This window comes from Chenopodium album, chromosome 27, assembly GCF_948465745.1.
Source record: "Chenopodium album chromosome 27, dcCheAlbu1.1, whole genome shotgun sequence".
NCBI lineage: Eukaryota > Viridiplantae > Streptophyta > Magnoliopsida > Caryophyllales > Amaranthaceae > Chenopodium > Chenopodium album.
Genome location: NC_137860.1, coordinates 31,955,142 through 32,096,798, shown reverse-complemented (window position 1 = coordinate 32,096,798; position 141,657 = coordinate 31,955,142). Strand labels below are relative to the sequence as shown.

The 141,657-nt window shown below is 34.6% G+C and overlaps 15 protein-coding genes, 2 long non-coding RNA genes and 2 pseudogenes across 21 annotated transcripts; 10 read left to right on the top strand and 9 right to left on the bottom strand.

The window, feature by feature from the left end:
* Positions 1-2,155: 2,155 nt before the first annotated feature.
* LOC145619337 (uncharacterized) lies at positions 2,156-6,975 on the top strand. 2 transcript variants are annotated; one of them, XM_081674014.1, is made up of 4 exons: positions 2,156-2,494; positions 4,315-4,406; positions 6,196-6,361; positions 6,458-6,975. In XM_081674014.1, the coding sequence occupies exons 1-4, from the start codon at positions 2,429-2,431 to the stop codon at positions 6,776-6,778; spliced, it is 645 nt and encodes a 214-aa protein (XP_081530140.1). In that variant the 5' UTR covers positions 2,156-2,428; the 3' UTR covers positions 6,779-6,975. The 2 variants fall into 2 exon arrangements, with proteins under 2 accessions (XP_081530140.1, XP_081530139.1); XM_081674013.1 differs by having other exon boundaries at positions 6,178-6,361.
* Positions 6,976-10,651: 3,676 nt separating this feature from the next.
* On the top strand, positions 10,652-15,212 carry LOC145619326 (alpha-L-fucosidase 2-like). The gene is made up of 3 exons (XM_081674000.1): positions 10,652-10,972; positions 12,303-12,451; positions 12,892-15,212. The coding sequence occupies exons 1-3, from the start codon at positions 10,693-10,695 to the stop codon at positions 14,983-14,985; spliced, it is 2,523 nt and encodes an 840-aa protein (XP_081530126.1). The 5' UTR covers positions 10,652-10,692; the 3' UTR covers positions 14,986-15,212.
* Positions 15,213-17,229: 2,017 nt separating this feature from the next.
* LOC145619327 (alpha-L-fucosidase 2-like) lies at positions 17,230-20,363 on the top strand. Its single transcript, XM_081674001.1, has 3 exons — positions 17,230-17,582; positions 17,869-18,017; positions 18,154-20,363. The coding sequence occupies exons 1-3, from the start codon at positions 17,279-17,281 to the stop codon at positions 20,206-20,208; spliced, it is 2,508 nt and encodes an 835-aa protein (XP_081530127.1). The 5' UTR covers positions 17,230-17,278; the 3' UTR covers positions 20,209-20,363.
* On the bottom strand, positions 17,726-18,704 carry LOC145619343 (uncharacterized). Its single transcript, XR_014108119.1, has 3 exons — positions 18,578-18,704; positions 18,160-18,486; positions 17,726-18,036 (listed from the first exon to the last, which is right to left on the bottom strand). It is a non-coding gene; the product is annotated as an uncharacterized LOC145619343 (long non-coding RNA).
* Positions 20,364-20,614: 251 nt separating the features above from the next.
* On the bottom strand, positions 20,615-25,597 carry LOC145619328 (uncharacterized). Its single transcript, XM_081674002.1, has 6 exons — positions 25,447-25,597; positions 25,257-25,318; positions 23,940-24,127; positions 23,156-23,688; positions 21,516-22,427; positions 20,615-21,068 (listed from the first exon to the last, which is right to left on the bottom strand). The coding sequence occupies exons 3-6, from the start codon at positions 24,120-24,122 to the stop codon at positions 20,807-20,809; spliced, it is 1,890 nt and encodes a 629-aa protein (XP_081530128.1). The 5' UTR covers positions 24,123-24,127; positions 25,257-25,318; positions 25,447-25,597; the 3' UTR covers positions 20,615-20,806.
* Positions 25,598-26,772: 1,175 nt separating this feature from the next.
* LOC145619341 (uncharacterized) lies at positions 26,773-28,416 on the top strand. 2 transcript variants are annotated; one of them, XR_014108118.1, is made up of 3 exons: positions 26,773-27,140; positions 27,666-27,814; positions 28,040-28,416. It is a non-coding gene; the product is annotated as an uncharacterized LOC145619341 (long non-coding RNA). The 2 variants fall into 2 exon arrangements; XR_014108117.1 differs by having other exon boundaries at positions 26,776-27,140; positions 27,666-27,772.
* Positions 28,417-31,338: 2,922 nt separating this feature from the next.
* Positions 31,339-33,998, bottom strand: LOC145620068 (F-box/kelch-repeat protein At3g23880-like). The gene is made up of 2 exons (XM_081674718.1): positions 32,706-33,998; positions 31,339-31,428 (listed from the first exon to the last, which is right to left on the bottom strand). The coding sequence occupies exons 1-2, from the start codon at positions 33,996-33,998 to the stop codon at positions 31,339-31,341; spliced, it is 1,383 nt and encodes a 460-aa protein (XP_081530844.1).
* A 3,977-nt stretch (positions 33,999-37,975) lies between these two features.
* Positions 37,976-38,950, top strand: LOC145619340 (zinc finger protein 7-like). Its single transcript, XM_081674016.1, has one exon. The coding sequence runs from the start codon at positions 38,114-38,116 to the stop codon at positions 38,651-38,653; it is 540 nt and encodes a 179-aa protein (XP_081530142.1). The 5' UTR covers positions 37,976-38,113; the 3' UTR covers positions 38,654-38,950.
* A 2,386-nt stretch (positions 38,951-41,336) lies between these two features.
* On the bottom strand, positions 41,337-47,072 carry LOC145619336 (TIP41-like protein). Its single transcript, XM_081674012.1, has 8 exons — positions 46,870-47,072; positions 45,094-45,279; positions 43,497-43,587; positions 43,183-43,293; positions 42,434-42,493; positions 42,302-42,343; positions 41,770-41,898; positions 41,337-41,663 (listed from the first exon to the last, which is right to left on the bottom strand). Exons 1-8 carry the CDS (start codon positions 47,016-47,018, stop codon positions 41,544-41,546), a joined length of 888 nt encoding a protein of 295 aa, XP_081530138.1. The 5' UTR covers positions 47,019-47,072; the 3' UTR covers positions 41,337-41,543.
* Positions 47,073-63,513: 16,441 nt separating this feature from the next.
* LOC145619329 (putative indole-3-acetic acid-amido synthetase GH3.1) lies at positions 63,514-66,329 on the top strand. The gene is made up of 3 exons (XM_081674003.1): positions 63,514-63,979; positions 64,296-64,397; positions 64,562-66,329. The coding sequence occupies exons 1-3, from the start codon at positions 63,552-63,554 to the stop codon at positions 65,919-65,921; spliced, it is 1,890 nt and encodes a 629-aa protein (XP_081530129.1). The 5' UTR covers positions 63,514-63,551; the 3' UTR covers positions 65,922-66,329.
* A 5,349-nt stretch (positions 66,330-71,678) lies between these two features.
* Positions 71,679-76,729, top strand: LOC145619335 (uncharacterized). Its single transcript, XM_081674011.1, has 6 exons — positions 71,679-72,016; positions 73,304-73,509; positions 74,656-74,947; positions 75,236-75,343; positions 75,940-76,184; positions 76,422-76,729. The coding sequence occupies exons 1-6, from the start codon at positions 71,780-71,782 to the stop codon at positions 76,522-76,524; spliced, it is 1,191 nt and encodes a 396-aa protein (XP_081530137.1). The 5' UTR covers positions 71,679-71,779; the 3' UTR covers positions 76,525-76,729.
* An 8,591-nt stretch (positions 76,730-85,320) lies between these two features.
* On the top strand, positions 85,321-88,799 carry LOC145619339 (thioredoxin domain-containing protein 9 homolog). Its single transcript, XM_081674015.1, has 4 exons — positions 85,321-85,501; positions 85,585-85,860; positions 88,015-88,173; positions 88,246-88,799. Exons 1-4 carry the CDS (start codon positions 85,478-85,480, stop codon positions 88,423-88,425), a joined length of 639 nt encoding a protein of 212 aa, XP_081530141.1. The 5' UTR covers positions 85,321-85,477; the 3' UTR covers positions 88,426-88,799.
* A 1,404-nt stretch (positions 88,800-90,203) lies between these two features.
* Positions 90,204-95,624, top strand: LOC145619325 (putative disease resistance protein At1g50180). The gene is made up of 4 exons (XM_081673999.1): positions 90,204-90,328; positions 91,512-92,536; positions 93,300-95,132; positions 95,254-95,624. Exons 2-4 carry the CDS (start codon positions 91,513-91,515, stop codon positions 95,307-95,309), a joined length of 2,913 nt encoding a protein of 970 aa, XP_081530125.1. The 5' UTR covers positions 90,204-90,328; position 91,512; the 3' UTR covers positions 95,310-95,624.
* Positions 95,625-96,301: 677 nt separating this feature from the next.
* LOC145619324 (pentatricopeptide repeat-containing protein MRL1, chloroplastic-like) lies at positions 96,302-110,135 on the top strand. Of its 3 annotated transcripts, none has more exons than XM_081673996.1 (20): positions 96,302-96,732; positions 98,122-98,764; positions 98,873-99,343; positions 99,474-99,702; positions 99,953-100,016; positions 100,127-100,271; positions 100,366-100,481; positions 100,749-100,877; positions 100,988-101,161; positions 101,277-101,441; positions 102,234-102,374; positions 103,229-103,328; positions 104,046-104,154; positions 104,358-104,449; positions 105,250-105,340; positions 106,478-106,709; positions 107,234-107,326; positions 108,112-108,160; positions 109,181-109,274; positions 109,726-110,135. In XM_081673996.1, the coding sequence occupies exons 1-20, from the start codon at positions 96,409-96,411 to the stop codon at positions 109,979-109,981; spliced, it is 3,717 nt and encodes a 1,238-aa protein (XP_081530122.1). In that variant the 5' UTR covers positions 96,302-96,408; the 3' UTR covers positions 109,982-110,135. The 3 variants fall into 3 exon arrangements, with proteins under 3 accessions (XP_081530122.1, XP_081530121.1, XP_081530120.1); XM_081673995.1 differs by having other exon boundaries at positions 98,864-99,343; XM_081673994.1 differs by having other exon boundaries at positions 98,122-99,343.
* A 23-nt stretch (positions 110,136-110,158) lies between these two features.
* On the bottom strand, positions 110,159-111,334 carry LOC145620067 (putative glucan endo-1,3-beta-glucosidase BG4). Its single transcript, XM_081674717.1, has 2 exons — positions 110,890-111,334; positions 110,159-110,733 (listed from the first exon to the last, which is right to left on the bottom strand). Exons 1-2 carry the CDS (start codon positions 111,332-111,334, stop codon positions 110,159-110,161), a joined length of 1,020 nt encoding a protein of 339 aa, XP_081530843.1.
* Positions 111,335-114,322: 2,988 nt separating this feature from the next.
* On the bottom strand, positions 114,323-114,598 carry LOC145620066 (auxin-responsive protein SAUR21-like). Its single transcript, XM_081674716.1, has one exon. The coding sequence runs from the start codon at positions 114,596-114,598 to the stop codon at positions 114,323-114,325; it is 276 nt and encodes a 91-aa protein (XP_081530842.1).
* A 1,619-nt stretch (positions 114,599-116,217) lies between these two features.
* LOC145620064 (auxin-induced protein 15A-like) lies at positions 116,218-116,487 on the bottom strand. The gene has a single exon (XM_081674715.1). The coding sequence runs from the start codon at positions 116,485-116,487 to the stop codon at positions 116,218-116,220; it is 270 nt and encodes an 89-aa protein (XP_081530841.1).
* Positions 116,488-124,385: 7,898 nt separating this feature from the next.
* On the bottom strand, positions 124,386-124,661 carry LOC145620063 (auxin-responsive protein SAUR21 pseudogene; annotated as a pseudogene).
* Positions 124,662-125,756: 1,095 nt separating this feature from the next.
* On the bottom strand, positions 125,757-126,738 carry LOC145620062 (auxin-responsive protein SAUR21 pseudogene; annotated as a pseudogene).
* Positions 126,739-141,657: the final 14,919 nt, after the last annotated feature.

The window sequence follows — 141,657 nt, the reverse complement described above, 5'->3', positions numbered from 1 at the left end:
TGAGGAAGTTTCAGACCTTCCAACACCTATATTTTGATGTCAAAAAATAATACACGTTAATTATGGAAGGATAACAAAATACAGTACTGTAGCTTTTTTCTAAGATATCCTTAAAAACAAGATTATTACCTTGGTGGAAAAGCCAAAATCAGTACTGACGTGTTTTCACCAATTAGCTATTGTTCCAATTGAGACATTTGGGATAGTTTCATAAGTTTTAATTCACTTATGATTCATAATTAATTCTTTAATCCTCTCAAATCATATGACTAATACAAGCCATACCACAAATGGTGTTCATATCACAATTATTCGTGAAGATGATACAACAGAACAACATTGATACTCCTAAAATGTCTCAATATACTTGATAATTTACTTCTAGTCTCCAAATTTCAGTTGTTCATTGAATCGTTTTAGGTTATTTCGTTTTATCCAAATTTTATGTCATCAATGTCATTTTACAAAACCAATACAACACAATTCATTTTAAAATTCCTCTAAAATTACAATCAAAAACATTATAGTAACAATTACACTAATGCAGAGTAATTAATTGAATTTCAAACGCATTGTTACCTCCTTGTCGCGGAGAATTGCGAGTAAGTCCACCCGCTCCTCGAGAGTGTGACGATTCCAGCACACAATGTGCGGATCCTCATCACAGAACAGGTCGACGGAAGTAGCAGATGGAGGCGAGTTCGACGATTCGGCAGAACTAGGTGGAGCCATGTTAGAGCAGAGAGATTGAAGAGAATGAGGAGAGAGATTGAAGAACAAGCAAGCAGAGCAAAAAAAAAAAATGAGGAGAGAATAAGCGGGAATATCACATATGCTGTATATATATTGCTCGGTTGCTCCGTGTGTATATAATCTAGCAATACCTTTAGTTATGGTTATCCCATTGTAAGTTTTTTTAATCATCTATAAAGCGTTAAAACTTATTTTACAATCCCTCATTATTAGTACGGAGTATTAGTATTAGTATTATCGAAAATTTGTCAAGTACGGAGTAATACTTTTATATGAACCATTTTTTATATTACTAGTTGTGGCGTGATCGGGCGCACGGTTCCCAAGTTACTCATTAGCTAATTGTTTTGGTATCGGTAATAGTTACATAGTTTTGATATGTTGTGGTTTTATAGAATGTAATCAATTTTTATTATTTATGAATACAATATATCAAGTACACTCTTATGGCCTGTTCACTTCAGCTTAATTTCAATTCAGTTCAGCTTTAATATGTTCTGTTCAGCTCTTAGGGTCTGTTCACATTTACTTAATTTCAGTTCAGTTCAGCTCTTAATTTCCCTCTATCATAAAATATTTATTTCAGCTCAATTCAGTTCAGTTCAGTTCATCTCTAATCAGTTCAGTTCAGCTCCAATCAGTTCAGTTCAGTTCAGTAAATGTGAACATGCCCTTAATTTCCTTCTTTCATAAAATATTCATTTCAGTTCAGTTCAGCTCCAATCAGTTAAGTTTCGTTTAGTTTAGTTCAGCTCAATTCATTAAATATGAACAGGCTCTTATATTAATATTGTACTTCTGACCAAAATTCATAAACTTTGCCTATCAAATTTAATTTTATAGAAGCTAACCCACGCCTTTCGGATTATTAAAATCGAATCTAAACCGAATTTGAATTCAATTTAATCCAATTCAATCTAAACTGAAATAATTCGATTACGGAAATTGTATAGTATAACTCCTATAACTTATTTCACTTACTTAAGAAAATTTAATTTTATAGAAGCTAACCCACGCCTTTCGGATTATTAAAATATTCATTTCAATTTTGGGTTCGGTCTAGGTGGTGGTGGATGGTTTCAGTGATGTTGGGTGGTGGTGGTGGGTGGTTTGGGTGATACTTGGTGGTGTCAGTAGTGGTGGTGGGTTAATGTTTTAATTTAATTAAGATTGAATTTTTTTTTAGTTGGATTAATAGTTAAGCATATACCCTTATTTTTCCATAATAAAGCTTTCAATCTTTTGCCTTGGTTTGCGTAAAGTTGTCCTTTGTTGTGACTAAAATGAACCGGAGGTAGTACTTGATTTCATGTGTTTGGTTTCATCTAGAATGATAGTTTTCCTTTTAATTTTAAACCTAAAGATATGAGTATGAGCCATACCCACCTCCCTCTCGGGTTTTAAAAACCCTTACCTTGAGGGTTTGAGGTATGGGTTTGAAAAATAAAATTTCAAGAAACAAACACGGGTTTTGGTCATTCCAAATCCATACCTTATACCTAATATGTTGAACCAAACACCCCTTTAATCAAATTCAAACTTTTTTTTTTTCAGACATGAATCAAATTCAACCTAATATGCACTATTTCCCCCAATTTGGGCCTGAAATTTATCAAATTCAAGCGACATTGTTGTAATATCAATTTTCAATGCTTTCTGGGAATGCTCAACTTCGATGTTGCTCTTCATTTCCGCTTTTCGGACCAAAATTTCGTCTTCTCTCGCCGTTTTTAACGCCCAGGTAGTCGATACAGAGAATTTTCTCTCTCCAAATTCCTCTTTTCCCCTTAATTTGTTTAGCAAAATTACAAAAAATGTATTTTAATCGATAAAAGATCTTGTTTATATTTGATTATTTGTTTGCAAGCTTGGATTAATTTAATATGGCATTAAAAAAATTGAAGTTTTTCATGTACATATAACCAATTCAATTATTAAATTTGCCATTTTTTTTTTGTTTTTATTCAATTGCACTGTAACGAAGAACCATAATGCAGCATTTGGGAATTGTTTGTGAAATTTGTTGCTAAATTTCTCCACATTGTCGTTAATTTGTGAAAGACCCTTGATGTACGTGAATTGTTTGCTGCATTGCTCTAGTCGTGAGCTTAATTAATGTGTGTTTGAATTGAGCTAGTTTTTGTGTAAATTTGTAATTGTGAATTGTAAATAGTAGCGGTCAAATCTACCCTAATTCACATGATTAATCTTATCGTACATTGTTGCTTGCTATGATTGTGTTTGTGTGGTATTGATTGGAATGTCGCAATGCGATATACCTTGACTTAAGTGAGGATGTTTTCGTGATGATAATCCAGTGAGTATACTTTTTAATTCGATGTTATGAATTGTGAAGGGGGCATAGGATAGAGTTATGATTGTTGAAAGATAGTTCATTGGTTTATAATATAAATCAATAGTTTCAAATCTCTTCCTTTATAGGGTGTTTTAGAAATTCAACATTTCTGGTGCCCTCTCACTGCACAAGAAACACACTTGTTTGGCTTTCTATTCCGACAATATGCCTTCTATAGAGTTCCTTGTGGAAAGTAGAAACAACTGAAAGGAAAGGCGAAGATAGCTGATTTCCTGACGCATATGTTTTTGGTTATTTAAGCTGATATAGAATTGCTGGATTTCATTACTTTGCAATTGTTTGCTTGGTGGAAGTAAAGAGGTGCAAAAGGAACCGAGTACAAGAATAGCAACTGATTGTAGTAAGCTTAGCTGACAATTTCTTCAGATGGTATATTTTTGGTTGTAGAGACTAGAGACAGTGGGCAATGTCTTAAGTCTAGTATGCTAGGTTACGTTGATGCAGATCTGGCTCTTGAGTCATAGTGATTATTCAGAGACATGAAAGCTGGTATTGATACTGTGGTGACGAGTTGAATTAGGGGTGAAGAAATGGCATGGTGCTTCTCCCAAAGGTAATCCGAGACAACTTATGACACCAAATATGAAGATGGTGAGGGACAATTTCTGCCATTGACGTGGTGAGTTGAGTCATTAGGCTGGGTCTTGCACTCTATCCATGTAATGTCATGGCGATTTGTGGTTTGATGGTTGTTCAAGCAGTCGTAACATTCTGAATAATAATCGCTGCTGTTACGCAAGGATAAATTTCATAGTGCTCAAAATTGCTGTCTATAGTATATTTAAGATAAATGAACCTGCAACTATTAGTCTATAACCCATTCTATGCAACCTCTCCTCGCTCCCTAAACTCTCCTATATTGGAAGGAAAGATCAAGTTTACTGTATATTATGTTTCCTGACATTCCTCACAATTTTGGCATCTGACTCCCATATTAGGCCGAGGTATCATACTGTTCTTATCTATTATAAAGAATAAGATTCAAGAATTTAATGCAACTATCCTTCCCATGTATTATCGAATTGTGAAATCTCGGATATCCAAAGGATTGACCATTTTAGCATTCATATGAATTTTATTCGTCATATTTTCTCTTTCTGTTTTCTTAATTTTCCATTTTGTAGATTTTATTGTCATCTCTAGTTTTTGTTGTAAGCTGAATTTTCTGATTGACACTGGTACAGGATCATCAAGGAGGTTGGCTTTCCAAGTACTCTGCCACTGCAGTGGTCGGAATTGCAGTTGCAACTTTTCTTTGGAGGCATGCCTGGATAAGGTACAAGGTTTTCATCACAGCCCTAATTTTGTTGCTTTGACAATAATTATCACTGATACATGTTTGGATCTTAAGACTTTGAAGATAAATATTAAATACCCTCAGTATAAATTACTTTGATAATTATTTGACTTTTTTGCTTCATTTACCAAACCTTTAAATTCAGAGGAGCTCTAATTTCATTTGTAAGCTTCACTCACATAATTTTTTTTTTTTTTTTTTGAGGAACATGTATGTGGTTTGATTTGAGATGCCTCTATCTCCTGTAAATAAAGAAGAAAAAATTTTCAAGCTAAAAATTCCAAATGCGTGCAGCACCTAAGTTGAACATGTGAAGCACCTAAGTTAAACAGTTGAATTGGCATGAATGATTATGCTGCCTTATGCTCGCATTGGAGTGTTTTTTTTTTTTTGATGTAGATGACTATATATAATTATATTTCAACTTATTAATATTATAGTTAATGAAATAATAGTATTAGACTATTAGATCACCTAATCTTTGGCAAGCCAAGATTTCCTTCAAACCCCATTTACAAGCGCCAACTTCAAATTCCCCTAAGCATCGTATTGTATGTAGACAAGATTGAATACATTAGAATCCATAAAAACCCATCTTGTCTGCAACATATTAGGATGGACTTTAATGATTGAATATTCGTAATAAAAGCATATAGACCAGCACTATGCAATTAACACACAATTAACAGTAAAAAACACAATTGAAGTAGTATCTCCATTTTATTGATCACAACAGCACCACAGCAGAAATTTACCCCTTCAAACTCTTACCACAATTCTTAAATCACATGCCTGATGGAAATATCTCAAAGATTGGCATTGCCAAATCTTAGGTGATTACTGTAATTATATTACCTATAATATCAATTAGTTGAAATTTAATTGTATAAGGTCACTTGCATTTAAAAATATAGTCATTTGCATAAAAGAAAAAGATAAATTAATAAAATTAATTAGGTGTTTATATATTTGATTTCATATTTATAATATTAATAGTATATGTAACCTGTGCAATGCACCTAAATTAGAGGGTCCGTATGTACCTGTTCAGAAAAAATTAAATAAACATGAAGCCGCCTGTTGGAGTTTTGCTGCCTACATTTTATTGCCACGTAAAACATCATGTGTCTAGCAGTCATAAAGAAATTAAACTGTCTGTTTTGTCTTGCTCATTTTTCCAAGTGTAAAACCAGATGAGATCAACCAGCTGCTATACTTATCTAAGAAGCTACACTTCTCACTAATCAACTCCAACCTCAGAAGCAATCCAAAATCTTGCAAAGAAGACCCATTAAGCACTTAGTAGAGCTGTTCCCAATAATCTTGCTATGAAGCTTTGTAAAGTTGACATCATTTACTGACAATCAAATTATTTAACGATAGAAAATGCTTCTCCTTGTGCTATTCACATTGAAACTAATTTTGACCATCTTCACAACACCACGTGTCTGCTAAATCACATATGAGTAAGCTTTGGCATGTTGTCATTTGAAAGGTTGAAGCTATCCTTGCATTTGTGCCTTGGTAAATTATAGTAGGCTACTTGAAGGTGGATTTGATGGGGGGTTCCTGAGACAAATTCTCCAGAACAGGGGAATACGACTTAATCATAAAAACATATTTTTTTTCAAAACAAAAAGTGGACGTTATCTTATTTTTCGGGATCATTTGGATGTAATATTAGTTGACTTTGTTAGCACTTCATTTTTTTTTGATTCTGGTTTCCAAATGTTGTTTCATGATCTCACAGATGGACAAAACATCGCAGGATCCAAGATTTGCATGAGATCAGTACCTCTGAGGGTGCAAGGCCGACTAGTGAAAATTCCGAGCTGCACTGTTGCTGTGGGCTTCCAGCCAAATTGAGGATGTCAAAAACTTTGAGAAATCCCTATAGATTATTCTATAACTGCCCCAAGAATGTGTTTCATCATGTATGTGCTCTATATCTCAACCCTAAGTGTTCAATTCTTTTGAAGAAATTTATTTATCAATTCATAATTGTAGCTTTCTTTTTGACTTTATTGCAGCAATGTGAATATTTTCATTGGTCTGATGAGTTATCAGCTAGTGTAGAAAGAAGTAGAACAGAACTTAGTTTTCTTCGGAATGAGTGTATTCGGCTGCATAAGAGAATAGCATATGTTCAGTCTCGGCGAGAAAATGAAAGAGCTTTGTGGGAGGTAGAAAGGTCAGAGCTAAGATCAGAGGTAGCTTCAGTTCAAGCAGAGCTAGATGATATAAATAGTAGAGTTCAACCCTTGTATGAGTTAGATAATATGCCTCCTGTAGATGAATCATATGCCATAAAGGCGGAGAATGATGGAGCAATAGATATAGAAATTATATAGGAAATGAGGAGAGCTCAACATACTTGCTCATCTTAGTGTTCTGCTTTGATCTTTCATGTACCCGAAACTGCTTCTGCCATTGACCCTCTGATTTTTGCAGAAAAATGTATTTGTAGTCTGAGTCTTTTAGCAGAGGGAAGCGTTTTAGGGTTTATGCAGTTTCATGTAGATAGCGCTAATTTGGTTTGCTTGTAAAAAATTTTCACAATACATATTACATAGAATGATAGTAATTTAATCTACCAATCTACATGGGCTGTCAATCTGCCATGTTTGTGTATTGCTTTATCACGTACAACTTAATTTAATCAGATGTTCGTTACTTGATGTTAAATATGTGTGTTAGAGTTACTCACCTAGTCACCTTGCACGACTTTATAAAATTTGTTATTGCCTTTTAGCTCTGGTAAGAAAATCTAGCAATATGTTTAAGAATTGTATAACCTTCCTACAAAAAACTTATATCAAGACTCATCACTGTTATATATATAGGGTGTTATATATATAGGGTTCCTTAGTCAGTGTTATAGGGCCATAGGGGTTACACGTCAGGGGTTACTTAGTTAGTATTATAGGGGTTTGTTCTTTTATAAGTGGCCACATGGTGTGGTCAACCACACACGAGACGGATTGCTTTGTACACAAACTTTCATATATGGGTGGCCTACTTGCCACATTTTTTTTTGAAAGAATAGTCAGGGTTACTTGGTCTGAGGTTACTTAGTTAGTTAGGGGTTACTCACTCGATCAAAGGTTACTTGATCAGTTAAGGATTACTTGGTTAGGGGTTACTCGGTTGGTCAAGGGTTAGTGGTCGTTCATAGGTTACTTAGTTAAGGGTTAAGTGATTAGGGGTTACTCGATCAGTTAGAGGTTACCTGGTCAAGGATTACTCGTGTGTTAGCTGGCCACACGGTGTGACCAGCCACATACAAAAGTTATACTTCGTAACACTTATTTTTTCAATTTTTATATGAACTTATCTTTATAACCTGATTTGAAATAAGTAACTGATCTGAAATAAGTAAAAATAAGGTGAAACTGGTGAACAAAATAATACCTTAGTATATGACTATAGATCTTGAATGAATTGAGTGTATTTAATATTGCACTTCTAGAATTAAGCAATGACAAAAGAGTGAGGAGAATTGTTGTCCACATGCTACAAAATCAAACAATTGAAGAAGCTCACATGCGTGAGATCTGCTTGTAAAGATACGTCAAAGTTCGTTTTGGCCAAGTTATAATAGAGAATTCTTTGTAGGGCAGTGAATGTTAAGTAGTTAGTGGTTATGTAGTTGAAGAAAACAGCTCATTTTAGTAATATTAATCAACCGTACGTGTTTGATATAATATCAAATCTCACTCGTATTCATACAGCTTGCTCAAGCAATATATATGATCTAATCAATTTCAGTAATTTCAGGGATATTTCCACTAATACTATACTCCTACGGACTAGCAACTATTAGTACGTATCCATGTAAGGTTATGTGATGCATACGTGACATATATGTTTGATACGGGTATGTATAACATGCACAAATTAAACGCGTAATGGTAGCTTTAGTGTTTTAGTTTCGCAGAAATTACTCGAACTGTTAGACAATTAAACATGGTTGACATAAGAACATAGCGTCAGTTTCTAACATAGTAATATCGATCAATTGCAGGTCCAGCTAATACATTGTTGTGCCGGTGGTCAGCTTCATTCTTTAATTTCATAGTACGTACTTGTAACTTCATTCTAACTTTCTAAGTTCTAATAATTTTTATAGGCCCTACTTATTTTTTATTGAATGAAGGAGCCCTATTAGATAAGGAACACAATATTACAACGTAAATAATAGTCAGATAAGGAACATAGTATAACAATCAATTAAAGAAAGTAGGGCATATAAATAATTTTGATGCTTCGTAACAAGTACAGTTGATCTACAACTATTAGCTTAGCATCATAAATTCATAATCTAATCATATCCGGTATAAATGGAAATTGCATAGTCCTTATATCAAGAGTAAATGATATAGACGAGATTCAATCTAGGTTTAGTTTAGGTACCACTACCAAAAACATAACCACACCAAACTAGTTGTTGTCCATTTTATTGAAACTTATCAAGAAACCTAAACAACATATGTTAATATCTGTATATCAAACACTCATACTTGGAAGGTTTTGAATTTGTAACTTCAAAAATACTAAATGAAAACCCAATTAATTACACCAGTGACTACTATTTTGTATTTGCTTTGCTATATTAGTTGCTTATAATCGAATTCTAATTTCTAAGTTCTGTTTTACGTTTTTTTTTTTTTTCAAAATTATAATTCGTATCAACTTCATGGAAAAAAAAATTATAATTCTATTTAAATTGATACCCTTTTCATTTCTCAAAACAAACACTAATTTGACTTTGACGTTTGTTATTTATTTTTATACTTCAACGATTAATTAACAACTTATACATGTACTCCTACTTCATATTGTGATTAATCTAATGGCAATTATTATGCATGTTTGATTTCTTGTTGATGGAATAACTTTAAATAGTTAGATACTCCCTAAGTAAAAGATCTCGTAAGTCTTAAGTACGAGAAAGAGTTAAATTTAAATTAGAAAGGCATTGCTTTTGCCGAAAACTCGAAAAGTGAGGGGGAAAATCAGACATAAAGCAAAAACACTTTGCCTCTTCCTTTGTGCCACGTTTCTCTGACCATTATCTATTATTCGTACGAGTACTAATTAGAAACAATAGAACTAAATTAGACCCAAAATATGTTAAATAATACGGAGTAATAAAAATTGGAATACTCTAACTTAATTAAATTTCGATAAATATTATTTGACTCTTGGTTTTTACTCCGTATTACAAATAAATTTAATTGACTTAAACATGAAGTACATATATATAATGATTTATATAACACATTATTATGATTTTGAAATCGACACACATTTTAATAAAGGTAATTATGTTAAAATTAGGGGTAATACCTTCAACATAATGTCAGTTGGTGCGTGGATCTACACAAGTTTTACAAACTAATTGATGATATTAAATAAAAAAAAGTGTTTTATCTCGTCTTTTTTTTAATGTGATATAATCGATTTGCATGTGGATGTGGGTCTAATTAATTAGCCAAATTTTCCAAAATTCTATCCAAGAAATTAAGGATAAAGATTTGTTGTATCAATTAAGGGGATAAAAAGAGAGAACTTTGCTTTTGTACACTCCATATGACCATATGTGATAATGATAATGCATGTTTGGAACCTTAAAAAAAACATTGTTCACAAAGGAACTTTAAATGGTGAAAGGAAGATACATTACAAAGTGTCCTAAATTCCTAATCCTATGCAAGTTGAAAGATAATCATTTGCTTAAAAAGGATCAATTTTTTAGGGAAAGAATCAAAATTTGTGGAAAATAATCAAACTATATGCAACAATTTACAACTAAGGAAGATATGATACAAAGATAAGATATGACACTTAGCCAAATTACAACTAAGCAAACATTATCTTACTGTCCTTAATCAAAGAAATCTCTATCCTTAACTGTAGATAATATATTATCTCCTTCAACCAGATGCATTTTCCTTATTTCGCTTAATTAAGAATTGTATTAAATGTGTAGATAAAAATAAAACGAGACAAATCTCTTATGATAAATCAAAGAGTAAAAATGAGACAATCGTTAAGAGACGGGATAGAGTAAAATCAGCTAACCCAATCTCTCATCACAAGCACCAACCAATACAGCAATAGGCAACAGCCAGAGGGCCATAGTCCCATGCACTGTCGGTTTCTGAACAATAATAAATACCCCTCATTTTTCCCAAAACCCAATTAAATTACGCCAAAAATGCCATAAAATCAACAAGACCCACCCACTTTTTCTTACCTACACATGGACCCTTTTCATTTTCACTCCTTTCTTCTTCTTTTTCTTTGTTTTTCTCTTCTTTTTTTAGCTTCTTTTGCTACATTTCTTGAACATGAAAAGCCTAAAGATATTAAATTTTGGAAACCAACTAGAAGATTATTGTTGGAAAATGAAGAAATTAGGCCTCTTAAGATTATGTTTAAAGATGGTGCTAGGAATTGGACTGATGCTCTTCCTATTGGTAATGGTCGTCTTGGTGCTATGATTCATGGTGGGATTATTTCTGAGGTCATTAATCTCAATGGTATGTTATGTTTTACATTTTGTACTTGCATTTCTCTTCTTTAAAGTTGTACTATTTCCGTCTCTAAATAATACGCCACATTTGATTTGAAGTCGGGTTGGTTTAACTGAGTGTATGTAACATATACTTTTAGATTCTTAACTAGTTTGACTTAATGGGTAAATTAGAAAGTGACTTATAATTAGGTACGAATATAAATAGAAATGTGGTATATGAAGTATTAATTTGTGCAATTGGGGTTTAATTAGTGTGTTTAAGTGGTAAGATCTAACATTGTGATTTAAAAAAATGTGTGTATTTTTCTTTACAAGATTGGAGTTTCATCTTCTTCATTTTGGAACTACTATCAATCAGGTGATCTATGTTGAAGGAATATGTGTTATTCTGTAATAAAATTAAATAAAAATTAGTTACATTATTAAAATCCATTAGTGGGTGGTGTCATAGATACGGCATACATATGATTAATTATTGTACTAGTAGATACTTTATGTCACAAAACAAGTCAAAAAATAATTGCAAATATCTCTAAATGTAGCTGCATTTTGTCTCTGAATATGTACCTGACCAAGATTTATCAATCCAATGGCCCAATTCCTTGATTTGCTCAAAGGATGAATAATTGAATTGGTTGTTTATGTGTATTATATGTTTGATATTTCTATCTCCGTTTCTTAATGTTCGTCCCACCTTTTTTTAAGAGTTGTATTGAGTTGGGAGGTAGTTTTATGCTTTTGCATTGGGGTAGAAGTTAAAGTACACGGGATCATGTTAACTAAAAAAAAGGGGGACAAACTTTAAGAAGTAAATCAAAAAGGAAATCGAGGCAATCTTTAAGAGACGAAGAAAGTACTCGTATTAGGTAAATGATTTCAAGATAAAGTTGCTCCCCAAGGGAAAAACTAGAATCATTTACTCGTCTCCAAGTTTGATTTTTTGTCTATGTTATGCATCCCAAGTGTTTAACTAACACTGCTATGCTGGATTTGAGTACGAATAATGGGTACACATAACAATTCCTTTGTCATTTGTGGTGTATATAGGATTATAGGCCCTCCAGATCTTATGTTTAAGACTTAAGACATTAGTATGAAATAGGCAGGGTAACAAATGACTTTAAATAGGCTCCCGCCTTAGTCGGGTAAGTTGGGGTCGAATAACATATCGGCTTAATTTGAATTGTACAAATTTGATGCCATATCTGGGGTTGGGATTAAAGGATTTGAGTAAGAATGAAGAGTCTTAGTAACAACATTAATTTGATTATGATGTTGAATACGAAACTGAATCAAATAACTGCTCAACTAAGACTCTTGTTTATGATCTGTAGAGGACACACTTTGGACTGGCGTTCCCAAAGACTATACAAATTCAAGTGCTCCAGAGGCACTGGCAACTGTGAGAAAGCTCGTCGATAAAGGAAACTATTCTGAAGCTACTGCTGTGGCTGACAAGGAGCTTTCCGGAGAACCATCTGATGTATGTTCCTCCATTTCTTTCTTTTGCTATTTCTTGTAAATAATGTAACTTAAGCTTGTTAACATCAATTTAGTGTATACATAAGGCTATACTCATCTTATGTACTAGTATATATGTTCAATATTTGGCTAATGCTCATCTTAGAAGAATGATTAAGAGTTATTCTAAGGAATACCCTCCTTTAGAGCTGTTACTCTTGGACAGCCTTATTTTTTTCTTTGGTTGCTTAGAAACAGCTCTTATTACGCAGGATTAATTCTAAAACTAATAATGTTAATCATCCTTCATCCCCTAGATTTGGCTAGTATTTGAACATATACTATATATCAAACTTTAATTCATGCATGTTTGCTTAAGATACATCTTATTAACATGAAATGATTGTTGCAATATCATATTACAAAGATTCTAATTGTACAATATGCTTATTATATATGCAGGTTTACCAACTTTTGGGTGATCTCAAACTGGACTTCCATGAACACAATTCTACTCATAATTATCAAAGAGAGCTAGATCTGAATACTGCAACTGTTACTGTGAATTACTCACTTGGTGATGTGAAGTTCACGAGGGAACACTTTGCATCAAATCCCGATCAAGTAATTGTGACCAAGATCTCATCCAGTAAAAAGGGCTCCCTCTCCTTTACAGTGTCTTTGGATAGCAAACAGCATCATCATTCCTACACTGATGACAAAAACCAGATTATCATGGAAGGAAGTTGCCGTGGTAAAAGGATACCCCCAAAAATATATGAAGTTGACGACTCTCCAAAGGGAATCCAGTTCTGCATGGTTCTCAATCTACAAATTGGTGGTGATAGTGGGGTTATACGCAATATAGAGGATCAGAAATTCAGAGTTGAAAATGCAGATTTTGCAATAGTTCGTCTGGTGGCATCATCTTCATTTGATGGTCCATTGACTAAGCCTTCAGATTCCCTGAAAAATCCAACTTCAGAAGCTCTAAAAAGGATGAACTCAATAAGCAATCTCTCATACTCTGCTCTCTATACCCGTCATTTAGATGACTATCAGAAACTCTTTCATCGTGTCTCACTTCAGCTGTCAAAAAGCAACAAGACTGCTAGTAATGAAAATGAAGCGGTTCCTACTGCAGAGAGGATAAGATCATTTAAGACTGATGAAGATCCATCTTTAGTTGAGCTATTGTTTCAGTATGGTCGATACTTGTTGATTTCTAGCTCTCGGCCAGGAACTCAGCCTGCAAATCTGCAAGGAATATGGAATAAGGATATTGAGCCACCATGGGATGGTGCTCCTCATACGAATATTAATCTTCAGATGAACTACTGGCCTTCTCTTCCTTGCAACCTTCATGAGTTGCAGGAGCCATTGATTGATTTTATGTCTTTCCTTGCAGCCAATGGAAAAAAAACAGCCAGCATAAACTACGAAGCTAGTGGGTGGGTTTTGCATCAAGTGACTGATATTTGGGCAAAGACATCACCTGATAGAGGGCAAGCAGTTTGGGCATTGTGGCCAATGGGTGGGGCTTGGCTTTCGACTCACTTGTGGGAACAATATACTTATACCATGGACAAAAACTTCCTAAAAACCAAAGCTTACCCTTTAATTGAAGGAGCTGCATCTTTTTTGTTAGACTGGTGGATTGAAGGAAAAGATGGGTATCTACAAAGTAACCCTTCAACATCTCCCGAGCATATGTTTACTGCTCCGAATGGTAAGCAAGCAAGTGTGAGCTATTCATCAACCATGGATGTTGCAATAACAAAAGAAGTTTTTGCTATTATTGTTTCTGCTGCTGAGGAATTGGGGAGATCTGGAGATGACCTTATCAAGAAAGTTCTTAAGGCTCAGGCAAGACTGCCACCTTACAGAATTGCTCGAGATGGTACACTTATGGAATGGGCACAAGATTTTGTGGACCCTGACCCGCATCATAGACATGTATCACACTTATTTGGTATATACCCAGGTCATACAATAACTCCTGAGGAGAATCCAGATCTTTGTAAAGCTGCAAATTATAGTCTTTACAAACGAACAGAAGATGGCCCTGGGTGGTCTACTGTGTGGAAAGCTACACTCTGGGCAAATCTGCGTAACAGTGAGCATGCATATCGGATGGTCAAGCATTTGTTCAACTTGGTAGACCCTGATAGAGAAGCAGACTTTGAGGGAGGGCTTTACAGCAACTTATTTTCAGCACACCCTCCGTTTCAGATAGATGCAAATTTTGGTTTTTCTGCTGCTGTATCTGAAATGCTAGTTCAGAGCACTCTGAAAGATCTCTACTTGTTGCCTGCTCTTCCAAGGGATAAATGGCCAACTGGTTGTGTCAAAGGTCTGAAGGCTCGAGGTGGTTTGACAATCAATATCTGTTGGAACGAAGGAGAGTTATATGAACTCGGGCTTTGGTCAGATGACACCACTTCTGTCAAGAGATTGCACTATAGAGGTACTACTGTTACAACACAGATTTCTTCCGGTAAAGTCTACAGTTTTGACAGGCGATTAAAGTGCCTAAGCATACTTTCTCGAAAGTAGTAAGTAGATTTCTTCCATCGTAATCAACACATATAGATGCAGGGAAGAAGCTCTAGCATTAAGACTAAGGGAATTATTCATTTTGCTACTATTCTTGTTAATTCTTTCAAGGAACATAGTTCCTCATTACTGATGCTTATGTTGATGTAGAAATTTTGTATCATCAACTTATATCGTGAAACTTTGAAAGCAATGATAAATTATTGATGAGATGCATTAACAACAAATCGTAATTAATTCATGTTTACAAACAATATAAACTTGGATGGACTGAAGCAGAATTCCACATCCAATGTAATGTTTGTCATTCGTCTGCGTTTACATTAGCAGTTCTTCAGATAATTATAGGTCCTCTGTTTACAAATTGTGTTAGCTAAGGTCAGCTTTTACTTGAAGCAGTTGAAGGAGCAAGGGTGAGTTGTTTTTCCTAATAGAGGTTACAGGTGAGTGAAGAAAATTAGTGGTATAATTAATATTGGATGGATCCTTTGATCACATATACAATCAATTATTGAACAATTTTCATAAATACAAAGTTTATTTTGAAGATAATTAAAAATTGATGGAAATGTCTTAAATAATAATTAAGCCAAATGACGTGTAATTATAAGGACTGTAGACCCATAATGTTAGTTGAACAACTAAAAACAATTACTCTCAGTTTATGAAGCAAATTAATACATTGATTATGACCACCTTTGACATTATTACATGACAATGATCATTTTACATTCTGCAAGGATACTTAGACGTAAGACCAGAAATCTCACAAAAGGAATTGACAAATTAGTACGACAACATAACCGTTTAAGAGGACAACTCACAAAATCTATTACTACTTCCGGTCCAATTTACTCGCAACAAAGGGATATTATTTGTGAGACATAAAATATTCCTTTGTTGTGAGTAAATTGGACCGGAGGTATTATTAAGAGGATGACAAGTGAGGCAGGTTAGATATTATCCAAAATCTATCTAGTTTATTAACACGAGACAACTATGAAAGTATTTTTAGCAAATGTACGTAACATTTCCAGTACAGAACAATTATGACATCCAAAATAACATTCTTGCCTTCGCTCTTTCTTTACATGTTACACCTGGGTCAAGTGGTTCATCCCTCCTACGACTACTAGTATCTTTCACCTTTTCCAGTATGACCAATCCGTATGGTGCATTCTCAAAACACAAATCTAAGACCATTGGTTAAAATCAAAATAACTTTCTTACAAGCTGATCCAAACACTTGTTATTGTTGTTGATACTTACACGTAAGTAGCAAAGCATAATCTATGCTTATTATATTTTTCAAAGTATAATAAACAAAATGGTTTGAATGTATTCATTTTTATAGTTATTACACCTAATAACAAAGATATATATTATGGGACCATTAGGAAGAAGGAAATGCAAGTTGCATTGCAATCAAACTAAACCAAGAATCCTCTCAAGTTCATTTTCCAAAACGTGGAAGAAAATCTATCCAGCTAGATGCGTCCCTTTCACGAAAGATATTATCATAACCACTTCCTTGAGGCATCATCACTAGCTACTATATCACACACTTAATATGGCCCATGCAGATTGGTGAAATATGCATAGCTTATTTTCAAAAACTTAACGTGTGGTGAAATTTAACACGTAATCCTTATACATACAAAGTGTAAAGTTAATAAGTAGTGTAGAGTAAGTAGGGGTTAAAAAGGTAAACAGAATACGAATAAATTTAAGTTTCCGCATACATTTTATAAATATGATTCTCATCCTACCATCCAAACATTGGTTTTCTTACGCTGCAAGAGGGTAACTACGCAACTAACATGAGTTGTGCCCTTTTCTTAGCTCAAGGAATAAAATTTGTCATATAACACTCAGATTTTGGGAACAAGAAGAGATAGGTTTTACATAAAGCCGCAAATAGCTTAGATTCACATAATAACCCATGTAACATACTGTAACATCAGCAAACTACTGCACAGATTATGCATTATTTACATCAAAGTTATCTCCTAACAATTCAAAATCATAACTAACCGAAAAACAGTTAAAAATTTGTAGTAAAAAGTTCTTTATATATTCTGGTGTACAAATTATGTCATTCACAAGCTCCAAAAACTAAACATTATTCATGAAGCAAAGGACCACATCACTAGATTATGAACTTCATATTAAAAGATATAACCATACAAAAAAACAAACCCAATTATGTAATGCCAAAGGGGCTATATTTTTATATATTATATTAGACCCACCTTAGAATATTTTACATAATTGGTTATTATAGCATATTAGCATGGAACCTCTCCAGCTATCTCTTCTTCTTCCTCTATGTCTTTTCTTCTCTTTTTCTCTTTTGATTTTGGGTCGTTTTGGGGCGATGGAGGAACACGGTGATTGGGGAGTGGCGAGGAAGCCATGGGAGAAAGAATTATGGAAACCTTCAACTAGTTTGGTAAGGGGAGATGAAGGAAGTAGGCCTCTTAAAATAATCTTCAAAAGGCCAGCTAGAAATTGGACTGATGCTCTTCCTATTGGTAATGGACGTTTTGGTGCTATGGTACATGGTGGTGTTTCATCTGAGATTATTAATTTAAATGGTATGTCATTATTTGCTCTTAATAGCATTTTCATTCTTTAAGAATTAGTAGTAAAACAATAGCATATTCACAACTTTTACATTTATATATATACTTATCATATTTTATGTCATTAGTAGTGTAAATGTTGGCCTTGTAAGATGTTTGAAACATGCATACATCAACAAACAGTAGTTTTTTTTAAAAATAAAGTGTCAAAGTATTATAGCAAAGATTTGTTCTGTTACTCTGTTATAGTGTGATGTAAGGTTGAACTTGACTAAACAAACCTTGATACATTGCACAGATGACACACTTTGGACCGGCATCCCAGGAAACTACACAGATCCAAATGCTCCAAAGGCGTTAGCAAATGTAAGAAAGCTCGTCGATGCAGGAAAATATTCTGAAGCTACTGCTATTGCAGACAAGGAGCTCTCAGGAGATTCATCTAATGTAAGTTCCTCTTCCAGAGCTATTGCTGTTAAATGTAAAGAAAAAACATGTTAACTCGCTTTGAGAATGAAGGATTATAACATGTAAATTGTAATGCTGAAATTATTGTCTTATGTAATTTTTGTTACATGTGAAGGCTTACCAGCTTTTAGGTGATCTCATACTGGACTTTGAAGACCACAATTCTACACAAATTGAACACATGTACCATAGGGAGCTAAACCTGGATACTGCAACTGTTACAGTGAGATACTCTGTTGGCGATGTAGAGTTCAAGAGGGAACACTTCGCTTCAAATCCTGATCAGGTGATTGTGACTAAGATCTCGTCGAGTAAACAAGGTGCTCTCTCCTTCATAGCATCTTTGGATAGCAAACTGGATCATCATTCTTACACTAATGACAAAAACCAGATTATTATGGAAGGAAGTTGCTCCGGCTATCCAAAGGGAATCCAGTTTTCTTTGGTTCTAAATTTGCAAATAAGTGGTGTAAGTGGTGTGATACATAATCTAGAAGGCCAGAAAATAAGAGTAGAAAAAGCAGATTCTGCTGTCATACTTTTGGTGGCATCATCTTCTTTTGTTGGGCCATTCATTAAACCTTCAGATTCAAAGAAAAACCCGACTGCAGAAGCTCTCAGTAGAATGAAGTCAGTATATAACATCCCATACTCCACTCTTTATGCCCGTCATCTGGATGACTATCAGAAACTGTTTCACCGTGTTTCACTTCAGCTGTCAAAAAGCAGCAAGGCTGATGAAAAAATTTCTACAGCAGAGAGAGTGCAATCTTTTCAGACTGATGAAGATCCTTCTTTGGTGGAACTGTTATTTCAGTATGGTCGATATTTGTTAATTTCTAGTTCGAGACCAGGAACTCAGCCCGCAAATCTGCAAGGGATATGGAGTAAGGATGTCTATCCACCTTGGAGCGGTGCTCCTCATCTGAATATCAATCTACAGATGAACTACTGGCTTTCACTTTCTTGCAATCTTCAGGAGTTACAAGAACCAGTGTTTGATTACTTGTCTGCCCTTGCAATTAATGGGAAAAAAACTGCAAGTGTAAACTACAAAGCTAGTGGTTGGGTTGCACACCAAGTGTCTGATATATGGGCAAAAACATCACCTGATAGCGGGGAAGCAGTCTGGGCCTTGTGGCCGATGGGTGGGGCTTGGCTTTCGACCCACTTATGGGAACATTATACCTATACGATGGATAAGAACTTTCTAGAAAAGAGGGCATACCCATTACTAGAAGGTGTAGCTTCATTTTTGTTGGATTGGTGGATAGAAGGAAAAGATGGGTACTTAGAAACTAATCCTTCAACTTCCCCTGAACATACATTTACAGCATCAGATGGTAAGACAGCAAGTGTGAGCTATTCGTCAACCATGGATGTGGCTATAACTAAAGAAGTCTTTTCCATAATTGTTTCTGCTGCTGAAGCATTGGGAAGAACTGGAGATAATCTTGTCAGAAATGTTTTAAAGGCTCAGGCAAAACTACCACCTTATAGAATTGCTAAGGATGGCTCTCTAATGGAATGGGCTCAAGATTTCGAGGACCCTGATCCACATCATAGACATGTATCACACTTGTTTGGTATATTTCCGGGGCATTCGATTACTCCAGAGAAAAATCCTGATCTTTGCAAAGCTGCAAATTACAGTCTTTATAAACGAGGAGAAGAGGGTCCTGGGTGGTCTACGGTGTGGAAAGCTGCACTGTGGGCACATCTGCGTAGCAGTGAGCATGCTTACCGGATGATCAAGCATTTGTTTGACTTGGTGGATCCTGACCGTGAGGGCAGCTACGAAGGAGGGCTTTATAGTAATTTGTTCGGGGCACACCCGCCTTTTCAAATTGATGCAAATTTCGGATTTTCTGCAGCTATAGCAGAAATGCTTGTTCAGAGCACTGTAAAAGATCTTTACTTGTTGCCCACACTTCCAAGAGACAAATGGACTAACGGTTGTGTCAAAGGATTGCGGGCTCGGGGCGGCGTGACAGTTAATGTATGCTGGACTGATGGAGATCTGCATGAAGTTGGTCTTTGGTCAAATGGGTCTAATTCTGTGAAGAGACTAAATTATAGAGGTACTACAGTCATGGCAAACATCTTACCTGGTATAGTATACACATTTGATAGGAAATTGAGATGTGTGAACACACAATCTCTCCTATAAATTCTTTCTTTTATACATACAGATAGGAATTAACCCTGATCAGGGTCTTCATTTTTCTATTGCTTGCTGAAAGCTGATTCTTCAGAGTGCCACTTCTCATTTCTGATGTTCATGAGATATACATATAATAAGCATATGATTTTTTTTTACCTCTATCCTCAAAGAACTATTGATTCCGAATTACTAAAAGCAATAAGCACAAAATTATTTTCCTCTTTTATTCTCTCCAAATTGAAGTATGAAACTATGGAACATCAGAAAAGGAAGATTGATACAGCAATTGATAAGAATATCTATGAATTATCAGGAAAGAGATTATTATCTCCTATACTGGAGTTCAAATCTCCAAATATACTTAAAGGAGTCAAGATAATGTCCATAAAGATTACTTCCCGATCAGAAGAAATAAGACAATTCAATCCAAGATACCCAAAAAACGATTTCCTTGTATTTGTTCAGACAGAAGAGAATCTCTTTCCGTCACACTACATAGCATTGCAGACAAATCATTTAAATTCTCTGATGTATACAAGTATAATGGAAAATTTTTCAATCTCAAAATCACCTGAAAACTAGAGGACTCTGAAAATCAAAGATGTTAGTTATCTTGATGGTGGGGTTGGTCATTATCAGCTTCATCAGCTCCATAATCTACCCATGGAAGCAATGATTCAAATAACACAACCAACGGACTGCGATCAGCCAACTCGCGTGGGGCACGAACCTGCACATTGGCACCCTGGTCTTGATTTTCTACCATCTCTCTCATCCTTGGGTCTAGCACCATGAAATTTTGCAGGTTTTCAGGTGGCATGGTGGCTACAGTATCAGAGAATTCTGAAACCATCAAATGTCCATACCTGAAAAGTGAAAAGTAAGGAGAGAATATAAGGGAAAATCATTGCAAGAAAAAAAATAAAATTTGTATCTAACCACAAAGATAGTTCAAAAATGGTAGTGCTATGATTAATCAATTACATTTGACTCAGAAATCAAATTTCGCATAATATTTCAGCATAAGATGTAATTTCTTTGTTTATTTTCTAACTCCCTATTTATGCCACCAGCATGGGACTATATGCTCCAAATTCAGATAAATATGGCCAGAAACCTCAACGTCTCATTTGCACAATTTATATCATGATCAAAATAGATACCATTGACTTGTTGAAAATCACTTTTAAAAATAACCAGAAACAAAACTCATGAGAGAGAGATTATTATATTTAGGGGGAGGGGGAGGTGAACCAGGTGGTCATTAAGTCACGGGCTCACAAACCAATTTCTTTCATTATTATAAAACTTACTCATTCTTGTCTGAGGGAAACGCTTCTTTTCTAACACAAGCCCATGTATTGGCTTCACTTGAATCATGCTTCAGAGATTCAATCACACCTAGAGCAGCATCCTTCAACAACTTCTGCACGTCAGGCAGCCTCCAAATGATGTAACTTCTCTCAATATATATCCTGATTAGGTGATCCAAAGATGGAATTCCTGTATCTTCAGATTTGAAGAAAGGATTTTTCGTTATGGTTGTCCATGCCTTGTCTTTTAAGGGAACCTTGTCCACTAGCCTCCTAAGAACTGGAGGATGAAGCATCAAAGCCTGCTTCATCAGACCAGATGAACTCTCCATATCTTGCAAATTCTTACCATCCTTGGTAGTCGAGTCACGTTCAAGAAACAACCGACAAATGGCAAGAGAATAAGCAAAGTTTGGAAAGTTCCATAAAGAGTTGTCACTTTGATACTCATCAGAAAATTGTTCTAACCATGCATATTCTTCTGCCCTCAGGGAGAAATAATCAATACAGAACATTGCACCCATGGGATCTGCAGGATCAAGTGAAAGTAGTAATTTGCAGACTTCTAAAGCAGATCGATGACAACCACGCCTGTCTAAGTTCTTCATGTGACCAAAAAGTGTAGAAAACAACGGCTTGTTTGTTTCATGGGTATATTCCAGTCGGCAATCTCCCTGCAAGGGACTGAACATAGGATGCCATGCACACTCCAAAGCATACAAACATTTAGCAATAGCATCTGCTGCCATTTGATGTTCACCTGTAAATCTAAAGTAATCTGCCAATGTCATAAGTGACTCCACATGGTAAGGATGGTGCATCAAAATGCTTGCCACACCATTCAGATCATGAGTTGCCTTGGCAGCTTCAAAAGCCTTTTGAATGTGGCTGTACGAAGCTGAGTGCACATATCTACATCATACAAGGAAATAAGAGTAAAGAACTACAAAATCATAGCAACATATTACTCTTTTCTGCTACTTATTCTGAAGCATAAAGCCATAAACATTAAAACGTCAAAGCAGAACACCTCATAAATTGTTCAAATTTTAAAAAAATTCCTGGAACCTGGCTCATAAGTTTTAGCTGAATCTGTGATAAAAACGCCAAATCATAATATTTTGCAGTATAACTTGGAAGTTGCAGCTGAACCACTGGTAAAAGGGTTTAGTATTAAAATTGTCAAGGCAATATACGGAAATGAGTTGTTTTTCAGAGTAGGAGATGTTTTTCTCCTCATGAGAGAGGACATAGGTATTAAATTCCAACTAATAATAGGTGAAACAAGTTTGCCATCAAAATTGATCTACAAATTTATTTCTGATAAAAAAAGGTTTTACAGACCCTAAGTGCATTGAGCATCCATCTTCCCTGTACAGAGAAAAGATACACCCTCCCCATGCCCACCTTTATCAACAATCTATCACCCAAAGGCAGCAAGCTGCAGCACAGAAACCAACACAATATGTTCAAATTCTTCAATGGCAAATTGACTAAATTCACATTACTTGGTTAAAGATATTGTGTAGCTATTAATTATGGAGAAGGAAACGGAGATTATGGAGACTCAGCAAGCAACTTAATTGTAACATAATGTAGTAAAGCACTTTATGAATATGAACAATAAAAAAGATATTTACCTAAAGTAGTTGTTCCCATCTTTAGTCTCTAAAAGCTCCATTGAAAGAGACCCATCCCATCGCGGCCAGTGATCATTTGGGGAGACAAGAATACACTTTTTGTGGCTGTACAATCCACGTCTTCCACCACGCACTTGCCTAGAAGTGCTGCCTTGATTAGCGTTCTCAAACGAGCTCACTACCTTTGAACCAAATATTCTTCGTAGCTCATATTCAGCATTCAAGAACTTAGGGTCCACCTTCAGAATGGAGGATTTGCACTGTTTAATAACAGTATCACGAGCTCTGAAATTCTTACTGGAACTAGCTTCAGGAGCAGAATCAATATCAAGAGATAAGGCTTCTATATCAACCTCCACAGACTTTTTAGATCGATCAGCATTTGAGAGTGAAACCTCTTTGTTTTTCTTCTTTTTCTTTTTCTTAGATTTTTTATTAGATGCGGGAACAGTAGGGGCATAGCTTCTCACAACAGATCCCGAAACATTGATCTTATCATCCAAGGCATCATCTATGGCACTGGATTCATCTTCCTGCAGCGGTAATAGAGAAAAAAGTCAAATAACTGTAATTCATAAATTCATGCTACCAACTGCTGAGGAGACAAAAAGTGCTTCTTATATGCAGTTGGTAAAAAGTCCAAGCACAGAGACTCAGGAAGTAATTCTCCTTTTTCCAGTAGTGATCTTATTCTTCTACATGAGATAGACAGATGGATCTTTCATCTCATGAAAAGAACTTTGTTATCTAAATGTTTATTCAACGTGCAGCAAAGAAACAGAACCTGGTCATTTTCATGGTCATCACCATCATCATTGAGGAGATCAAATGGATTTTTAGGTTGAGCATCAGAGTCAGACTCATCATCATCAAGTTCCTCCTGCAGCTCTTCTGCAATAACATCACCCTCTTGTTTCTGACTTTGCTCTTGTTCTTTCAAAACTTTTCTTAATAGCCGACCAGACATATTCCCTGGATAATATAGAATCATAGAATAGGTCAATGCTATCAAGAAAGTAAAAAAGAAAGGGTGAAATGAATTGGCAAAGATATATAGCATCTTGCAAAAAGAGTAAGCAACACAATGATCTTTTTAGATGCCAGTAATTAGTGCCTCAAAATCACTATGGTTTACAGAGAGAGTAAGGCTGCGGGAAAAATGAAGGACTTAACAGTCAAGACTCAACTTCATTTTCCATCTTTCAGACACCTAAACATTCAATTTTAAGTGGCTGATGAAAGATATTTCGATATACATAAGCAATATACCAATATTCAACCTTCAGAAAGGAGAAAAACTTTACAAAAACCAACCACTAAACACAGGAAAAGATTTTATCCTCAAAGGAAGCAGCAAAGGCTTCTCCATATTTCATTGACATGCTATACAAACTCAACAAGACATGTTTACCATCCTTGTTCATTACAAGGAAGCAAATAGGGAATGCCAGATTCTAATTCATCCAGACTCTGGTATCACTACTACCACAGACAAGTACAACCTCATTTATCACATGGGACGCGATGTAAGACCATGTTAGATACCTAAGTGTGTTATACTTCAAAAAGGTGATGAAACTAAAATGTAATTCGTATTATACTTCGGTACTTCCCCTCCAGACTCCAGTTACCTTAGTCACTGCATAGCTTGAATTAAACCTTCCAAAACATCTAGTTCCAAAGTCGAGCAATGTTAAACCTCCATTTATCCCCAATGTTACTCAAAAGACCAAACTACAACGCTTAAATACCAACACATCAATTTTACAGCATTCAAAAATCACCTTGTCAGATCAATTTCCATGTTCGATTCAAACCCGAGTGACATGGCTGGAATTTAGCTTTGTTTTAAAAACTTTTGATGGGTTTTTAAGAATTCAATCGTATTTTGGACCACAGCTCGCCACAAAACAGAAATAATACAATGTAAAGTTCAATGCAGGAATTCTCTTCCAAAATCATCAAAATACTATTGCTCAATTGGGTACATCAGATTTGAAAAAACCCACAAAAATCACACTCATATATTGCAAAAACACTTCAAAATTATTCGAAAAACCTTAAAATTAAGTAATTAACTGAAATCAAACGAAATTAATACCTTTACTTGGAGATTAAGATTATCCCACCTTGGAAATAATGTGGGGAAAAAGCAATTTCAACCGCGGAACAAGAAAAAGAGCATAATACAATTAATATTTCAATAAATTCGTTAAATTTGGGGTTTAATGCCAATAAAATTTATAGCAGAAGATATGACAAGAATTAGAGAGGAGTAGGATTGACTTGCCTGAACCCAGAAAATGGATAAACAAGAAGAAATGATCAAGAATCTCAAGATTTTAGATGATGGGTAAGTAATTTGAAGATTATGGATGAAAGAAAATATTAAAATTGAAAACGGAGGTGTTTTCAGCTGTATTGAGTCGGCGACGCCGAGGCCTGGAGACAAATGCTGCGGAAAAAAAAAAAAAAAAAAAAAAAAAAAAAACAAGAAAAATATGATTACCACGGAAATGAGGGATAGCTGAAGTGGTTAGAGCCAGAAGAGACTTTTCCGACCTTGCCAATATAACTCTTTAAACACCAAAAAGAATATGATTACCACAACTTCTTTTTTAGACATCAAAATGACCCATAAATTTTAAGAGCATTTTTTGTGACTTGGAAAATGAAGCACGCAAGTCGAAGCGTTTATGATCTTTAAATGTCAATGTCAATCTCAACTTAAGCTTTTAATTACCAAAAAATGATCTCTTAAACTATAATAGAGCAATAATCGCATCTCGAAAATCAAAGCAATTCTTTGTATGGAAATTGAGGCAATTCCTTGCACACAAATCGAGATGTTTATGGTTTATTTTGTTAATAAGGGTAAAATGGGAAAATTCATGCTACTCTCACGAGTTTAATGCTGGAAAAATTGAGTCAACGACCAAAATCCGACAAGTGGTACCTTCTCACAAAAATAAGCCTTAATAGGTAAGCTTTAGCAATTTTTTAAAAGCAGTTTATCGTAGAAAACAAATTTATAAGGTAGTTTTCAACAAAATTTTTTTTTTTTTTTTTTAAGATCTATAATCAAGTCGAGTCATTATTAGATATGATGACAAATTTTCATTATGCCCTTATGCTCCTTAATGGTAACAAATTGGCAATTGTTTATTTAATGTAACGTGTTACGTGTGGTAGTGTTATGGATGAGCAAGCCAAGAGAGAAATTACAAAATTTTTCAATCGGTCAAATTAGTAAGCAACTTGTCATTTGATACAGTCTCCCCGATACCTTGACACGATAAGTCTCAGTGTCTCATATGCGGCAACTTCCTTATGTTTTTTTTGGTGGTCCACCCACTTCACCCTTTGGGCTAATCCGGATTCAGGATCAATTTTGGGTGGTTAAGTTTCAGTTCCCTCCCAATTGTTCTTGTGGGAGATCGAAAACAAGTTCCCTACCAAGTGTAGTCACAATCACCGCTCCACCAACAACCAATTGGTAGGCAATCTCCATATGTTGGTGTGCCTTATTGATACATGTGTTTGTAATGCAAGTTAGTGCCATCATTACGTATTGTTTCCTCTAGTTATTACGAAATACTTTATTAGCTTATTGCGTATGTGAGAATTACCGACGTAGATCGAGCCTCGAGGATTAACCACATAGGATCTACCATATCGTCTACCAATCCTACAACCGTGAGATAAACCACATCTCTACTTGGTGCTCCTTGTAAACCCAATTTCTCCGTTCTCTCTCAAATAAACATCTTTCTCCACCAAAACCCTTGCAAAACCCTTTTGCTTGTCAATACTCAACATACACACAAACACCAACAAAAATGGCTGCAAGATTTGGTTCATTGTCAAGGTCTTTCATGTCTTCTGCTCGAACTTCCACTCTCCGTTCACCACCATCTCTCCTCCGTCCTCCTCCTATCTCCTCCCCTCGCCTCCGCCCTCGCCGCCCCTCCTTCGCTCCTTCCAGGTCTCCCTCAACTCCCTTTTCTATCTCTTCCTTTTCACCACTATTTTCATCCACATTTTACTTTATGTTGCTCTATTTTGGTTCAATTTATTTAATTTGCTGAAATGACTTGTGGGTATTTTTTGAAATTGAATTTTGATTTAATCCCTGAAATGTAGATCTTTGAAAAAGGATTGTATTAGTTGGGTTAATATAATGTTAGTTAGTTGACTATGTAGCAGATAGTTGAAGGGTGAACATAAATTATTGTTTTGGTTGTTATTTATTGTATCTTAGAATCAATGTAGGTTCAATTTTGAGTGTGTGATTCATGTGTAAATGTGTATGATTCCTGGGAACTTTGTTGCAATTAATTTGGATTTCTAAAAATGTGATCTTTGAATAAGGATGTCGTTTTATTAATGCATCTGATATTCAGAGGCTAAATGCAACATCTTTGATTTGCTGGTGGAATTATTATATGTAATGATCAATGTTGTTTAATTTTGTGTTTCTAAATTGAATTGTAACTTTATTTGTTTGTAGAAACTTTGGAGAATTAGGATGCACGCAGTCATTGCTTCCTTTCAGCTGTGCTGCAACTTTGCCTGGACGCCTATCTACTGAATTGCGAGTATCCGAACTCTTCCATGGTACCTTTTGCCGTTCTTGTCAGGATCGCTAGTAGTTAATTTGTGAGTCCATTTCTAGGACATTTTTATGTGATAAGTGCCATGCTATCAAATTGACATCCAATTTATATGTATTTTGTTTGTTAATTGAAACAACATTAATATTACACTATGTTATTTAGACCAGTAAAGAATTCAGAGAATAAGATAACTTAGTTATCATTGCTTATCTACTTTCGTTTTTATGCTGGATTTGGTTGTTGAGAATTGTTGTGATTGGAATTATAGGGAATAATGGAGAGGATGGGTGATGTTGCTTGGAAGTATCGATCATCGAAAGGACAGAGGTGCTGCGTCTTTAGGTTATTATCTTCTTTTGATTTTGCTCCCCAGCATTTAATGTGTTTAAATTACTATTTATTTTTTCCTGGATTACTCTTGGCTATTATTAATTGTATCAAATTTGAAATCATTACAGAATATAATTTGTTAAAGGAAAAACAATTATAGCTGATTACTTGAGATTGATGATTTCCTGCCAGAAAACAGGAAAGAAGGCTATATATTATGGACATTCTCACTGTTGTTAAAGAAATTATGCCTTTGTTTCTTGTTTGTTTGCTTCAAGCATATCTTAGCTATCTGTCTCACAGTTTAATGCAAGACCGCAGACTTCTACACATTACTTTTCCTTAATCCTGTAAATAGTTACCTATTGTATGCTTTGAACTTGTCATTGATCGTATTGATACTGTTTTTTCCATTTTCACAGTTTTATGCTTAATCGTGTTTTACTTCTCAATGTATACTTCACCTTGGATGTGGAATATTTTTATATATGATTCTTGATTCATCCTTAAATTTATAACCCTATTATATGGACATTTAGTCATTTATATGATATATATTTTGTTGGAGTTTCTTGTTGAAACCTATAATGCCCGTAATTCTTCTCTCTTTCAACAGTTCAATTCAGATCCCATGGTGATGTCAATATTTATTGTCTTATTTCTTTGCAAATTAGTGGTCTGGTATTGTGTTGGACGAATAACCAAATTGCAACTGGAGTATGAAAAGTAGGTGTGTTGAGGATTTTATGAGTTATAGCAAGTCAATACACTAGTTTTATTGGATTTGGTGTGCCATGCAATATTGGTACTTCTATCTTCTGAAGAGGACATGTTTACTCAAACCTAGCTACAAGTTAGTTAATTTAGAGTCTTGAATTTGGGTTTGATTGAAAAGCCACAAGCATGTTTCTTGAAAGTATAGTGACTTAGCTATATCCTGTTTTCTACAAGATGAAGATCTTTTGCATCATATCAAACTACTAGAAATTTCTCCCTCCAATCATCATGGAAATTTTCATAGGTGTCTTAAAGGATTAAGCTAATTCAAGCTTGGGGTTGAGCAGGCATACCCTACTTAAACTAGATCCATTACATAATCTTTTTTTCGGAGGTTAGCCGGGTTGCCTTGCCAGGTAAATATACTATTTATGTCGAAATGTCGAGTAATAATAAGGAAGTGTTTCAATGTAATGATTATAGTTGGTTGGAGAGAGTTATAACAGTGAGGCAATTATCTTTTAATAATCATGCTGGACGATATACCCTTAAAAACTAACAATACCTTTTCCTAGCATATTTGAATACTTCTTCTGTTCTTCATCACTTAATTCTTTTCACACTTTCATTCCCCAAAATGCCTTATGGGGCACAAGCCCCAATGATGCCTTCTCTCTCTCCTAGAGCTGCATTTAATATTTGTCCCCAATCCAACTGAGATACTCATTTAAAAATAGAGGAGTTTGTAAAAGAGTTACATCCTCTTCCACAATTCCACATAGAACCTATTTCTCACACCTTAACCAATGCCCCCTTCCCACCCCATCCTTTGGCATCATACACTACTCTCTATGGATTGTTTTCCTTATGTCTTTCCCTTCTCTGTTCGCTTCATGACTCATATTTGTCTCTTTAATATGTTTTCCTCCCTTTTTACCCCATTTGTCACCAATCTCAGCACCACAATAATTTCATGTTGATTACCATATCTCACTTCTCACATAATACCTGTGAGTCTGTGACTCTACACGCGAGTCCACACTTGAAGAACATTATGGTAAAAAGATTTATTTTCAACTTTCTGGAGGCAATAATCTTCCACCATCACAACAGCTTTTCCACCACAGGTGGTAGTTGGGGTGGTAGTTGGGACCTCTGTGGGTGAAGGGTTATTGGGAGAAAGGTACAATAATTCAGTGTTGAAACATCTTGTCTTTTATTTGTGTAAAGATGGAGTAAGAATGACGGAAAGTTAAATATGAGGATATCTAGAGGTGTTCAAATTAGCCAATCGGAAAGGATAAAGCTATAAAAGATGGGAGGGAGGGCGGGGGGGGGGGGGGGGGGGGGGGTGGGGGACAACATTGATAAGCTATTAAAACAACTCTGCAAGGAATCAGACCTGGCCTAGTATCTGCTTCACTTATGCAAGGAGGCCCAACAATGTTAGCAATGGTCGAGAAGGAAATTTGTTAGAAAAATCAGTTTTGGATGGGAGAGGGTAAAAGAGTAATCCATAAATAAATTAGTTATGGAGTTTGTTATTTAATTCCTTTTGCTAGCAGCTTCTAGAGTCTGTTGCTTTGCTTCAGTTTTGGGTATTGATAGGGGATTGGGGTCAAGGGAAATGCATGCAAAAATTTGTTAAGAAGTTTGTTGTGGAGAGAACCTTCCTCTCGAAAGAAGGCTTGTATTGTAAGTTACTCTGATTTGCAATACAACTGTCCCTTGCTGCCATTGTTACTCTGTTTTTCATAGCTTTGATTACTTTGTTCTGTGCTAGATCCTAGCAAACTCTTGTACCCGAAAGCACACATGTACATGCGGAGACTTGTCATGTATTTAATCTTGTGAGATGGTTGAGAACTTTATAGGTTTTGTTAGACTCTTGGTTTTGTAATTTTATTCATCGTCCGTTTTGGGTGGCAATTCAGGTCAATGGACCAGGCTTAAGTTTAGTTTCAGGTTGTGTCCCTAAAATAAAAAGGTTAAATGTGGTTGAGGTTTCTCTCAGTAACTCTAGTTCGGGTCAGGGCAAGCCAATTATGTTGCTTTTGTTGCCAACACCTAGAGTCTTTCCCGGATCACAAGAGTCCTCCCTCCTCCCCATATTTTTTAAGTTATACATTGTAAATTTACAAATACCACTTGATTGTTTTTAACTTTTAATTACTCTAATTTTTCAAAAAAACTTTTTCCTCAAGTTCTTGGCAAATTGAACAATGATTTGGAAATGGTAGGGGACCATTTACATGCACTTGTCTTGTATCTTGTGGCATTCTATCCTTTGCAGAATAGATTTAAAGGAGTGTCTGAAAATAAAGGGATGTGTAAAATGCCTTCAAGGGTATTTGTATTCTTCTTACTATAATCAGAAATCCGATTTGATTCGTATACTCTGATTTGAATCTCTTTTCAGGTAAGCTTGTTGTCCGTAATATTTATCCCATGCTACATGGCACAAAGTAGTGCTTGTTGATTTTCAATAGATAGCGCCCACTTTCTAACTATTTGCCTTGATCACCAGCCTATGGTCCTAAGCTCCATCTCTGGAATGAGACCACAGCTGTTGTCAGTTTGTTTGGCATCGTCTTCTTTGTCTAGCAAATCCTGTCACCAGAATCAGATTTTCAATTATGACAGATCAAACATTTTGGATGCAACAGAGCCACTCTAAAATGAAGAGAACTTTGTTTTCGTTCCACCTCACCCCATTTTTCCTCTACACCCCCTCCCCCCTGGCACTTGGCTACAATCCACTAATCATGCTAGCTAGTAGTATATGTTGGAGTAGATTTAGCCATTTTCCAACTCTTGGACCAGTAATAGGGCCTAATCACTAGTGTCAAAACACAGAGCCTTATGCAAAAGCATCCTAACAATGTTATCCTCGGCACGTACTATTGTGGATGGGCTGGTTAAGGTCCAGTGATCTTTGTCTGTTTGAGCACTCATGTTACATCCTTTCTTACTCTCTGCTGTGAAAGTGTGAAGCCTTTCATAAAGAGGGGCACTTTGACTTGTATTGATGCTTGCGAGTAGTTGCGACTGTTTCTTTCTGTACATAAATACATAAAACCATCAAGGGCTAAATAGTAGTGCAATAATTTAAAAATAGATCTAAATAGTAGGGCTAAATGGTATTGACAATTGTAAGATATTTTTGGATTTATATAAAAATGCTTTTACGGAGTAGTATTTTACGTAATCATATTTGTGTACTAGGTTTATTAAAAAAAAAAAAATTAAAAAAAAAGGTGTGACAGATATTTTTTGTAATCGTATCTCTTCTAAATTGAATGTCCCAGCTGCTTAAAAAGAAACTTCCTAATTAACTACTCCGTATGTAATTATGGTCTCTTGTGACAAGGGGTCTCTTTTTCTAAGAGATCGCTGACCTAGAGACCGCCTCTGAGGTGGTTTATAAGGGCTACTTGGACCGGTCTCTTTCACTATTTTTGTAGTTAAAAAAGGGGACCCTAGTTGTAGAAAAGCGGGTAATGTCACTTGACTATGAGTCTATGATAAGTACCTAAGGCCACTATATCAGGTACTCCATGGAAAATTGGCAATCCATAGTGACTAATATTTAATTTGCATGCAGTAGATCGTGGTAAGCAAATTTGCTATGGAATGAAGTATTAAGGCGAACTCCTCAATGACATAAATTAACTAGAGATATAACATTGAATTTATAATGGAATACATAAAAGTTTAATTCCTATAGCTAAAATTGAAGCAATTGGAAATTGGAATTAAGAATTTATTTGTCAAATTCCTATAACTAAAATTGAACCAATTGTAATTGGGTTGGGCACCTAATGCCCTGCCCCGGGGACGGCCCTGAGTGACTAGATAGTTGAAAGACTTTCTACATAATTGAACACCCCCAGAGAGCCATTATAAGAGCTAAGAGGTTTAAATTGGACACCATCATGGTCTTCAACTTGATCATCGTCGAGCCCATACGAGACCAATTGGACACCATCATGGTCTTCAACTTGATCATCGTCGAGCCCATACGAGACCAATCGTCCCTTGTCATCGCCTAAGAAAACCCGATCATCATTTGAAATTCCAAGCACATCAAACTCAGGATCGAGAGTTTGCGTTGCAATTGATACAAGCAAGTTCCAAGAATCTTCAACACCATACTGATTCATTATCCACACCTCAATATTCTGCCTCTCAAGGGACATTGCAAGAACAGCAATGGTCTGCTTAAACACCCAAACACTCATGAAACTGGGGGCTATCTTATTGGGTGGAATTGGAGGTCCAGCCATTACTTTAAAAGAGTGATCTACCATGCCAAATGTTAGGACACCAAATGCTAAAACCTCATCACTATGTTCATCTCTTTTGGCACATGACCAATGACAAGCCCCATGGGTAAAGTTGTTGCAGAATGGGTGTTCAGAAACAATATACGGGAACGCCACGCCGAAACAGTATTGACGATATTCAAGACAACAAACAGTCGTCCACGAATCACTGGCATTATTATAGACTCTGACATGCCAAAGTTCCTCGGGAGGAAACTTATATGTTGTGTTCCAGTGACAGATTACAACAACCTTGTGTTGATGAATGGCGTCATCATACCCGAATCCAAGATGAAACCCTTTTGGGTCGCACACATCATCATCCGAACGTCCACAAATACCGCGATGTAGATCAAGGGGAAACGGGAAGGAAACAGGAGGTAGAATGTGTTTGTAAGATCGAGTGGCGGGGTTCCATAATATTAAGGTACCACCAAGTACGGGAATCAGTCTATGGAATATACAATAAATTCCATTAACAGGGCCTACTATATGAATATCACTAACACATGTTTGAACTCCATCGTAACCAGGGAGAAGGTGGTCGATGTTAGCTCCTTTAAATACCCACCTATTATCATCAACAAAGGGGGGAAATTGTAAGTTATAATCCTCCTCCGATGATGATGATGATGATGATATCGGCTTGGTCAAGGTCGTAATACCTTGAATATAATATTTGCCAAAACAAAACAATCGAGATCTACTCAATTCATTATAACGACAGATAAAGGATGGCTGTCTAGTAATAGAATTCCATCTTTTGCAAACGCTCCTGAATCGGAGGATAGATTTTACTGGTAATCGTACAAGGATTTCTGCCTCAACGTCGTCCGGTATAAAATTTGGCTTCATTATCTATTGTTCTTGTTTCGAATCTACCAGTATTTGGAAGTTAGGTTATTGATTTGATGAATTCTGATGGCCTGGGATGGGAGTTTTTGTATAGGTAAACCAACCCAATCCGTGCCCTTTTAGGTCTATTATATATAGATAAACCTAATTAATTAATTAATTAATAATTATAGTATATCTTTTTAATTATAGGCTGAAATTTAAAAATTGATTACCTACCAATCTACCATATACCTCAAATTTTTAGGTCACGTAAAACTTGCTCCCCAATTTTACATTTCTCTACAAAGGAGGAAATTGTTTCAAAGTTGATGACATATTAGGAATACATATATATGCAACCAAAAAATAATTAAGAATACATTTGCAACCAAAAAAATAATTAAGAATAACATTTGCTACCAGAAACATAATTAAGACTACATTGAATAATATGTTAAATTAATAAAGGGACAATAATTAAATTTATTAATGATTTTAAGGAACAATAAAGTAAATACTCTATTATACTAATAAAACTTACTCATACTAAAATTAGTACCCAAACCCCATAACTACATAAACCCAAATCATTCACTCCAACTTTTTACAAATTTTTAGCGTCTTTTAATAATAAATTATAAATATGTATAATGGAAACAATAAGATTACACAACTTTACCAAGAAATAAGATTATTAATATAAATTTTAAATATACAACTAAATATAGGTTTAAGAAAGAAAATTACCAAGAAAGTCATTTACGAAAAATGTAGTACAATCGGACCACCCTTGGAGATCGGAATTGATCTCAAAATCGGTTGCACCTCCAACAATTTGGTTTCCAAGTGCTTCTCCTTGGGACAATAAGCTTTTTTTTTTAGGAAATTTTGACAATTACCACATTCTGTTATATCCATTTTAGCAATTACCACCTTTTATTTTTTATTTTTTATTTTTTTTTGAAAATTACCACCTTTGATTTTCAAAAACATCAAAAGTTACCACCTTCTTGTCTCCCAACTACCACATGACGTCATTTTGGGCTTATTCTTTCCCTTTCTACCCTATTTCCCTCACATTCCTCCATTGTGAACTGATGCCCGTCGTTGCAAGAGGATTGGACGTAGCTTGGTTTTTTCTTGAGGAAGCCCCAGTTTCTCATGGTGAGAAACAAATTTTGTTGCTCACGTGGCATTTTTTTTAAATAAACCAACAACTTTATTCAATTATTTAACTGTGAAGCCCACAATAATGAAAAAGTTGTTGATTTATTCACAAAAATGCCCCCGTGAGAAACAGTGAATTTCCTGTTTTTCCGATACAAGTAGGTTGTTAAAAGGAAGGTGATTAGAGAGGCCGCAGTCATATGGACAGTAGATATGCACTTGGTTGAGGAATTCACGTCTAATGTTTTGTACTGTAAAAATAAGTTGATTAAAAAAAAAGCATTTATTTGCTCTAACAGTTCAACTTTCTTATTGACAAGCCGTGCTCAGGGGTTGGCCGACAAGTTTGTAAAGCAAGCTGCGTGCATAATAATACATACATCAAAGTTTTCTTTTTTTTTTTTTTTTTTTGGATCATACACACATTATAGTACAGGAAATTAGCACCATAGCTAAATAATGAAATAATCTATTATTACTGCTAAATCATCGAAAAACGAATCTTTAGACTAGCTGATGATGCTTATTTTGCTCTTCTAACTTGATTTTTACTTATCTTAGACTTAACTGAACCTATGTGAATTTTTTAGAATTGATTTTAGTTGTATAAAAACTTAGTTAGCCCTTATTAAAATTATTTTAATAAAATATGTGGATATAAGCTGAATAGAAGTTATAGAACATCACCTATTTTTTATTTAATTACAAATATTACCGTTTGAGCTTTTACATGACTATTCTTTTACCATATTCAATAGTTTTTCAAATTTAGTGGTAGTTTTTTTTTACCAAAGAAGTTCCAACACAAAGGAATCAAATTGTCCCCATAAAGTAGATATTTATAGATCGTCCATCTAATGCAGGAACTAATAAAGCTTAATTGGCACAACTTTGTTTGTAGGCCAATAAGGGCATCTCGTCCATGTTCATTGTCAACACCCAATCTAACATAATATGGATGAAAATCCAGCTTTGCACTATACTACTCCTATGATAAGCTTACTGTTTATCGGAGCTAAAATTTCCCAAAAGAACTATCGAACTCAGGAAATCATGGAATCAGCACTTTGATTCAGATATATGTCATGAGTAAAAGAGCTAAGTCGTTGACTGTTAAATACTTCGTATACAAATAGTGCAATTTTACATGAAGTTCTTATTCTCAGTTCGTTCCCACATATTTCTCCAAAAAAAAAAAAGTTCCCACATAATAAAACATGTTACTTTTCATTATCAACCAAATAACTAGTTCAATAACAAAGAATAGAACCACATGAAAAAAAGTACACAAACTCGTGTTACTTGTATTCCCGCCTTGGGAGTCTGGGGAAAGTGGGAAGAGTAACAAGCAATAATTTCCAAAGGGAAAAAAGGCAAGTACAAGTGGTTCTTAATGCTTCACATGCAGGTGGCCACTTTGTTCATATGAGATCTTCCAAAAAAACCCTACATTCAACTCCCACAAAGATAGTCTTGTTCTTGTAAAAGGACAATACCATAAATAGTAAGATAGCACTCAGATCAACTTTTCCCAATAATATTATCATCAAGGGACAACTTATTCCACAAAACGTCAAAATAATTTTAGTTATTTTTTTATTCATTAATTATTTTTTTATTGGAACATCAGAATAATTTTTTTACTATTAATGATGAAACTCAATCGCCCAGCTTTAATCCACTTTATCTCCTTCATTTAAGCCAATAACCTACAAAAATTTATTAGAAAGACTTCAACTTTTTTTTTTGGGTGGTATCCATCTCATTGGACATGACATGAGATGATGGAAAGATCACATCATTAAGACATGAAAGCCTATTATGATACTCGTTAGTAGTTACCAGGATATCCTGCTAATTAGAGAAAAGAATAATCCATATGATAATGGCAAATGCTATGTCCACCCAAAACAAAAGGATCTAGGGACTCAAACCTAGAATAATTGATTATGAAGGCTTTTTTTCGATTCACTAAAGTGAACGAATCTGAAGGTAAAGATTGATACTTTGAACATTTTTTTCTTAAGTCATTTGTAATTATATAATCACACTATAATTTATGACAATTTCACCCCTCCCCCTCTCGCTCTTAGCCCTCCATCACCATTCACCACCCCTAAGCGACAATTGACCACCGCCAGCCAGCCAGCCACTACACCCAACAAAACCAACCGATACTTCCAGCACATCCTTCACTAATCACCACCACTCCCACGAACAAGTTCCAAGTACTATGGCTCCAAGAATAAGGGACTAATACGAGGAGGATTATACCGTACTTCTAATCTTATCTTCTTAGACGTAAGAGGTAAAAGAGCTTACCGCTCTTTCAACCCCTCATCCTCACAAAATACCTTCTCTGCTCCAATCTAGTTAGCAGATTTGGCCTTTTAGGCTTTCAGCCAGTGAAAGAGTTGCCCAGAGTTAAGTTCCAAGTACTAGTACCAAAAGTCAGTACAAGACATTTACAGCAGTACAAGGGATATATGGTACTAGGTAAAGCTAAGTAGAGCACAAACTTAGTGGATTTACTAACAGACAGCAGGCAATTGAGTCCAATAGTAAGAAACATGAAGTTGTCAGTTGATAAAGTAGTTTGTAGGATAGTCAACTAGTGTTCCTTTTGGCCTACCTTTGAAGTGTAGAGTGCCACTTAAAGTTGGTATGATTTGATATGATCCAAGAAAGATACATTAAGGTGGGAATCCTAAGCTCGACATTAGCAACTGTTTCACTGACCTGAGTATTGTCTTCTGTCCTACCAAAACATCACTATATGGGTCCTATCTTCTTACTTCAGATAATATTTCTAATCTTCCCTCTCACTTTCTCTAGTGTTATACCTCCTAACTCTCTCTTTCTATCTCGCTCTAGCTCGCTCACTTCTAGAACAACTCTTCTGTTTAATACTCAGCAAAACAACCATCAGCGAAAAAATTTGATCCTGAGGGTTGCAGGATATAAATATGATAGTTCAGAGTGATATAGCAACAGGGTTAACATCTAACCAAGATCAAGCTGACATGGAGGAGAGCAGTCAAGGGTGGCTAAATCTGGGTTTGACAACAAAGCCGGCTTCTATAGCTGACGAACTCAGTTCTTCAAGACCGGTTCCTGCTAAAATATTCTCATGTAACTTCTGCATGAGGAAGTTTTTTAGCTCACAGGCTCTTGGGGGTCATCAGAATGCACACAAGAGGGAAAGGGGTGCAGCAAGAAGATTTCAATCTAAAAGGATGATGTCGATGATGGAGTTACCTGTTAGCTCACTTATGCAACGATCACTAGGTGTGCATCCCCATTCACTGGTACACAAACCACCAAGAGAAGATTATCCATTTGCTGGAAGATTCAAACACTCAGATATAGGAATTGCCACTCCTTGGAACCAGTTAATAGCTGACAGCACAACAGATGTGCTGTGGCCTGGGAGTTATCGCGTGAATTTGCAACCAGTTGAACAGCAACCAGAGGAATTGAAGCTTGATTTGAATCTCCGGCTCTGAATGACTTTCAACTTTTCAAGCAATCTTCCTTACCTTCACAACCCAGGTTTTTAATCAAGCATCAAGGACACGACTTTAAGTGAACCAAGCCTCTGCAATTCCAAGTCCAGGTTTACAACTTCCCAGAGTAAGATTCAGAGTGGTCCTACCTCCAAATACTCGCAAGTGTTAACTGTACAAGCTTCCACTTGAATATGAACAGCGTGATGCTCAATAATTATAGATATGCTGAAGTACTGTAATTTACATAATCAAATAATGTATATGAAATTTATGCATATAAAAAAGCCAGTTATCCTTAAATTCTCTTCTTTACTTTTTCATCCTCAACATGATCATCTACATGGTTAGTCATATCTGAAATGATCAAAGGACAACTTTTAGGAAGAACACAAGTCTAGTTCTGGACTTCCCAGCGGTTGCTCAATAATAACTGTTTCAAACTTTCAACAGAGAAACACCTCGACTGTAATTCAACTTAACTAAAGAAAAATAACCATCAAGGTAGTTTTCTCGCTAAACAGCTTTTTTAGGTGTTTCAGAAGTAGTCCTTTAACTGGTGCAGACCAATCGAATGTATGGCTGCAGTATGTGAATGACTAGATCTCCACCCCCAAACCGTCTACAGACAGGCCAATCGGGATCCTTCCAAATTTTTTGTGATTTTTAGTTATCGTGTGTATCCACCCAATATATTGAACAGATGCAACCAGACTAATTGAAAAGCCAAGATGGTCAAACACACTTGCACACAGTTCACATCAAAAGTCATCTAGTTAAACTAGAGGATGTAGTTGTAGGAATCATCACATCAAGAACTAAAACCACAAAAGTCTCATAAAGAGGGGGGGACTACAGGTCGGAGAAAGGCTTCTTTTTCAGAAAAAAATCTAGCCTTAGAAAGGACAACTGCATAAATTCCTATACTTTTCATGTGTTTGAGAAGATAATGCAAACTGCAAAGTGTGAAATAAATAGATGAAAGTTATTGCCGATAATTGACCAACAATATCTCGCATGGTCAAGGACATTATACATGCCAAGCCTTGAAAATTTGTTTGAAAAAAAGACACATGAAAAAGTAAATAATCACCACGGAAAAAACTACTGAATGTCATAACTCTCTGCAGAGGGAGGGGGTTGAAAACCAGGAAACGCACTCGGCAGAGTCAAGCACACAAATGACAAGGTTACATAAATCACTCAAGCTCAGATTCTTCCACAAGGAAAAGAAAGAGTGCCACAATGTTAGAGTCATCTTTAGGTAGTCTAACTAATGTCAACAACAAGCTTGCAATCCCAACAGCTAGGTCTAGTTGCTGGTGTTATTGAACTCAGATATTCGGCTCAGCCTCACATGAAATCAGAATAATATTACTTGTATATAGATAAGATGTAAGAATTTAACTTGACTCCAGAACTAGTTTGTATACCAAGGTGGATTATTGCAAATTTTCAAGAAAAAAAGTAACCAACATATATTCCTTGAAAAAGTTTATTTTTATTAAGGTAAGCTTAGGGCCCACCTATGTTACTTGGAGTCTTTCACTTATATATATGTTGGATCCTCGGTATTCCGAAAGTTTTATTTATAAAGGTAAGCTTATGCCACACCTATTTTACTCGGAGTTTTTCATTTACATCTACAATGAATCCTCAATATTTCGAAACAGATAGACAATCGGATTTTAAAAACTTCATTTTGGGACATATTCATGAATTCATAACTTATTTATTTCTTCACAAAATAGTCGAGTTGGACATTGTCACATTGGACAGGTACTCATTTCTAACATGAGTACTCAAAGCCAAGTAGCATAGGTCAATATTAGGTCCCCACTTAACTCTATATACCGGGTGAGGGATGAGATCATAGCTTACAACCACCTTTGATCACCATCTCCCTAAGAGCAAGTCCATTGGTTGCCAAGCCAATGGCGGTCATCAATATTTAATACATATCTCTCTCTTCCACTTCATTCATGCCCAATTCTCATACACATCTCTCTCTTCCACTTCATTCATGCCCAATTCTCATACACACTTGCCTCAAAAAAAAAATTCTCATACACACTCATGCCCATATACCCTCATTGGTTGCCTTAGTCATAAGTACTTTCTTTTTTATACTTTTACTCTTATGCACATAAAACACTAAAAAGAATATTTAAAAAAAAAAAAAAAAAAAAAAAAAAAAAAAAAAAAAAAAACAAACAAACAATTTAGGCCAATTATAACAAGACAAGTGGTGCACCCTCATCTTTTTCCCACCTTTTGCCAAAGGTCATGGCCATGACCAAGTCATGGCACTTTCCTCTCCAAAAATGCTATTTATGTATTTTATAATATTATCATCTACTCTCCTCATGCCCATTACAAAAGGGCAATATAAGACTATGCTCTTAAGTGGCGAGAATCAAAACCATGATTAAAGTCGTGGAACGCAGTGAAATCCATTGCCCCCTCAAACAATTTTAGTTCCCAACAGAACCAATACAGAGGTGGAACCTTAGTTTTATTTGTTGAAGGCAGCCTAGAATACCAACAAAGCATTGCCACTATGACAGCTTCTGTTTGGTTACGCAAATTGAAGGCTTCAACTGGTCTCAGTTCCGAAGTCATTTCAAGTACATGGCCATTATAAATTTATAAATGCACCTTTGATGCCTTCACGTGGTATTATAATGTGCTTACCAAGCAGACAACCTTCCATGCCTCCATTAATGAACTCTATAGCAAAATAAACATATACGACTTTAAATGCAGAAAGAAATTCTCATTCAGAATTGCAACATTATGTTAGATGGGTATAAAAACAATTTCATTCCATTTCAGATTCAGTCAGTATACTAGTGTTATGAATAGCCGCTAACAAATGAATGTTACAGCCTTACAGGTTGGTAGTCTTGGTATTGAATATAAGCTTTTGTGTTTTATGCTTGATGATAGGGAGCCTCTCGCTGATGATGTTTGGATCATTATATGAAGCAACATCAACTGGATACCCTTTCTGCAAGATTAAGAGGGAAATTAATACGAGGGCAAAACAGTTGCAGAAATCCATTTAAAGCAGTAAATAGACAGTTAAGGCGTTAAGGGATAACACAGATACTTACTGCAGCCAAGGCACTGAATGAACACTCTCTCCAGCAGCTTTCCCGAAGAACCACAGGGAATGAGTTTTCTCTAAAAACACAATGCAGGCGCGTGTCTCGAAGTCTCATAAGCACGCCATCAACTCTTAGCTATATGGAATTTAAATTATGTCTAGATAAGTATGTAGATTGTAGACAGATGAAGCAACAGATGAGAGTAGATCAGTATGCTCCCTATATCTAGTACAATTATTTTGCATCAGTACAAATAAGCATGGGTGAAGAGGAAAAGACTCGAGCAATTGTCTTATAACTAATATCCCAACTAATTTTCTGTGTATTAACAAGTCAGTGAATTGATCTCTCAGTCAAGAATCTAACAGAACTATTCTTTTCAGTTGCATGGGTAAGAAACATACATCTACTTTTTTTTTTTTTTCCTTTGAATAGTACATAAATCTCCTCCTCCATACCAAAAGTGTTATTAGAAACACATATGGACAATAAGAAAGATGATAAGAAAGGAAAGGAAGATATAAATTTCAGTACTCACCCAAAATCTTAAGAGAACAAACCAACCACTTGGCATAACTCTCTGCAGAAATAAATACTCAGTCCTCCATGTGATCAAGGAACATACAACAATTTCATAATTTAATCAAAACATAAAAAATGTCAGAATTACCACTTTAGCAGTCAAAAGTGATACTCCATTGTCGGCTAATTCATCTTCATATAAAACCACCTGCTCCAAATGAAGAGAAGCATTAAAATAGAGAATAATACGAGCACATATTTCATAGCATTAGAGAAGTGCTGAAGGATTCAAAGGTTGAAAGGAAGTTTAAAGATACTCAGAAGAGATCATCTAGTTTAACTTTCTAAAGAGATATCTTAAAAGTGTGGAGACAACAGTGTGTTTAAGTATAGATCCTAGTCAGCAACCAAAGAATAAGAGCTCGAATTTTAATGTAGTATGATGCAATCCTTAGAGTTTTCGATGTAAAGCAACATATACAAAAAGCTAGTGCATAGAAAGGAGAAAGTATGTAACAGTGCATTAATGAGTCAAATTAGAACATAAAGGAAGAGAAGTGAATAACCAAAGAAAACAATGTCATTTAGTGCACCATATGAAAAACAAGATACACGTGAAAACTTGTTACAAATTATATGAGAGAACTGTCAGGCATTTATAACAAGAACATAATTATATTTTTCTGTCATATTAGCAAGTAGCTGTTATAAAAGATAAAGGTGTGTGGAGTTTATAAACGCTTTATCACATGCGGACCTCGACCAAATAATGCACCATTTATGAAGATTGATTACATCGAGACAGGTACAGAAAGTCTCGGTTGAACTGTTCAAGACAAAACAGACAGATTCAATATCCCTCTATTGGTAGTTTATAGTTGCTTTATCAATACTAACCTCATCATAAAACAGAATGGGTTCTTTCGAAGCCAGAGCCACCATATCAATCTTCTCCTCACAGTCTTCCCAACAAAGGCTAGGACCACCATCTGAAATGTCCCCTCCAACCTGTTTTGCATAACATTCAAACAAGCCACCATTACAATCAATGCAAAAATCAAAGAACAAGTTTTTTAAAATCTTAAATAAACGAGAAACAAATTTCAGCCTGAAAATCACATCATAAGAAATACACATGGAGTGGAATATGCACAAGAAAAATGGACAGTTAAAATTAGAAGCAAACAGTGGGAATCTTTAGGGAGCCACACCTTTTCACTATCTGTGTCAACCTCTTCACTCCCACAATAAGGAGTTGTGAATGTGTAGTCATAGTCCAATATCACCTGTTGAAATGGTTGGCTGCAAAAACATAATTCCATGCAACAGGGTTAGACTTCACTATAACAATTGGCAATATGAAGCCAATCAAATGTATTGCTACAAAGTAGTTATATGTGATAGGTCAATCAAGAGCATACACATTCAGCCAGTAGCCCAGCACTGGACAGTAAATAATTATATATTTATATACACAACTTCTATCTATATTTAAAAAAATTACTTTAACCCAGCTCAAAATGAATTTCACCATTTGTTTATAAAGCTTGTCAATATCACTCGTCATAAATGAGTAACTTTAAAGAAAAAAATCATTTCAGATTCACACTTTGGAACACAGACCAATTGCATTACATCCCACCTTTTCCTTTTTCTTTCCGGGTGAAGGAATGGGAGGGGAGGGATGATATCCAATGGAACGGCAGGAAATCATTCACATGCAAATTTTGGCCACATTAAATATGTCTATTAACTTCCTTCAACCTTTAACATATTCCTTTTGGCCACAAGCAATTTGGCAGAGTAATTTAACAACAAAAGTTGTATTTTGTTGGCTTCAAGTGACTTGAATTGAGCAAGCTACTAGTTTACTAATTCAAGAAACAGAGAAGATATTTTGTTCACTCTGACTTTGAATCAAAATTATTTACAGGTTCCAAATCAAGAGGCCATGTAGAGTACTCTCATGAGTCACAAGTCATGAGCATGTTTATGTTTAGCGTAGGAAGGACGAAGAAGCAGGAAAAAAGATACCCCCCCCCCCCAACAAAATTCTGAAGTGGCCTTTAAGCCGAGTGTACCATGTTCAAGATGTGTAGGGGAAAAGGACTTCAACAACAACCCAAAAAAAAAAAAAAAATCATCATATACAGGTTCATTTACGAGATAAGGGTGGAATTTGGAGCAGAAAGGTCATTGGTTATTATACCAACTTGTTAGCTTTGTGATTTGAGAACATTCAAAGAAATGTCAGAATATTTCACAAGCTTCCTTTTGTGTTCGCACAGCCAGGGGGTTTCAGATACATTCTCTTTTAGGTCTAAGAGCACAATGGACAGGTTATCTCACACAGATAGTTTTGGAGGTAAGACATGTAATTTAGAGTTGTAATCGGCTTCTTGATATAGTTACTTATAGCATTCTCATTACAATAAGTGAAACATATGACAGTGACAAAGTGCAAAAGCAACAGACCAAAGGCAACCACAAGTACCGAATACGAGAGAGATCAATGACAGCAGGAATACAGAAGAGGATACTCAAGTAGAAGCAACACAATGACCATTGATCATAATGTTTTTCCTAAACCAAAAAATAGGGGAAAAAACATATACTTTTCCAAACATTTCAAAAGACGCCCGGATAAAAGAAAAGTGGTTAAAGTGGATAGTCAGCACCTATTCAAAAGTTGGGCTGACGTTTACTATGATTGCTCATCATTTACCGAGCATGTTATATTGAAATGTTATGTCTGTTAGGCATGTAATGATACACGAGACCTCAATTTTAATAATTCATTCAGCTAACCTTCTAAATTTCCATTTTGCTGCAGCAGGAACTTCAACTGGTGGTAAGGCTTCTTGCTTCCAGCCAATTAAAGCATCAAATGCATTGAAATGAATTTTAGTACCACTAGCTAAATGCTTAAGAATTAAAGAGCTATTTCCAAATATCATCTCAGGAAAGTGAGTTGTCTTTAGTTTTTCTTCCCAACTGCAAGTACAAAATATAGAACCACCAGAGCAAAGTTAAATAAGGGCAAGGAACAAAATACATATAGCGCTGAGGTAGTGATTAAGATCAAAAGAAAGGATTAGTTGCAAGTTAAGTACGCACACACGCTGACATGCATAGAAAAAGGTTAAGAGACTGGCACTAGTGGCACACCATAATATTGAGAAAATTTTCTGACATTGACTCTCCAACTACCACGACTCCCATGTCTAACAGTGGATCCAAAATCTCAAACAGATACTTGTACATTTATTGGTATGATCCCTCAAAATACTTAAAATGCTAATTAAAAAACTTTATCATCTGTGTCATGTACTTCAAACGAGTCTGACAGTGCTGAAAGGTCGGTGAGACGGTTAATTTTTCTTACAACACTTCTGTTAAATTACAAATCTTCCAAAGAAACAATTCACACTTTCAATCCAGCACAACAGGTAGGATAAGCATGACTAAATGACTCAAACATCTTCCTCACTCAAAAAATTCCCGGCAGTATATTTTTAAGCAGAAATCTGCAGCATGTAGCAACAAAAGATAAGAGCCCTTTCCTTTTTACTTTTCTGGATGAGAAATACATAAGAATGCCAAGGATTTAAGACTACTGAATTCCCAGCTATAAGCATCATGCTAAACTGCATACGGCATGACCAATCATCAAAAGTTGGCCAAACCCATACACAAGTTTAAAAGATCAACAAACAAAAAGCTGGTGCTCAGCTTCCTACTATTTCAAACTAAATAACTATAAGTTTGAAACAAAAAAGTTGTTTAAATTGCTAACAACAAAAACCCGAATTAAGAAGCAAAGTGTTGACCATAACTAATACATAGTAGCACAATTCATGTTTAGTAGATATATAGAACCCAACTGAGTGATAGGAAGTCTTAAAAAAACCTACAGGCCAGATACAAAATTCTCTACCGTGACGTTTTCTTTTAGATTTTCAAAGCATGTCACAATGAAGAAAAGCCCCGGTAAAATTCCACACTATACACAACTCCCCAGTAATGTAAACGGTGCAATCTAATTAATACTTGCACTTCTTAGAATATGGTACAGTGACTAAAAGTGAATGATAAGTAAGTGATCAAAGTTAGAGTAATGATCACCAAGATCATACATGATGTTACTTCTCTCATAAACGAAAATTTTCAAATTAGCAACAAATAATCATCAAAGCACATTTCGTATCGTAGTTCATACACTTATTACAACGAGATACCTAGGTTACTCTGATTCAGGTAAGTTTCCAAGTTTCTCCAATTTCCAGAGGATCCAACAAGAGAAGTCGAGGTAAATTGAAGAGTCCAAGTTGCATAAATAATTATCAAAATCATCAGAATCAAACTTAAGATTCAGCAAGAACAAAGCGTACAAAATCAACCTAAAAAATAGATATAAAATACCCAGTCCTTAATTTTCGACGATGCTAAACAATTAACCTAAAATGTAAGTCAATAAATTCATCAAAACTAAGATAATTTCAAGCTGTGACCAAAATTCCAGAAAAAAATGTAAAAGTGAAATGAAAACAAGGAATTATAGAAAGAAAAAGAGGTAATACATACAGTTGAAGTTGAGGAGAAGTGAGGATAGAGCGCTTGGAAGTCTCGATCTCCCAGCCGTGAATACGCAACCCTCGGCGTCCGTCGGTCAAGGCGGCGCCTCCGGCGGCTTTGATCTCTGCCTCGTCGATCTCCACCTCCATTGCCGCCATTGTTGTTGCTTTTTTTCTGTTTCCGGTGTAATTTGGGGAAGAACAATTTAGTGTTTTGGTTACAATTGTCAAAGAGGGTTTACTACTTTACATTTCAAGCGTTTGGGTAAAATTTTTTTTTTTTTTCTTTTTTTAATAAGAGTAACTATTTCACCATCTAAGCTAATTATCAAGTGTGTTATCAATATGTAAAAAATAAAAAATCATATAAGTGCAAACCACAAGGTTCTATTAAAAAAATATATAATTAAAAAAAACTCAATTTTAGTTTGACAATGATAATTACAATTTTAAAAAGTCTTTTAAAAAATTTATTGATTGCACGTCTACCACAGTAGCAACCTGGGGCAATACCCGGGCTATTCACTAGTTTTTAATTAAAAAAATATGAGTTTTCTTTTTTCAATTCTAAAAATCGGTGATATACTGAAAATGTTATAAAATTTGTAAAAATATAAGTACTTTACTACTTTGTATTTATCACGTGTCAATACGTGATTAATCCAAAGAGTTAAAGATAAAAATAAACTAAAATATTTCCAAACCAACAACCACCTGCATAGGTGGCCTCCCTTCTCACCGCCCCAGCCACGCCCTCCCTATCCCCAACGCGCTTGAAATAACCCTCCTCCCTCCCCCAACCTAAAAGCCGCCAGCACCTCGACCACTCCCACATCATCGACCTCAACCCCAACCCTAACCCCTTTTTGTCTTTCCCTTCCCACCACCACCCATATCTCCATCTTCTTTTTTCACCGCTGACCAACCCCCACCCACCGGCCCTTTATCTCTCCTTTTCCTTATCGAAAAAGCAATAAATGGGTGCCACTTACCAAATGAGATCGTGTTTTAATTCGTGTTACATTTTCATTTTTGGCAAAAACAAATTACATTTTAATATTATACCTTTCTCTTTTAACAGACCAATTCCCACTACTAATTTTTCTATTATTTCTTTCCACTCACATTTACTATTTTTCAATAAACTATTAACCACATTATCTTTTCTTTACAATTTTTTTAATATTCCAAATATACACTTACCTCTTATTTTATTAAGGTCAATTGAATTGCCTAAAACTATGTGGCGGTTAATGTGTACTGTAATACTTATTAAACACGGATGAAGTATACAATATTGACCCATTACATCCCCAATTCCTCATATGATGAAAAACTCAATAAGCTAAATACTAATTATGCAATATTGAACCATCTATATTTAAAGCAGGTAATGGTGTTTAAATGTGTAACTAGTTATTGATTCGGACAATGTTCCGAACAATATCAAAAAGTGACAGAAGATAAAATACTAGGCTGTAGGGCTCAATAACTACTAAGACAAACCCTTTTTAATGAGCATAACTTTAAGCCCAATTTAGGTGCCATGATTTTATGGCCGGCCCATCAATTTAAATCTTGGAGACCCATTTTTAGCAATATAATGGACCCTGGCTAACTTGCAAACTGGGCCCAACAAGCATTTTCCACTACTAGTTGGGTCCATTACTCTGTAAGACTAGATCACCGGACCAAAGCCGCAACACTAATGTCGTCGATCTCCGGCGGTGGAGTCTCGACCGCTGGTGGTAGGGCTGGTGGCTAGGTTAGGTTTTAGGAGTTTTTCTTTTTCTTTTTTAAAATTTTGTTTTATCTTTTTTTTTTTTTTAGAAAACCAATGTCGTATTGACATGTGTACATTGTGGGCCCCTTTAACGAATTCCATCTAAAAAATCGTTAGATGGTGGTGAAATCAAATTTTTTTTTTTTGATTTTTTTTTTTTTGTGATGTTATAATTAAAGTTTTAGAAAATTTGGTGTTACAATCAAAATTTTCTACTCGTAAAATTTATGGTGTTATTTAAAAAAAAAAAAATCTAAAATATAATAAAATACTTAATAATCCCCGAGCATCACGCATGCCCTTTATTCATTGGTTAAATTTTGAACAAACAGTATATCACAATGATTCAACGACCAAGGGGTCATTGATCATAAACTCAAAAAGTTGATGGTTGGAAATCAATTCAATAATCAATCTTGACGTTAGTTGTTGATAAGCCAGCACTAGTCCACTTTACATCAAACACATGTTCATCATTACAATATAACAATGTACTATTCCATGTTTTAGTAACTAACATCCTTCCGCGTAAATCACATTTTCACATTCAAATCACAGAATTACTCGTATATTGGCTTATTGCAACGCGGACGACAACATAGCAATTAATTAAGTTGGGACATCCCAACCAAATAATGCGCCGATAATATGGTAATCTTGGTACCATATTTTATAGCACTAGATAATTTATAAATATATACACGTATTATCTTACTAATTAATAACAATTGTAATAATAATAACAATAACAATAATAATAGTAACAATACAGGGGATAACAGGCATTAAAAAACGGCGGCATTAAAATGTGTGGTACGAGAGAAAAGGGAGCAACAAATCTTTATGGATGACATTCTAAGATTATATCCTTATTTTTTAAGCTAATGGTCGGTGCACACCATTTTTACGCTATACAAATTCTATCTGTATACTTTTAGCCATGCACCTTCGCATCAGCAAACAGCCAAACATGCAATTTTTTTTGTTTTTATTGTTTTTTTGTCCTTATTATGTATTACATGTATTTAAGGAAATAACACTACGGATATTTATTAATATACATATACTATATATCATTATAACTAGATTAGATTGATTAATTATTTCCAAGACAAGAAAGTCTAGTTGTTCAATTTTTAGCATCTATTTATTTTTTTGGAAAAGAAAAAAGCCTAGTCGTTAAATTTTAATTACATTTACGTACATTTTTTCCAAGCATGCATGGCTTGAATTGTACACTACGGGCCTGTTCTGATTGACTAAACCGAGCTGAACTGAACTAAACTAAAAATTTTATGCGAGAATGGAAATTAAAAACTAAACTGAAAATAATCGGAAGAGAACAGGCTCTATAAACTCGTACATTTATGATTTAATTAACTAAGTTGTGTAATAAATAAAAGTGTCAAAGAAAAAATGGTGTAAAAAAGACATAAAGTGAAAAAACTTTTATAAAAGAGGAAAGATTTTGGTTGAAATTTTGAAAATTTCATCCTTGAAATATACTCAAAAGTCACAAAGACTACTTTATAATTTATATATATAATATATTCATGCATGAATCAATGTGTTTCGTTTAACAATGAAAAACATTTTTTTTTACTATACATGAATGATTGTTCGTCATACATTTTGATTTTATGTTAAGCAAAGGTTGCCAGTGAGCTGTGGGCCAATTTGGACTTAGTCCACTTTAAACTAGCTTAGCCCAGTCAAAGCACATGTGAATTGCCTGGTTTTCGTTTTCGTTTTTGTTTTTTTTGTTTTTTACTTTTTCTTTCTTGAACTAGATTGACTTGGAGTAATACACCTTACACTATTTACATACTCTCTTTTGATAAATTTTTGTGATTTGTACGTAAGAAGCTAATTGTAAAGTGAGTTTATATTAAAATTGTCTTTATAACACCATCATAATATTTATTTATTTTATACAAAAATTATTTTCTTTATTGAGAATTAGAGATTTTAGTTTTAAAAGTTATGAATCAATAACATAAGACTCTACAATAAAAAAATAAAATAAAAAAAAATAAAAAAAAAAAAGAAAAGATAAAGAGCCTTTAAGAATAGTGTATTTAGATACATACCACATACGAGATAAGAAAGAAATACGAGTAAGATTTTGGCCAATTTTTTATGTAATACAGAGTTTTTTCTTTTTTTTTTTTTCCTTTTTTTCAAAAAAAAAATTAATTACCCACAAAGTACAAGGAAAGTACTTTACGAATTCTAAATGTCAAAACTTAATTGTTAGTCCTAGTATATTAAAAAAATATGTATGAAAATTAGAAACTACTCCCTCCGTTTCATAATGATGTTCCTGTTTCGTAAATCGATGTAAATTTTGACCCAACTTTGACTGCAAATATCTTTAATCTCACACTAGCAAAAATTATAAAAGTTAGATATTAATAATCTACTCACTAAGACGAATCAAACTAGATCCCACATGACTATATTTATTCTTATAGATTAAGAGAAATTTAGAAGATTCTCTCTTTCTTAAAAAAGTCAAAAAGTCAAAACAAGAACATCATTGTGGAACGGAGGGAGTACTGTATTAGATATAATATAATATTTTCTAAGCATCCTTTGATTAAATATATATTTGTACTTCGTATGAGTTGATTTCCTAGTAAGTAGAACACAATCATTAAATGTCAATCATTCCACGATTGTGTACGTGCTCGTACCACCAAGAATTATGAAGCAAGTATATTTATGTACACAGTATATTATTACCCACTAATTAAGATCGATTAAACAAATGTAATCAAGAAGTTTCATAGCAAGTCATCCACACCATCAACAATAATACAAAAACTTGAGAACCACATTAATTAGTACGCAGATGCTAACATACGAAAGAAAAAAAAAACAGAATGATCGAAATTATAATCAATTAATTTGCTTCTTATACATAAATGGGTTATTATAATTAATTCAAGGGTAATGTTGTATGTAGCCCTATATAAGCATTAAATATACTTTTGAAAATTGTATGAAATTAAAAATTCATGACAAAAACACGCGTAAATCAGTGTAATTAGTGTTTATATTTTCATGATTTCTTAACTTTTTATGATTTTCATTTTTATTTGTTGGTAATGCTCTGGAGGCTGGAGCATGTTCAGGTGTTGCATGTTCCCTCATCTTATCATTAAGAATCTTCGTCAAGCATTGTTCCTTGACTACAGATCTAGTCTAATCGTTCGACCTCCACTTATTATTCTATTTATAACAATACAGGATTATGATAGAAATTATGTTAACATTTTTCGTATACTTGTTAAATTATAAAGACTGAACATAAATTATATTTCTAGACCCGAATCCGATTCGACAAAAGAACAATAAAATAGGATTAACTGCCGTCTAAGTAGCTAGTTTAGTGGTGGCATAATGAAGGGCTGCGGAGAACAAAAGGAAGAGTTGACTAGAAAATGGGGAACCAAATGACCAATTATCACTCAGGAGGCGCATGTTAGTAAATTAATTACACATTTATTTTGTTTTTAATAATTTGACTTAACTTCTACAGTATTATTTCATGCATGACCTTAAATTAATTAGGATGGTTCCTAGATGATGGCGCGCATTTTTCATCAATATTTTTCACGTGCATGCTTGGCCGTACGAATTTTCCTGCATGAGAGATTGATGGAAGACTTTGACCATGAATTTTATGATCAACCAACATCTAATGATGATCATCATGATGAGGCGGCAAGATTGATTAAAGTATTAAGTACTAGTACTCCCTCGGTTTTAGTTTAATAATACTCCATACTCGATATGTATATTGACGTATTGTAAGTAAGATCTTGAAAAAATTAAGTTTCTGAACAGTGTAGAATGGTGATTTTATTATGAATTTCTAATATAGATTAAAAAAGTTATTGCGAACTTTGAATTGATAGATATTTAATTTAATGCTTATAGTTAATATTAAGAGATTATTGCGTACGTACAAATCAAGATTGCAATGAGATAATCAATAATGATCAAAAAGTATGATTTCACAACAAGTTAGGGATGTCTTTGATTATGAAATGAGAGAGTACTAATGTACTAGTATTGACTTCAAGAAGAAAATCATAAAATTATAATCATTTGTTTATATAATTATTGCGCTGGTTATTTCCTCATTGTTTCCCCCTCATTGCAATACACGTTTGCTCAACTTGTGGGATTATGTTTTTTTAACTTTTATAATTATCTTCATTTTAAGTGGGGATGTTGTTTTTTACCGACGAAAACCGCCAATTTTTCCAAAATAATTATAATGTTTGTCTTATTTTTATCAAACATAAAAGAAGAAAAAGAGGATGACCGTGTTGAAATTTGAAAAAGACTTGGACTGTTATGCTGTGGATTCACCAATAGTTATTGTTCCTTGATGTACACTTCATAAATGATCGGAAAAAGAAAGTGTGATTGGTATTTGTGTGTGCATTCATAACTTTTATGATGATGTTCGTTGATTTTTGCTAGATAATTGGCTTTGCATGTGGTTTGTGGCTATTATCCTTAGCATCTACTACAATGTGTATTGCAATATCATCTTCGATTGTATCATCATCATTTTCCTCGATCATGTCGCGACAAAAAACATGAGCAGATGGTTGAATCACATAACCGGTTGTCAAAGTACTACAATGTACTCAAAACCCTAAATTACTGAGAGTGAGTGGTGATAACCCATGTAGTTAGAACTCAAGTAGTTAGAGCTACTCACCTGATTCCAAGAAATATCGGGATCGATTCTCATTACTTACCCTTATGACTCTCTAAACACTAAAAAAGACCCCTAAACTACATTACTAAAATGATTAATTAGATATAGTAATTACTATTTGAATTTGCTAACTTCTCTTTTTATATATACCCCGCTATCACAAATTTTTATATGTGACTAGCTTGATTACTCAAGTTACTTGGTTAAAGGTTATTTGAGGGGTTTGGTCAGGGGTGACTAGAGGGGTAACCCCAGCTATACTATGTGGCCGGTTACACTGAAAAATCCCCCCACCGTTAAACATCTTACAACTACTTTAAAATGTGGTTAGGTTGTAAGTGTACCATTTTTTTTAATATATTTTTTAAAATCTAATATAATTCATATGTACGTATTTTTCTTAATAATATTGATCATAATACATGTGCACCAAAAAAAAAAAAAAAAAAAAAACATGTGGCTTGAAGTATGTACTTCAGATACATGATAAATAAAGATTTGTAATGCAAAGATCAATTACTGAAGTTGTTAGCAGCCATTGAAAATTGTACGCGGTACTATTATCCGAAATAAAAACAATAACTCCAACATCTATGCAACACCATCATCACGTACCACGGTACTAGCTAGTGCAAGCCACAATTGTTGTTAACTTGTTATAATATTGTTCATAATTGAATGGAAATTTGGAATAATAATTAAGTTTGTTCACTGATTAGATTGAATGACTTTCTTCTAATCATAATAATTTCTGATTTAAAGGATGATATTTGTACTTTATATATATTTGTACTTAATATCACTACATTCCCTAATGCATGAAAAATTTAATGGTAAGGTTTAAGATGTATTATCTCGGGTGTCCGCATAGTTGTAAATTGAAAAAATGAAAAATAAAAATAAAAATAAAAAAAATCATATAAAAGAAAGACCATATACTTTTGTGGAAACTCATATTTGTCTCATAGTCTATGGGACAACTTTTTCCAGTGTTTAATTGAATATTTATTTGTAGATAGCTTAACTTTATTAATTCTAAATATGATTAACCTACAATAAATCTAAATAATTACCATCATAATAAAATTAAGTATTGTACTATGTATTTTAATTAATACTTAAAAAAAAGGATCAATATACAAATAAATAATGACGCAAGATTGCTACATGGCCATAACAAAAAAAAATTAGTCGACGTACAATATTGTTGATTGTATCATAATTATAAATATATATTAAGAAAATTTCCATAGTCTATTAATTATTCAATTAGCAAACAAATTAAGATACTTATTCTAGATAAAAGTTGAAACATTAAAACACAGTGTCAAGAAAGACACCAAATCTAGACAAAGAAAGTAACGTGAAGCGTGATGTATTATGGTTACGCATATATGGTAGTAATTAGCTTTAAATTGAAAATGACTTGTTGCCCATGCAACTAATCAAATGTCATCTTCATGCATCTCATTTGGACAAAATTTTCAATAAAGACACCTCTGTCCAGTCTTATACTTGGTCAAATCCAACCCAACACTCAGACACTAAGTACTATGCATCAAATAGTATAACAAACTACAATAGTATCCCCGTTAGGTAATAACAGTGCGATGATCAAATATACTATTTTGTAGTGTCCGAAAAATGTCACTGTCTGATATTAGATTTTCATTAAACATATTTTAATTGTACTCCGTACTACAATAAGGCAGTGAATATAGGTTAGTTTAAAAAAACACTTCAACTAATCGATTTTTAGGATAAAGTTATACTCCGTAGTTGATTGTAAGTATTAAGCAAGTGTGATTAGGTCTAGACAATCATATGCATGTAAATAGTACAGTGAATCTGGATGCTTGGATGGTTTCAACTAATGGATTATTAGGGTGAAATTATTGTTGATTGTAAGTATTAAATAAGGATGATTAGGTCTAGCTAGCCACTTATGTAACTGGTGAATCTGGATGCTTTTGGATGGGTTTAATATCAGCCAATCGAATTTTTAAGGTAAAATTATACTCAGTTGATTGTTAATCGTAAGTAAGGGTTAGGTTCAGTCGTCTAGACAATGTAATCAGTGAATCTGGACGCTTAGACAGATAAGGTAAATAATATTATAAGAAAATGACGTACGCAAAGTACTCCGTAGTGTTTTTTCACCGTGTATCAAATTAGTACTTTAGTGGTCCATTAGCTGCTTAGCTTGAACGTGCAAAACTGCAAAAAAAAGAGTACATTGTTTGCATCACTTTCTTATAATGGGGGTTGTTGCTGAGAAGTCATGATCTTAGAGGAAAATTTCTCAAAAAATGCCAACAATGAATAAAAGTAGCAAAACATGACATTACTCTCTCAGCTCTTTTTTCCCTTCAATCTTATCTGTACAATCGTTTTCTGGTCCAAAAATTTGAAGTTGATATAAATTTAAAGATCATTTTTGAAAGATCTCATCGTATATATACTACTATGCTAGTGGTTTGCAAATTAATTTCCACCTAAAAGATCAAAGTACAGATATTCGTATTAAATGTTACTAGTACTATTATGAACTTTAGAATTGGATTATATGTATGCATGATCCATCACATAAGAGAATATAAATGACTCGTTATTTGTCATTTGTCTCATAACTTATACTATATTGACAGTTAATTTTAAAGTCACCCTCCAAACTAATAAATAAGTTTTTCTATTTAAAATTGATATAGTTCAAGAAATTTTTTAACTACAACTCAGATTTATGTTTTTTTTTTTTTTTATAATTACGGGATAAACTAGATATTTACAAATCTATTCAATGGCACGCATGGTCTTCTTTGTATACTTCTTGTTCCATATGTATACTCCATTCTCCGTACATAGTTTTAAAAGTTCAATAGGGTGGTGTTAATTTCTCACTTTAATATATTTTGTATCTATGCTACAATTTCAACTACGGGGCCATTAAGTCTATATCATCATAATTGCAAGATTGTGCAAGACTACCGGATATTAAGTGTAAGAAATTTAAGTTACCCAAGAGATGAGGTAGAAATTAAACCAGCATCATTAATAAAGAGATAGATATAAACTTGTTACATAACTACGTACATATACTCCCCATCACACAATCACAAAATAAGATTGAAAAGTTCAATCATAAACCACTTTACTTTTGTACCACTTGTACGTACAAAACAAAGCACCAAATCATATATGTATCCATATGATCATCCATCAATCCAAAAGACAGTATAAAGTGTTAGATAACAAATTTTCTTTTTCTTCAAATCCAACACAAAATAATGTGTGTGTGTGTGTAAAATTCCATCTCCACGCCAATCATATGAAAAGACGAGAATTATTCTCAAATGTGCTATATGCTCCTTGCAACTCATACCTTAATTGAAAGCATCAAAGGTCCTACTACCTTCATCATCCATACTACAAATTTAGAAATAAATACTATATATACATATATAATTACATAAATTGATAAATATAGGTTAATATCTACTTTCCTAAATGCATGACAGATATATAGACATATAGTAGATAGAACTCAAAACTTTTTCTTTTATTATTGAGATTGGACATGCCAAAATTCACAAAAATGCATGTAATGTGTATTATTTTAGACCATGAAAATGTACATACGCTTAACATATAAATGCCACATATATCTATAAGATCATATGCATAAAGGTGCATTTTAATCATCAAAATAAACCCATAAACTTTATATTAGTGGGTTTATATGCATATACTATATATATATATAGTTGGATATGTATATATATATATATAATTTAATAAGTGAAGCATAACACATGAGTATATAGTGGAAGAGGTCAATGATCGTCTACCATGGAGGAAGCATAAAGGACCCCTTTAATTTATTTCATAGCTTTTTTCATATGATTGGGAGAATTAATTCTTTTCTACCACCTTATCTTTTAAAAAGGTGCATACAATATATTTCCACCACTAAATTATAATTGCAAGAATTCAAGATATTGAGTTTTCAAAAATGCCACGATTTGCCTCTCAACACCTCCTACATGTTTATAGTACTCGTATGTATGTATGTGGTTTGATGCCTAAACACAATAACGATTTCGACGTTACATAGCACATTAATAAGTATGCAACTGGTTGTTATGCTATGTCAAATCGGTCGATGCGATGATAGTTACATAATTTTTGGACTTGTTCGATATATATGTTGAAGATTATTGCATACATATATACTAGCTCGAGTTGATTAGAAAAGAGTTTAACTTGAATTCTTTAACATACATAGCTATAAAAATGGTGAATATTGACTAAAATGGTGCATTTATTGAGGCACCAACTTGTTTGACTAACTTAACTAAACACTCTTTTTAGCTTGCTTGATTACCAACTACTCCGTATACACACAGTATTTTAAATTGAACATCATAGCGATTTGCATATACTTAATGTTCAATAATAGATATCTTTTAGCTTTACATTAATGGGACGGATATATGGATAAATAACATCTCTAGTCAAATGAATATTATTTTTAAATTATTATACAATTTTTTTTATTCTAAAATGATGTAGTTGACTTTACGGTTTTCTAGATATATCTTCAAATCTTTGATGAACGTATTCCATAAGTCTGAACATTACAATTTCTTAGTAACCATGCCAAATAATCTATAAAGAAAATTACTAATTGTCACATTAATATAACAGGTAAGTTAATTGCACTCCCAATCCAATTAACCTAGTTTATTTGTCAATTCTATCAAGGATATTTTCTTCATGAAACTAAGATTAGGCAATAAGGTAATTTAACAACCCATCATTTTCAATTGATGAAGATTTATAAATTAGAAAAGCTAGGGAGGTTTCGTTATTGGTCCCAATTCTCAAATTGCTAATAAAAATGAGCAATTTTGAAGAGATTCCTCTAATACTAACAACTCCGTACTATATTTAATCTCATTATCTCTAGCACAATGACGTACGTACATTTTTTATATGAACAAAAATAAAAATCTATCATGTGAAGGCAATGCAAAGGAAGCTAAGATTTGTAGTAGTAACTACCCTAGATTAAGACTACTCTCAAACAAATAATATGTATGGGTAATAATGTACATGAAGTGGACTATATTCTATATTTATTTATCCGTGGTCCTTGCGAATTTAATTTTCAAATCTAAACTATATTATAAAATTAATTAGTTAAGCTATGATTGTGACGGTTGATTAACTATATTAATCATAGTTAGGGAGTCGTTGTTTAGATTATACTAATAAAAATTAGATAATTTATGATTAGTTTAAGTTAGTATCTTGGAGAATTGGAAGACGGTCAATATAACAATATGTACATGTACAACTATAATTGTGTCCTATTGTACGACCCCTAAAAGGAGGAAATGGCCATTTGTTAGACAACTCATTTATATCTTTGGTGGCCTGCGAAATTGTTCTTAGATTGCCCTTGAAATTGGTTCGAAATTCATGCTATGGTGTTGGTTTATTATTTATTTAATTCCTTTTGGTGCTTATAATGCCGATTGATTTTTAATTTTAGTAGATTGTAAAAGAGTTTGGAGAACTCTACTTTCATAGTATTAATTATTTTTGTTATACAGAGAGCCACAAGACAAATGTTGTGCACGGGATTAATCCCAGTACCACCCCTCAAGACTTTAAACAGCTAATCTAATTGATCATCACATTTAAAATATTAACGTTATAGGAACTTATATGTTATTCAATCTTCTTTTTTTCTTCATTGTTGGGTAATTAACTAGTTGCAACTCACATGTAGCCGATTGATGTAGCTAGACTATCCTTAATTAAATTGTCCGAGAATCTTCATTATCGACATGGACTTGAAAATTTACAATATCAATTGTCACTAGCTACAAGAATAAACTTTGGTTTGGGAATCCAAAGTATTGATACAATCAGTTTACATCTGTTTATTTCAAGAATTATTATTATAATTGCAAAACCTACCCATATATTTATTTCCATACTATCCAACAAAAAGAAAAATCCATAAGAAAAAAACATGAAAACATGCACAAATTTATAAAATAAAAATGGAATCAAATAATTGGCCTCAATCAGTGTTCAAACAAGATATTAGATATATAGATATAATTCATATAAATAAATAGGGCACTTATAAATCATCAAGAAACATGATTGCATCATTTGCGTTACGACAAACTTATATATATTTGTCCCAAATTAAAGTCTTTCCATTTTTTTGAGGAATTAATTATATATACGAGTACTAAATATTTATATACTTGTCTTATCAAACATAAGAATCCTTGGTATAGCTTAGGGACAAGAGCTAACAACTTCTGATTAGAGCCAGAGAGCGACAAGCAGCTCAGACTTCTTTCTACAAGATACGGAACCAACTGTTTTTTGTTCTTCATTTTTAATTTTAACTAGTACACCTTTATTTATACCATGGTTCTAAATCCTCCTTCCAAATTACTATGGAGTGTGGAATAATTTTTGTTATACACATAAAGATTAAGGAATCATGCACGTGAAATATAGGGGCGGAATCAGAAAATTAATCTAGGGTAACATAATTTAGGGGGACCAAGTAAAACATTTAACCTATTTCTAACAATTTTTTTTCCCCTATTTGTATTCAAAACATAGGGGTGCAATGTTTTTGTCGTCCATCCCCTATCTTTTGCCCTTAATTAGATGTGAATAGACAAATCGAAAGCGAAACAAAAGGAGTAGTTAATTAAATTGGAATAAATCAATAAAAAAAAAAGTAAGTTATTACTATACATAGTTATAGTAATGGTAGAAATTTGCTAGACTCAACCTTTATTTCCTATTGTTACATCTTACATATCGAGTATTACTTCTTGTTACAAGTATTTTGGTCGGACAATAATTACACATCAATCATCAATCAATTATACCTGTACTAAAGACGAAACCAGAAATGACACTTGTCATAACCTGGTTAATAAAAATTTTTCCTCCAAAAGATTTTTTTTTTTTTTTTTTTAAAGCATCTTAGAGAAGTATTTAATTTAATACTTACTTTAAATAATATTTCTTTTCTATTTGGCAAGTATATTCATTTTTACACATTCAACAAAGATTTATATATTTATTTATTTTATGGCGGGAACAAAGTCATATAATACAATAATGTAATATTATCTATAACTTTGTAATGTAATCCATGGTTATTTTTATAAATCGTGCATGCATTTCTTCCTCTGTTTTCTTTAAAGATTCAAAAAAATTGTAATTTCAGAACTTTCATCCTATTTTGCAATTTGATATTATTTTTTATAGTAAAATAATTGTATTAAAATAGTGATAAATATTGAAATTACTGTGCATAAACATAAAAATTATTAAGTACTTTAGATCCAAAAGTATTTCATATTATTTTAAGAATAAAACTTTTTTTTTTTCAGTATTACGCCTAAATATATACTTTGACAAATTAAGGACAAAAAAAGGTGGCATGCTTTGCCTTTTAGAATTAAATAAATATACTTGTACTATTAGAAAGATATGTGTTACATACTAATTTCCATGAACACTTGAAAGTGATAATATAAATATTCATTAATACATGTACCACGTAGCATTTATAAACAAAAGAAAACGTAATACGCTTATCTTTGTCTCATTTGGTTGCAGCAATCCAACAGCACTACCTCAGTCCACTACACCACCTAATACTTCAATACCAGTACATAGTTTTCAAAGATTATGAAAGATAATTTAAAATATTGATCATAATATAAAACATGCTAACGTTGGATTATTAAGCTTGTTTGTCCCATCAAACTGATCAATCAATTAACTAATTATAGTTTAAGACGTGCTCCTGTTTACTAAAACTTGTACTGTATACATCAATCTTCTTTTTAGTACTTTTTATAATTTATCTTATACAAAGTATGTAGTACGAATACATAGCTAGTGTTTAGTCTATATGGAACTTTTTAAGGGTTTATCGTGTTACTGTCAACTTTTGATTTACATTATCTTCTAAGAAAAGGTGATATGAACTTTATGGATCGGAGTTTGTTCACATGTATTTTAACATCTAAGTTAGTAATAAAAAAAAATTAGGTGTTAAATATTACGGTGCATGTAATAAATATAGATGTGTTGATTAGATTTGATTGTTATTAATATGATCAATTAAGATTATCATCCATTATAGGTTACTTCAATAAACTGTGCTAAGTAATGGGATGCTAGCTCTCATCATTATGACAATTGTATTAAAAAAAAAATAAAAAAAAATCTTTTTTATGCATCCAATTGAAAAATAAAAAAAAAATTACAAAGTTCATTTTGATCTCCTACAAAGAATATTTCTTTTTGTTAAAAAAACAAAATTATTTACCCCCTTTTTGGAGGGGACTAGCTAGCAAACTAACAACTTGCTATTATAATTATTATTATTATTAGTGGTGCCAAATTGTTAGGCCAGTATCTAGGCCATTAACTAGCTTTACGGAGTGCTATAAATAGTATGAACTACGTGTATTCATATTTAAAAAATTACAATATTAGTAAAGGTTTTTACCCGAGTAAAAGTTCAAATTAAAATAAACAAAATTTTAGTCCACTTAACTAGAGACGGACCAAAATTTTTAACTTTGACAATATATATATCATTTCATATAACATTGTTTTTTTTTTTGACAAGCATATAACATTGTTAACTTAGACCGACCTACAAAATTTGTACTCCGTATATATATATATCATTTGATTCATTTCATAGAACATTGATATAACAATTTTATTTATTTTTTGATATAGGAGCTTAGTAGGGGTCTGGGGGGGAGGTTAATTAGAAGGTAACTTGAATTGCTATTAGCAACTAGCAATGTAGTTGACATCCTACAAGTAACATCGATCTAAGCTACAAGCCTACAAGTAATCCCATAAACAAGTAACCCAGAATACAAGTAACCCAGAATCTAAGTAACCCCTGCCGCACTGAAAAACCTAAATAAATTATACTCGGTTTTGGGTTATTGGTATGTCGATAATTATACGAGGTATACGAAATAAATTTAGAAATGTACACTTTATTTTGAGACATTTAATTAGAAAAATCGGTATTTATTAAAGGATGGAGGGAGTAACGCAAACAAAATTTAATTATAAGTTACTGTGTTTGGGTTTGGTTTAGTCTAGACTGTAATGAGTTTCAAGTATTGATCGAGTATTAATTTTGAAAGTTTATCAATCAAGTTTGTACATTCTTTTATAGTTTAAAATATAAAAAGCAAATTAGTTAAAATATCTTGCTTATTGATCCTTTTTATAAATTTGTTTGGACATAGTGCCGTTTTATTACTTAGGGTTCCACTAAGAGCCTGTTTTCATACGATTATTTTCATTTCAGCTTTAATAAGTCCAGTTCAGCAATTTAGCTCCTAATTTCCTTCTCTTATAAAATATTCAGTTTAGTTCAGCTTTAATAAATTCAGTTCAGCTGAGTATAGTCAACGAGAACAGGCCCTAATTGTGAGTGATATGTTAAAGTTAATCATCGAACAAAAAACCCCAAATCAATAAAATTCTCCCCCCATAGTCCCATACCATGTTGTCTCATCAAACATGTATCACCACACGTGAGGGGTACACCAAGGGAGTTATTAGTATTATTAAGATGATAATTGATAACAACTCTTTTTCAGTTTCTATCTTTCTTTCGTAAACTACAGTTAAATTTGCCGAGTTCTCCCGCCTTCCCGTCTTTATCTCCGTCCAACACCTGCACCCTCAAACCAGCCGTGCGCTTCGGTGACGCGTTTTACTTATTTTCATTTCTCTTTTTTTCTTTTATTAATTTACAGGCTGTACTATGCTGACATGGCAGTCACCTAACCCCACATGCTCACCTCCTCTTGACTACTTCCACGTGTCCGGGCCCCCACTTTGTCCCCCTTTTCACCCTACACTGTCGCTTTCCTCGACCCCTCTATTGCTCCTCTCACCTTCCTTCTCACCTCCCTTTTGTCCCTCCGTTTTTTCTCTCTCCTACGTGGCATCTTACGTGTCCATTCATCTATATTTTTTTTCCTATATATACCTCCATTCCTCTTCCCTCCTCTCCTCAACCAAAAATAAAATCTCCTCTTCCTTTTTTTATACTAACTAATAATAACGTATGCACAAAAATCTCTCCATTTATTTTAACTTCTCCTTTGTAAATCTTAACCTCTACAAAAACACCCTTTACAAATTTAAACAATTGCATCTTTTAGCTAACACCAAAATGGCCGTTGATTCTGTTTTGTCTTCGCCACTCGGCCCGCCCGTTTGCGAGAAGGACGCTAAGGCTCTTCAGTTCATTGAGGATATGACTCGCAACGCCGATATCATACAAGAGAAGGTGTTGGGTGAGATCCTCACCCGTAACGCTAACACCGAGTATCTTAAGCGTTTTAAGCTCAATGGTGCTAATGATAGGGAGACTTTTAAGGCTAAACTCCCTATGGTTACTTATGAGGATCTTCAACCTGAAATTCAACGTATCGCCAATGGCGATCGATCCCCTATCCTTTCCGCTCACCCCATCTCCGAGTTCCTCACTAGGTATATTTTTATTTTTGACATATAATGTGACCACGTACAACAACTAAATTATATTGTGACTCGTGTTAATGTACAAGTACTATGTTACACACTTACACATTTTGGTTCAGTCAATTTTGGGTTAGGTCATAGTTTGTCACATCTTAGCCGTATATAACATGTGGGTAATTAAATGAAAAGTGGTTATTGTACGTGTTTAAGACACTAAGACACGTTAATAATAATTATGACCTTTTTATGTTTTCCATTTGTTGTATATTAAAAAGATGTGATTAATTGAAGAGTGAACTAAATATATTAGTAATTTATGTTGCAGTTCTGGCACATCAGCTGGAGAAAGGAAACTGATGCCAACAATCAAGGAAGAATTAGATCGCCGTCAACTACTCTACAGCCTTCTAATGCCTGTCATGAATCTGTAAGTTACCATTAATTGTTTCTCAAGATATACACTTATTTTTTAATCATAAAATTAAATTTTGACTTCAATACTTTGGTATTTGTACCTAATAATTTATGTTGCAATCATATTTATATTATTGGGATCGCAAAAACTGACTCAACTATAATTCCACGTGACAGGTACGTGCCAGGACTTGATAAAGGAAAAGGACTTTACTTCTTATTTGTGAAATCGGAGACCAAGACTCCGGGCGGGCTTTTGGCCCGACCCGTTCTCACTAGCTACTACAAGAGTGAGCATTTCAAGACCCGTCCTTACGACCCGTATAATGTGTATACTAGCCCGAATGAGGCGATTCTATGCTCGGATTCTTACCAGAGCATGTACTCTCAGATGTTGTGTGGAATGTACGAGCGCAAGTCTGTTCTACGTCTAGGGGCGGTATTTGCCTCGGGTCTACTCCGGGCCATCCGCTTCCTCCAGCTCAACTGGAGGCAGCTAGCTGAGGATATCCGGGACGGGAGCCTTAATTCAAAGGTTACCGACCCGGCTATCCGATCAGCTATGGGCCGGGTTATGAAGCCCGACCCGGAGTTGGCGGATTTTATTGTCGAGGTGTGTGAGAAGGATCAATGGGAAGGAATCATCACCCGAATCTGGCCCAACACCAAGTACCTTGATGTGATAGTTACCGGGGCAATGGCCCAGTATATTCCTACTTTGGATTTTTACAGTGGGGGTTTACCGTGTGCATGTACCATGTATGCGTCATCCGAATGTTACTTTGGGTTAAACTTAAACCCTATGTGTAAACCTTCCGAAGTCTCCTACACCATCATGCCTAACATGGCCTACTTCGAGTTCCTCCCACTCGACTCGGCCCACGACACCGACCCGCAACTCGTTGACCTAGTCGATGTCGAGGTGGGAAAAGAGTATGAGCTCGTGATCACCACATACGCCGGTCTATACCGTTACAGAGTTGGTGACATCCTTAGAGTCACCGGGTTCCACAACTCGGCCCCTCAGTTCCATTTCGTAAGACGTAAGAACGTGCTCCTAAGCATTGACGCGGACAAAACAGACGAGTCCGAGTTACAAAGAGCAGTAGAGAGTGCCACACAACTACTCAAAGACTACAACACAAGTGTAGTAGAGTACACGAGTTACGCTGACACAACAACCATCCCAGGTCACTACGTGATCTACTGGGAGTTACTAGTAAAAGACTCGGGGAACTCGCCCCCGAGTCATGTACTAAACGAATGTTGCCTATTGATGGAGGAGTCTCTAAACTCGGTGTACCGACAAGGCCGAGTTGCGGATAACTCAATAGGGGCGTTGGAAATACGGGTTGTTAAAAGTGGTACGTTTGAGGAGCTTATGGACTATGCAATCTCACGTGGTGCGTCAATAAATCAGTACAAAGTGCCAAGATGTGTGAATTTTACGCCAATTATGGAGCTACTTGATTCAAGAGTTTTATCGGCGCATTTTAGCCCCAGATTACCTCATTGGACTCCAGAGCGCCGTAGGTGAATATTGCACTTTCAACCAAAAATAGATCTTAGGAAGATTTCTTTTCTTTTTTCTTCTTTTTTCCCCCCCTTTTTTTTTTTTTTTTTTTTTTTTTAACTTCTGCTTCCCTTTTGATTTCTGGACAGTTTTTTTTACCTCTTTTTTTGGGGTAATTAACCTTTTGGGTGAGTAATTAGTTTGGTTTAGGGAGCTGGGGAAGTTTGTGGTAAAAAAAAAAACGTGTAAGCTTTGTTAAATTAACCTTCTCTTTTGGTAAAAAAAAGGAGTGTTGTTGGCCTTTAGAAAAGGCTTTGTAATCTAAAGTAATTTTCATGTTTGTCTTTTGGACAATCAGTATCTAATTGTAACTTGCTTTAATGTTCCATTTGTTTTTGCTTTTTTCCTTGTACATTGTATTTGATAGCGGTTTTACTATTGTGTGGCATTGAAAAAGTTACAAGTAAGCTTAGTGAAAACGGTGGAAAACCCACGAATTTGCCCTTCATTGTCTACTTGTGCATAAGATCAAATGGCTAGTGGTTTTACTTTCAAGCGTTTACCTGTGTAGCTATAATGATTGATTTATGAGATGTACGTTTTTAGGGTCCTTAAAATATCCTTAAGAAATTATGGAGGTGAGTGGTGAAGATGTGCATCTGTCATATTTTTTAAGCATGTAAAAAGGTTAGGAAAAAACTTTGTTTTCTAGGAGGGAATCTCAGATCTGATAAGTCAAACAAATTGTCCCTAACAATAATGTTTTTTTCCCCCTAACCTCCATACATTGATACACGAGCTCAGGAGAATCTAGCTCAAATGAAAATGACAACAAATATTTATAAAGTTGAATATAACAAATAGGAAAAGTCCATATGGCTGATATGGGATTAAAGTCGATAAACAAGTATACAAAAGCCTATTTAAGAAGAAATTATTCAAATAATTAATATTTAACATATCTCTAGCTAGTAAAGGAGAAAATTGCATGTGACTCAACGTAACCAAGAGTCCAAGAGCACATAGAGTGAGGGGTCTGATCTAGAATAATTAAAAGGGTCCTTTTCAGTTGAATTTTATTTTATTTTAACTTTTTAGCATTGAATCGTTAAACTTTATAAAAAGTAAAAATACTACACCCGTTAAACGTTATGTGCAACTTTAGGATATTATTTGTGAGATATAAAATATTTTAAAGTTGCACATAACATTTAACGGAGGTAGTAAATGGAATAATTTGATTATTTCTAGTGTTTAGGTGTTTAATTTTTGGTCATGTCATGTTCAATATATTTTTGCTTATTTTATCACATAAAATAAGTTTTGGTAACTTATCATATGTGCAATTTTCAGGTATCATTGTTAAATATACTCAATGAGTTCATACACACTTACAAATATGCAATGTTATAGCAAAAATCAATTCGAATAATATACAGATCTATAGATCAAATGGGCATTTCCTTAGTTTATTAATGTTCTTTTTTCCTTTTATTGCTGCTTAATACACAAGTTTTATGCAATTTTTTAGAGCTAGTAGAATGGTGGTTCCATGGATTGGATAGAGGGAGCACAGGGAGGTTACTATTTAATAATGATGATGATATTCAATGAACTAGTAATGAAAGGGGGCTCGAAATGCTTTGAATAAATGAGATGAAACTAAGAGCAATATTTGCTGGGCCAAGGCGCCAAGCCACGACGTTGGAGGAGAGTCATGTAATATATCAACGTAGTGAGTATCTTAAAACTAATACTAGGTGATAGTTGGGGACTTAGAATAGCTCAGATCATCAATCTTATACGTTAGTCTTTTTTCCTTTAACTTTTTACGCTTGACAACTACTCCCAACTCATATGTGACCTTTTTTTTCTCAACATACATACTATGTCTAGATACAAAAGGATTATATTTTTTGTACAAAGTATAGATTAACGACTAAGGAGCTTAATTAATACTCCGTAATTATCATTAGATCATAATACATATTTACGAGTCTTACAACATGATTTGATGGTTTAATGAACCAAAGTAGTTTTTACTAAAGTATGTTGCCATTTCTGCTCACCTTCAACGACAAATAGTCAAACTAAATGGTACTATTACTCCTAACATGACATTATTATGTAACACACTATAAAAAAAATTGTATGGCGGCTTTCTTGTAAAAGTTTGAATAAACTGTATTCAGATCAATTAGTGCACAACGTCGGCCATATTTGAATTGGAAATTTAGAGAAGGGATAATAATTATGAAATGTTGATGAGAAATAAAAAAATATATCATATTTGCATAATTGATCTTTTGGCTTTCCATAAAAACATTCAGTTTTGTGGCTTGTCATTCACAATCAAATCTTGTTCCCTTCATTTTTATTAAGTAATGATAATTATGTACCTAATTGCTATGATGAACCGATTGAAAATTTATGTTTGATTTGATCAACATATTAAAGGTATGCTGGTAGTTTAGCTGATGTGATTGACTCATATCTATAACTTTCAAAAGCCTCCATATCTATAACCAACAACGGAGGCCAAAGGCCAGTGCTTTTAAGATAAACAAAGGATGGAAAAGATTATGGGTGCAACCATTTGACTTCTCGATTATCAAGTACACATAAATAATGCTTTCAATTTCTAGATTATTATAATAGAGATAGGCCCTGTTTGATAATTAGCTGGTAGCTGATTGTATTAGCTGGTTTGAGTAGCTGGTCATAATTAGCTGATTGTATAAAAATGTTTGGTAAATACAGAGTAGCTATTAATTGTTAGTTGTTTAAGTGTAATTAAGAGACAAAAAGCTAATTGTATAATAAGTTAATTTTAAAAAGCTCTTATAATGAGCTTTTTCTAAAAGAGCTTTTTGAGCCCAAAAAACTCTTTTAATAAGCTATTTACCAAACACCCATATTAGTTTTTTTTAATTGATCAAACATCTGATAGGTCAAAATAAGCTAAAAGCTTTTTGAAAAGCTTTTTACCAAATACACCCATAATTATATTCACTATTAGGGTTGATGAATTGTCGTGGATCAACAAATGAAAATACGTTAATGTCAACCAAACGACTTTTTACATATCACTTTGAAATTTCTAAGTCCTTGTAGAAATTGAATATGAATTATCGATTTTATTCAAATTGATCAAACTAACTTTAAATTGAGTCATTTATTTGTGATTTAAAACTTGAGGATTTGTATCCATAACTATTCTCTCTGTCACAAAAAATAATATTTGTATTTTGTAATTATAATTTTTAGACATAAAGTGAGTATAATATTTACTTTTAAATTATTTAAATCAAATTTGACTAAACCGGACCTATTTGACATGTCCAAGTATCACCATCCAATATACCACCAAGAACATGGGAAGATGGGATTGGACCGTTATCTTGTACTTAAGATGATAAGATCAACCATAAATCTGGTAGTTGAGAACTTCCTTACTTCGGCGTTAACTTAATTACACAATTCTATATATCCTAGATGATTAGCGCATAAACAACGATCAATATTAATGTGATTAGGAAGTAAACCAAAACTAGCTAGACAAAGACACAGAATTATTTAATCCAAGTTCCTTTTTTTCTAATTTGTTAAAGCAAAAGATCGAAAAGAACTATCGAAAGTAAATCAAGGTCCGCCAAAACGATAAAACCTAACCAAAGTTCCTTTTAATGGCCAAAACAACAATGAATTGTAGTTAATATTTGCGTGTTCTTGTTATAGCATTGTCTACACTAATATTGAGTAGTCAGTCCATCACATGCAAATGCTACAACAAACTATTATGAGTACTTTTCACGCCTCTTTTTCATCGTATGAGGCCAAATCCCACATTTTCCTGCCTAATTGCTCTTTCAAGCTACTACATGAAATCATAAATTTAGGACTTAAGTTTGCTATTGTAATGTTAATTTGCAAATGGTTAGGCATAGGGAACGGTATTATGACATGAATTATGATATACATTAATCATACTTAATGGTGGAGTACTACTTAATTGTTAATTGTACTATAAAGTTATAATTGAACATTACGAGATGACCTTACAATGTGAATTCACATGGTTAGTTCTAGTACAAAATTTCAAATCTCTTTAAAATATAGTTCTCCACACATCACGTCTTAGGGGAAAAAATAGTATATTTATTCACATGTAATTACTTAATTATGAGTAAAAAGTTAAACTAAGTACATTAAAATTAGTACTATAAGCGAATTCAAGGTTTGAAAGTAGAATTATAAATAGAAGAAAGTAATTATAGAAGAAAGTAACGACAATAGTCACAAACTCACAATACATTAATTTTACAAATTTCATGATTAAATGGGCTGAAAGTTGCAACATGTATAGTTGCCTAATGGGTACAAATGTAACAATCTACGGAGTGCAATATGCCCAATTTGAAAGTTTCAACAGGCATACATAGGCTTTCATGCCATGTTGGAATGCTAAATCCACTGACAAAAACAAGTGAACAAGGAGATTATAAGATGCTTCTTCTAATTTTTTTCAATTAAAAAAAAAAAAAATAATTGCAGCATTACTAGTTTAATAGCATTTTACATGATAATCCTATATTTATATAATGATCGTTAAAAAAATGTAGTGAAAGCTTAAAAAATATTATTGTTGAAAATTGGAGAAATACACACACCAAAGGGGGCTCCCATGAATTAAACGTGTAGCATCTATACTTCTATACTTATATATTAAAAAGCGTTCCTAATACAAGATATGTGCCACGTGGCACCCTTCACATGTATTAGAAGTATGCCACTTATATATTAAAAAGCGTTCCTAATACAAGATATGTGCCACGTGGCACCCTTCACATGTATTAGAAGTATGCCACATCACCGTAATATACCACATCATCCATTGTAATATGAACGAACATGTTTCAATTGCAATAAAAATGTTTATCACAAGGTTTGAACACAAGACCAATAACAAATAAAGTAATGTTATTACCAACTTTGCTATCTTTTCATTGTGCTTCATAGTCAATAATAATACATTAAATACTTTAATTTGTACTTTACAAGACATCAATTTGAGAGCATTTATTTAATTTCATTTTGTTCACTGATTTTTTGTAATTATATAGTTTATGATTTTATAGCCCAAATAATATATGTATTGATATTCAAAGCAAATCCCGGTGCATCGCCCGGGGCCACACACTAGTTAATAAATGATAAGGCGTATTTTAGTCAACATTAGTTTAATTTTCCTATGTAAAACGTTCACATAACATTTTTCATTTCTTAGGCCACATGGTTCACATTATTCCAATTTTTTGTTTATTTTTTTTATTTTTTAAGTTCATTAGTAAAATACATTTGGATAATGGCTATTCAAATTGAACATTTTTCGTTGATAATGGTAAAACAGAAACTTAGGGCTTGTTCAATTCAGCTTAATTTCAGCTCAATTCAGCTCTAATCAGTTTAGTTCAGTTCAACTCCAAAATTCCTTCTCTCATAAAATATTTATTTCAATTTAGTTCAGTTCAGCTCCAATTAGTAAATGTGAACAGACCCTTATTCTGAATTGACAAAATCACTTGTGAACTCTCTTAAGTAATTTGGTAATTAGGCCCTAAGGTTACACAATCAATTGGACCAAACCCAACAACCCACTGGGCCATAAAAACGTAAAGCCCCAAAACAATTACCCATATACAGTCAGCAAATAAATAAAAGACGTAATAAAATTGTCTTTTTCAAAATGTATGACTAGAACAATGCTGTACCTCAAATTTTAACAGCTAACATTAACAAGTCAGCCAAAGAGGAGAGAGAAAGTTGAGTTGGAAGGAAGGAAGAAAGAAAGAAGACGACGGTTGAGATTTTGTGCTAAATTAATGGCAACCTTCGCTTCTTCTCCCGCCACTTTCTCTCTCCTCCCTTCACCGTCACCGTCGCCGTCTTCACAACCACCTTCTCGTCTCTCTCTTCCTTTCTCTCTCCTCAATCTCACCACTTCTTCTTCCGTTGTTTCTAGAAGATGTCGGAGATTTGTTGTTGTTGCTGCTGCTTCGTCTTCTCCGTCTTCGTCGTCGTTCGAGGACTTTGATTCTGCTGATTGTGCTAGGTCTAAGGTTAGATTGTTCTGATTTTGATTTTATGTTTTTAGCTGTTTTTTGTTTGTTTGTTTGTTGTTTGTTTTGATTGATTGTTGAGAATTTTGGGGCTTGATTGGTTGTTGAGTTTGTGATTGATGGAATACTTAGGGTTCTGATTTTAGTTTTGGATTATGAATTGTGAGATGTATAAATGTTAGGTGTTTTTGGTTAGGAATTTGTTTGTTATTGATTGATTAATTGGTTGTTGAGAATTTTGGAGCTTGATTAATTGTTGAATTCGTGATTGCTGGAATACTTAGGGTTCTGATATTAGTTTTGGATTGGTAATTGTGTGTATAAATTGTGACATATGATTATTTTTGTTAGATGTTTGTTTTGATTGATTATTGAGAATTTTGGAACTTAATTAGTTAATTAATTGTTGAATTCGTGATTGCTCGAATACTTAGGGTGCTGATTTTTGTTAAGGATTGGTAATTGTGTTTATGAATTGTCAGGTGTAAGGATTCATGCTAGGAATTTTTTCTTTGATTGAATTATCAAATATCTGGGGTTTTTTAGGGTAATTTTTTATTTTGATTTCAAAAGATAGTGATATGCAATCTAGGAAATTAAATATGTAAAGTTTGTGAATTATTAAATTAAAAGAACACCAATATTAACGTTTGATAACTGTACAACCTAAGTCTGCTCCTGGATTGATCTGTATGTGTCATCAAGATGCTAATTGATTTTCAGTATATTAGCTTAATGTTTTGATTTTGTGAAGTAAAAGTTGAGTAATTAATTGGTTTAGCTATAAGTTTTAGGTGGATGCACTTGGCAAATATAAAAATATTGGGATCTGCTGGTGTAGATTGTGGAAATGTGGAGGTATTTAGTTGGAGCCTAAAAGGGAGAGAATTATGTTGTTGATTCTCTTAATGGAACGAGGTTGTGGTGACAATTTACGTCGATGATGTTTATTAAATGAAATGGGTTGAGTCTGACTAGTATCTTTGGCCTTGGGGTTAAGAAGTTGAGATACATAAATAATACAAGTAATTAAGTTTAGGGTGAGTAAGTAGAAAGACCAAATTCTGAATGAAATGCACAGTTTGAATTGAACAATATTTTGATGGGGCTAAATCAGAGGTCTGATCTCCAAGACAGAAAAACTTGAATCATAATAATGTGGAGGAAAAAGTTGAAATATTGATCTAATAGCGAATTTAAAAGTGAGGCATAGATGTGTAATTAAGAATAAATAAATAAATTGATTCTCAGTGTCCACTTTCTGACTTTCATATGCTGATCTTTCAGTCTCCAAAACTCTTGGATCTGATCCAAGACATCGAACCACTAGATATCAGCCTCATCCAGAAAGATGTTCCTCCCACTACCATTGATGCTATGAAAAGGACTATTTCAGGCATGCTAGGATTGCTTCCTTCGAATCAATTTCAAATTCTTGTTGAGGCTTTGTGGGAACCTCTCTCCAGATTACTGGTATCTTCAATGATGACTGGGTATGTTTGAATTTGCTGTATTTTAGAAACTTTTACCATTTAACTGAGTATTGCAATATGTACATGTGAACTACTCTAGATTATCGTTTTCTTCTGTAAAATAAGTCTAATGACAGTTGAAATATATAGTGGTACCTGGCATTAATTTGAAATTGGCTTTCATTATTAGAATATCGAAAGCCTTCTTGCTTAAACTCTGCTTTCAAATATGCCATTTTTGTTTTGGTGGATTTCTTAAGTTATGGATCTACAAATACATTATCATCAGATGTATACGACTAGACTACTAGCCTACTAGGGGTTATGTCCAGAATCCTCTTAAAAAACCCTTAAGAATGACCCTAGGTTGTGAGTCTTTTGATTTAAGATAATGTTACCCATAATTACTGATATGGTATGGCTATTACCTTCTTAAAAGAGTTAAAACTAGTAGCGCTTCATTTAAATGGTGCTTCATTCTTAAGTTCTGCATCAACTTGAAATACAAGGCCTGCTCTCATAGAGTCATTAGCTGTTGTTGCTAAGCAAAATACTGTCTTCATCCTCTGTTAGTTGTTTTATTTGTGGATTTTGCCTTTCTCTTAATCTTTGCATTACTGCACCAGCTGTTCAGTTGTTGTACCCACTGCCTGATAAGTGCCATGTCACTTTAGCAAATTGTAAGGTGTAATAGAAAAAAGAAGCGAGCAAATTTCAATCTCAGGACTCAGAGTATCAATGTTTTTATTATTGGCGATCTTTGTGTTTGCTCTGCTTCTCCCATTCTCTGTTTTATTCATGGTGATATGAAATAGTTCATAAAATCATAATGGAGAGCTTTGATGAAATATATGGCCTAATTGTTGGGTGTTAGAACTCTATGATTTGCATGGATAAATAGTTGAGTAGAGTAAATAGCTCTCTACATAATGGTTATTGATTTGTATGTTTGTAATGGTTTTGGGTCTTCTGGCTGTAATTGTTGCACTTTAATGCGTGTCATAATTATTGCTTGTGTCTACTAGCAAAGAATTCTGTTTTCATGACACTTCCAAAAGATGTTTTTATCTTGATATGCTGGAGAGCATGACTGTTATGACTTTTATATTCTTGTTTTAAAAGCTCACTTGTATGCTAAATTCCCCAACTTTTGTTTATTTGTTGCAGATATACTTTAAGAAATGCTGAGTATAGGCTTTGTTTGGAGAAAAACCTTGATATTCATGATGAAACTAGTGAGAGTCAAATATCAGAGGCCCTCAATCTTGGTTTGCAGGAACTATTACTTGATAGTGTTAGAAGAGTCCAAGTTGCCGATGAAAGTGTGGTTTCTTCTAGTGGTGAGGAAATTGCTGAAAATCCATCTGAAGATTTCAGTAGCGAAGACATTGGTGAAATAACTCCTGAAATTCAGTCCTACATTCGTCACTTGCGTTCTCGGTTATCTGCTACTAAGAAGGTATTATTTTTTTACATTGACAAGATAGCTTCTTAGTCTGCTATTTGAAGTTTATATGTAATGTGCTTTTCTTCAATACTTCCTCACCCAGAATTTTTTTTTTTAGTAAATTAATACCATCAATAGCGGTCAAAGCAGTGTGTAAAATATTTTAAAATTATGAGCAAAATTATTATGAATTATTGAAATGTATATGTTATTTACTCAACCTTGTTGGTTGAGAAAATGCTGATTATTTGTTGATGGTAAGACACCTTCTTATAATGTTACTTGATATTGATTAAAAAGGAGCTGAAAGAAGTCAAGAGGAAGAATGCTGCTCTTCAGATGCAACAATTTGTGGGAGAGGAAAAGAATGAGTTGTTGGACTACCTGCGCTCATTGCAACCTGAGAAGGTTAGAAAATATTTCGCCATAGTTAGGGCAGTAATCTCTGCCTCTTAAACGTAATTTTCACTAGTCATTCTTTGCTATGGCTATGATCAATATGACTTGCTATTACATTGTGATTTGTGATGCTTTTTTCTTATATATATATATATGCATTATATCAAGAATACAACTTGACCATATTACTTACAGTATTTGAGAAGGGGTCGGGGTTCGATGGGTTTGTTGAGAGACTATAGACATATGTCTGTCCACATCCAGAATTTACCATAATTGAACCTGTTAAATTTAAGACTAGAATCACATGGATTTTGTGGATTGCAGAGTAAACTGCGAAAGTTTGATTTGGAGTACCAGTTTATATTAGATCAGATGCAGTCATGCTGACTGGATTTGCCACATTTCACATTTTCTTTGAGACCAAATCATAACAGGCTGATGTGTAGATTTTGAGGTTTAGGATGGCTGGGTGAGATAGAATTTCTATATATGAAATAATAGCATGTGGTACCATTGATTTTACCCTTGATATAAATCTTATTGTTGATTAACATGATCACACTAAACTTTCCTTCTCATTACCGTTTGACTCGTTGGTACAGGTGGCAGAGTTGTCAGAACCAACCTCTGCTGAAGTTAAAGAAACAATTCATTCTGTTGTCCATGGTCTCCTTGCAACATTATCTCCAAAGATGCACTCAAAGGCCCCTCCTCTGTCAGAGAAGAATGCTGCTGGAGCTTTAAATGTTGAAAATGAAGACTGTGCAGAACTTATTGAAAACACTTCGCTTAATTTTCAGCCCATAATTTCACTGACCAGAGATTATCTTGCACGTCTTATATTCTGGTTAGTCTTCTGAGCTCATCTTCTCTCTTGCCTTCCGACCTTTTTGCTGTTAGTGTGTGTGTGTGTGTGTGTGTGTGTGTGAGAGAGAGAGAGAGAGAGAGAGAGCTTATCAGTCTTGGAATTAGGTTTCTCAATTGTAGAGATTGGTATCATCCTATTATGCTAGAGTGCTAGTAGCACCTTGCGTGTACAGAAGATGGTTAATAGATGCTTCATTTGTTTATTTTGTTTGTTAAGGTGCATGCTGTTGGGACACTACGTTAGAGGTCTTGAATACCGAACACAACTGACGGACTTACTTTCACTTTCACCAAACAATGAAGATGATCGATCGCCTTGATAGGGAGTAAATTGCCTGAAAGGGTCTTTCTATTATTGCTGTCAGTCTATCATCCCAATGACAATGAGGGATAGCATGCCTTGAAATGCACTGTCTATATGTATTTCAGAAAATATATGGTGTGCAAAAAGGCACAACTACTGTTTCCTCAATGAGGGTTGTATCTTGTTTACAAGTATGTCATGTAGTTGCTAATGTTCCTCTTCGTTTGGCTTCTCTCGATGCAAGTATAATTATGAATACCAGCTTCACAGAACCATCGGCAGGCAGTGTTTTACACTTAATGAGAAATTTTGTACTGAGATTATTCCAGTAATGTAGCAGCTGACTGCTTGCACTTGTGATTCAATTAATGAACACAGGTTTTGTGTCATTAATTTGCTATATGTGCTGCTCAAGTAAGAAGACCTTAATGTCTTAGAAGGCTTAGCAAGCAACAAAATTTGTGAACACGAGGACTGAGGTGCCATCTGAGTTCGACTCTTTCGATGTCAGCTGCCATGGTCATGAAATGTTGCACCTCCTTCTCTAAGCACCCAATCTCAATGAATACTGTGTTTTCTTATTCTGTATCTTCAGGGTAGGGGTAATTATCTTGACATATCTTTATATTCAGAATTCAGATGAATCTTAACATAAGCTTTTATTTTGAAGTCATGAATGCTTGTGCAATATAGATCCAAAACTCTGAAAAATGCTATGCTTATTAGTTTTGTAAAATTCTAAAATACCCTCTTACTGCATGGACTGCAGAGACTGAGCTTCCAGGGATAGTATACTGCTTTATGAAATAGAGACCAAATTCAGTTCCTTTTTAATTATTCGACAGTTCGACACGTTTAAAGGAAAGATTAAAAATAAAGCTATTATTGATCAATTAATCATTAGATTACGCCAAGTCCATTTTTAATCGACACATTAAATTGACATAAAATTTAGACTATTAAATTGACTTGATTTTTATACTTCCTTGTCCATAAACGGTTAAAATAATGACGAAATTTAAAACTAGTTATGCCCTGCTCAAAAATTATGCTTTAACAAATTACACTCTTATTTTCACACTATTCAATAAATATATCTTTTTGATGCAAATTCAATTACTATATCTACCATATTAATAATAAATTTCTTGCATATAAAGCAAATTATGACTTAAATTATTTTAAATTTTAAGGCTAGAATTCAATTTGCAATTTTGGGATGTTAAGATATTCTACTTGCTAGTTAGGAAAGAAATACGGAGTAATGTTTAGCGTATCATACTTGATTGTATTGATCTCTATTTCCCTAAATAAGGTATTTCAATTCAAATAATGCAAATAAAACAATTTTGGTAAAAATATTAGTGTATCTCTATGTTTGGGACAGTAATCAGTCTCCCATCTATTTCCAACAACAATTTACTAATCATTTAATAAAAAAAATAATAATGGCTAGTTGATTCAACCAATTGATAAAAACATACTAATTGCAATTTGCAAATGGTCACGCACACAATGGGGACTACATAATCTGGAAAAGTATTGTGTAGAATGGACTCACATGAATCCAATCATATAATAAATTAATAACACAATGATATACAATGGAGACTACATGATCTACGTTATTCAAAGTTGAATGTATAGCTAAAATTAAGATTGTACTTGTTTGGTTTAAAAAAATGTTTTTAATATAGATTTTGTTTTGTAATGATCTATGCAGCCCTAGGTCTTACATGGTTGCGCACATATGGGTATATGCATACTTTCGCTACTTTTATTTTCCTTTCTTATTTATCAGATTGATGACATAATGGGATAATCTATACTATATATTAAAAGGCGTTCCTTAGAACGTCGATGTGCCACGTAATCCCCTTTTTTGAACCCTCGACCTCGTATAACAACAATAGCCATTTCACCATCTTAGCCAATTATCAAGTATGTAATTAATATGTAAAAAAATTATATATTTGCAAACAACAAGGTTCAATTAAGGAAAAAAATACTAAAAAAAATACTCAATTTTAGTTTGACCATAACTACAATTTATAAAAGACTTAAAAAATATTATCGATTGCACGTCTACAACAGTTTCAACCCGGGGCAACGCCCGGGCTACTCACTAGTTCACACTTTAAATGATGCCCTCCTCGATTTTAGTGATTTTACACAAGTATGATTTATGAGCAAGAAGATATTGTAGATGGATTCAATTGAATCATTTTTTCATTAAGATAACTATTAATTGGTTTAACATATGAAGTGTTATTTGTTTCCTAGGAGGCTAGGATACTTGTTTACCAATTAATTTCCAATACCAACCTACGAACTATAATAAGTTATTAATTCTGGTACCTCTTATATAATTGGTGGTTGTGGGCAGTGATGGTGGGTGGTGGTGGTCATGGTCGTGTTGGAGTGGGTGGTGGTCGTGGTGGCGTGAGTGGTGGTGGCAATAGTGGTTGCTTTGTGGTGGTTGACGGTTGATTTGAGACTTGATGCACTTAGGAGAGAGAAAGCAAAGTGGGGATGAGTAAGGATAATTTTGTCCCTTCATCACTTTTGTTGGCGGTGTGATAAAAAACGTTGACGGTATTTAGCAATCCACATGACGTTTCATGCTTTCACTTTATGGAAATTATAACTTTCTATTTTTTGTTATTTTATTTATTTTAATGATCTACGTACTAGATAGGCCAGCATTATTAATTAATCAAAATTACTCAGTACCAAATATAAAACGGATCAGATTAGCGAATCAATAAAATCTTCTATCCAAAAAAGTTAACTTAATTACATCTATTGTTTAAGATTTTGTGTAACGGTATAAGCTACATACCAATGTATTCGTTACCGACTAACTGTTTTTTAAACTCGATAGATATAGCTCATGTGTAATCTCAACAAAAACAATTAAAATAAATATTTTTTTTTAAATAACATGCAAATATATCATCATAGAATTAAAAATAAATTATAATTATAATTAATTAAGTGATTAGATAAATACGAACTCCATAACGAATCAAAGTGGTTAAAGATTATTGAACGAAAAGTCATAATAATAATATAATACAGCCTGTTTGTTAAAAAAAATAAAAATACAGCCTGCCAAAAAGATAGATGTATAAAACCAATCAATTTGTTACTCCGTATCATATTTGTTATCAAATACTAGTAGGAAACAATTATCAACAAATAATCAACCAATACATGCCAAAATAATAACCACATTATTCGTATTTAAAGATTCTAAATCTTTTTTTTTTTTTTTTTAACCCCTCTAAATTATATTCTTCCTAAAACCCTAATCACTCGTATCTTCATTAAACCCTCTATAAATATTTCTCCCCCTATATCTTTTCCTTCTATTTCTCTCTCTAACAAATAATCTTTTCTTTGAGTTTTTCTCTCAATCAATTCAATGGACCGTCAATGGCGTCCTTCTCTTTCTTCCAACCCTCCATCATCCTCCTCTTCTCCTTCACACCACCTCCCTTTGCAAGATCAACTCTCTCGGCTTTCGCTTTCAGGTTCCGATTCCGTTTCCCAATTCCCGAACCTCCCTTACCCTAATAACAATGATTCTTATCTTCATGATCTCCAACTTCAGTTGAATAGAATGCGTCAACTTATTATTGCTAATGCGTCTAATCAAGAAGTCGTCCCTAATACGCTCCCCGCTCCGTACTACCCGAACCTCATCAACAACACCGTCCCCGGTTCTTTGCCAGGTTCGGGTACAGGTTCGGGTTCGGGTTCGGGTTTAGGTTCGGGTTACGTCCCGGCTTTCGATTATTTCTCAGTGATGCCTCAAAACGAGATTCAGCCCGTCCTCAACAATAATAATCATTACTATAATCCTGATTTGTTGACGCTTCTTTTGTACAACACTTTCCAACAAAATAATAATCGTCGTAACAATGTTAATTACAACAATAATTATTATTATCCAAGGAGGAACACGAGGGGGACAACGACAGCAACAACGATAGGAGTACCTCGAACACGAGGGCTAGTTCCGTCGATGATGTCATGGGAGGAAATCAAGGGAAAAGTTCTCAACTACGCGATTGATAAAGAATATAGTCAAATGATGATAAATAAGTTCGAGTTAGGGCATATGGAAGGGCTAAAGATGGTTATTTCCGAGATTAAAGAGGGTTTATCTTTAATCTTGATGACTTCTTGTGGTAATGAATTCTTTCATAAGCTCTTGGATATTCTTGATCATCAAGACATCGTCGATATTCTTAAGGCTCTTGTTGCTAATCAACACGAATTTCTTCGCATTTGCCTTGATAATGTTGGGTACGTTCGTACGTCTATAATTTTTTTTTTTTTTTTTTTTTTTTTTACATAATTGAGTTTTGATTAATTTGGTTTATGATTAATGGTGTAATAGGACAAGGGGAGTACAGAAGCTACTGAGTTGCTTGGATTCGGAAAGTCTAGAAGAGAAGGCGATAGTTATGAATGCAATTAGGGGAGGTGTGGTGACTCTAGCAAAGAATATGAATGGTTTTCATGTCTTGAAAGCTTTGACAAAAGTTTATGCAATCAGTGGGGTAATTAATTTCTTCTTTAATTTCATTATTATTGTTATTAAATTTGCATTAGTGTTACTAAAAAAGTGTGTTATATTGTTATTGCCTTATTGGAATTTTATTACAGTTAGTTTAAGTTTGCTTTTACTCCGTACTATTTACTTCAATGCCTCTAATTTTAGCGTGTTACATTCTTTTTGTTAAAAAGGTATTGTTATTGTTATTGGCATTCACATAAAGGTTTAATTGTTATATGGGTGATATTATTCTTAGATTTTATGAAGTAAAATTACATGATTTGTTGTTTTTAATTTTGTTTCTCTTAAACGGGTGTATCATCTAAATGTTGGCTTAATTATATGATTCTTGCGTGTTTTTTTTTTATTTATAACTTTATAATTAAAGTGTCTTAACATATATGTTCACTGTATGTAACATAATCATGTAGTATATATTTGATTTATATGAACTTCTCACACGTAAAAATATAATTAATCGACTAGTTTTTATTTATTTTTGGCTAATTATTTAATACCATTCGTTTAAGTTTATGTTACAAACTAAATTACTATGTTACTTATTTGATTTTTTCAATTTGGACGCATACAGCCTATTCTGAGTGAAGTAGCCGATCACTGTGTGGAGATAGCAATGGATAGAAGTGGATGTTGTGTATTGCAAAATTGTATACTTGTTCTATCACCCGAACGTGATCGTATCATTAATGAAATTATACATCATGCCTTGGAGCTATCTGAAAGCGATTATGGGTTTGTTTTCTAAATTAATTTCAATTTCAATTTTAGTTTATGACATTTATGTTTTAGTCTAATCTTGTTTCGTTTTTGTTTGATTATTGGCAGAAATTATGTTGTACAATATGTCATTGGATTGAAAGATTTCCACATTACACAAGAAGTTCTAATGGCATTACATGGTCATCTTATTCGTCTAACTAAGAACAAGTTTGGTAGTCATGTTGTTGAGAAATTTTTGAGAGAAGGTCATGAAGAATTCGTCGGACCTATCATCAGTGAGGTTTTTGATGAAAATGATGACACTAATTTTCTTGAGATTCTTCAACATCCTACCGGCAACTTTGTTGCTCAATCTGCCCTACGTAGACTCAAGGTTAGTTCCATGATTTTTAATTAGTCACGCGATATATATCTTAGGCTTGATTCTTGTTACATATTACTTGGTTCTTGTTTAATAAAATTATTTACAAGGTACTAATTGAATTGTTTGGTCTGCTATTATTACAGATGATGCACCTTAGGCATGGAATGTGTATGGGGTTGTGCATGTACAAAAGGATGGTGGATCGAATCGAGGATAACTACGCGTTTTTGCACAGCCATATCCATGGCAAAAGGGTGTTGTCCCTTGTCAAAACCGACAGGCTCCGTTGTTGATTGCTTTGTTAAGCTCGGGTCGTGGTTGATTTTGTGTCGTGTTGTTTGTCATTGTTTCAAGTATATTTAATTTTTTGTTGTTTAATTAGGGTGTGGTGTGATTGTAGTTTGAGGACACAAACTTATGTTTGTAGTAGCTTTTGAATAGCGTAAATTCTTATATTAGAACCATATATATGTAGTGATATATGGTCTATGTGTGTTTGTCTAGTGATTATTGTGTCGTTGTTTAGGCCCCTTTAGGGATTATTGTCATTTAATTTGGTGTCGTTGTTTAAGAATTTAGTGTCGTTTAATTTAGGGATTATTGTCATTTGGTGTCGTTGTGAGTGCTAATAAACATCATATTGTTGCTGAACTATTGTTCTATTCATTCAGAGTAATGGTTTATGAATTGTAGTGTTAGTAATGTTCTTTGCTTTTCCTCTATATCTAGTTTCAAATTTACTTGTATTTCAATGCCTTGCTAAAGGAATACTCGGTAACATGAATATGTATATCATCTTGAATCTTTACAAAGAATAGTCAATGCCTTTGTATATAAGCAAACACGGTATTAGCTTGTATGAGAGAAAGTGTTTACAAATTAAATAACGTAATTATCTCATCAATAAAAAAGAGAGATGGAACCCCGAGGGTAATAGTTATCTACCCTCTCCTTTGTGTAACTATTACTACCTCCAAAACGAGGATATATTAGTTTCTTTAGTGTAACTATTACTACCCTCCAAAGGGAGGATATATTAGTTTCTTTTACAATCACACTATCACTGCCTCCCCTCTCCCTATATTTAATTTTTAATATTTCGGAGTATATGTATATTAATTTAATACCTATATTAATTTAACTCGCTTATATCCCACGTGTTAATAAGATTTTTATATGATTAGATTACTATTATACAATTACTAAATTTGGATAAAATCATTTTAATCAATTTATATAGAAAAAATTGTCAAAAATAATATAAACTTTGAGCGGTCCGCCAAAAATAAGTCGATTTTTTTATTAATTCTAAATAATACAAGCTTTGGAACGTGTCCGCTTTAAACAAGTTATGACCAACTTGTTTACAGGTTATATGACACATGCGTCATCGTTTAATTGGTTGACAATTTAAATTTTTTTTTACATCTTTTATAGTTTATTTAATGTTCTTAATCATAAATAGTCAAAAATTATTTCCTCAAAAACAAGTTAAATAATACGAAGTATTAATTATTAATATATTAAGAAAAAACCACCCTTTACCATTAAAACTACTCCTATTTTTTTAAAAAAACATTATTATTATTATTATTATTATTATTATTATTATTGTTATTGTTGTTGTTGTTATTATTATTTATTTAAAATTAAAAAAAAAAGAATTTAAAAAAAAAACCATCACCACCACACCCTAGCCAGCCACCGCCACTGACCCCACCCAGCCCCCACCGCCAATCACTGCCCATACTACCTCCATCCCCCTCGTGCCAGTTTGCCGACCGACCAGCCCTTCCCTTGCCCTGATTCAACCCCTTTCCTCTTCCCCTGCCCCGATTCGACCCCATCCCCTTCTCTCTCACTGGGAAATTAACCATGCTCAAAGTTTTGATTAAAAGTATATTATATTGTTAAATAATTTTATAAAAAAAATAGTTAACCGGTCATATCAGCTATAGGTAAAGTATCTTGTTTAAAGCGGACGCCCTTTAAAGTTTGTATTATTTAGAAATAATCAAAAGAATGACTTGTTTTTGGCAGATTGCTCAAAGTTTGTATTATTTTAGACAAATTTTCAATTTATATATAGAAGAAAGCTAGACCACTTTTCTCTTAAAATTTTATCATAGTTCCTGTAAAGGGAAAAAAAAAAGTAAATTAATTTAAAGAAAAAAAAATCCCCTACCAAGTTAAAACGGCGAAAGGGTGCTTTCCTTTTTATAGGCCTAGCAATGATTTACTCCTATAGACAAAATGTATGTAAAATGATAAATACACGATAGTGTAAGGCCCTGTTCTTTTCACCTTTAATAATTTCAGTTTGGTGAAAATAAGTTCAGTTCAGTAAAGTTAATTTCAGTTCAGTAAAAATAAGTTCAGTTTAGTTAAATTCAGTTTTCTTAAAGAGGAATTATAATAGAAAATCAGTAAAAATAATTTCAATTCAGCAAAAATAATTTCAGTTCAGTAAAATTAATTTAAATTCAGTAAAAATAATTTAACTTCAGCAAAAATAATTTCAGTTCAGTAAAAATAATTTCAGTTCAGCAAAATTAAGGTGAAGAGAACAAGACCTAAGAGATTGCAAAAATAATTTAATTTCTGTACTCCCATATCGAGTATCGACTATATGCATGTGGAGATATCTACTTGGATGATTGAGTCGGATCTAGTTGAATTAAGTTTAATGTGTAATCTATTTATCTGATTTTTACTTATTTAAACTTATTTGATCTTAAATAAACTTACATGAATTTATTAGTTTTAATCTGAACTTGAGCAACCCTATACTTATACAAGTCGTGTTATGAATCAAGTCAGTTTTTAATTATGAAGTAAGGGTCTGTTTCTATTTACTGAAAACAACTCAACTGATCTAAACTAAACTAAATAGAGTTAAATTGAATTGTTTATGAGAGAAGGATATTTGCAATTAAACTAATTAAAGCTGAAGTGAAATTAAGCTGAATAGAACGGGCCTAAGTCGGATCGGATCGATTTTTAACACCTCTATTGAGTTCAGAAGAGGTGTTAAAAATCGATCTGATCCGACTTAGGTCAGTTCTATTCAGCTTAATTTCACTTCAACTTTAACAATAATGAATTTAAAAGAGCTTTAGCGCCGAATCAATTGTGAGGAAGTGCACTAAGTGAGAAATCTATCTTCTAGAATTCTGTTGCCGCACCTAAATTTTCTCTCTCCTCATTTCTCCCAATTTCCAGAAACAAAATCCTTCATTCTACCTGCAATTCCCGGCGTATTCCCAAATTTCTCGACAAATCGATCGAAAAATCAAAATGGAAAACCCTAATGTTCAACAGGTTCGTCAAATTCATCCCTCTTTTTATCAAATCTATGAATCAATTTCATCACAATTCTAAAACAATTAATCAAATGTCTGCAGATTTTGGAGAAGCAAGTTCTAACAGTGGCGAAAGCAATGGAGGACAAGATCGATGATGAAATCGCAGCGCTAGATCGCCTCGAAAGCGACGATATTGAAGTGTTGAGGGAGAAGAGGATTCAACAGATGAAGAAAATGGCGGAGAAGCGTAGCCGTTGGATCTCTCTTGGGCATGGCGAGTATTCTGAGATTCCTTCTGAAAAGGATTTCTTCTCTGTTGTTAAAGCCAGTGAACGCGTCGTTTGCCATTTCTATCGCGAGAATTGGCCTTGTAAGGTAAACTATTATCTTTGATTTTTATTGATTTTTTGGATTAATTTATGTGAAAGTTATGTTTATGGAAGTATATTAGATCTTATAGTTGTTTGATTTAGAGGGAAATTGAACCTAGAAAATAGAGATTGAGGGTTTAAAAGGGTGAAATTTACTGTTTGTTGTGGTTATCATGCACGGTTTTTGGGATGATTTTGAAGTATTGTGATGTAGAGGGGAAAGATGTAACTCTTGAACATACTGAGCTGAAGAATCGCGGTTGTTTGGAATTTCGAATTTCATGGAAGAAGAAATTGAATCTGATTTTTATATTATTTAGCTTAATTAGGGAAGAATATAGTAGAAAATCAAATTGATGCGTGTTTTTGATATTGGTTTCTTGCAGAATTACTTAAAGTACCATGATTAAAGCTTTCTTGCATTTCTGTGGGATAATTTGAGTATTTGAATGGGGTGAAATTATCGGAGTTTAGATGATTAAATGGTCAGGTTTAAATCTAAGAAGTCTCCGTTGTTCTACACGCAACTTGCTATTTAGAGCAGAAATAGAACCTTGCTTGGGTCATTTAAAGTGGGGAGACAACTAAACATTCAATTTTTTTGGGGGAACTAATAGTATTAAAATCAGTTATCTCAGAGAGAGAGGACATTGAGAAGATTATCCTGATGTTCTTTTACTAGTGCTTAACTTCAGCATAATATAGGTGAAAGCCTATTGGAAGTTTTTCTCCATGGATATTGGAAATTTGGAATTAGGGTGTTAGTTCTTGTCTCTGCATAAGATTCCTATTTTGTAGAAATTAAGTTAATGTTGAGATGTTCTCTTAAATGGCAAGTTGTACTCTACAGATTTGGATTAATTAATAAATTAATAATTTGATTTGATTAATACCTTTAATATTATGTGTATTATTTTGAGTCTTTGAGTCCGTGCTTTTTAACTTAGGTCTTTCATGGTACTGGCATGGTTTTTGCTTTATTGTTATGGATTCCTAGCCTAGCCCGATGAGGGTTATTTATTTAATAATTTTAAATTTCAAATGATCTTTGAACAAGGCCTTATTCTTCAAGACTAATCTCTATAACCTTAGCCAGTGGTATATCCTCTCTTTCTTTGTCAAATGTAGTAGGGTTACTGATAGAGGTGTGTGAAACAGTGAATAATCTGAATTTCGAGCACAGATTTTCAATTTGTTGCTGGCAGAGATGGCAAGAAGCTAATTGTTGGATTTTAGGATGATGAGGACTTAATGTGAAGTTTGCATGTTTATACTGCTAAAGTTAGTGGTGTAGTGATGTGGTTGGAACGTTGGATAATGGTAGCAGCCAGTGGTTTGACCATGGTATATCTGAAGGCCAGTTTTTAGTTTATTTTTATTTATTTTTCATTATTTTGGGAGGGGATGAACAGCACACGTCAAAAGTGGATGCTTTCCGGCTTTCCCAAACTTTGACCCGACATTTGAAATTTCTAATTCTGGTTCATTTGTTTCTTCTTTGTAGTTGCTGAAGTTATTTTTTAGCTGAATTGCACAAAAACCAAGCATACAGTTTGTTTATGAAGTCAGATTTTTCCCTGTGGGTGTACACTTTTGAGCTTCTTTAGGCATGGCACATGTGATGATGTGAATGAGTTCTTGATTTGTTTGTCTTTTGATGTATTTAGGAAGTATTGAAATAACAGTCTTTGTGGACATATTTGCTGCCGTCCGAATGTTAGGTCAGAGGCTTGACTGTAGATAATAGGATTTGTCCCTAAGTTTAATTTAATAAGGTACACACTTTACATCAAGAGAGGCGTTTATTTCATTTGAGGGGATCAGACTTCTTCCAATGGCTGTACACTTTCAAACATCACTTTGGGTTACTTGTGCCTTCGTGAGCTTGTAATCTCTCCTTTGACGCAACGTTTAAAAATTGGGGGAAAAAGGTCCTAGTGATTTATGTTTATGATGCATTAAGGACTAATGGGGTCAAAGTATGCTAGGTGATGTGAGCTATAAATCTCGTTTAGAAGTAGTCTTTGAGTTGAGGATGTCATGAATTGCAGAACAGATATACTAAGAAGGATGTACTTCATATTATCATGGGAGGAATATTTGAGTTGCGTTGAACGAGTGGGAGTACTTCATTGATTTATGTCTATATCATGTGCAGGTAATGGACAAGCACTTGAGTATTTTAGCAAAGCAGCATATTGAGACACGCTTTATAAAAATTCAGGCTGAGAAAAGTCCATTCTTAGCTGATAAGCTGAAGATTGTTGTCCTTCCAACCCTTGCTATTATAAAGAATGCAAAAGTTGAAAATTATATGGTATTTATCTGAACTCTACCATCCCTTGCCACAACAAACTCTTGCAAAGTATTAATTTTTGTTTATTTTTAGGTTGGTTTTGATGAGCTTGGTGGGAAAGACGATTTTAGCACAGACGAATTGGAGGAGAGATTGGCTAAATATCAGATTATTATCTTTGAGGGTGAATCATCAGTAAAGTCTTCCCGATCCCAGGGACATACCAGAAGTGTGCGACAAAGTGAAAAACACGATTCATCAGATTCTGACTAGAAATATCTGAGCTGCAAGCCGTTTGGAGGCCTAGGTCACTTAGTTTGTCTTCTTGATTTCATGGAATTTTGGATTTGATAGTGAATGCAGGGAAGAGAAAGGGGAAAGCAGAGCAGTGTGGGATGAGGAAGGGGAAAGAGGCTCCATTTTTTGGGGGTGTAGTTCTTTTAGATTTTGTCGTGATCAAGTGGAGTTTAGATTATATATTGCTCTCTAAGTACAAAACCGAATGGCCTAGAGCCTGGCCTCTATGTTAGCTATATACATATATAATAAGTAGTCCACACATTTATATCGATAGGCTACTTATTGGTAGTGATATGTACGCATTGATGTGTCCTTAATTATTAACATTAAAGTACCTATTAGTCCAAGTTGACGAGTTTTTGATAATTTTATGTTTTTGACTGGTTGGCCTGTACTTTTGAGTGCTATATTGATTTTCTGAAATGGTTTGAATGCTGATGTTATACATTAGTAACAATGACCAACTCAAAATATTTGTTATGCATTCAAAGGAATTCTCTGTTTGTGTTTTTGGGCCTTGAATTTTGAATTGTGCTTCAATTTTTGTTTTTGTTTGTTTGTTTGTTTGTTTTTTTTTTTTTTTAATTATTATTTTTTTTTATTTATAACTGTAAACTGAATAGACTAATAGACCATCGATTTCTGTATGTTTTTTAAACAATGTTATACAAGTAATTTTTTTTATAAGATTTAGGGTTAAGGAATATTTCCATACTATGCCCAACTAATTTCTACAGAGTATTTAGGAAGTGACTATTCATTCTGGATGGAGAAGTCTTGGTTAGAAAATGTGATCTTATATGACACTATTTTGTTTAAATAACATCCTTCTTTAAAACTTATACTGTACAAAGCAAAGAATAACTCTTTTTCCTAAAATCTTTAGTTTGTGAATTCATTTTGTGAATGAAAACACATTTACATTGCGAAGAAGTTGTAATTGGGACAAATTGGGTTCTGTCTTTCTATGACTTTTGAATGGCAAGTTTTTTTGATGAATGATAAAATTAAAGTACTTCATATACTTTAAACTTGGGGAAAGGTAAGGTCCTGGCATCTTATCCTTGCTATTTACTCTGCTTGCTGATTTTAAATGCTTACCTTTAACAGTAAGCTGGTAACTCTGGAAATGATATGAATTCTCAATTAAGATATATGTAATTATTCCTTCCTTATTCCTTTGCTGTTTGCACTCCATTTTATAGTAATGTATACAATATTAGGATTAATAGTATATTAGACTAAATAAATTCAAACAATTTTTGACAAAATAGGTTATTATATTTCCAGACAAAATCATACACAAATCAGACAATTGCAGACATAATAAGTCTCTCTCTCTCTTTTTTTAATAACGAAAAATAAAGTTTAGACGAGTTAAATCTTGATAAATTAAATCAAGATAAGTTCTGATAAAATAATTTTATAAAATAAGATGAACCAAATAGGGGCTTAGTTCAAATTACACTATGACACTATCTACATGATTACGCAATTAATGTGACAGATATGTTGGATGGAGGGTGTAGTTTCGTAGATGATAATTTTATTTGGGGACAGGGAATTGTAAAGAATTTATTCTTTACTTAGCTCAGTGTTATAAATATATAGAGAACTTTACTTTTTGGTGTTTTGGCATCATGGCTTCCTTACTATGAGAGGAAAGGAAGGTTCTTTTTTTTCCCTCCAATGTATAAATCTGATACATATTTGGTTTAATTCAATGTTAATACTTTCTTCTTTTTTTGTGTTTTTACATAACAACAAAGGATTTTAAGACATCACTACTGCAAGCTTACTGTTCTTTGCGAACTGTAAAAATGACCCAGCAGCACAGGATCTGCTTGTGACCTAGTCCTTCCAAGATCAGTGCGAGGTAAGTATGATCATCCAGTTGATTAGAATTGATAACATGAAAATTTTACTCGCTTTCGTTTTATGTTGGCCCTACCCCCTGCACCCTTACCTTTTGCATGATTATAGGAAATATAAGTTGAATGCAGGAAAAGCTTTAGACTACCCTAAATTGCTGCACCCATTAGCATGATTTCAATGTCAATCGCACAAAGAGATGGTTGTAATGATAAATCACTACCCTTAAATAAACAAAATAGAATGCTAGAATTTCTTTTCATAAATTAACGACTTTCCTAACATTAATTTCGTGTAGTTTGGATACATTTTGGTAAGAAGGAAGGGATATGGAAGGATTAATTTTCCCTCACTTTAATAACCTTCCAATGTTGGAAATATTTGGAGCGAAAAATGTGACCTTACTTTTTTCCTTCCTCTTCCCTCCCTTCCCTTTTTGGTCCTTTCCACTTTGCTATCCAAACAAACTGTAAAAGAATCTAATAAATCAAGCTAGGTGAATTGGCTGCTACATCTATTATTGGCAACACCACTCTCTAACTCCAATATGATGTGCAGCTAATAGAACCCCTTAATCTATTTGATTGCTTTTGTATATATATCTTCATCTGGCTTTTGTAGTTTTTAGTAGGACCCAAATCTCTAATACAGGGTAAAGCTAGAAATTCAAATCTTTCACCAAATTGTTGATCAAGTCAACTGGTAGGAAAAGATCTTTCCTGCACTATTATAAGCTTCCACATGCAGGCAGGCTGTGGGATGCTAAGTCAGGCACAATTGAGCAGTGATGTAGGCTGCCAATATTGCTTTGCTATGCATCTAATGCTCCATTATATTCGCAGGCTGCTCATATATACCATCAGTATATTCACCGCGTCAACTAGCTTTCTGACAAATATCCACAAACTGAAAATATAGAGCAATATTGAAATACAAAACAATGCTAATTCAATGTTGCGAGAAATTTGACAAATACTCCATGACATATATATTTGACATGTAAAATGTGTACATTGTTGTGGTATAAATTCTATCCTGATTTTGCTAATTTTGTTCATCTGTTTTATTTATAGATCCCTAATTTTATTCAATTTATTGTGACCAACCACCTTCAAATTATAGCATTCCGTTTTTTTTTTTTTGGTTTATGTCACTTCTTAAATTCTAATTCGGCCGACTTAAAGCAGGATGGCTGATATTCAATCAGCTGCACAGTGGCTTGGAAGATTGGTTGTTGAGGAAGCAAGATACTTAGCCAATGTGGAAGACAAGGTGAAGGAGCTGCGAGATGAACTTGATTGGATGCATTGCTTTCTGGGTGATGCCGATGCAAGCAAATATGACAATGCCATGGCCCGGAGGTGGGTTGCTCGGATCAGAGAATTTGCTTATGAAGCTGAGGACACAATTGAGAGATTTCTCATCAGAGTTGATACCCAGAGCACAAGGCGAAGAGACATTTTGGGCCTGGTGAAAAAATATTCAGGTTTTTTGTGGGAAGCTCGATTGATTCATGAGATTGGATCTGATATTGACTCTTTGAAGCAGAAGATCTCTTTCCTGACCTCTAAGCTGCATACTTATGACATCAAGCTTAGGATGGGAGAAAGCTCATCCTCTTGGCTATTGAGAAAAAAGATTACTTTCAAAAGGTCTGTGGAAGAGAACATAATTGGACGGGAAAAAGAGATGCAAAATGTTGTAGATAAGTTGTTAGGGAAAGAATGCAAAGTTGTTTCTATATGTGGAGCTGCTGGTGTTGGAAAGACCTTTTTGGCTAAGAAAATTTTCGACTACCAAAAAATCAGGAAACACTTTGATGCCTTTGCCTGGGCTTATGTTTCTTCTCCATGCCAGAGTTCAGCTGTTCTGCAACACCTTCTAAGCAGCCTTACCTCCAAATCGAAGGAGCAGATTTCTCAGATGACTGATGATGAGCTAAAGACTGAGCTCCGCAAGGTTCTGCGCAAATCCAAATGTTTCATTGTACTAGACGGCGTTTGGGGAAATGAGGTTTGGGATAGTTTGAAGAAATCCATTCCATTTGCAAGCCTTGATAATGGAAGTAAGTTGTTAATCACAAATCAGCTAGAAGAAGTGGCAACACATGTAAGTGAAGAGACCTGTATTTATCCGTTAAAATCCTTGGATGAGGAGCATAGCAAGCAGCTCCTAGACAAGAAAGTCGGACACAATTTACTTGATAAATTTGGTATGAACCTGTTTCCCCTCAGCTGCACTCCCCTTCAAATACCCACACAGCACACACACTCTCTCCTAGTTTGTATACGTCGTTTTGCAAAATTTTTGATCGGCTTTTTCATGTGGTCTAAACTCAAGTATAGAAAATATGTTTGGAAAATGGTTTTGAGTAGCCTTAAAAAGCTAGCTCTGCTCTACTTTATTGGTCAAAATGCAAAATTAGACTGGAGCAATGTTCACTTGCTTTGGCTGCTTTGCCCAAATGTTGGTTAATTTTTACTTGGAGCCTACAATTAATCCGGCCAGAAATTTTTGTAAACAACCATTCCGAACAGAAGATTCAAGCAACCAAATGACCAATACAACTATGTTTCACATTTTTTTTTTCTTTTTTCTTTTGTCTTTGTGTATGTTCCTGTGTGTTTACTTTAAATTTACTCTAGTTTAGGTTATTGAATTGGAATTCTTGAAGTCTTCAAGGTATTTTTTTTTATTTCTTATTTTTTTATACCATCTTTATATATTACATTTGAAAGTAAAACATGGTGATGTGAAGTTTATTTGGTTGAATAGTAATGCCTTCTAGAATTTTAGAATATGTGAAGTATTTGCTAACATAATGTAGTATTTTAACATAATAATAAAATGTGAACTTGAGTTGGAGTATAGGGCTTTGATGCACCAAGCCATCCTCTACCTAATAAATTGTTAACTTTTTAGCTTCTGTTGCCAGAGCCTTACCATTTCTTCAACTGAATGTTTTCTCTTGTCAGAGCAAAAGGATCGAGAGAAAGTAAATGACATTAAAGATAAGATACTCAAATTCTGCAAAGACCTTCCGTTGTTAATTTCTGTGCTCGGAGGAGTATTAGCGACAAAGAAGACAATGAAGGATTGGGAAGATGTCGACAAGTATATCAGCTCGTACTTGATCGAGGACCACCACCAGGTACCAAGTTGGAAAAGAATACTGGAATTGAGCTATTATGACCTTCCATTTCAGCTCAAACCGAGCTTCCTATACTTGGGTTATTTTCCGACTAACCTGGAGATATCTGCAAAGAAGATTATTCGGCTGTGGGAGGCAGAAGGTCTTGTTTCCTATAGTGATGATGAAACTTCAGAAGATACACTTGAAGATGTTGCTGAACATTGCTTGGCTGAGTTGGTAGAAAGGTCGCTTGTGCAGGTGGGTTCAAGGGGCTTAACTGGAAAGGTAAAAACATTTCTAGTCCATAACCTAATGCGTGATTTATGCATAACCAAAGCAACACAAGGAAATTTGCTTAGTATAGTTAAAGTCGGCTCTGAAGATGATCAAGCCAAAGGTAAATCTTCCAAGTCCCGTAAAGCTTCAAAATTAGAGAAGAAAAAATTTCGTCGCCTGGCCATTTACTATAGTGGCAAGTCTTCTGACGAACTTCTCGGTGATTACGACAAAGCTAAGCACATAAGGTCTCTGCTATTCTTCAATACATTATCAAGTGATGATGTATTGATACCCTTAAAGAAGTTACTTCTGAGAAAAGCATTTAACAGGTACAAATTGTTGAGAGTCCTTGATATCGAAAATATTGAAATGCACAGTTTACCAAATGAAGTTGGATTCTTGATTCATTTGAGGTACTTGAGCATAAGAGGTAGTTGGGTTTCCACGTTGCCTTCAACAATCAAGAATTTAAGGTGTTTACAAACCCTTGATTTGCGTGTTCTTTCATTTGTTCATGTGAGAATACCGAATGTGTTGTGGAAGTTGGAGCGGCTGCTTCATCTGTACTTGCCTTCAAAATTATTCAACCTCCGCCACAAAGCAGCTAATCTTCAACTTAAGGGTTTTAAAAACTTAGAGACACTCTCAAACTTCAGCAAAAACTGTATAGCAGAAGATGTCGAAAAGCTTTCCAACCTTCGAAAATTTTCCTCTTGTGATTTTCTTTCTGATGATAAAAGCATCCGGCCCCTCCTTGGATCTCCGACCTCCAATTTAAAGCACCTTGAGCGTGTGTCGCTCAAGCTTGATGGTCAACAGTTTCATATGTTAAAAGAAAATCCTAAATCACTTGCATATCGTAGACTCTGCAAATTATGGGTGAAAGGGAAGGTAGAGCAATCAATTACTGTTATTGAACCTTTTGTAAACTTAATCCGGTTATCTTTCCACAGTACCGAATTTGAGAGTGATCCTATGGAAGTCCTTGAGAAACTGTCTTCATTGAAGAAGCTTAGTTTAAAGCATGCTTCTTACACGGGGAAGGCTATGAAATGCTCTAGTGGGTGTTTTAAAGAGCTCAAGTACCTCACTTTAAAAGGCCTGGAGAGCTTAGAAGTTTGGACAGTAGAAAAAAAAGCTATGCCTAAGCTGTCTCACTTGAAGATCAATGGTTGTCAGAAACTAGAGATGCTACCAGATGGCTTGGAATTCGTTACAAAACTCCAAGAATTGGCGATTTCATTCATGCCATGTTCATTCTTTGGCTGGAGCAGTCCCAAGGACTTGACAAAATGGTCTCAATACCGAAAAGTAGAACATGTTCCATGTATCAATGTTTCTTACGTCCTGGATCTTAAGGATGAGTGTTTCCCCAACGAAATGCTGGCCTGTGAAGGTAATATTACTTGCATTATTATTTTAGCAAAACCCGACAGTAATGTAATTAATAATGACCCTTTGTGCAGTGGTGAAACTTAATTACTGATGAGATTTGTTGTTGATTATGTTATGATTAGGTTCAACAAGTCAAGTTCCAGAGATGCAGGAAAGTGTATGCTGTTGCAGGGAGTAAAGCTAATGAATACTGAAGTGATTCAGAAGATCTGTATTTGAGTAGAATACTACGTATATGTCTATATAAGACCCTGCTTAGATAAAGGTAAGAGGTATTTTATGGAGTTGTGTATGAATAAAATGTAGTGTGATTATGTGTGGCGTATTGGTATTGGTAACATATGATTATTTTATGTTACTGTATATTATATTGCAATGTGTGTAATACTCCGTATATAATAAGAAAGGAACTGTATTAAGTAAAGGGTATGTTACCTATCAACCTGTGTATTACAGTATAATAAGATGTCCTGTATATTGTAATGTGTGTAATAAGAAATATACAGAGTATGTTACAGAAGTTTGTTTGCTTATATCTACCATATTGTCACCGATTGTATCCAGCCCGAATAGCCGATTATTTTTTACTTGAATTATTATATTTCTCTTTTCATATTATCTTCACGTCTATTTTTTTTTTTTTTTTTGTATATGGAGTATTATTTTTCTCCTCTTACATTCTTTATACTTCACTATATTTTTCTACAGCTTTTAAATTCTTAATTCTATATAATTCACCTTCTTAAAATTTAGTGCTGATCAAACCAATGCGCCAAAAAAAAAAAAAAAAAAAAATTCTAAGTATAAATAATTAAAGTTCTGCATTGATATGCATTTTAGTCCATATGATGCACATATTTACACCAAAAGTTGTTAATATACACTCGGTTGCACGATGAATCAAACTTTTTTTTTTGTTTATTTTGATATCAAATTAAAGAATGATAGTTACTCACTTAATTATGAAATGAGAAAAAAATATTTCACATACTATTTAAAAAAAAAAATTTACTCCATAATACAGTTGTAGAGATTTGGCGCCACCCAAAAAGTCCTAAAACATCAACTAACTACCATTTTGGGGATTAGTCCTAAAATCATTAACAATGCCACATCAGCAGACCACAATTACGAAAATAAAAATAAAAAAAAAAAAAAGTTCCTTGATTCATCATCATCCATAAGTCCATAACTAGTCTACTATCTCACTCTCAACCTCCATTTCATCTTCATCATCTTCATCCTCATCTCTCCAATTTTCTCTCTCCTCATCTTTCATGGATGCTCTCTATTCTCCTACCACGCAAACCCTAGCCCTAATTCCTCGATTTTCTTCGTCTTCGTCTTCTTCATCTTCTTCTTCTTCGTCTGTTTGTTTATGTATCTCCAGAATTCAATCAATTCGCAGTGATTTCTTCGGAATTTCCCCTAAATTGAGGCTCAATTCTCGTCGGAAATGCAAGCGTCTTCGCTTTCATACCACTCAAGTTCCCGTCGCTTCGTTGAATTCGGTTCCGATTGTTGCTGTTATCGTCGCTGCCATGACGGTTTCTGCCGTCGCTGTGGTTTTCTCCAATTTTTACTATTCCAAAAGGAAAAAGGTTTGATTTCAGTCTTTCTTCAATTTTTTTGCTGTAATTTTGTGATTTTTTGGATGATAATTGATGTTTGTGTATTACTTAACTTGTAATTGGTAATTATCTAAATTTGTTGAAGCATAGATAGAAAAAAACAATAATTTAAAAGTAAATTGTGGTATTAGAGGATAAGATTCTTGGAATTGTAGCCATTGAAGTATTTTTTTATGCCGCAATTTTGAAAGAAGTAGTTAATGGATGGCATTTTGAGTTAGTAGTTTGTTGGAAGGAGATTGTGCATTTCTTGATTCTCGGTGTAAGATTGCCTGCGTTCAAGTGATTTGGCCTCGGTTTTCCGGTCTTAGGCTGAAGGATTAAACAAAATATCTCCTCCATTTTTTTAGATGAAACACAAGTTTGCCAATGCATATCTTTAACCAATATCTGATATTATCAATAAATTTTTAAAGTAAATTAGTATTTGGTTAACAAGACCCCACGTGACTATGTTTTCGTGTTTCTTGCGAATAAATCACCATAAGTCCATAAATTGAGATTGTATAGGAATAGTGTAAATTTAGAGGGTTTCATCTAATAAAAATGGATGAAGTATCAAATGATCCATTCTAAGAGGCATTATGGTTGTATTCATTAATAAAAAATGGTTTGCTACTCAAATCATTGATAGCTAATTAGTAGCTAAACTTTTGCATAGTATTTGTCCAAAATCTACTACAAAAGCAAATATGGTTGAGTATTGGTGGTTTTTTAAAAATCAATATAGGCTTATATTTTAATTGGTCACTGTACAAAATTTGACTTCTCATTTAAGATGGCCAAATTTGGACAGGGGAAGAAGAAATTCGACGAACCAAAGGCCAAGAGTCACTGTTTGAGCCAAGTGGGAGGGGTTATTTAGGTAGGAACAATTTTAAGAGGAATAAGGAAAATTGTTGATTGTACAAAAGCCACTAAATAACTGGAAGATGTATGATGCTGAAGAAAATATATTTTATATTATCCTTTTTGTTAGTAAACATGGCTTTAGGGTTTTCCTTTTTCACCTGTTCTTGCCATTTCAGTCATTTTCTGGTGTACAATAGAAATAGATGATAGGTAAGTAGAATTTGAATTTAACCTATAATGTACGTGATAATTGTTTTAGTCCTTTTAGATGACTTGGAATTTATAATTGATGACCTTTCTGGTAAACATCTTAAGGCTTCAGAAAATAAATGTCATTTACAGAGTATCTATTTCTTTCCTAATTTGCAGTATAGGTTTTTTTTTTTTTTTTTTTTTTTTTTTTTTTGGTATTCCCTCTTAGTACCCCCCTTTTTTTTCATTTAATGTACCCTGTATTAGAGTAGGGATGATTACTTCTGATATTTTCCTCTCATTGCCGCTCTATAGGTTCCATCTTCTGAGTATAACCAAGAAGAAAAAGGTACAAGAAAAGTGGGGTTTTATAGTCCAAAAGATGCTGCATATCTTCAGATGGGAAGTTTGAAGGAGATAAAATTTCCATCACCAGGAGAAAGCATCTCTGAGGATAATGTGGGAAGAGTCAATTTGTCATGGAAAGGTTCTTCATCAATACCTGAAGATACACCTGCAATTGGACAAACAGATTTTGCTGATTCTAAATTTCACGAAGTAGGGGCTGTTGCTTCTGCGCTTATGGAGAAGAGAGAAATAGACCTATCTCTTCCACATACATCTTCTCAACATCTTCAGATAGAAAGTGTCAAGGAGCCAAGTTACTCTTTATCAGAAGTCATAGAAACCAATATTAATGATGATGATGGAGGCACTGAATTGTCATATCAGGATCATGTTGCAACACCTAAAGATATGCCAGATACTGAGTCTGCAGATTTTCTTGATTCTAGTTTTCATGATTTAGGGGCTATTGCTTCTGCACTTTCAGTGAAGAGTGAGGAAATTAATCTCTCTCTTTCAGAGGAATCTCCCGAATACTATGACGTGGAAAGTCTTGAGGACAAAAATTCTTCATTATCAGAAGTTGTAGAAACCACTTTAAAGGAAAATGAAGGTAGGATCAATTTGTCTTATCAAGATCCCTCTTTAACACCTTTAAAAACATCTGATGCGGAATCAGCAGATTTTCTTGATTCTAACTTTCAGAATGTAGGGGCCACAGCTTCTGTACTTTCGGAGAAGATTGTAGAAATAGGGCTATCTCTTCCAGAGGCTTCTCCTGATATTGATGCTCTGCAACCACCTGTAAACTTAACTGAAGAATCAGACTCTGTAAGTTGTGGAGTGGAGACTGATTTGAATCTGAATTCACATGTTCATGTTGACGAGATGAAGGATTCCGTGATTGCACTTGTGGATACCACATTCACAAAAGATAGTAATCTTATAGAATCAAACCGCGATCAGGATGATTTTAAACTCCAGAAATCTAGCTCTCAAGAAAGAACAAGATCTGTTAGAGATGAGCTGCACTTGTTTTATGAGAATTCTGTTGCATCAGACAACCAAAAGCATTTGCTGGGAATAAATGGATCATCTACTCAAGCATCTCATTTGGTGAAAAACAACTTCCCTGTGACTACGAGGAATTCTGCAGCTAACATGTTGCAAGAAGAGTTTTTCCAAGCTGCAGGTTATGCTGAATATATCTCTGGAACATGATTAATTTTCAGCAATCAGTTGTGTGTGATTACCATATGGCTTGGAGTGTCATAATTGTGCATCAAGTATCTGACTTGTTTTTTAGGCTTTGATTTTTCCAGGCATCAGAGGACATGGGCCTGTAGCATCCCATGCAGGGGGCTCTTTTAATGAGGGTAAAGGCTTGCGGAAAGTAAAAAGAAGTCTAAGAAAAGAAACAAGGGCCCGTTCTTTGCTATATGACCACCGAAGTGTTTCTGATTCTCCTGATGTGACTTCACTGGAAGTTAATAGCCAACACACTATACCTAAGCATATGAGCTCTTACAACCGCTTGCTGAAAAGTGGCAGGTATTGTTTTTAATAAGCTTTGTTCCCAAATTTTTGGGATTTCATGTATAGCTGGCTGTTGAGGCAAATAGTTTGCTTACTTTGAAAATCATTAATTTTGTGACATACTGGTTTTAACAGATAGAATTAGGTTTTGGTGAGGCTATTAACATCTTATGCCTCCACTTCACTTTACTGTTGGATTCTTCTGTAGCCTACCTTATATACTTCTCTCTATCTCCATTCCTGCATAACATATTCTATTTATCAGGTTAAGAGAATGTGTGGAGTTGCTTGAAGATATGGATAGCAAAGATATATTGGATATGAGTAAAGTAAAGTCACATTTTCTTTTTCTTATGCTCAGAATGATTCTATTCTACAATTTTAGATTAGTAAATAATAAAAATTCCTTGGGTTCTGATCTCTTATGCTTTGGTTTCAGATTTACCATGCTAAATTTTTTGATTTTTGTCGAAGACAAAAGGCTGTTAAAGAAGCTTTCCGCTTTACCATGCTGATTCCAAATCCTACTCTTAGTACTTTCAATATGCTTATGTCTGTTTGTGCTGCTGCACAAGATTCTGAGGGTAAGCTCTAGCTTATAATGGCAATTTATTTAGGTTTTTACTTGATTTTTATTTGATCCACTTTATTACGATCTAATTATGATTGTGTGTGTAGGAGCTTTTGATGCTTGGCTTCTGGTTCAGAAGGCTGGATATAAAGCTGATTGTAGACTTTACACTACTCTGATATCAACCTGTGCTAAAAGTGGAAAAGTTGACACTATGTTTGAAGTGCGTCTGCTTCATCAGTATTGTTTTAAAGTTGCTTTTTAGGATTCAAATGAGTTGTATCTTGTTTTTTGAGAAGCCTTGCTCTTCTTTTGTATAATTAGTCTTTCAGATCTTTCTTTCTTGTGGGTAATTTGTATTTCCTTACAGTTGGTTGTCCAAATTATTATTCTTTTGTGCAATGTGTGTGTGTGCGTGTGCAGTGTTGTCCTTTCTTTTCCCATATTGAGTATAGAATAATTATAATTCACTCTGGAAATTCTTCATCAGGTCTTTCATGAAATGGTGAATGCTGGGGTGGAACCAAATCTTCATACATATGGAGCTCTTATTGATGGTTGTGCAAGAGCTGGTCAAGTAGCTAAAGCCTTTGGTGTGTATGGGATTTTAAGGTCTAAGGTGTGTAGTTTTGAATGTCTGGAGATGAATTTAATTGTATTCTGGACTGTCTGTGCATTGCTTCCTCAGTACCTCTAAAAGCCAATTGATAGCATACCTATATGCAGTAGAATGTGAAGCCAGATCGAGTTGTATTCAACGCACTTATCACCGCGTGTGGCCAGTCTAAAGCAGTGGAACGTGCTTTTGATGTGCTGGCAGAAATGAGATCTGAACTACAGCCTATTGACCCTGATCACTTTACTATTGGCGCTCTGATAAGAGCCTGTACAAGCGCTGGTCAGGTAAGGAGTCTCTTAACCGTGTTACACTCAAGCTATAGGCCTGCTGTGATTGTCATTATTTACTGCTATGCAAATCAATCATTAGAAACCCTCATTAACAATCTGCATTTTCTAGGTTGATCGAGTGAAAGAAGTATATGCTATGATGGAGCAATTCGACATCAAAGGCTCTCCAGAGCTTTACACAATTGCTGCTAATAGTTGCAGTCAGACTGGTGATTGGGATTTTGCATGCAACATATATGCTGACATGAAAAGGAAGGGTGTGGTCCCTGATGAGGTAATGCTTGGCAACCTAATGTCTAATTTAGATGTTGCAGTTGCCCCTTATTCATTTATTTTTGACTAGGAAATTTCATAATCCTTCCCCAAATAAAAGTCCCATTTCACCCAACAATCTTATCCTTAAATAAAACTCTTATTTTACCCGGATCTCTTACATTATTTTAATCAATTAAACCTCACTATTGCTCTCTCCCTCTCTCTCTTCACCTTTATTCAACCAAACTCTGCTATCTTTTTTTTCTTTTCTTATTTTTTTACGTTCTTGAAAATGTGTGCAAAAACAAATAATACTTTTATTTGGGGATGTAGGGAGTACTATAATTCTTTTCAGTGAGCAGTCATAGGGTGATTAGTGTGTCATTCATAGTATTCATCTTTGTTAGTAGTCTGCTAGGAATTAACTAGTTTGTAAGAAAACTCAGAGTATAACAAAAGGAATTAGAGGAAGAAGAAGGATAGATTGTATTGATGTTTAGCAAAGTTCAATCAATACACCTTTCATTCGAGAGGAAAGGAGCTCTCCCAAAACTAAGCCAAGCTTAACAATAATTTTCTGGATGATCATTAACCCTCCTAATGAGTCCTATTTATAGAAAAAGTCTCATAACTAACTCTAACTTATTCCCCAAGACACTACTAATAGGCAATGACTAATGTGCCCCTCCCTCAAATATTGATTCCTTGCATAGTCAATTATAGAAAATTCACAATTTTGTGCTGTTACTAATCGTTTCGTTTTTGTTGATTTATTTGCTTAATACACTCAAGCTTCTCATGTTTCATGCAGATGTTTTTTAGTGCCTTAATAGATGTTGCTGGGCATGCTGGTAACCTTGATGCTGCTTTTGAGGTTCTGCAAGATGCAAGAACTGAAGGGATGAATCCAGGAATTATTGCATACAGCTCATTGATGGGGGCCTGTAGCAATGTATGTATCCCTTACTTTTTCTTGATTCTGGTCATTTCAAGTTGTTAAAATCAGTATACATACATCATACTGCATTGCAAAGTTCTCACGTGGTCTTTGAGTATTAGAATTTTAGAACACTAAGGCTTTGTTGTTGTTGATTATTGTGTTGGATCATAGCCTTTAATTGAAGGTTTTTCTTTTTGATATTATGTTCAAGTTTACCAAAGTATCTTTATTTGATATGCCTAACTGCCCCCTGCCCAGAGCTGTAAGTTGGACCAAAATTACTCGCAGATAGATATAGTAAAAAAATTGAACTGACTAACCAAAGAAAACTGACAAGAATAGACTTGAAATCTTGAAGCCCGTGAACAATAAGTTAAATATGCACTTCAAACATATATATATGTGATTGACTGAATCATTGACTCTACTAAAAGACAGTAGCTGACTGTACTCAAGAATAACCTGACAAAATTTATTGTAAATCCTAAAAACACGCTAATTATTGTTACAAAAAAATTTAACCAAAAAAAAATTATATTAAGTAACCCAATCCCAATTCATTTAACACTTTTAACTCACATAAGTTATCTTTTTAATTTTTGTTTTTTATACTTTTCATTGCACGCTGCCTATAGCTTGTAGGATTTGGCTATTTCAGTATCCTTCCCAATTTAATAGAATGAGTGGAAAAAATCCTATCATAGCTCTGGTCAGATGGCTAAATGAGTTTCTTGAAATTTGAGCACTTTGCAATTAAGACATAGTGAAGGGAAGTTACTTGACCCTTTGTTTTTATGTTCTTGGTCTATGCTATATGATGCTAACTTTGTCATGAGAATGACCATAATGTCAAATACTGATTTCAGACCCAAAATTGGGAGAAGGCACTCGAGCTTTTTGAGCAAATCAAAGCTATGAATATGAAACCCACAGTTTCAACTGTAAATGCCTTAATTACTGCACTCTGTAAGTTACTCTGCCTATATACTGTTTTGATGTATCTAAATTTATTATTAAAGGGTAATAATATATAAAATGCTTAGGCCTTAGGGTAATAAACATTCAAGCTCAATATGGTACATTTCTAATATACTCTTGTTTTGTGTATTCACATTTGCCAATGTATATCTTTGACATTAGTATCTCTAGCAGAAAATTGGGAGTAATTGTAAGATGTATCATTTGTTTTTAATCATTGCTCATCATTTTTGTTGAAAAGCTTTAGCAAACATTTAATGTTCTTCCAGTTTCTGATTTCCATTATCTAAGAAACCAAGATTGCAAAATGCATATGGAACTCTAGTGTTAAACTGATAACAACAGATTGACAATGACAACTCAGAATTAGTGTATCAAAGTGGTTTATGAAAATATAGGAAATATAATCTCCATAGATTGTTCATGTTTGTTTACTATATAGCAAAAATAATTTCTTGCAAGTAGTTAGTGTATATAATTGGCTACGGAAAATCCAAAGTGGGATTAGTATGATTGTTTTTCTATAATTCCAGTAAAGATTAAGGAAACAAATTAGAAGGTGAACCCAGCAAATTTATGAACTCTAATATGAAACACCGTCAATTTGGAAGGATAAAAAGCCATGTTGTTGAAACTTGTTCCTGACAAATCATCAGGCTTGTGGAGGCTTTTGCAACAAAATTGACCCTGGAATTGTCCACGCAGGTGATGCTGACCAAATGCAGAAGGCTCTGGATGTTCTGACAGAAATGCAGAAACTTGACTTGAGCCCAAATAATATTACTTACTCCATTCTAATAGCGGCAAGTGAAAAGTAATTTCTCTTTTTCTTATGTCCAATGAATTACTATATTTTTTGGTGGAACCTTTGTTCAAGGCCCTAGACACAGAAAGTTACTGCTTTGATGAACTCTGAAAATTTGTCTTCAGATCCTAGGCATTTGTTCTTTATTCATGCCCCTGAGAGGCTTCTAGATTATTGAAAGAAGGGTTTGTGATGGTTCTTGTGCTTTGCAGAAAGGATAATTTAGAAGTAGGCCTTGCACTCTTTTCTCAAGCAAAAGCTGATGGTGTTTCCTTCAGCCATATCATGTGTAAATGTCTTATAAGTAAGTTCGAACGATTTATCGATTAACTCATTTCAAATTTCTTTGATCAAGCACCTTGGTCCGTTCTCATGTATTATTCATGTTTTATGTAAGTGAAATGCATATTTGTGTTTTCTCTTTTAACAGTGTGTTTGGGTTGAAGTAGATGGAGGGAAAGGAAATGGAGGGGTGGAGTATCTTCATTTGGATATTTAAGAAGGAAGGGAAATGGAGGGGAAGAGAAAGGGAGGGATTAAATTGTAAGAAATTGATATCTCCAACAATGGAATAGAGACTTGAAGGGAAACTCATCATCTTTCCCTCCCCTCCCCTCCCTTTCCCTTTCCCCTCCTCCTCCCTTACCTCCCCTTCTTTTCCTCCCCCTTTCTTCATCCAAATGCACTGTAAATGTTCTGGCAAATCAATACTCTATCTTGAGTACCTTAAGTGGTTTCTTGTAAAAGGTTTGAGTTTCTTGCAATATGAAGGATATGTACTTTGAAGCATTTGATTATCATTTTTTGTGCTCCCCGAGTTCTGAATGAATGACTGTGTTGTTTTAGAACCTCACTATGCTCTTGGAAAATGGTGCAGTTTATGGTTTGAAAAACAAAATAAAATCTTCATCTAGTCAATTTATAGGCTTTGTTTGTTACCCTTCTTGTTTTATGGGTTTATATGTCTTTATATATTATAAAGCTTTTCGCTACAGGGTGTTTCTTTTTTATATTTTCCCTTGTATCTTTTAAAATATATTAATTTATTTTTTAACATATAAATATCTTTGTAATTGGTTTCTGTTGCTGCAATGCATCTTACAGAAATGTGCTACCGGAGATATGAGAGGGCTATTACAATTGGTGAGCCTGTTTTATCTTTTAAGTCTGGACGTCCGCAAATTGACAGCAAATGGTATTCCATCCGTCCTCTATATGTTGATGGATTGATTTATGTTGTGTGCTTATTGTCATCACTTTTCTTTATTTTGACATAAAAAAGTGACATATGGCTGAAACAAGTTCCTTTGCTGACTTTTCTTCACTGGAGCTATGTGGCTAAAATTGGTTGTGTTTTGGGGGGGGGGGGGGGTAATCCTACACTGGATACTCTAATGGAACTACTTCAGGTTTTTTTTACCAACCAATGGTAAAAGTTCTAGTTCACATCTGTGTTAGAATCTTAATGATTTTTTTTATTGGTTCTTTTAATGGACACTAGACACTTCAGGACGTATTTTACTAACCATTGGTAGTAGTTCCAGTTCACATCTCGTTTAAGATTTGCTTCTTTTTCATTAAGAGGACTAACCTTCTTTTCTATATATATATATATAAGGTCACTTGAATGATTGAACTGAACAATTAGTTAAGTTTTGGTACACATCTCCAACACATTGAAAGAGAAGCAGTCTTACAGCAACTAGAAGACCCCCCTCCCCCCCAAAAAAAGCTAAAGTATTCGTATTAGAGGGATGACTGGGATATGAGTCTTATTCCCTGTTCTTTTGAGCTTTTCTGCTCTGCTCTGTTGTAGCCTGCCATGTCCTTCTTTGCTCTGCTCTGCAGTGTGTGGAAGCTCTACTCTACTCTGCTGAAATCTGCTCTACACTGCTATGCTGTAATTAAACAGGGCCTAATGCGATTAGGGCTACTAGCTCATAACTAGTAGTGAATATGGAGGGTCTACCTAGGTGGTCGGTCCACTGTACCCTAGATGGAGGCTTTAAGAAACTAAAAAAGCCCACTTATATAATTTCCTCAAATGACTACTAGATTATCAAACTTGACTATGTAAGACGAATTCAGACTTCAATATCAATATACATACAATAGCTCCTTTGAGTTCTTCCAAATCAGAATTGGCACGGTCTTGAGCACATATTAGTAAACAAAAAATCTAGGCTGTTCTCACTTAATCGTTTGGCTTAGATTACTTAGTTATATTTCATACGCTCATATATGTGTGTGACTTTTTTTATGTGTGCTATACGCAGTATTACAAATATTTTGTGTAAGGCGTTTTCCCCTTTTTCTCTTCTGTAATCTTCAGGTCATCCTTGGCTTTAACGATTTACCGTGAAATGATTGGATCTGGTTTGGTCCCTTCTATGGATATTCTTTCTCAAGTTTTAGGATGTCTACAGCTACCAAAAGATGTATCCTTGAAGAAGAGGCTTATTGAGACTTTGGGAATCAATGCTGAAACATCAAGAAGTGCAAACCTCTTTTCATTGATAGACGGTTTTGCAGAATATGACCCTCGTTCTTTTTCGTTGTTTGAGGTTAGCTATATACTAACTCACTGTTCCATCCTTTCACCACTACATCATGTAGACTCATGCAGTCTTTCATGGATGATGTTTGTGTCTGTGGATTGATATTGCTGATATTCTTAACATGATTAGAATTGTAGCACCACTTCAATTTATATTTTTCAATCAAATTATACATGTTTTAAAATCCCCCCCCCCCCACCCCCACAAATAAAAGGTTCAGTCTTCGACAAAGGATATACACTAGGAGAAACAGGTTATTTACTAATTATAACAATTGCTTATAAGTTCTCGTGTGATGATTCACATTATTTGAATCTTTATGTTTTAGGGTCAGTTGGTTAAAATGGTCTTTTCATATGATATGATATGCATCTAATGCACATGCCTAAGATATTGCTTACACTCTCTTTTTGTAAATTTTCAATTACATCAAACAAATTTAGAAGAAAATTTTTGGAGCCCCATTGCTTTTTTTCATTAATACTTCTTCTAACTCATTAAAGATACTATCTGGACTTTTTTTTTTTTAGGAAGCTGCTTCACTTGGCATTGTACCTGGTGCTTCCTTTAAAGAGAGTCCCGTTGTAATTGATGCAAGGGATTTGAACATTCACGTAGCAGAGGTGAGTCTGCCACCCATCTCCCCTCCCCTCCCCCTCCTCTGCCTTCTTAACGTTGGTTACATTTTGGACAATTGGGATCTTTTCCTGAACCTTTATCATGTTTAAAGACCAGCATGATCACAAAATGTACTTGGCTAAGCACACGCAATGTCCATATATATATATTTATTCAATGCTCTTTGAATCCAAGTGGTTATATGATCTGTTGGCACCTATTATATATTGGTGGTAGACCCAGTTGAAAAGTATGATGATTAATCACCCATTATCTGCATTTGAAAATGTCTGTGATTATTATTTTCCTAAATTTTCGTTAATCATTATACTTGATCCTTTGACTAACTCCAAATCAACCGAGACATGCATCCATTGTTTTTGTCTTGGTATGAAATTGCAGTGTTTAAGATATTTGTATCATGCATGGGGCTTTAAATTTCTCTGGATAGTATGGTATCCAACCTGTCCTTGCCTCTCTCTTCATGGATGCTCAGTAATTGCTCCATCTCTTTGCTAGCTCCAGACATGTTCATATATGCAGCTTCTGTTGTTGTCTTGTTCCCAAGTAGACACAATTCTACAGTATAAATATCTAGCACATTGTTTAATAGTTGAGATAAACTAAAGTACTCTTCAGTCTACATTACTAATATCAGAATTATGGAATCCTTTTAGCTGCCTAAAAAACAGGGAGTACCTTATGATTGCTGCTTAAGTTTGTATTCTTTTTGCATATCATCCATTTGATGCTGACTGATACTCAATTCTTGTTCATCGTATTCTCTCAGGTATATATCCTAACAGTGTTAAAAGGACTCAAGCATCGTCTTGCTGCTGGTATGATTAAGCTTATCTTTTCTTATTGATGTATTATTGTAATATATGGATCCATGCACGCTATTTTCATCAAGTTAAATTGTCTTCTTTATCCTTTACATGAAACCATGCTGTGTCTATCATCTTTGTGATCTTACATTGTTTTTTTTTTTTTTTGTCTGCATGTCCTAGTGTTGTCTAAAAGCTGAGCAGAAGTAGCTTCTGAATTATTATATACTTCGTATTGTTTTTCTATCTTCAGTCGAACTTGGTCTATTGCTCTGAGCAACCACCTAATGATGGTCCTTTCATCCCAATTCTCTCACCCGTGTTTCATCAATCTTTTGTAATCTGCTTGAACCGCAATATTTTGCGTATAATCTGTAGTCATGTTGTGATATAGCTATTTGATAGCTGTATGTTGCAGGGATTTTAGGTCCCTTTTCCCCCTCGTATTCTATCTTTTGAAGTTGCTTTCTGTATACTCATGAGTTTATGACTCAGTTAGAGTTAGAACAGTGGCAAATGGAAACGTTGTGTGATATTTGAATGGAATTTCCCATGTATTGTCATGGTAATGCGTCTTCATTTTTCAGCTAGTTGTAGTTATCGATAATTCTCAACATCCCTTGTTACTCTCTGATATAGTGGGTATGAGTGGCACAGGAATTATTGTACACATTCTTGGCAGTGTACATATATTAAAAATTTAACAAGGACTTTTTTATCGCTGATTTTCCACTTATTATTAGATAAAAACTTATTGTCAATTACCCAAAATTGACTTCTACCCATATGAGCCATTGGGGTTCTTGCTTTTTCTAGAAGCTGCTATCTTGGCATTGCCTTGCCAAAATTGCAGAAGTGAGCCTGATCAATACATGTTAAAATCTCCCCCGTAGAGAGATTACCATATTACTTTGTCTACTCAGCTCTCTGAAAAGTTGCTATTTTATGGCATTAATTTCCGAGTTATATATGTTGTAACTGCAGAATACATAAAAGATCTTAATTGATCACTTTATTTGAATAATTATGCAGGTGCGAAGGTGCCCAGTATAACTGTTTCACTGCCTGTGGAGACAACAGACGTTGCACGTCCTAAAGGAGAAAAAACAATCAATCTCTCTGCGAGGTTAGTCCTGCTTTAAGCACTTAAATGGATTTTCTGAATATAGATTGAGACCGCGTTTGACTGTTTGAGTTATCACGAGAACTAATTATATGGTGGCCTCAAGGTTTATGGTATGCACTGTAGTTTGTACTTTGTAGAATATCAATTGCAAGGAAGGCATTTGCATTGTTTAGGAGAAATACAAATTTATGGTGGAGGAAAGTGTGAAGGCGCACCAAATGCAATTTTGTATAAAGGCCTTTTATTTTGTTGCCAATTGCCATATTTTGCACAAAGTTTATCCTAGCAAGCTTCAGGATCCTTTTAAGGCTCTAAAAAGATGTTTAATTTTTAATTCTCAATCATTAATACTCTAATGCACTTTTAATTGTGTAGATTTGGCACAACTTAAGTAAAAATAAAACCAGCAAACATGCCTAATAGCAATTCATTGTGTCATTTCTTATTGCAGGCTTAGTCAAGCAATTGGAGCTTTATTTAGGAGATTACGGCTACCATATCAAGGATCTGAATCAAGTGGCAAAATTAAAATCAGTGGATTTGCAGTAAAAAAATGGCTTCAGCCAAAGCTTGTTCCTTCATTATTTACTGGGAATCAGGCACAAACACAAGGACAAGCACAAATGGGATTATCTCAATTAAGATTAAGCAAAGAAATCACGCATCAGCAGCGCAAAATTCGTACTGGGAATCTTTCCCTGGACTGATGAAAATCGATCTGTAAGTAGAAAGCCCTAAATTTATGAGTTGTATATGAAAATTTTCCATATAGTTTAATCAGGTTATATCTACCAAATTTTGCTCCCCTAACTTCCTTTTTATGATTAATCAGAAAAAATAAAGGCCATATTCTTTTGCATAGTCTCTTTTACAAAAATTTTAATTCAACCAAATATATTGTAATTTGGTTGCATGTTGGGGCTGAAAAGTCCCCAATGTTGCTCAACGCCAGGATCCTTCAAATCTTCATCAAACATAGCAAAAATGAATCCTTCTAGTAATGCCGCTGGCCTCTTTGGAGTCCCTTGAAAGTCATTTACATGATGTATGAAATTTCGGTTGTAAGTAGCTGCAAGACCTGGAGTTGTGATATTGCCATTCCCATCATGGGGCCAACCGGTCTCAGATATTATGATGTTAACATCATTGACACCCTCTTTCTCCATTGCCGAGAAGAAACCATCAAGCATGGCATCAAGGAGGTTGGAGTACCTCAGAGCTCCATCCTTGATCAGTGGTTCAGTTGTCCTGAATTGTGCATAGTCTAGTCTTATGTTTTCCGGGTCTGCAGCATAGGGAAAATACGGGTAGAGATTAACCAACAGTGGGGACTTTTGTGATGATAGAAATTGTATAATTCCTCTGATAAAGGGGCGAGCACTATCTGAAAATGTGGCTGCTGAGGGTGGGAAAGAAGCTCCTAGCACTGCTGAATGCACCACTGTGGTTGTCCTCGTACCTAGTTACAGCAGGGAATGGTAATAATTAAAAAGTGTATTAGAGATATAATAAACAAGAAGCGAGTTGTAAGATTAATGGAAGTTCATAGTTCTGATTTAAGGTTGATTTAAGCTAAATGCAATCTTCTCTTAGAGGTTGAGTTGTAATCACATACCGAGATTATTGCTCCTGAGGACATTATGCAGATTCTGCATGGCAGGCAAAATAGAATCGCTAAATTCTCCTGGTATAACCTCATTACCAACACTGATGTATGTTATCCGGATGTCATTGACATAAGGATGAACATTGCTAATGAACCACGAATTAGCTGCATCTTCACTCGATGCAAGAGTTGGTATATCAGTATTCTTAACACCCAATGTGAGGTCGATATTGCTCCCTCTTAGAGCTTCAAGCACTTCTGGATATGGCTCAAATATCCTCATCTTCCGAATGTTGTGTCGTTTATAGAGACTGACCACATCCTTTGGAGAGGGTAGATTATCTCCAACGAGCCCATAGCAGACACCAACATCCCCTCTAGTTCTTCTTCCGAGAACTGCTAAACTTACATTCAGAGTAAAGGCCAACAGTAGTAGTGCCCTGAAACTTGCCATTTTTAATCTGCTCTGTTTAAATGACAAGAAGCAGATTGGGTTTTATACACTGTGCTGCCAATTTATGAGCTTTTAGACCCTACTTTTATGTGTAAGCAGCTTCAGAAAAATTCTATATAGTATTAAGGAATATAATTCTTTTTTTTTCTTTTATATGACAGGAAAAAAAGTAAAGTGCTGTTTAGACTCTTGATATTGTGGTACTACTGAGCAAGAGTATTAAAATTGCTCAGTGTTCAGGCTGCATTAACTTCAACAATATTAGGAAAATGAGATGAAATATTTCCTAAAATTGAAGATTTGTGGTTTGAGAGTAGTTTGAAGTAAAGATGGAAAATCTAAGATTTTTATACCACAATATGGCTTGTTCTTAGGGAAGATGTCGAGCATTTTCGCCATCTTTTCCTTTTTGTTGTTTAAGTACTATAAACTGTTCTTTTCATGTTTTCCTTATTGGTTAAAAAAAATCTCTTGCTTGTGTGATTGTATCTTAAAAATACAACGTAAATGCATATTTTTTGTGTTTTTCTGAAGGCATAGAAAGGACATGAACCCTTCCTTTTTTTTTCAGCACAAAAATTATGCATAATATATACATTTTCACGACCTTTAGTTAGAAAATTTCTCTTGAGTATCTTACCTAACAATCTGCAAGTCAAGAATTATTCAATATGAGATCTGAATTTACATTCTTTTCTGACGGATCAAAGAGACTACGACTGGACGAAAATATATGTTCTAAGTTAAACTGGTTTTTAATTAATACTCTAATCCAGCTTCTTTGAGAAGAACAAGAACTTTTTGAGTAGAAAAATATTCATGTTTCCGGTGTTATTATGAATGGAATTTTTATCTTTTTCAGTGTACCAGCAAATAAGCTTATAATTTCTCTCTTTAGTCATATACTCATATTCGATCTAGTGATTGATTGTGAGCATCACCAAAATGTAACAAAAGCCACCTTAATTTATAGAACTTTGCAAACTGATAAACTGTGAATAAGTAAATCTGAAATCTGAAAATGGAATCAATAAATGAATACCACCCCACTGAATGATGCAGATAGGGGGAAAAAAGTTACATCAGTTTAATTTGTACAGTTTTTCTTTCAGGTATCAATTTGATCTAAAAAAACCCGAAAAAAATTGGAACATCAACTGAAACATCATGTTGTTGTTCATATCTTCTATTAGCACCTAAGTTCAGAAGTAAGAGTAAAGAATGTGTCTTCTGAGCAAGGAATGGTAAGAGCTCCCATGGGATGATTGAACCCATATTCTTCTTCAGCGCGCTGTAACAAGTCTTGAAATACGGGGTGGCTCAAGTAAGAAAGTGGCACCACAAATCTCTTCTTATCTGCTTGCTCTCCTACATAAACTGGTACGTACCCCTTTGGAACTACTTGTTGATTTTTTGTACGAATTTGCTTTGTGTTAGAGAGTACAGAAGGGAAGCGAATTGCCATTTTTGTGAGGAAATTGTGCTTGAGAGAAAAAGAAAGGAATGCTTCGAGGGTTGATTAGGCTTTTGAAGAGATTGAGAAGTTTGAATGTGATGGAATTGCTAAGGCCTTTGGTGCTATTTATAATACGGAGTAGATTGATTTGTGGCTGTTGTGTGTAATATGAGTAGAGAAGACAGACCCACACAGAGAAGACGACCTTCACATGGCCTTGTTTATTTTTAGTTTAGAAATGCCCTGCTCTTCTATCTATGTAGTCATGTTTCGACCCACATGTTAACTTGAGGGGGTACAGCTCCACCTGAAGTACATGAGGGTTCTGGCCAGACCAGTCCTACGGCTACAAGTGCTGAATCTATTTCCTGGCTCGTATTATGCGCTGTGTCACAGTCAATGCTTGCAAATGATAATGTGACATGTCCATGTGAATTAGCGCACTTGGTACTTTGGTAGATGCAATGTAAGGACTCAGATGTTCAGGATTAAGTCATATTAATTAGATTTTTTTTGGACTCACTGGTTGCTGTTTAATGATGTATATCTTATAAAATTATGGTGTAAGGACCCGTGTCTGACTCTCAGACCGACGCCTAGATTTAGTTATTAGTACAGTTAAAACTTAAAAAAGTTAAGGAACTCAGCTTTCTGCATACTTTTGTTTCACCTTCATATTGGCCATACAATCTAATGTCTGTACCCATAAGGCCATACCAATGAATTGTTGAGTGTTGACCTAGTCATTAATATTGTGGTCTAGGATAAATGTAGTCTTAGGTTCATATGCCTCATCAATACAGTAAGTATTGACAACCCCATAAAAATTCCTTCCTGTTAGTTTCTGTATTTGCCTAAGTATCGATTTGCCACGGTAGTTAGAATCTCTTGACCTTAATTTTAATATTCATAGCACAGAATATATGTAGATTCCATGACTCCTGATGGGATAGTTAGCAGGAGGTACAAAGTTGACTCAGGCGTTGACTGACTGCTAAGAAGATGAAAGGGGCATCAATTGTTTGTATGTTTCTAAACTGATGGTTTTGGACTGACGAAGCTGTGATCTAATTATATCTGTGTAGGGATGATCATAACATAATGATGGTGATATAAGAGTTATAGTGAACACTTAATTGCTTTCGTTATAATGCCAAGTTACAGCATGCATACGCGTATTTTATCCTACTTTTCCATTCGTATTAATCACATTTGCATAACTCAGTTGGGGAGAATCAAAGACTGGCTAGAAAACTGTTGCAGATCAGAGACTGTATATGTAGAAAAATTACTGTAAATAAAAATTTGACAAGCGAAAAATGAAAAGTGAGGCTAGTATGATCCCAAATTTACGTTCATTAAATAATGTATTGAGAACCACCCATCTGAATAATGCAGATGGGGGAAAAGTATATCTGTACAATGTTAGTTTAATTTGTCTAAGATGAATATACATTCATAAAAAAAAACCCCTAAGTTAGAGTAGAAAGTATGACAGATGAACAGATCTGTTTGTTCTTCATATCTTTCTGTTAACAATTCAGTTCAGAAGTTAGGCTGAAGAAATTTTCTTCAGAGCAAGGAATTGTGAGACCTCCCATAGGATGATTAAACCCGAACTCTTCTTCAGCACGCTGTAACAAGTCTTGGAATGCAGGGTTGCTCAAGTAAGAAAGCGGAACCATATATCTCTTCTTATCAGCCTTATCCCCTACATAAACCGGGATATACCCCTTTGGTACTACTTGCTGATTTCTTGTCAGTATTTGCCTTGCACTAGAAAGTACAGAAGGGAAGCGGATTGCCATCCTTGCAATGGAATTTGTTTGAAAGAGATCGAGAAAGACAGAATTTTCAAAAAATAATCTCTTAATTTGTAAGGAAGAGTTGAAGTTTTTGAGTGTGATGCAATAAACAAAGGCTTAGTGAGCTTTATATATACTAAGGAGAACTACTGCATAGAAAACTTGTGTAGACGAACATGGCTGACCCACCTTGTTTTAGCTCTCACATGTCTTTGTTTCAGAGGAATTAACTTGCATAATTGCTAGATGAAGTGCTATTATTGTCTGTCTTTTCTTGGCTCCTATTGTTTGCAATGCTTGTAAATTATATGTATTACATACCCATGTGAACGGCGTATACCAATTACCAAATATACATCAGGACCCAGATGGTGATTAAGGTACGACTCATTTTGATTAATGGTTTAATGGAGTTGTTGCCTCATCTGATCACTTTAATACTTTATCTTTTAGATGTTTTTAATCAACTTTGGCAATATGTTTCCATATATAGTTCGTATGCGTTTGTCGCTGGCCTTAGATAGTTGTATTTGACTAGCTACCAGCAAGTAAGCCAAGAGACTTGTTTACTTCTTCCTATATGTTTGATTAATAATTGCATACAACATTGCTCATGGATAAGGGTATGTAAGGTCTGTGTCTAAAATAGTTCCTGAATACGCTGAGTTGGCACATTTTGTGTTTGGAATATGACTATACAGAGGAATAATTTTAGTCTTATATGAAAATCCTCTGTTACATCTTTGTACTAGGAATATCAATGAATTGATATATGAAAATCCTCTGTTACATCTTTGTACTAGGAAAATCATCTGTTCGAAAAGCTATTTATTGAGACAGTTGGTTGAAAAACTCCTCTTTTCTTCCTATATTGAGATTAATTAACTATCTTATAGATTTATAACCTTATAGAGTTATTGGTGACATCAGGGTTGAAAAAGTATATTTAATTTGCAAAATTTTTACTTCTTCATTTGTTATTGTACTTAGATTTCGAGCTTTAAGTAATATGATCAAAGTTTTTCGCATTGAATGGAGTGTTTTGGCTGTTCATCTGATGATTAAACAAACTCTTATTAACAAAGCAAAATAAATAGCTAATGAAAATTGGTTTTGTTTATGTTTCCTGCGCAATCAACTCAGCTCACTTCTAGTACTTTTTTATGATATAGTTTGCCAAAAAGAAGATAGAAAGCTTTGTGAAACGAAGACCCTGTCAATTCTTGGTTTGCCATTTGTGTTAAAGAGTAAACACATATTCATCGTATTAAGAGAGTATCGAAAGCATAAGATTTGCTCTTTGCAGGACAATGATAAACAACAGAAAAGTCTGAGACACAATAAGACTGAAAATTAAGGCAGATGTATTAAAATTGATAGAGTACATGAACTAATCATGGTGGGCTTCAACCATCAATTTAAACTTTTGGTTGAGTTAGTCCTTTAACAGAAATATATACGAGTCAATCAAAATATATTGAGAACCACCCATCTGAATGAGGCAGATGGAGAATAATATACATATGTACAGTGTTAAACTGTTATGGCTTAGGTTAATAAGACCTCAAAAAATTTAAAGAGCAATGACTTAGAGATCAATGATTCGTTGTTCTTCACATCGTTCAGTTTAGCTCAGAGGTTAGCTCATAGAACGCTTCTTCAGAGCAAGGAATTGTGAGACCACCCATAGAATGATTAAACCCAAACTCTTGTTCAGCAAGCTGTAACAAGTCTTGAAATGAAGGGTGGCTTAAGTAAGAAAGCGGCACCACGTATCTCTTCTTATCACCTTGATCACCTACATAAACTGGGATATACCCCTTTGGTACTTGCTGATATTTAGTAAGGACTTGCTTGTCATTAGAGAGCAGTGAAGGGCAATGAATGGCCATCTTCGAGATGAAATTGCTCAAATGAGAGATTGAAATGTTTTAAGTTGGAAGGAGGAAGTGGCTTTTAGGAAGAGATAAGTTGTTGAGAGTGATGAATAATTTTGTAAAGCCTAAAGTTGCTATTTATACTAGATAAATCGCGGTATTCCTTTAATGAATATAGACTAATTTACTCGACTCATCGAGGGATATCACATAGCCACAAAATGTCCTAGTTTAAGGGAGATGAGTAGCTCCATTTGTTTCTATGGCTCACATTAGTTTCCAAGTCACTTTCTTCTTGCCTGAAGATTACTTGTATATTCTTAACAGTAGATCATGTGAATTTTAGGACCGCAGATGTAAACAATTTTGTTTTCAACCTAATCAATAAAATTGCTTGTGACTTATTAACTTTTATAACTTTGCTACTTGCTCACTTATATTGCTTTATCTTATGGTTGTGATCAATTTAGTCGTCAGATCGTACATATACACACATAGCTTTCATAATCACCTGTGTCTCAGTCGTTGATCCACTAAATGTGGCCTTGTGTAAGCTAATATTGAGATTAATATCATGCATTTAATCACGTTAAGTTAGTATAATTAGAATATCATCATTTAAAGATGTTAAATCATGTACATACTTGTACTTTAAGATGTTTATTTTCTGTTTTGGGATTAGGCAAATGTTCAAAATCTTCAAATGCTCATTTCATGTATGTAATTTAGGAAGGCGCGGTTTCAATATTAGGTCTATTCCAGATTCAGGAAACCCGGAATTGGAACTGCTTCAAACTTAATTAGCCTGACATGAAAATCTGTATATTCCATATATAGATGTAACGAATTAACACTTAATTAGTTACTGTAATTATCTCTGTATTGTTGCATTGACATAATATATACTAATGCCTGACCATTACTATAATTGCTCTAATATGCAGGTTCAAATTGACTAATTTGATTTAGTAAGCTAAAATATCATGGGGATGGTAGCATGTTAACTTAGTGACAAGCACTGTACTGAAATCTTGGTGTATCAAGGTAAATGACTTGTATTTATACCGATCGTACAAGGAATTTTGATATTTACATATATTGTTAGGTGTAATATAGATTTTGGGATAAAGTGTTACATAACTTCCTCAATTTTTTTATTTTTTTTTTTTCTTCTTGAAGTGTTACACTTTTACTAACACATAAATTTAAGCAAATGATTTTAATATAAAAATAAATAAATAAATAAATAAATAAAATGTTTGGAGAAATTGTGTCTTATATACGTACTTATCCTATCCTGGATTTTCTTTCATGTTAGGGCCTGTTCTCTTCAGTTTAATTTCAGTTCAGTTCAGTTCCTAATTCCTAATATCCTTCTCTCATAAGCAATTTAGTTCGGTTTAGTTCAGTTCAGCTCCAAATCCTCCAATCAGTTTTGTTCAGTATGTGCTAGATTGAAGAGTATTAGAAACTGAATAATTACTACAAGGTCTACAACAATAAAGACAATACAGAAATTTAATTGATTAACTAGAAATTGTAAAAGCTAGGGCAAATGATATCACGAAATTCGAATTTTTATAAGAATGTATGAAGAACCACCCCTCTGAATGATACAGTTAGGGGGGAAAAGTACATAATTGTATTCTGTCATCTGTACATTGTAGATTTCCTTGGGGTTACTAAACTATCATGAAGAAAAAAAAAACCCCCGAAAAATTAATTTGTTCTGTTCTAAATCTAGCACTTCAGTTCAGAAGTTAGCTTGAAGAATGTTTCTGTACTGCAAGGAATGGTTAGACCACCCATAGGATGATTGAACCCGAATTCTTCTTCAGCGCGTTGTAGCAAGTTTTGGAATGTAGGGTGGCTTAAGTATGAAAGCGGTACCACGTATTTCTTCTGATCACCTTGTTGTCCAACATATACTGGGATGTACCCCTTTGGTACTACTTGCTGATTTTTGGCAAGAACTTGCTTTGCCTTAGAGAGCATGGAAGGGAATCGAATAGCCATGTCGTTGAAAGTTGGAAGAAAGTCGTGCAAGAGCGAAAATGAGAGAGGTGTATATATAAAAGTTGGTTGAATTTGAGTTTTTTTGCTAGAGAAGGTTTTGAGCTGAGTTTGATGCAATGCAAACACTAAGGTAGGCTATTTATACTAAGCAAAATTCGTACATTTTCGAAGAGATTTCGAGAGAATTAGTGTAAAAAGACATGAATGACCCACCTCATTAAGGACTCTCACATGGCTTTGTTTCTTAGCTTCTCAATACAAAAACTTTGCCCTCCTTTCTCATCTGTCCTTCTCTCGTCGGTTTTCGTTTTCGTGCCCCGCATGTTTCCCCCAACGGAGATACTCAATCTGATTATTACTCATATCAATCTTTCTGTGGCTCTTCTTTGTTGATTTGTCATTTGCTAAGCCTGTTAATTATAAGCTAAACAAGCCCATGTGAAGTTCATATACTTAGTATATTTCATGACCCTAGATGCTTGTACTTGTATTCCTTTCCTATTAGGTTGTGACTCATCTTCATTAAAGTGCTGCCTCAATTTACATTTTATATAGCTGTACTTAATTATTCAAAAACAATAATGTTTAGTGTATAGTTTTCATAACCACCTGTATGTCGACGGTGTTGTTCATTCACTACTTTTTTTCTAGCAGGATTGACCTTGTAGACGAACTGTCGGATTGAATGTGTGTTGCATTCTTTGATGTTTCGATATGTCTGGTTTATAAATGATACATATATAGTTTCCTATCAGTCATCACATAACTCATATACTAGAAAAGTGCCTGGAAATGATCCTGGGTTGACATGTTCGTTTAGAATGTCATCTCATTTTAATATGTGACAATAGAAAATATAGTGTATTGGGGGATAATGTTGATCATGTTTACAAATAATCCGTCCCCTACACTGCTACACAGCTACATACCTGAATTGTTATCACATTATATGAGCGTACATGTAATTAACTTGACATCTCAAAAGTAAGCTTCATTTTGCTGTCTAAAGGATTCAAGTTTTGAATTCAATTTGTAAAGCATTGAAATCTATACTAGTATACGTAGTATAACATACACACATAGATGTGGTTTACAGGCTGAGGTTGATCCTAACAGAAAGATGATATGAGTGAGTACGTAAAGTATGTTCCTAGATAAAGGGTGTAGTACAACATGTCAACATGTTGCTTTTTTTGAGAGGGATAAATGGATAATCCATCAGAACAGTGTCTTACAAGTTGCAAGTCTGCATCATATATCTCCAGGGTCGTAGTGCTCTAGTGGAAGCTCTGTCGGTCAGTCCTTCAAAATGATATCCAACATTTTCATGTGATCAAATGTACGTACAAGGACCTAGCTAGATGCTAATAAGAAATTACTCCTTTCGTCCCTTGATAGATGATGCATTATGTATGTTACTTGGACACTCTTTTTTCTGAAACGAGGATCATGTGTTCGACTTACAGAATCATGTATCTTATATGTCCAAAAATGTTACATAAAACCACATAGAACTTCTTAAAAGCCTAATTTAACCCTTTTAAGTATCACAATAGTTGATGGATATACCATTGTCTTGGTTTATTTTGAACTCTCCTATCCCTTCTTAATGAATGCTTCATTTTCTATACTTGACCTTAATGAAGAAGAAACGGTTATATTACATAATTGCTTGATCGTATTTATGCTCAAGTATGTAGATTTTAGTTCACTCATCAGTAAGCTCATTTTTCAAATCTGTGCTTACTAATAACCTTAGCTTTTTCTATCTTGGTTTCTCGTTTGTGTTGGTCATATTTAGGCTCAAGTTAACTCATCAATTGGATGTATCGAAAAGTCAGAAACTACAGAACTGTTTCAGCCTTACAGGACCATTAGGAATTCAATGACTACAGAAATCTGGTAAACTGAAAACAATTGACAGGTAAACAATTATAATTCAAAATTCGAGTCTTTGAATATATATTAAGTAAGAGCCTTAGAGCCACCCCTCTGAATGAAACAGATGGGGGGAAAAGTACATTGTATTCTATACAGTGTTAATTTGTGCAGGGTTGATAGACATCTTTACGAAAAAAACCCAAAAAAAATTCTAACAGTCAGTACAACATTGTTGTTTGTTCTTCACATCAGTTCATTAGCACTTCAATTCAGAAGTTAATTTGAAGAACGTCTCTGTAGTGCAAGGAATCGTCAGACAACCCATAGGATGATCAAAGCCGAACTCTTCTTCAGCACGTTGTAGCAAGTGTTGGAATGTAGGGTGGCTTAAGTATGAAAGAGGCACCACATATCTCTTCTTATCAGCTTGCTCTCCTACGTAAACTGGTACGTGTCCCTTTGGAACTACTTGCTGATTTCTTGTAAGAATTTGCTTTGCATGAGAAACCACAGATTGGAAACGAATAGCCATATATGTATTGTTGGGAGTAAACCGTGCAAGAGGAAAATAGAGAGATCGATGTAAGAAGTTGAGATCGAGGTTGGATATGATTTTGATTGCAAGAGATGATTTTGAGTGTGATGATGCAATTCCAAAGGCTTTGGTAGCTATTTATACTAGGTGAATTGCCAATGTTACTTAGAGATCTAGGGATTTTGTGGACGAAAATTTAATTTATGACCCACTTAATTAAGGCTATCACATGCCTTTGTAAACTTAGCTTCTCAACTATTATCTATTTAATCATTGCAACATACCCATGTGAATTGGTATATACTAGGGTAACATAATGACCCGAATGCTTAAGGTATGATTCATTTTGATCAACTCGTAGCCTCACCTATATCGCGTTATCTTTTAGTTGTACTTAATCATATCAGACACTATCTTTAATGCAGTTTCTGTATGTAACCTGTAACCACTTATATTGACTCGAAATAGATCAAGGAAGCTACCTATGTGTATTGTTGGAGTTGGACTACTCAAATTATACTAATTTTGACCTTGGACTTGAAAATGAAGCTTCGATCAGCTTGTGTACTGTGATAAATGTTTTTGCATTCTTTAGAACAAGTCAAGTATGTATAATGATTACTCGTTTTAGCCAGTCAACATATATTTCTTTCCATATGTCTGGTTGGTGGTTGCACATTACATTGCTCATTAACAAGGAAAGCACCTGGGAAAAGTCCTGATGAAGATGACTTGGCGACTTTTCGATTGACAGAGCTATTAATTGACATGTGCTCATTAGGAGAATGAACAGATGAGATGAACTTAGTGATGATATAATATTAAGATTACTTGTTAGATTTTGACTGGCTTGCTAATTAGTCGATCATACAAATGACAAATGCTCTGTCGTTCGAGAATGTGATTAATTATCCTAGCCATCTTCCTGCATAGACATTAATGGACAAGTATATGGACTTCAAACAGCATACTTAAGTTTTTTTTTTTTTTTTTTTTTTTTTTTTTTTTTTTTTTTTTTTTGTTCTTTTGTACTTGGTAATTGGTATGTATACTAGGCTAATCAGAAGATGTTGATGTTCTCGTCAAGTTCCCTTAATATTGATGTGCTAGAATTGTGGTATCAGATATGTGATAGACTGAAAGCTTAAAATTTTAAGTAGAGAAGCCAGAGGTTTCCTTGCTGCATGGAATAATGGTTAGGCCGTCCATTGGATATTGAACTCAAATTCATCTGCTGCTTGACAAAGCAAATCTTGAATCGGGTTTCTGGTAAGAAGGTTGCATATAAGGAAAGGTAGTATTAAAATCAGATATGTGACTTGATTATATAAGTGGGATAAACTTTAGTACTTGTATTAATTAGTGTATGTTAAAATTGTATTCTGTCTATAATTGTTAATTTGTTACTGTCATATTCTGACAAATAATTCACTGGTATTATAATTGTAATTGCTGCTGGACATTCAATTAGAACCACTAAGAAACTGAAATCAAAGCAAGAAAGATATAATCTGAAAGTTGAGTCAATGGATTTATAATTGTATACCACCCCACTGAATGATGCAGTTGGGGGGAAAAGTTACATCAATCTGTACAGTTCTATGGTTATCGAAAAAAATTAAAAAATATTAAAACCACAGCAACAGAGCTGTAAGTGAAACAACATCATGATCTAACTGATCTTAATCTTGTTCTATTAGCATCTAAGTTCGGAGGTAAGGTTGAAGAATGTTTCTTCAGTGCAAGGAATAGTGAGTGCACCCATGGGATGATTGAACCCGAACTCTTCTTCAGCACGTTGTAGCAAGTCTTGGAACACAGGGTGGCTCAAGTAAGATAGTGGCACAACATATCTCTTCTTATCAGCTTGCTCTCCCACATACACTGGGATGTGCCCCTTTGGAACTGCTTGCTGGTTTTTTGTACGCATTTGCTTTGAACTAGAGAGTACAGAAGGGAAACGGATTGCCATTCTAAATTGCAAGGAAATCGTGCAAGAGAGTAAATTGAAGAGATGTGGAAACTTGAGAGGATTGAATGAGGCTTTGTGAAAATGAGAAGTTTTGAGTGTGATGATGCAATTGTTAAGGTTAAGGAAGGTATTTATAATAGAGGAATTGCTGCTTTTCCTAGGTGCTGATAGAGGAAAATTGTGATAATTAAGTCTAAGACTGACTCGTTGAATGGACTGCCGTCAATCACATGGCTTTGTTTTCTTAGCATTGCAAATTGCAAAGCCACTCTCTTGCTTGGCCTACATGTTACATTTGAGGGGAATGCTCCACCTGAACGGCGTGAGGGGTTTTTTTCAGACTAGTCCTACAAGTACCGGGACTATATATTTCCTAGATCTTATTAAAAACTAACTGTACTGTCTTATTCAACACTAATAAAGTAGAGGGTGTGTGACATGTCCTTGCAAGTGCAACCTCTTCGTATATTTGAGGACCCCAATGCTAATAAGGTTTTACTTCAAGTTGCTGGTGTGACTTATTCTGATTATTCAATTCGGTGAATTGTTGCCTCTGTATGGGATTATATTGCTTGACGATGATGTTTGTCTTATGTTACTCGGACTCCCTTTGTTATGATTCAAGGAATTCACATTTGACTCTCCATCACGCAGTGAATATAAAATTTGAAAAAATTAAAAACAACATATGGAATTTTGGATGTATGAAGTTCAAATATATGTAGGTTAAACTAACTTTGATAATGTTATTTGACATACATTTCTCATGTTAGAATGTTATTATCTGAGTATGAAGATGCTCTGACTCCTGATTCCTGACAGGTAAGAGGACAGATTCTGTACTTTTATCAAGTGAAGGATGAGGTGATCTGAAATTGACTCCGCGGAAATGGATTGACTGAGTACACTCAGGGATGACATTTGCATAAAATCTCTCTTTAAGTGGTTTGGTGGATCATATTCTGGTAATGTGTGTAAGAATTTATCCTTGGTCTTATGTCGAAAAAGTGCAGGATTTACTGTATAATTTGTGGCCATCATCAGTTATATGGTCCTGCTTCTGGTAAGTTGAAAGTAACAAAATTTGAAGAGGGTCAATGGTTGATGATTTCATAACAGAGAACAGGCACATTCTTGTATGCTACAAATGTATATAATACATATATGTTCTCTGTTCTAGCTAGTTTGCGATTCATGGTAATCGAATACTTATCAGTACATTACTTGTAAATTATCAGATACTGGAGAATTGTTGCAGGACTATGAAGAAAGACGATGCAGATATATGACAAGCTAAATTATTGAACAGAATACTAAGAAAATTGTCATAAGAAATTTATTTCCTTAGAAAATATATTGAAAACCACCATTCTGAATTATGCAGAAGGGGGAAAAAAGATACATTATATGTACAGTGTTAATTTGTTATATACATTTTCTAAGAAAACAAGCCTAAAAATAAAATGTAACTAATATTGCTAACTGCTCTTCATGTCATTCTGTCTATAATTAGCACTTCAATTCTGAAGTCAGTTTAAAGAATGTTTCTGGAGTGCAAGGAATTGTCAGAGCACCCATAGGATGATGGAAGCCGAACTCTTCTTCAGCACGCCTTAGCAAGTCTTGGAATGCAGGGTGGTTTAGGTAACAAACTGGTACCACATATCTCTTCTTATCAGCTTGATTTCCTACATAAACTGGGATGTGCCCTTTTGGGACTACTTGCTGACTTTTGTTAAGAATTTGCTTTGCGTTAGAGAGTACTGAAGTAATGCGGATAGCCATCCTTGCAATGAAATTGTACAAAAGAGAGAAGAATACAGAGAAAGAAATCGGAACTTAGGAGGAAATGTTAAAGAAAAGCTGTGAGTGTAATGCAATTTCAAAGGATTCAGTAGCTATTTATAATCGCTGTATAGAGAAAGAGGTCGGAACTTGGGAGGAAATGAGATTTTAGTAAGCAAGAAGTTTTGAGTAATAATGCAATTTTAAAGGCTTCAACAACCATTTATATAATGGTTTGAGTACTAATACTATCCGTGTTTCATTAGACATTCGGATAATTATTACTGATTGAAATGGATGAGGATGACCTACCTAATCAAGGTTCTCACATGGTTTTGTTCTCTAAGCGTATTAAGGCCTTAATTTTGAGAGTGCTGATGTCCTCTTATCTACTAGTTCCGTGACTCCTACATAATCCGATCAATTTCAAGGCTTGTAAATTGCTGATGTACTCTTATCCATTTGTTCCGTGACTCCTATTAGTTGCTGTATCAATGCCAATGCTTGCAACTTGTACGTTAACCTTGAGAGTACTGATGTACACTTATCTGATCTACTTGTTCCGTGACATGTATGTACTCTTATAAGTTGCTATTTATTGCTAATGCTTGCAACTTGTATCTTGTATGTTAGGCAACATACCCATGTGAATGCCTTATACCTCTGCTAGTGAACATCAGGACCCGGATGCTGTTTAAGGTATGAATCATTTTAATTGACTAACTAGTCGCCTCACCTATAATGCACCTTTATCTTACAGTTGTACTCAATAAGAAGTTCAGACAATATTGTTGATTACAGCTTCCATATGTTACCTATCTGTTCGTGTTGGTCTCCTACTGTTGTACACTTGTACCTGCCTCAGTCTCGTATTTTGAATGTATAGCTTCAGCTTCGCTGTATAATTGGATATATGTTTTTCACAACTACATTCTGTTTATGTGAGTCAACATATACTTGATGTGTATCACATTTCTTAATTCTTAATGATAATCAGGAAAGTTCCTAGAAATGGTTCAAGTTCACTTAGGTTGCCTAGTGTTATCAGGCCGGTGTGACTTAAGTGTAAGTTCTAAGAAATTTTATTGAGCGTTCTTAGCCTCTCCGAACCTGACCACTGTCATGGACATACTCGATAACCTGACCACTGATTGCGAAAGAAATCAGCATTTCAAGTTAATCTTAAGTCCAGCAGCCACCCTTGTAAATTAGTGACATACTTGGTTAGTAGACTAGCTAGGTGGATTTGATGTATAATGAGCTTCAGTGAATCATGCTCTGTTAAAACAACAACACGTTAGGTACGGTGATTTACTTGTAATTATATCACTGCAATTGCTTTACCTATCTTAATTACAGAGTTATTAGTTTGCCAAAATAGCATAGACAACTTCAGATGTTGAGAAAATCTCCATTCTTTCTTGCCTATAAAAACTATTTGATCCTAGTTTGGCATTGGTGTTGTTTAAAGTACATTTTCGCGGTCATTTTGAAATCAAGTATCAGGAACGGGTGAACTGTGTGCTGTAGCTAGGCCGGAATATGAATATGAACATCACATAAATCTGACAAACTAATAGAAGCAAGGCAATAATTGTAATCTAAAAAAATGATTCCATTAAAAAATATTGTGAACCACCCTTCTGAATCATGCAGATGGGGGAAAATGTACATCATCAGTACTATACAGGTTAGTTTGTCATAGGGTCAATAAACATCTTTACAGAATAAAAACCCAAAAAATTAATGTTGCAAGTAATCTGAAACGTTGCTAGCTGTTCTTAGCATCGTTCTGCTAACACTACTTGAGTTCTGAAGTTAGCTCAAAGAATGTTTCTTCAGAGCAAGGAATCGTCAGACCGCCCATAGGATGATTAAACCCGAACTCTTGCTCAGCACAGTGTAGCATACACTGGAATGCAGGGTGACTTAAGTAAGAAAGCGGCACCACATATCTCTTCTTGTTAACCTGATCGCCTACATAAACTGGGATGTACCCTTTAGGTACTACTGATTGCTGATTTCTACTAAGAATTTGCTTTGCACTAGAGAGCACGGAAGGGAATCGAATAGCCATCTTTGTAATAAAATCGTTCGAAACAGAGAAAGAAGCTTAATTAGCTAAGAGATGTATTTTTGTTTAGTGTTTGTAAGAATTGGATTTTGAGTTTGATGAAAATATGAAGGCTAAGGTAGTTATATATATACTAAGGTGAATCGCGGCGAATCCTTAGTGTGTTAGATAAAGATTTTGTAGATGTAATGGATGACCCATCTAATTAAGGCATTCACATGGTTTTGCCTTCTTACCTTCTCAATACCACAATCTTGAAAATGCTTGTGAATTATAAGCAAAACAAGGCCATGTGAAGACATGCACATACCAAGTAAACATAAGGCCCCAAATGTTAACTAATGGATCACTTATTTTAATTAATTCGATGTCTCATCTACCATTCTATTTCAATGGTGTATGTTTAATCATTTTAATATGTACGTTTAATATATTATCTTATTGTGGATTTGCGGTCGCCTAGTCGGTCCACTAATATTATTCAAGTACTTGTTCTAGGACAATTAGATAAATGTTTTGTATAACTTCTGCCAAAACAAGTCGTATATATGTATGAATATATGAATATATCCTTTCATTTGTGTAGTTAATATATAGTTGCTTATCAAATTGCTTATTGAAAAGGAAAATGTCTGGAAAAGGTTTCGTTTTATTTGAATTGACGACAAATTTATTGTCTGTATGATAAGAATGTCATTATATAGAGAAGAAAGGGATAGTCAAAGAAGACGATAGAGCATATAAGTATGGTGGGGTGTTGAATCTAACTTAGTATTTTTATAGCAGCCTCGCAGTCTCACAGGACAGACAATAGTATTATTGACTAAGATCGGGTAATTGATGATTTCGGATTTACTAGCAAATATCCAGTTAGGGTGACATCGTTTAAAAATATGTCAAATGGATCGTTCAAATTGTGTTTAGTTCAAGTCAATTCAGTTCAAATGTTGTAGATTGTGAGTCGCTCATTTTTAGTCTTAGACCGATAATACTTTCATGTTAGTCATTAATTTCGGTAGATTTTGAATTTTTTGTTAATTGTCGGGGGTATATGAACAACATTTGGGTACTACAGTATCATGTTATTCATTAAGAATATGTGGTTATCTTTGATACACAACCATTGAACACATCAGACGATTTATAAAACACAAGAATACCTAGTACGCTATTAAAAGTTCATGGATACATGGTACAAAATCACCACTAAAAAAGGTAACATCGAAAATAAACTTTTCTGTACTTGTTTGATAAGAGTTGGACTTACCATCTTGTAAGGTACACGAGATTGGATGTAACATGTAAAAGAGAGGACAAGAGTAGTGTACCTCAGATTGTACTGTTCTTTAGCATATCTAAGTGCTTTCGTCATGTGAATTAACGTTCATAAATCATAATCACTCGCATGTTACACTTCATGTGGTACTCCCTGACGCTATTATTCCAACCACATATTTTGGCCAAATGAAAAGCCGCGCTTTTATTAATAATACTCGCTCCATTCTCTATTAACTGATCGAATTATACTCCGTAATATGAAAAGAGATATTAGAAAAATACGGAGTAATAGAGAAAAAAGACCATGTGACCGTTAAAGCCTCCAAGTTTATTTTTTATCACGTCCTTTAATATGAGAGTCCATTAAATATATAGTATGGATGGGTCTCCTCCACGTAGCACTAAAATACTCCACTTTAAATCGGTGAGATTTGAGCTTGTGGCCTTCTTGTCATACTATAGCTCTTAATGCTTGTTCTTCGTTGAGGATGTCCTTCTTTTGGTTATCTAGATTTCAAATACAATCTCATCATATTTTCTAAGCTACATCTTTAGGACTAAAAGGTGGGGCGGTGGGTGGCGGATGATCTCAGATTAAACCAAGTATTTGCTTATATTGAATTGATACCATATTAAAGAATGAACTCAACCAAAAGTTTAAGCATAATAGTTGAAACTTCATGATTGGGTTTATATTCTATCACACATTATCAAAATGGATAGAGTAATTAATATAAAACCTCTACATTGGAGAAGATGAAAAATAATAGAGGATGTAGTTAGATTTAATTGGTGTTTAAATTATTTGATATATTTAAAATGGAGATACATGTTAAACAGCCACTTTATCCTCTCCAACTGAACCTCATCTCACACATATATAGAAACATTGTCAATTCGATCAACTTTTCTTATAGACAATAAAAACTTTGTACTGTAGGAAAATTTAAAACAAATATGTTTAGTCATTCAACATATTTATATGAAGTATATATCACCTAGTAATTACATAAAGTTGATATTATAAAAGCTAAGGGTAACTTTTATGTGATTCGAAGTGATGACAACTTTAAAATTTACCGTCACTGTCATCATATACAAAATACAAATAAACGTACGGTACAAATCGGAGTATATATATATATATATATATGTTAAAAAATGTTATCAATCTGATGCAATAATGCTGTTAAACTTTGACTATGTTGCTTAAAGTGCTGACTTCACTTAATGAAGATATAGTTGCCTAATTTTATACATTCACAATTATTTTAACTTAGTCAATTAACAATCCACCTCCTTTAAGGCTTTAAGTCGTCAATTTAATGCATATCATAAGCTTTTTTTTTTTTTTTTGAAAGAAATGCATATCATAAGCTATTGCTCTATTGAAAGATCTTTGGCTCAAAAATATATTAAATGATGAATTTATTTCTCATTTTTGTACATACTTAACATACCTCTAAAAACAAAAGATATTACTGTATTAGCATTTCATTAATCAATAATCATCAACCCACTCAATGCATGAAGTGGGGTAAAAAAATATACACAAGAAGTTTATTTCTTGTTGTACTGCTACTTGAGCACACAAGAAGCAGAAATAACCAAGAAGTGTAAAAAAAAAACACCAGAAAACATAAAGGGTCACTTCAGGCATAAAACTCACAGTTGAATCTGTGAATATTTCTCTTATATTTCGTAAATAATTTCATGTAATTTTTCATTCGACTAGTAGCTCAATCGTGCAGTGAGATCGTTAAAGATTTGCTCACTGCACGGAATGGTAAGGCCGCCCATCGGATGATTGTACTCGAACTCTTCTTCAGCTCGGCGAAGCAAGTCTAGGAACGAAGGGTGTCTAAGGAAAGACAAGGGCACTACATGCCTCTTCATTTCTTCGTCGCCAACGTAAACTGCAATGTGGCCTTTTGGAACTGATTTTTGTTGGTTTCTATTCAAGGATGAATGAAGTTTAAGGATTTGCTTTGTGTTTGAGATCATATTATGGAATCTAAAACCCATGTTTAATTTGTTTTGTGTAATATAAAAGGTTTTATTTTTGTTTTTTGAGGAAATAAGTTTGATAAATGAGTGTTTTATGAATGGCTATATATAAACACTATATAATAGTATAACAATACCATTGGTCTAGCCAACAGAAAACTGATTTTTTTACTCATTTATGTTATAAAAAACCATATAAACCAAAGTTCACATGGCTTTTAGTGCAATTGACAACCATATAAGCAAAAGTGGCCTACATTGTATTTTTTGCAAAATTAATGATTGTTCAAATTTATGAAATGCCGAGTTTTTTCATCAATGATGTGTAGTTTGTTGTCAGTTAAAAGCTTTAAACAATAAAATACTTAGTTTTTAACATAAAATATGTACAGTACGGACCCATTTGTTTGGCAAGTTGAATAGGACTAACACTGATCTCATCTAAATGAAGGAATGATAGATTATACTTCTCATGGTCGGTGATCAATGTCTTTTTATGGTTTATTATAGTATTTGAAAATGAGCATATATCGCGTTACTTTATCCAAAATCTAGATCATATCTTATCTTCAAATGTCAATTTATTCGTTTACAACTTACTCCTCTCTTCTTAATTCAAGGCTGCTAAAGTTTTATGTGACCAACTAATAGTCATATATGGACTATGGTTCCACATAGTGACATAGCATTATATGACCCTAGTTTTCATCCTCTTAAAATCTAGAGATTTTTCAACACCAAGTCCCAAAATCTCTAAAATTGGTCCCATTTTGTGTATATGCTATGAATTTAGACAATTTTGGACTTTTTCAAACCGCAAAAGAAAAGTAGTTAGAGTTCTACTTATGAACCCATGACACCTCAAGAGATCATTTGAGTAATTAAATACATCCACTTTGCCTTTAAACAATCTTTTTTGTCATTTTCATACACGCATCCCTTAATTAACTCAATATCACAAGTCTTTATATGACCAAGCAGTGTTCATATACTCATATATATACTTCTAACATCATTATATATTCCTGGAATATACACTCTATAATCCCAAGATTTTTTTATATTGAGTCTTGAAACCTTCAAAATTAGATCATAAACATAGATTATAACCTTTAATTCGAAATTTTTTTGCATATATATTATGGTCTTGTACAACCAAAAAAGAAAAAGGTCAAGGTGCTTCCCACTTTCTTATAAATCCCACAACACGCTATTTGAATAGAAAAGTCTACTTTCTTTTTAATAGGTTCCACGTATATAGAATATAGTACTCTTAAGGAGTATATTAATTCAGAAAGATGTACGGCAACACAGATAATTTTAGGAAAAGTACAATGTACTCTGGCTGTCCTATCACTATATTACAGTGTTGCCGCATTCTCAACTAAAATATGGTATACTCCATACTCTGTAGTATTGGAGATTCATAACTAATTATCAGGCTGAGTCTTCTAAGAAGTTTTACAATAAATTGCCCATTGTTTTACTTGTGCATGTAGAGTGGTCCGTGTTCGTTTGCAGTAATATCTGGTTTTTTATTAAGTAATTTTGCAATTAAATTCCCAACTATTCAACAAATGATACTTTCACATATAATACTTGAAGTATGTTTGACAATTTATTCTGCAATCAAAATTTTAATAATATCTAATGAGGGCTAATAATCCGCTCGTTTCACAATGATGTTTCTAGGGAGCAGAAAACGTTCATATATCTGATAAGTATTACGGAGTAAATCATAGAGTAGAAGATGTTTTGAAAAAGCCTTGGATCGGAGTGGCTCTAGAGTCTTAGACAGTCACATAACTCTTCCAAACTCCTTGATACAAGTAGTACAGATATCAAAAAAGACATTTCATGATTTCAATCAAGTGTGTACAAACACAAAAACACCAAACAGGAGGGAAAATTGTACAACCAAAAATGTATCATAAAGTACCAAACAACATTATTATTTGCAAAACTCACCCAAAATTGCTGTCAAATATGTGTAATTTGAACCTGTTGAGGAAGATTATCAGGAATTTTTGTCAACCGTTCACAAGTTCGTACCTCCAAGTACTTGAGATTTGGCATGGCACCATGTTCGACGTTCAGCTCGTGTAAACTTTTAAGGCCATGAAGCCTTAAATACGTAAGCTGAGGGAAACCCGAAGCAGAGCAGATCATCTTTTGACCTACATAAGCTTGGTGATCAAGGCAAAGGCTTGTTAAATTAGGAAGCCTTTCTAGGACCGGCATTGGATCTTGCATAATCCCACAAAAGTCTAAGACCAACTTCTTCAAATTTGGAGGAAATTTGAGGTCATGTATTGGTACTGATACCTCTCCTTTTAGCTCGAGTTTGATCAAGTTAGCAAAACTAATTAACGCGTTTACATGCTCTTTGCCAATTATAGCTCTAAAGATAGTAAGGCTAAACACAACCTTAGGAGATTTTTGAATGAATTCAATGTGCTCGTTCTCAAGCATGTATCGAACTGAGGCTTTTCTTAGTTTTTTCATCGAAAGCACATCTTCCAGTAGGAAATGGTTGACATTCTTCAGTGTTAGTAAGTTCTTCAAGTTATCCAACCTCAACTTCTCAGAATCTTTGATAGTGAAATAGCAAGGAAGGTATAGATTTCTTAGCCTTTCGAGACACCATAACACATTAGGTATCTCGAGCCTTACCTTAGCTCTTAAATCAAGAGTTTCGAGCCACCTTAGACAGCCTATTGTTGGTGGTATTTTTGTAAGAAGCATATCCCTTAAGCTTAAGTACCTCAGAAATATAAAGTCCCCAATTTCCTTAGGCAAAGTCTTAGAGCTTACTACAACTCCTTCAAGGTCTAGGACGCGAATCAACTGAGACTCTCGACAAAGGACTTTAACCGATGCATGATTCACTTCCGGTCTCTCTTTTTGAGAAGGGAACAACAAAAGACACCTAAGAACAGGATTTTTCAGGGGAAGTACAATCTGATCCTTACCTTCTTGTCCCAAGTATATAGCCAATCGGCGTGTTTTTCCATTTAGTGCTACATCCTTAGAATCAAAGTCCAATATGCTTAGGAAATTTTCATCTTTGAACACTCTTAAGCATAAATCTCTCATAAGGGCATGTAATTTACAAGAATTTACACTACCATTTGATGTTTTCCTTTTCCATACTTGAACCAAACCTCTTTGCATTAGCTCACTTAAGCAATTTTCAGCAAAATCATCCAATGATTCTCCCCTAGAAACCTCCCCATTTGCTAAAACCGCGATACCTTCAGCTACCCACATGCTGCACAATTTCTTAGTAGGTACCTCAAAATCTTCTGGAAAGCCACCTAAATGGAGCAAGCAATTCTTTAGGTAATATGGTAAAGCATAGTAGCATATTTCCATTACTTTTTCATACGATTGTTGTTGGTTATTCTTCCCATTTTCGTGAGAACTCATGAAACCGAGAAGGGTTTCCCACTCTTCTGGTGTTTTTTTGGTCACCAAAAGACCTCCAAGTGCAATAATTGCCAGTGGAATTCCTTGGCAGAATTTCAACATTTTTTTCGCCATTTCCATCCCCTTTGGAGAACCTACATTGCAATGCAAGATTTATTGATCGATAATACTTAGTTTTAAAAGGCCACAAACATAAGAAATCTAAATAAGGAATGAAACCAAATTCAGCCAACTATAAGAGATGAGACGTTATCTTGCAGTGCATCATGAATATAAACTCAAAAATACATTAGTAGTTAAAAGTAGTCCCGCCTTGTATTCCTATGTACATGTACAGGTATGGTAGATCAGGGATTGATAGGTTAATCCCAGAGATCGATAAATTAACATTATGAAACTTGTACACATCAACCTATTAGGCTTTTAGTTCTTATTAATCATATCAGATAAGCTATAAGATCTTGATAACCTTATATGTACTAATAAGCTAAGCACCCATAAAAACTCGATATAGACATACAAGATGTAGGGTCTAATACAATTTACCATACATCTGTGCTCGATGAATTGGGGATTAGGAGAAAGTAAAGAACAAAAGATACTAAAATTGAAGTGTAAATGAATGTATTAATGTGAAGTAAACAAAAATGTACCATTGTTTCCGAAGATTTGTGGTGGAACACGACCCAATTTTGATTGAAGAAGCTCCCAACTTTCATCATAACTTAAACATCTGATCTCATGAACTATTGCTCCCTCATGTATCTGCTCAGCCACCAGCCTATTTTCTGTTGTGACCAAAAACTTGCTTTTGCAATCTTTGTCGTCGTCTCCAGGAAATGCTGCTTTTATACCATCCCAAATATCACAACTCCTCAAATTATCTAAGATCACCAAACACTTCTTTTCAAGCAAAATTTCATGGAGCTCCTTAATTAAAACTTGATCATTCATTACTCCAATCTCATCACTCGAATTCGTAGCAAGAGAGGTTAAAATCCCTCTTAGCACACCAGAAATTGTGCAATTCTGAGGCACATAAACCCAAGAAAATCTGTTAAAATGTTTCTTAATCACATGATTAAAGAAAACTTTCCTAGCCAAAGTAGTCTTTCCTACACCACTTTTTCCAACTATGCCAAAAACTCTGTTTTCCCCTGCCTCACCAACCAAATCACCCACAATTTTCTTCACTTGATCATCCGAACCAATATATTTTTCTTCCTTTACAACATCTAGTGAATACCCTCTAGACGTCGATGCCTCAGTGTCTGATCTTGTGATCTTGATACCGTAAGCTTGAAGCCTTGAAGTTAACGTAGCGATTTTAACTCTCAAGGCCTCGATAGCATTACTAGCATCATGAATTGCTTTAGCCTCCCCAAGAACCCATAAATACCTTTCAAGCCTATTCTTGATCACAAAAGTTTTTTCCTGCATACTCTTGCTTTTTATGACTTATGAGTTTATAAAGAAAACTCTCAACAACTTCCTCAGCCTCATGCGCGATTTCTTGTATTTGAATAACCCACCTACTAACCCTTGGATCAACATATCGACATGCATCAGCTTCCCTCAAGAAGCAATGCATCCAATCGAGCTCGTCCCTAAGCTGCTCCACCTTTTCTTTGATCGATACTAGATTTTCTTCTTCCTCGACGAGGAGATTTCCTAGCCGTTGCACGGCTGATTGAACAGAAGACTCTGCCATTGATGCAGGGGAAACTTTATTCTTCTGTTACATATTTTGTTTGAAATTTTTGTAAACATTTTTTCTAAAGAACTTGTGATTAAGTCATGATGAATTTTCATCTTTCATGTTTGAAACATTCAATTAGTTCTAAGCTGGCAGACGGCCTTCGTTGAATTATTTACTCCTAATTGTAATTTAATTAGTAAGTTGATTAATTTTCTTGGTTAACGTGCAATGAACTCAATGTCGAACTACAAACAAAACTCATCTAACTTGTAACGTAACACCATTGAATGATGCAAATGGACTAACCAGATTTTATTATTGATGATGTAGATGCTTAACTCATAGGCCATTAACCTATGCAGAAAGCCAATCAAATTGACAAGCCCAAATAATGGCCCATGTAAAAATCTTCGTATTATATTTCTTTTTTTCTTTTTTTTTTTTTTTTTTTTGTAATTGTTTTATTTGTATGTATAATTGTATACTAACTTTAGATTGTTGAAAGAGACATTGTTCCTTCACGTGATTAATATTACTGCCCTTACAAAAAAAAATTTCTTTTGTTTAGTATCAACAAATTTGCAATAATTATTTTGATCTAGCATATCTAATCTTGATTTGCATAAATTATTGTGATAATACCCCTACGCCGAGTAAATACAGTAGTAGTTCTAACCAGCAATATAATAAGCAATAATTCATTAATTATGAACTACTTTAAGTTTATTTCCAATCATCATAATAATTAAAGAGAAATAATATGAGGTATTGATTCTTCATCGATCTTCTCTAGCAAAATTAGAAAATTATTCTTCTTCATCATTTTCATCTTAACAACTTATCCAACATTATGTTGAACTCTTGTGAAGAAATTAGTCAAATTAAACTCATTTCAGAATGTTTTGTTAGGGCCTGTTCTCATTGACTGAACTGAGCTGAACTAAACTGAACTGAACTAAACTTCTTAGAGCTTAATTAAACTGAATATTTTATAAGAGAAGGAAATTAGGAGCTGAACTGAACTTATTAGAGCTGGACTGAACTAAAAATAATCGTATGAGAGCATGCCCTTAGACCCAAAATTGAAGTTGAATCCTCATATCAACCTCACTATTTGGGCCCTATTGATCTTGCCTTATTATCCTTGGACCATATGCAAAAAGGTCTCCTTTTTCCTTCTAAAACCCAAAAATATGAAATCTCATCTTCTAGACTAGCTCAAAAACTCATTGTCTATTTCCCTTGTTCATTTCTACCCTTTAGCTGGTCAATTAGCCACCCAAAAATTCCATGATGAACATGCCATATGGCCGATATGGGTGTACGTGGATTGTAACAAGGATCCTGGTGCTCATCTCATCTCGCTTCTGTAGATGAATATATTATTGTATGTGTTATAATATTCCATGTATTAAATAGGTTTATTTTTTTATTTTATTTTTATTATGCACATAATAAATCAACATAACAATCATCTTAATATCTTTATTAATTTTAGTCGGACTTCAAATATAATTTGTTCTAGTCATTATTTAATATTTAATACTTTTTCAATTTCTTTTTAGTTAACACATACGTCTCTTTAGTCATGTTTGTCAATGCACAAATTCAACCGTTAACGTCTTTAATTATCGATAAACAAAAATTATAAAAAGTTGATATTTTGAAAAAATATACCTTGATGAATTTAACAAGACCTCCACATGAATATATTTTTCATTATGTATAAATCACAAAAGACGATCAAAGAAAAGCTAATGTATATTGTTAGATTTCGGGAAAACTCCTCAGATTGGAGTGTGTACCATTGAATAATATATATAGTGTTACAACGCTAGTCCTAATCTTGTTAGGAAACCTAGTCTGATAAGAATACAAACTATATCACAATAATATACAAATATATCCTAATTGTGTGACAAATATTATCGTAAACTCTAATATCTATCACACCCCCGCAGTCGTAGCGGGAGGAGGACGTACGCTAAGACTGGATCTAAAATCCAAAAATAATTCTCGTGGTAGGCCTTTAGTGAAAATGTCTGCAAACTGATATCTAGAAGGAACATGCAACACCCGAACTTGCCCCAAAGCAACCTTTTCACGAACAAAATGTATATCCATCTCCACATGCTTGGTGCGTTGGTGCTGAACCGGGTTGCCAGAAAGGTAGATAGCACTGACATCATCACAATAAACAATAGTGGCCTGCCGTAGAGGACAATGTAACTCAAGTAATAAATTACGAAGCCAACACGCCTCAGAGACAACATTTGCGACGCCTCGATATTCTGCTTCTGCACTCGACTTAGACAAAGTATGTTGACGCTTAGATGACCAGGACACGAGGTTGTCCCCAAGGTAACAACAATATCCCGAAGTGGACCGTCGGGTATCGGGACAACCTCCCCAGTCAGCGTCTGTGTAAGTGATCAGTCGATGAGAAACAGTCGGATATAGATGTAAGCCGTGATCAATGGTACCCTGAACATAACGCAAAATGCGTTTCAATGCCTCATAATGAGGTTCCCGGGGATCATGCATAAAAAGACACACCTGTTGAACCGCATAGGAAATATCTGGCCTAGTGAAAGTGAGGTACTGAAGAGCACCTGCTAAACTGCGATACAAAGTGGGATCCCGAAAAGGTGGTCCTGCATCTGCACTAAGTTTAGACTTAGTGTCAACTGGAGTAGCTGCAGGCTTACAAGAGCCCATACCTGCACGCTCTAAAATCTCCTGTGCATACTTAGCCTGTGAAAGTAGCATAAAAGAGGGAGTACGGGTCACCGCAATCCCTAAAAAATAACTCAATGGCCCCAAGTCAGTCATAGGGAACTCAGCTTGTAACTGAGAAATAATCCCTGCACGCAACCTGTCAGACGAGGTAGCTAGAATAATATCATCAACATATAAGAGTAAATATGCCATATCATCACCCTGTCGAAAAGTAAAAAGAGAGTTGTCACTTTGAGCAATGACAAAACCCAATTTAATAAGAAAGTTCGCAAAGCGTTGGTACCAAGCTCTCGGAGCTTGTTTCAAACCATAAAGTGCCTTGCGGAGTCGACAAACATGAGTAGGAGCCCTGCGATCAATAAAACCCGGAGGTTGATGCATATAGACAGTTTCCTGCAAGTCACCATGTAAGAAGGCATTTTTAACATCTAATTGATGTATCGACCACTTTTTAGCTAAAGCTAAACTGAGAACAGTACGAATAGTGGCCGGTTTAACTACCGGACTGAAAGTCTCATCACAATCCACACCAACTTCCTGCGACCTGCCATCACAAACAAGACGAGCTTTGTGCCTTTCAAGGTCACCATTAGACTTGTACTTATGTTTAAACAGCCACATGCAGTTAACAATATTCACCCCCGTAGGCCTAGGCACCAATTCCCATGTCCCTGTTTTAATTAAAGCACTGTACTCATCATTCATCGCTGCATTCCAATTATGGTCATTTAACGCTTGTTTATATGATTTTGGAAGAGGAGATTTTATGTGAGGTGGACCCGAGTTTTGAACGGTTAGGTTGCAATACTTCGGATTAGGCTTAAAAATACCCCGTTGACTACGGGTGACTCGGGGAGAGGGAGGTGGTGGCCGAGTGGGCTGAAGGGGTGGGACGCCACGCAAGGGTGGCGGAGTATAGGGAGCTGTGGCTGGGTTGTGTGGCTGGGCCAGGTGGGGAGTGGATGGGCTACCCGCAACTGGGCTGGGTATGCCTCGAGTATGCTGTGGGGTGGCGTGGGGAGAAGAATGAGTTTCTGACTGGGCCGCTGGTAAACCAGCGCACGCTGGCCCAGTCCGGGTTGGTGTGGGCAAATCTGCCTGGGCCGCTGGTGAACCAGCGCACATAGGCCCAGTCTGCTGGCTCGTTTGGGCTGGCGGTATTGGGCCGTGTGTTGGTTGACAGTGGTTTGGGCTTGGATTTGTGAGGTGATTTCGTAGGTAATAATGGGTGAGCAATGGAGATTGATCATCAAAGCCTAGAAAATCATAATCCGAGAGTTTATATTGAGCCAAATTTTTGTATGGAAAAGATGACTCATCAAACACCACATGTCGAGAAAGAATGATTTTATTAGTGTTAAGATCAAGACACTTATAGCCACGGTGATTGGAGGGATAACCTAGGAAGACACATGGAGTGGACTTAGGAGCAAGCTTGTGCGGAGCGGTGGCGGCTAAATTTGGGAAACAAAGACAACCAAAAACTCTTAAATGATCATAAGAAGGGTTTTTGCGAAAGAGAGCTTGAGCCGGGGTCAAGTTGTTTAAGGACTTTGTTGGCAAAATATTTAGAAGATATGTAGCGGTCTCTAAAGCATGAACCCAAAAGATCGGAGGAAGAGAAGCATGGAATAGTAAAGTGCGCTTGATATTATTTATGGTGCGAATCATACGTTCGGCTTTGCCGTTTTGGGAAGATGTGTGAGGGCATGAGAATCTAAACACCATTCCATTATCTAGACAAAATTTTTTAAATGGATCATTGTCGAATTCACGACCATGGTCACTTTGAAAGCATTTAACGGGTCTTTCAAACTGAGTTTGCACATATTGTCTAAAACTAAAAGTAAGAAAAGATTGGAAGGCTTGAGATTTTGAAGCTAAAGGAATTGCCCAAACATAATGAGTAAAATCATCAAGAAGAACCAAATAATATTTGTGACCATTACTACTACGAATAGGAGATGTCCACAAATCGGCATGAACAATATCAAAAGCACAATAAGTTTTACTATTCGAATCATGAAAAGGAAGTCTAACATGTTTCCCTATTGGACAAGAATTACAAAACTTGGAGTGATGCTCCTTATTGAAATCAATAAAATTATTGCTCCTAAGAAAGCTTAAAGAAGGTGTTCCCGGATGTCCTAGGCGATCATGCCAAGTGGAGGGGGCGACTGTGGTGAGTGAAGTGGCAAGACATGTACTCGGATTATTGGTGGTGATAGGATAGAGGTCTCCGGAACTATTGCATCTGGTGATTACCCTCCCCGTTCGTAGGTCCTTCACAGAAAAACCATTAGGGTCAAACTCAATAGAAACCAAATTATCAGAGGTAAATTTACGAACAGAAATAAGGTTTTTAATGATTTGAGGGGCGAGGAGTACATCTTTTAGAGCTAGGGGTTTGTTCGGGAATTTAGCGTGACCATAACCAGTAATTGGAATACGATGACCATTGCCTACTAAAATATGATTATTAGTGCTTAAATTAAACAGGGGAAGAAGATTACCGGAAGTATGAGTCATGTGGGAGGTAGCACCCGAATCCATATACCATCCATTATCCGGTGTGGATAAACCCGGTGAAGAATAAGCACTTCCAAGTTCCGTTGGAGTCATTGGCGGACCAAGCATGGGTGATCCAACATAATAAGACTGCTGCTGTGCACTTGGAGCATTGGGCCGTTGCTGAAGTTGGCCCGAAGTGGGAAAAGGGGCTGGTGGGATAGCCCACTGTTGTGGCCAGCAATATTGCTGATTGGGCCAGGCCCAATGTTGGCCAATTGGGCCGTGTTGTTGCTGTTGGGTTGAAGCTTGCGAAGGGACCTGCTGTTGGGATGATTCACCACGGCCTTGAGCTTGGCCACCACGGCCTTGGCCTTTCCCCTTGCCACGGCCACCCTTCCCACCACCGCGGCCGCGAGCGGACCCACTGCCGCGACCACCGCCAGGGGCTGGCGACTGTTCTGCCGGCGATGAGCCACCTTGTTGTGCGACGAACGAAGAGGGAGGAGTGGTGTGTTCATTGTTGCGCCTGGACTCCTCAAGAAGAAGCCGAGATCGAGCATTGTTGAAAGAGGGCAGGGGGTCTGTTTGGGCTATCATAGTTGCAACAGTATCGTAATCAGTTTTGTTGAGTCCAGCCACCATACGAAGGACTAACTTTTGATCGGAGATGGGTTGGTCGACATTCGCGAGTTGATCAGCAATACTTTTGAGGTGTTGACAGAATGCGGTGACGTTTTGAAAGCCGTCGAGGTGAATTGCATTCAATTGAGTCTCAAGATACACCGCTCTCGTGCTTTTATTATCTTGAAAGATGTCCTTGATGCGATCCCAAGTCTCTTTAGCAGTAGACTTTCTACCAAGAATAGTTTCAAGAAGGTCCTTTGAAATTGTGCCATAGATCCATTGCTTTACGATTGCGTCAAGGCGTTTCCACAAGGTGTCAGAAATATATGCAGGACGTGGAGTTTCGGAGTCAATGTGGTCTAAGACATCATAGGCGCAAACGTGATTCTCAAATAATTCGACCCAGTTCGAATATTGAACTTTCTCATAATCAAGAGTAAGGGGGATTGAATTTTTGATGTTTGTCACGGTGAGTGCGGGATGGAACTCAGGGGAAGAAAGTGGAGGAGGAGGCGGAGGTGGCGTCTGGTCATCCTTAGCCATTGAAGAAGGTTGATGACAGAATTAGGGGAAAGCGGAAGCGAAATTAAAAAATTAATCTTTTGGAAAAAAAAAAATTAATTAGGATCGAAAAA

What these genes read in the sequence shown, in the direction of transcription:
- LOC145619329 (XM_081674003.1), top strand. Translation starts at nt 63,552, where the DNA reads ATGCACAAAAATCTCTCCATTTATTTTAACTTCTCCTTTGTAAATCTT. An exon ending in ATCTCCGAGTTCCTCACTAG is followed by an intron (nt 63,980 to 64,295) that starts GTATATTTTTAT and finishes TTTATGTTGCAG; the next exon opens with TTCTGGCACATCAGCTGGAG. An exon ending in CTAATGCCTGTCATGAATCT is followed by an intron (nt 64,398 to 64,561) that starts GTAAGTTACCAT and finishes TCCACGTGACAG; the next exon opens with GTACGTGCCAGGACTTGATA.
- LOC145619324 (XM_081673994.1), top strand. Translation starts at nt 96,409, where the DNA reads ATGGATGCTCTCTATTCTCCTACCACGCAAACCCTAGCCCTAATTCCT. An exon ending in TGATGGGGGCCTGTAGCAAT is followed by an intron (nt 102,375 to 103,228) that starts GTATGTATCCCT and finishes TACTGATTTCAG; the next exon opens with ACCCAAAATTGGGAGAAGGC. An exon ending in TGCCTTAATTACTGCACTCT is followed by an intron (nt 103,329 to 104,045) that starts GTAAGTTACTCT and finishes TTGTCCACGCAG; the next exon opens with GTGATGCTGACCAAATGCAG.
- LOC145620066 (XM_081674716.1), bottom strand. Translation starts at nt 114,598, where the DNA reads ATGGCAATCCGCTTCCCTTCTGTACTTTCTAGTGCAAGGCAAATACTG.
- LOC145619326 (XM_081674000.1), top strand. Translation starts at nt 10,693, where the DNA reads ATGGACCCTTTTCATTTTCACTCCTTTCTTCTTCTTTTTCTTTGTTTT. An exon ending in TGAGGTCATTAATCTCAATG is followed by an intron (nt 10,973 to 12,302) that starts GTATGTTATGTT and finishes TATGATCTGTAG; the next exon opens with AGGACACACTTTGGACTGGC. An exon ending in TTTCCGGAGAACCATCTGAT is followed by an intron (nt 12,452 to 12,891) that starts GTATGTTCCTCC and finishes TTATATATGCAG; the next exon opens with GTTTACCAACTTTTGGGTGA.
- LOC145619336 (XM_081674012.1), bottom strand. Translation starts at nt 47,018, where the DNA reads ATGGCGGCAATGGAGGTGGAGATCGACGAGGCAGAGATCAAAGCCGCC. An exon ending in ACTTCTCCTCAACTTCAACT is followed by an intron (nt 45,280 to 46,869) that starts GTATGTATTACC and finishes TTGTACTTGCAG; the next exon opens with TTGGGAAGAAAAACTAAAGA. An exon ending in CATTCAGTGCCTTGGCTGCA is followed by an intron (nt 41,664 to 41,769) that starts GTAAGTATCTGT and finishes TTAATCTTGCAG; the next exon opens with AAAGGGTATCCAGTTGATGT.
- LOC145619335 (XM_081674011.1), top strand. Translation starts at nt 71,780, where the DNA reads ATGGCAACCTTCGCTTCTTCTCCCGCCACTTTCTCTCTCCTCCCTTCA. An exon ending in CTGATTGTGCTAGGTCTAAG is followed by an intron (nt 72,017 to 73,303) that starts GTTAGATTGTTC and finishes CTGATCTTTCAG; the next exon opens with TCTCCAAAACTCTTGGATCT. An exon ending in CTTGCACGTCTTATATTCTG is followed by an intron (nt 76,185 to 76,421) that starts GTTAGTCTTCTG and finishes TTGTTTGTTAAG; the next exon opens with GTGCATGCTGTTGGGACACT.
- LOC145619337 (XM_081674013.1), top strand. Translation starts at nt 2,429, where the DNA reads ATGTTGCTCTTCATTTCCGCTTTTCGGACCAAAATTTCGTCTTCTCTC. An exon ending in TCGCCGTTTTTAACGCCCAG is followed by an intron (nt 2,495 to 4,314) that starts GTAGTCGATACA and finishes ACACTGGTACAG; the next exon opens with GATCATCAAGGAGGTTGGCT. An exon ending in TGGAGGCATGCCTGGATAAG is followed by an intron (nt 4,407 to 6,177) that starts GTACAAGGTTTT and finishes ATGATCTCACAG; the next exon opens with ATGGACAAAACATCGCAGGA.
- LOC145619325 (XM_081673999.1), top strand. Translation starts at nt 91,513, where the DNA reads ATGGCTGATATTCAATCAGCTGCACAGTGGCTTGGAAGATTGGTTGTT. An exon ending in CAATTTACTTGATAAATTTG is followed by an intron (nt 92,537 to 93,299) that starts GTATGAACCTGT and finishes TTCTCTTGTCAG; the next exon opens with AGCAAAAGGATCGAGAGAAA. An exon ending in CGAAATGCTGGCCTGTGAAG is followed by an intron (nt 95,133 to 95,253) that starts GTAATATTACTT and finishes TGTTATGATTAG; the next exon opens with GTTCAACAAGTCAAGTTCCA.
- LOC145620064 (XM_081674715.1), bottom strand. Translation starts at nt 116,487, where the DNA reads ATGGCCATTCATTGCCCTTCACTGCTCTCTAATGACAAGCAAGTCCTT.
- LOC145620068 (XM_081674718.1), bottom strand. Translation starts at nt 33,998, where the DNA reads ATGAAGCCAAATTTTATACCGGACGACGTTGAGGCAGAAATCCTTGTA. An exon ending in CTTATAATGGCTCTCTGGGG is followed by an intron (nt 31,429 to 32,705) that starts GTGTTCAATTAT and finishes TTCTGGTGACAG; the next exon opens with GATTTGCTAGACAAAGAAGA.
- LOC145619328 (XM_081674002.1), bottom strand. Translation starts at nt 24,122, where the DNA reads ATGTCTGGTCGGCTATTAAGAAAAGTTTTGAAAGAACAAGAGCAAAGT. An exon ending in ATGACCATGAAAATGACCAG is followed by an intron (nt 23,689 to 23,939) that starts GTTCTGTTTCTT and finishes TTACCGCTGCAG; the next exon opens with GAAGATGAATCCAGTGCCAT. An exon ending in TTTCCCTCAGACAAGAATGA is followed by an intron (nt 21,069 to 21,515) that starts GTAAGTTTTATA and finishes TTCACTTTTCAG; the next exon opens with GTATGGACATTTGATGGTTT.
- LOC145619339 (XM_081674015.1), top strand. Translation starts at nt 85,478, where the DNA reads ATGGAAAACCCTAATGTTCAACAG. An exon ending in AAAACCCTAATGTTCAACAG is followed by an intron (nt 85,502 to 85,584) that starts GTTCGTCAAATT and finishes AAATGTCTGCAG; the next exon opens with ATTTTGGAGAAGCAAGTTCT. An exon ending in GCGAGAATTGGCCTTGTAAG is followed by an intron (nt 85,861 to 88,014) that starts GTAAACTATTAT and finishes TATCATGTGCAG; the next exon opens with GTAATGGACAAGCACTTGAG.
- LOC145619340 (XM_081674016.1), top strand. Translation starts at nt 38,114, where the DNA reads ATGATAGTTCAGAGTGATATAGCAACAGGGTTAACATCTAACCAAGAT.
- LOC145619327 (XM_081674001.1), top strand. Translation starts at nt 17,279, where the DNA reads ATGGAACCTCTCCAGCTATCTCTTCTTCTTCCTCTATGTCTTTTCTTC. An exon ending in TGAGATTATTAATTTAAATG is followed by an intron (nt 17,583 to 17,868) that starts GTATGTCATTAT and finishes TACATTGCACAG; the next exon opens with ATGACACACTTTGGACCGGC. An exon ending in TCTCAGGAGATTCATCTAAT is followed by an intron (nt 18,018 to 18,153) that starts GTAAGTTCCTCT and finishes TTACATGTGAAG; the next exon opens with GCTTACCAGCTTTTAGGTGA.
- LOC145620067 (XM_081674717.1), bottom strand. Translation starts at nt 111,334, where the DNA reads ATGGCAAGTTTCAGGGCACTACTACTGTTGGCCTTTACTCTGAATGTA. An exon ending in CCTCAGGAGCAATAATCTCG is followed by an intron (nt 110,734 to 110,889) that starts GTATGTGATTAC and finishes TGCTGTAACTAG; the next exon opens with GTACGAGGACAACCACAGTG.